This window comes from Chiloscyllium plagiosum, unplaced genomic scaffold (genome assembly GCF_037043375.1).
Source record: "Chiloscyllium plagiosum isolate Xiang-an unplaced genomic scaffold, Cpla_swu_hap1 HiC_scaffold_8, whole genome shotgun sequence".
Classification (NCBI taxonomy): domain Eukaryota; kingdom Metazoa; phylum Chordata; class Chondrichthyes; order Orectolobiformes; family Hemiscylliidae; genus Chiloscyllium; species Chiloscyllium plagiosum.
In genome coordinates, this window is record NW_028270146.1 from 36,316,074 (window position 1) to 36,460,252 (window position 144,179).

Sequence of the window (144,179 nt, forward strand, 5' to 3'; positions counted from 1 at the left end):
CCTGCAATGGTAGAGACCCACCAACTTTAAGGGCATTTAAATGGTCATTGGATAAAATATGGATGAAAATGGAATAGTGTAGGATAGATTGGCTTCAGATTGGTTCCACAGGTCAGTGCAACATTGTGGGCTGAAGGGCCTGCGCTGCACTGTGATATTCTATGTTAATTCTCTAACCTAGTTGACCCACATACTAACTGGCAATGCCTCAAGCAACAATCCAGCAAAGTTCTGTGATTCAGTTTGGACCCTAACTTGTCAAACTATCTCAGGAGAACAGAACTGTCATTGGATGCATTTGTCCCCACTGCTCTGGGTAACAGATCTCACTCTCATTGAATTTTAGAAGCAATATAGCAACAAATATGTTGCAGAGAACAGGCATTGGCTTGCAGCTGAATTGCTGCCAATAGTGCCTCTGAATTCATGATCCCCTCCCACAAAATAAGAACTCAGTTTGGGAAACCATGCTCTTCACAGAGCAAGCCCCTCCTACAGGCAGGAGGTTGGGAAGCTTCAGAAAAGATCTAATCTAAATTCATTTCTCCATGCTGTTTGAAGTTTGCAGCAGAAATACAATCAACCAATATTGGAATTTTCAAAATGCCTTAAATCCAGATCTCCAGCAAGCAGCAGAGGTGAGTGGCCACAGCAATCCAAACCGTCGAAGTGAAATCAGCTCGCAGTTCCACGATTCAACACTATCCAGGAATTCAGGACAATGAGTGAATGTAAGTTGTCAAAACCAGCATCTGTCAAAGCTTACATAAATCAGTGCCTTCAGGATGGAAGGAAAATAATTACTCAAAAATACAATACATAAATGCATTTTCTTTTTTAGAAAGAATTCCTTCCCTAAGGACATTGTGTGTCAACATGCAGCATGTGGATTGCAGCAATTCAAGAAAGTGCTCACCATCACCTTCTCAAGAGCAACTAGAGACAGGCAATAACCTCCACGTCCCACGAGTGAATAAAAGAAAATTGCATTTATATTGGATCCTTAATATAATCAACTACCCAGGGTTGCTAAATATTCAGGGGATAACACAAGAATATAAACACAAATTAAGAGAAGAGATTTGGAAAAAATATTAAGCACTTAATAGTAAAGATGTAAGGCTGAGAGCTTTAGGGAGGGAGATCTAGACGAGTGCCACAAGGATCGGTGCTGGATCCCCTACTTTTTGTCATTTACATAAATGATTTGGATGCAAGCATAAGAGGTAGAGTTAGTAACTTTGCAGATGACACCAAAATTGAAGGTGTAGTAGACAACGAAGAAGGTTATCTCAGATTACAATAAGATCTTGATCAGATGGGCCAATGGGCTGAGAAGTGGCAGATAGAGTTTAATTCAGATAAATGTGAGGTGCTGAATTTTGGGAAAGCAAATCTTAGCAGGACTTATACACTTAATGGTAAGGTCCTAGAGAGTGTTGCTGAACAAAGAGACCTTGGAGTGCAGGTTCAAAGCTCCTTGAAAGTGGAGTCGCAGGTAGATAGGATACTGAAGAAGGCATTTGGTATGCTTTCCTTTATTGGTCAGAGTATTGAGTACAGGAGTTGGGAGGTCATGTTGCGGCTGTACGGGACATTGGTTAGACTGCTGTTGCAATTCTGGTCTCCTTCCTATCAAAAAGATGTTGTGAAACTTGAAAGAGTTCAGAAAAGATTTACAAGGATGTTGCCAGGGTTAGAGGATTTGAACTATAGGGAGAGGCTGAACAGGCTGGGGCTGTTTTCCCTGGAGTGTCGGAGGCTGAGGGGTGACCTTATAGAGGTTTACAAAATTATGAGGGGCATGGATTGGATAAATAGGCAAAGTCTTTTCCCTGGGGTTGGGGATTCCAGAACTTTTGTGGGCGGCACGGTGGCACAGTGGTTAGCACTGCTGCCTCTCAGTGCCAGAGACCCGGGTTCAATTCCCGGCTCAGGCGACTGACTGTGTGGAGTTTGCACATTCTCCCCGTGTCTACGTGGGTTTCTTCCGGGTGCTCCGGTTTCCTCCCACAGTCCAAAGATGTGCAGGTCAGGTGAATTGGCCATGCTAAATTGCCCGTAGTGTTAGGTAAGGGGTAAATGTAGGGGTATGGGTGGGTTGTGGGTCGGTGTGGACTTGTTGGGCCGAAGGGCCTGTTTCCACACTGTAATGTAATCTAATCTAGAGGGCATAGGTTTAGAGTGAGAGGGGAAAGATATAAAAGGGACCTAAGGGGCAACTTTTTCACGCAGAGGGTGGCACGTGTATGGAATGAGCTGCCAGAGGATGTGGTGGAGGCTGGTACAATTGCAACACTTAAGAGACATTTGGATGGGTATATGAATAGGAAGGGTTTGGAGGGATATGGGCCGGGTGCTGGCAGGTGGGACTAGATTGGGTTGGGATATCTGGTCGGCATGGACGGGTTGGACAGAAGGGTCTGTTTCCATGCTGTACATCTCTATGACTCTATATGGATAACCAAATAAAGGTTAATTGATGCAAGACTGTCAATGAGACTTACAAAGAAGACCAGAGCTGGAAGATCAAAGGACATGAACTGGAATATATGATTCAAACAAGTTATAAAGAAGGGTTGAGTGAATGTATTGGGAATTTGGCACAGGCAAGAATATTGTCTTCAATGTTTTTAGAGATGAGGTGGTGAGAACATGGGATTTAATAAAAAACAGATAGTTCACATTACTGAATGTCGAGGTATGGTAGCACAGTGATATGGATTAGTAACCCAAAGCTCCTTGACCAATAAACACAGACATGCAGTGGAATCCACAAGCTTTGCTCCTGGCACAACAGCAAGATCTTTTTTGATATCTGACTCTCAACTCTGGTGGTTTCCAAACTTCTTTCCACTGTGATCCAAATCTTGCGCCTTGAAAATTATGGAAAATTTTCAGTGACAACTGCATGAGTGGTGTAGAGGGACTAAGAGCAGACAACTGTTACTTGCAGCTGAATGGCTGCCAATAGTGCCTCTGAATTCATGATCCCCTCCCACCAAATAAGAACTCACTTTGGGAAACTATGCTCTTCACAGAGCAAGCCCCTCCTATAGGAAGGATATTGGGAAGCTTCAGAAAAGATTTACAAGGACATTGCCAGGGTGGGAGGGCTTGAGCTGCAGTGAGAGGCAGAATAGGCTGGGGCTGTTTTCCCTGGAACTGTCGGAAGCTGAGGGTGACCTTGTAGAGGTTTATGAAATCTTGAGGGGCATTGATATGGTAAACAGACAAGGTCTTTCCCCTGGATTGGGGAGTCCAGAACTAGAGGGCTTAGGCTTAGGTGAGAGGGGAAAGATTTAAAAGGGACCAAGGGACAATTTTTTCACACAAAGGGTGTGTGTGTGTGGAATGCCAGAGGAAGTAGTGGAGGCTGGTACAAATTACAACATTTAAAAGACATCTGGATGGGTATATGAAGGAAAGGTTTAGATGGATATGGGCCAAGTGCTGGCAAATGGGACTAGATTCATTTAGGAAAATTGGTGGGCATGGACGGGTTAGACCGAAGGGTCTGTTTCCGTGCTGTACATTCCTATGACTCTGTGATTGACATCCAATCCCTGGTAAAAACCAGGAGATTTTCCTGCTCCTCTGATGCTGCCTGACCTGCTGTGCTTTTCCAGCACCACTCTAATCGAATCCCTGGGCTCAGTTAGGTAGGGACAATGATTGTGCCTTTTCCATTAAAGGTAGGATTTCTAATTAAAGAGACCACACATTTTTCCCCATGTCTGTTCGAAATGGCCAGAATCCCTTATTTGCATTTAGGGTAGTGGTGACTAACCACCTTTTCAAGGAATTGATGTTAGGGGTGGCCAATGAACTGTCCAACATCCTGTAAACATATTTTCTAAAATGACCTTGCGCTGGGTAAGAGTTTGGAAGGCCAATGAAGACTGTATGCGGTCTTGAAGATTCATGCCGGGCAGCTGTTTGAGTGGTTGGTGGGTGGGGGTGGGCAATGATTTCAGAGCGGAACCAGAGTAATGCTGGCGGTGGATGGATGAACGCGGTGGAACACGTACCCGGTTCGGTACGTAAAAACAATGACTGCAGATGCTGGAAATCAGATTCTGGATTAGTGGTGCTGGAAGAGCACAGCAGTTCAGGCAGCATCAGAGGAGCAGTAAAATCGACGTTTCGGGCAAAAGCCCTTCATCAGGAATAAAGGCAGACAGCCTGAAGGGTGGAGAGATAAGCTAGAGGAGGGTGGGGAGAAAGTAGCATAGAGTACAATAGGTGAGTGGGGGAGGGGATGAACGTGATAGGTCAGGGAGGGGGGGTGGAGTGGATAGGTGGAAAAGAAGATAGGCAGGTCGGACAAGTCATGGGGACAGTGCTGAGCTGGAAGTTTGGAACTAGAGTGAGGTGAGGGAAGGGGAAATGAGGAAACTGTTGAAGTCCACATTGATGACCTGGGGTTGAAGTGTTCTGAGGCAGAAGATGAGGCGTTCTTCCTCCAGGCGTCGGGTGGTGAGGGAGCGGCGGTGAAGGAGGCCCAGGACCTCCATGTCCTCGGCAGAGTGGGAGGGGCAGTTGAAATGTTGGGCAACAGGGCAGTGTGGTTGATTGGTACGGGTGTCCCGGAGATGTTCCCTAAAGCGCTCTGCTAGGAGGCGTCCAGTCTCCAAATGTAGAGGAGACCGCATCAGGAGCAACGGATACAATAAATGATATTAGTGGATGTGCAGGTAAAACTTTGATGGATGTGGAAGGCTCCTTTAGGGCCTTGGATGGAGGTGAGGGAGGAGGTGTGGGCGCAAGTTTTACAATTCCTGCGATGGCAGGGGAAGGTGCCAGGACTAGCTGCTGCATGGAGTCCAGGCACCAACAAGGACATGCTGGAGGAGGGGTGAACCTGCCGCTGGGGATCATTGTTAACCTGGCTAACAGTGGGAGAGAGAGGAGAGCAGTGTGTTTGTGTATGGAGTGGGGTGAGAAGCAGCTGTGGATGGGTCTGTGTGGGGTATAGGTCTGCATGTGTGTGCGGGGCGGGGTAGTGAAAGCAAGTCTCGATGTGTTTGTTTAGGGACAGGTCTGTGTGTTTTGAGTGGGGGTTGAGGGAGGCAGGTCTAGGTGTGTTTGTATGGGCTGGGGTAACTTTGGGTGCGTGTGTGGGGACAGGTCTGGGTCTGTGTGTGTGGGGACTGGTCTGGTTCTGTGTGTGTCTGTGATGGAGGGGAGTAATTCTGGATGTGTGTGGGGGGAAAGGTCTGGGTCTGTGTGTGTCTGTGATGGAGGAGCGTAGTTCTTGATGTGTGGGTGGGGAAAGGTCTGGGTCTGTGTGTGTCTGTGATGGAAGGGAGTAGTTCTGGATGAGTGTGAGGGGACAGGTCTGGGTCTGTGTATGTGTGCAGGATTGGGGTGGGCAGTAGTTCTGGATGTGTGTGCAGACAAGTCTGGGTCTGTGTGTGTGTGATGGAAGGGAATAGTTCTGGATGTGTGTGAGGGGACAGGTTTGGGCATGTGTGTGTGTGGGGTTCGGGTGGGCAGTAGTTCTGAATGTGTGTGCAGACAAGTCTGGGTCTGTGTGTGTGTGATGGAAGGGAATAGTTCTGGATGTGTGTGAGGGGACAGATTTGGGCATGTGTGTGTGGGTTTGGGGTGGGCAGTAGTTCTGAATGTGTGTGTGGGACCTGGTCTGGAAGTGGAGGTGGCCAGATCTGGATGTGTGTGAGGTTTGAGGAAAGAACTCTTGCTTCACGACCTGTTGTCTCTGGCCCAAGAACAGAAATTGCTGAAGAAACTCGGCAGGTCTGGCAGTATCTGTGGAGAGAAAGCACAGTCCATGTTTCTAGTGCAGTAGCCCTTCTTCAGAAGTGCCAGATCCCCCTCCGGGGACTCAGAACTTTCTGGTTTTGTTTCTGATTTCCAGCTTGTTTCTCTTTTCTCTCGGGCTTTCAATTGGATGGATTCAAGTCTCGGGGGCGGGGCCAGAACCGCCCATCGGCGCTGTGATTGGCTGAAGCGGGCTGCCCTGCTTTCTTCCTCATTTGATTGGAGGTCGCTTTTCCCGGCGGGTGCCCGGTGCTTCAGGGCAACAGGAGGAGGGGGCTGGGGGCTGCGGGCTGCAGTGAACAGCAGTGGCTGGCGTTAGTAGCGGGAATGGGCAGGGGGCTGGGGTAAGAATAGAGGGCTGCATGGGGTTTGGGCTGGGAAGCTGGAGGGATGTGATGGGGAGCGGGCTGGCGTGGTCGGTACTGTTTACGGAATATTGAGGGTGAGTAACCCGGAAGACCGAAAGCAGTCCCTGGGGGAGAGAGCGTATAATGGGAGCAGAGTGAGTGGGTGCACGCCCTGATGCCAGAGCCCCGCAGCGGCAGGAGCTTACCCCGCTGCTTCCATTCCGGGAGAAAGCTCGGGGAACGGACAGGTCGGGGAGCTCGTTGGATCCAACAATTTGCAACCACCGGCAAACAGAGGTATGATACAATCGGTCAGTCCTTGTCATTGTGCACTTAATGCATTTAGAATACGGAGTAAAGGAATTGGGTGTTTCTTGTTCCTATACGCGGCATATATGCCAAATATCGTCAAGTGAATCTTCAAATTCTCATATTAACGAGAATATGAGTCTGGTAAATTATACAAGATTATTCGGTCAAATTCCCCGCACCTGACTCATTAGAATCATTGTTTCTTACGAATAGCACGTCAGACTGTGCAAATAGAAAATGCTCCATGCTTTATAAATTACTTATAATCCATAAAGCCGCTAGCAACACTCTTATCACTTGCACCCCCCCCCCCCCCCGAACCATTCGGAACAATGTTAGGGACGCAAGGGTAGAAGGACAGGCTGTTGCAGACATGAATTAGTTATTTTGGATCTGTTTCCTGTGAACTGATATGAGTAAACTCTCATTAATAAAATTGCCGTTAGTGTCCTTGATATCTTTTAATAGCGTAACAAAGTTCAGCGGCTTGGTTTTCTAGTCATGCTAACCTGTCGTCCAAAAACATTCAATGGTAGCCCAGACCCATCTTCGATTTTATCGAGTTGCTAACTGGAATGTACATTTGAAATGTTTATTACCATAAGTTAAAATACAAACAATTCCAAAGTCATGTTGGAGTCGAAACATTAACTCTGTCTCTCTGCTTATCTCTGCTGCCTTCTGTTTGAACTTCTCCGGCAGTTTGTTTATATTTAAGACCTGCAGATTTTGCTTTGTTTGCTTTTGATTAAAATATAGATCTTCAGACTGCATTAACAAAAGGTCAAACATCTATGGAGAGTTAGTGGTAAACAACACCTTTATTACAGTAAATTGAATATCCCTTTTTCATGCCTTTATAAATAGCAAGTTTTGAAGAATTTAACTATCTGAAGACTGGGATATTTTACAATGTTTGTTTGTGTTATTACAGTTTATCAAAGTGCAAATTGGTTGTCATAGTTTCACATTGTTTGCAGATCATATTGTCAACATGAATAGAAGCAGTCTGTTGGTTGGAATAGAAGCAGTCAGTTGATGGCAATCCCAACTTTGAGTCAGAAGGTTGTGGGTTTAAGTCCCATTCAAGAGACTTCGGTGCAAAAATCGAGGCTGACACTCCAGTATGATATTGAGAGAGTGTATCACTGTAGGAAATGACCGTGTTTGCACTCCCAGGCTGATGCAAAAGATCTCTGGAGTCCAATGAAAAGCAAGGAGGTTATCTCTGCTACGTGAACCAATTTAATTTTAGCCACAATTAACATAATTAAAGCAAAAAGTATCCGATCATTATCATGTTTTTGAGAATATGCTGGGTACAAGATAGCTGGATCATTTCCTGTATTACAAAAATGATTTTAACAAAAGCCTAAAATTTAGCTTAGTGCTTTAGATAATCTTTTATTGATTATATCACATGTTTGCACGAAACAACTTGAAAATTGATATTTGTGATCCTTCAATGTGCTTATTATATGGTGCATAGTACCTGAACAATTCAGATATTTGACCTGAACTGGAAGATTTTTTTTGCAAGATGTAAAACCTTGATCCATCACAGACAAATAATCCAATGTTTTACACAACCCACTTAGATGGGTGAAGAAGATTTGTCTTCAATTTTTTTAATACCAATTTTTATTCCTCTCCTTCCTTGCCTTTTTGCTGAAGTTAAGATTCATGATCACCAGTCTCATTGTGGTTTCTCGATCAAGTGGATATTTATAAGTCTTGATGGTAATTTTAAATTTTCCATTTATTATAAGCAATGAATAAAAAATTTAGTCCAGTTTCAGGAAACTATTTGACCATTGGGAGTATTATAGCTCAAGATGACACAATCCATCTTTTGTCCTTCTCCAGGGCAACTAGGAATGATGCAATAAATGTTGCCCAAGCCAGTGGCACCCATGTTGTATGAATACATTTTTTTTAAATATAATTTAACGAGGGATACCAAGATAGTTTCTCTGGCCTTTCTCTAATTTGAGTGTTCTTCATCATTAGTTAAAGGAACAGCAAAAGTGTCTGGGGGATCGATTTGTATTGCTGAGCTGTTCATTGCAGTTGGCCTATTGGGTAATGTGGAGATCATCATTACTCCGATCTGTTAACTGGTTGCTATTCAGGTTGATTCATTCGGTGTCAAAGGCATGAGATTGGTTCAGGATTATAGCAACATTTTGGCAGGTTTTCACCCACCCTCAATGCCTTTCAGATAAACTATTAACCCATAGTCTCCTTTGTCCTCTCGGATGGGTGTGATAGATTCGATGACATGATTTTGAAAAAAGCAGAGGAGTTAGCTCCCTGATTGACTGAAGGGTAAATGTCGATGTCACAAAAAAGATTATTTGGTCATAATCACATTGCTGTTTTTGGGAGCTTGCAGTGCACAGATTCACTGCTGCAATTCCACATTACAACAGTGACTATACTTCATGAGTATTTCAAAGGCTGTAAAAGTACTTTTGGGACATTCATTCTATGTATTTAATTAGTTTAGCAGTGAGGAGTCACCTTTCCTAAGAGTAAATGGCCCTTGAATTTTGCCTTTAATTCACAAAATATATAAAGTCTGTGAAAACCATGGTGATAGGTTCCTTTAATTTCTATCACCCAGTTATTAACTTGTATTAGTCCAAGTGCTTCAAGATGTGGATTTAGATTATTCAAACATCATTTGCTCTCGTTAATTTTCTTTTAAGAAGGTCACTAGCATGAAGTATAGAGAAATGCCTACATTGACTTTGAAAAGGCTTTTTGATAAGGTTCCTCCAAGATTAGAAGCAAAATATATTGCACAGAATTGAAGATAATCTTGGGGCAATGGCTGGTAATTGGTTGGTAGGTTGGAGACAAATGATAAAAGGAATGTACTCTGGTGATATGTAACAACTGCCCTCTCTAAACCTGAAAATGTGTTGCTGGAAAGTCGCAACAGGTCAGGCAGCATCCAAGGAGCAGGAGAATCGATGTTTCGGGCATAAGCCTTCTTCAGGAATTGAGCCCTCTCCAGAGGTCAACCTTCATTTTCCTTCTTGGATAAAGGAATAGAAAGTTGTATGTGAAAGTTGGCAGATGAGTCTAAAGTTAGAAAGCAAATCAAATGACAAAAATAGGAGTTGACAGTCACAAAGGTATGAGAGTGGGCAGAACTGTGGCAATGGGGTTTAGATTAGATTCTTTACAGTATGGAAACAGGCCTTTCAGCCCAACAAGTCCACACCGACCCTCCGAAGAGGAACCCACCCAGACCCATTTCCCTCTGACTAATATACCTACCGCTATGTGCAATTTAGCATGGTCAATTCACCTGACCTACACATCTTTGGACTGTGGGAAGAAACTGGAGCACCCGGAGGAAACCCACACAGACACGGGGAGAACGTGCAAACTCCATACGGACTGCCGCCTGAGGCTGAAATTGAACCTAGGACCCTGGTGCTGTGAGGTAGCAGTGCTAACCACTGAGCCACCGTGCCGCCCAAGTGAGATCATCCATTTTGTACCTGAGAAAGATTAACAAATATAATTAATAATGAGAAACTAGGAACTGTGAAGGACTAAAAAGATAATACATTTTCCTGGACACAAATCATTTAAAATCTAGTGTACAGTGTTATGATCCCATCTGATGTTATTCCTAAGTCAGATCCCTGACAAGAACTTGCCTTGACAGATCATGTTTTGATTTCTTTTGATTTTTAAAAAAGTTGCTTCTTGCTAAGCACACAATGCTACAGATCTTTGCTTTAATAATGTATCCGAAGGTTTTGACTCATGAGAATATTATAGAATATTGAGCATTACAGCGCATTACAGGCCCTTCGGTCCTTGATGCTGCGCTGACCTGTGGAACCAATCTGAAGCTTATCTATCCTACTATATTCCATTTTCATCCATATGTTTATCCAATGCCGATTTAAATGCCCTTAAAGTTGGTGAGTCTACTACTGTTGCAGGTAGGGTGTTCCATACCCCTACTACTCTGAGTAAAGAAACTACCTTTCACATCTGTCCTATATCTATCACCCCTCAAATTAAAGCTATGTCCCTTTTTGTTAGCCACTACCATCCGAGGAAAAAGGCTCTTACTGTCCACCCTATTTAACTCTCTCATTTTATGTTCAATTAAATCACCTCAAACTTTTTCTCTCTAATGAAAATAGCCTCAAGTCCCTCAGTCTTTCCTCCTAAGACCTTCACTCCATACCAAGCAACATCCTATTAAATCACGCCTGAACCCTTTCCAATGCTTCCACATCCTTCCTGTAATGTGATGACCAGAACTGTATGCAATACTCCAAGTGCAGCCATGCCAGAGTTTTGTACAGCTGCAACATGACCTCGTGGCTCTGAAACTCAACCCCTCTACCCTTTACTAGAGTTACACAAGGTTAAATTACGAGGCCTAGTTGCATAAACTTTTGGCTGATTACTAAGTGTTCAGATGGTGGGCTGATCTAATTTACGATCTTTTGAAATGAAGTGTTGCATACAGTGAACTTGAATAATCCAGCTGAAGGGGATGCAATCTTAAAATTACAATAAGGCCATTCAGGAGTGAAGCAATTTTTCACGAAGTTGTAGAAATCTGTTACCCTTCCCTAAAATGCTACGGACAATTGCTTAGTTAAAATATTACGCCTACAAGTGAAATATTTTCGATAGAAGTATTTAAGGAGTGGATACAAGGCAGGGAGTTGAAGTACAAATTAGCCACAATCTGACTCAATAGCTGGACAGGCTTGAGGGACTGAAGGCTCACTCTTGTTCAATTGTTCTTGTAAAATACCAATTAGCTAACGTCAGGTTTATGCTTTAACTTTTCTACTTTTGCTTTAGTGATTATCTTACGATGTCACTTGTTTCGTTGCCTTTTCAAAGTGCTCAGATTGGGATTAAATCTAAACAAAGAATTAATTAAACTTTAATTGCAGGTTGTTTCTGAATCTGAAAATTGTGGGTTTGTTGATTTTAGGAGTTCATGATCACTGTTACCTAATGCAGGCAGTAAATGATTTATTGCCATGTTCTAATAGTTTATTGAGTTTCTTAAGTGGCAATTTAATTAGGATACATTAGTTAATTATATAAAGTACACAACTATGACAATTGGAGATGGACAGTCAGGCTATCAGGCAGAATATTTTCATCTCGTTAAAGGTTTGGGGGACAACATTGTTCTCTCTAGTTGTGGTTTTCAGGAACTCTTCCCAGGTCTCCCTCCTCCTTCTGAACAGGTTTCCGCCTGCCTGCTGAAGACTGTTCGATGAAATTATTCTCTGGAAATACTCCCCAAAGAACTCCCCTCTGCATTTATTGCTATATCATATTTCTAGGGGAGGATATTGTCTATGTGTCAACCAATTTTCTGAACCATTTTGACCAATGGCTAAGGGGCAACAACTTAATATGTTGAATGATCACTGTCCCCTTCATCGGAGAGTTAGTTTACTATTCTAAGAACAAATACTTCTTTCTTTTGAAAACAGTACACCAATAATAGGGTCTATTTAGCACCAGATGAATTAAATGGGCATCATGATCTCGGTTTCTCATAATTCCTTTGCTTTCATATATTACAATTTTGGAAAGTTGATTAGTGCTGGAGAAATCTCATGCTACACAAAGTACTAGGAAAATTTTTAAGGGACCCTAATATTCAACAGGTTCAAACCCCTTTCTAAGACTGAAGTATTGTACATAATGTAGGCTGATACTTTGTGCAGTGCTGCACTAGCACAAGCTGTCTTTTAGCTAGGCCGCTCAGGATGGATGGTAGCCTGGTCCACTGAGTTCATGCCTCACCAAAATCCCACAAAGGACCATGGATGTATTTACAGATTGATAGAACTCAACTGATTCACAATTGTCCCTTACTTGGTTTGCAGCTACATATGATTGGGATTGGTTTGCCATCCAGAGTGATGCTAACAACACTGGTTCAATTACTGCATCGACTGAGATTACTATGAACTCTCCTCTTTCCCCCCCCCCCCCCCCCCCCCCTCCCCCCGCCACTTGCCTGAGGCATGGTGACCCTCGGGTTAAACCACCACCAGTTGTCTCTCCTAACCTCTCTGAGAGCAGCCATATGCTCTGGTAAGACTATGGTGACATTATCTTTTATCACATAGCATAGTTGACTCTTAATGGCTTTATAAATTTAATTGACATGTACTGCAGGTCAGAGTGTTCTCAATGTTGCCAACAATAAATTTTTAAATAACATAAAAAAGATTCTGCATATTCACTAAGAGCAGGGGCTTCTATTGGACATCCTGACCAAATAACTTGCCGCAACTGCCAAGGATTTTAAAGCCAGCTTGTCAAATGTATAAAAGTTCCTTTTTCACTATGCACTCACCTATGTGCCAATTATGTACTATCAGTTACTTGTGGTCTGTTCATACTGCACATTTACCATTGGTGCAATTTGGGTCTGAGGTCTAAAACAGCAAAGCGAGACTAAGATTCCTTTGTCCAGGTACTCGGGCTGTCTAACACCGCAACTGTAGAGCACTTGTCAACTTCTAAGCATTTCAGTCACATGGTAAGTGATGGGGTGATTCCTGGGATGAAGGCGTTGACAGATGAGTCAATTATTCATTAGAGTTTAAAAGAATGTGTGATGACCTTATTGATACATACAAGATTCTGAGTGAATGAGTGTGGCTTGACAAGGTAGTTTTCACCAGTGGAGGCATCTCAAACTTGGGATCATACACACAGAATAATGGGACACACTAATATAAAACTGGGATGTGAAGGAATTTCTTCTCCCAGAATACTCTATCCCAGAGAGTTTGTGGAAGCTAGACACAAGAAGTATTTCTAGAGGAAGTAGATAATTTTTTTTAAATATTGGGAAGTTGAAGGCCATAATAAGTTGGCACAAAAGAGGAATTGAAGTCTGGAACAGATCGGCCGTGATCTTATTGAATGGAGGTGCAGGCTTGAGCGGCTGAATGGTCTTCTATCCTTATTTCTTTTGTTCTCAGGTACAACATTCTGTCTGGCAACCTCTTTGGCCTTCATCGCTAGGAGTACATTACAGGTGTTGTTCCTTCAGATTTTAATTGTTGATTAAACTGTGAATTTAGCAGGGTATTTTAAAAATATTTTTCCTTTCAGTGAAATCTTTATTTCCCCTTCTTTTACACTCTGGGCTGATTTGACAATAGATGTCCTACTTCCGATTCCCTTCTCAGCTTCTCTTATAAAAAAAAATCAACCTGATTTGATGAGAGAAAGGGACAATTAGGTGTCCAGTTCCAAGCCTCGGATTGCACCTTTTGTCAGCTAGTCCACTTAACAATTCGCCAGAGTACAAACAATTGAACCCAAAGGTACACAGGCGAATCTAACTAATGGCATTGTTACCCATAATCTCCAAGTATAACTCATAATATCTCACTTGAGAGATGCAACCACAGTATGTACAAAACATAAGGTTCCCAAATCAGTCTCTGTTGAGTTAGTGTAACATTTGACAGGTTTTCAAGACTGGCAAGGGAAAGTCTTTTTGGTTTCTTGATAATTGGAGAATCCCTTCCCGGAAAAGAGACTGGTTGTTTGCAATTTATATAACCACTTCATGAGATGGATGCATTTTCGACCCTATATGGAAAAGGATGAACCTGTCCATTATTTTTTTGAACGGTGACTGACGTGTATTTTAGACACTGCATTGATGTTGTGTCTAAATACAGCTGGATTGCAGTCGGCGAGTGGTGCCCCTAAAATAAGGGGTTGGCCAAGACCCACTGCTATTTCCAAAGGTGACCCTAACCTCCGCAGTGCGTTCAAATCTGCCGTGCAAAGATAAAATAGTGTACATTTCTAGTGATCTCGTAATTGCAGTCACCCCGCTTGTTTGAGGAACTCGCTGTAATCAGACCGTGTGAGGAGGCACGTACGCATCGTTTGAGTGATTTGCAAAGTGGTGTTCCTTGTAGCTGCTGTGCGGAGAGCGGGACGTGATTGCAAGCACTTGCCTGATGGGGGTGTGCCCTTTGGCTGCAGCGTGATTCATGTGGAAATCCTTTTTACCGGAAAATAACATGAACACCACCACCTCCACCGACTATATATTAACTGGAAATGGAAACGCTCGTTTCCTTTTTGCATCCCTCAAACCATCAGACAACACAGTTGGGCTCGGCAAGGCATTTTTTTAAAAAAGCTGGATTGTAAGTATAGCTGTGAGAAAGTAAGTATTTTTTAATTTTAAAAATCGCATTTACTTAAATGTTCGGTAAGTAACTAATGTGCAGAGTTTCAGTCGGTGGAAACTATAAACTTATTCTATATGAGCGAACCTGGAATAGCGCAGCAGCCGATATTCTCTTGTGTTAAGATGTTCCTTTCAAAAGCACTTTAACAGAACTGTTCATGTGCACGGTATCCTTTCCTAAGTCGGTGCTATTTCCTACAGCTGCGTGTGGTGCCTTATAATGTTCGAGGGACTTTTGTAAATCCGCTGAAAGAGCAAGTTTATCATTCTCAAATGTTGTGTCGCCATAGTCTTACGAGACCATAGGGTCTGCTCTCTCAGAGAGAGAGAGAGAAACGACTGGTGATGATCTAACCTGAGGGCCACCAGACCTCATGCGAAGGAAGAGTTTGAGAAGGAGAGTCCTTCATGGTGATCTCAAACCGGTGATGGGAATTGAACCCACGCTGTTGCCATCGCGCCGCAGTGTAAACCAACAAGATAGCCAACTGAGCTAGAGCGATTTCTCAAAAGTAACTATAAGTAAAATACATAGAAACACGAATATTTTGTTCAGTACATTGGCAATTGTAGATGGATGTAAAATGTACCTTTTTATGTTTCATGTTTTAAAAAAAAATGGGAGCATCAAAACCTTACTGAAGTTTGAAAGAAAACCATGTTACCCATTAAATCCTTTGGAAATGTTCACAAGTTTTACCCACACGGGACTGCGGCACCCAGTCCTGGTCCGAATTCTGCTCCAGTGCCAGAACTAGGAGTCACATCATTTTGGGTATTGTGGACTGCTCACTCCTGTTAACCACATCTCAGAAAAAAAGAGTAATTGTTGGGTTCTGTGGCATTATCCTGTTCCTTTGGTGTAGTGACAGTCAATATCAAGACGGAATATAAGGGAGAAAAACCAAAATAACTGAGGATGCTGTAAATCAGAAGCAAAAACAGAAGTTGTTGGAAAAGCTCAGCAGGTCTGGCAGCACTTCAGAAAAGAAATCTAAGATATCGTTTCAGGTCCAGTGACCCTCGGAACTTCTCTAAGGAAGGGTCACCGGACCCGAAATGTTAACTGATTTCTCTTTGCAGATGCTGTCAGACTTGCTGAGATTTTACAAAATATAAGGGATCTTTTTATGGTGTAATAGTAATGTTATGGTGTAATAGTAATAGTAATCTTTGGGCTGGAAGCTCGATGGTTAAGATCCACCTCAGGACATGATGGTAATAGAAGGTGTGTTACAATGCATCTAATTGATTTGTTTGACTGTCAATTTGTAAAGCTTTCTAAAACACCTTTGGCAGGTAATAAGATGGGAGAGCTTCCTGGCCAGCCAGTGGTACCTGCAATACAACAGCCCCCCCACGTTAAAAGATTCCATGTGCAGGTTCTTGGCACAAAATCTCTCCCCCAACCTGAGGGATGCCCCCACACTGACACACCATAGAACATAGAACAATACAGGCCCTTCGGCCCACGATGTTGTGCCGAACATTTGTCCTAGCTTAAGCACCTATCCATGTATCTATCCAGTTGTCGCTTAAAGGTCACCAATGATTCTGACTGCCACTCCCACAGGCAGCGCATTCCATGCCCCCACCACTCTCTGGGTAAAGAACCTACCCCTGACATCCTCCCCCCCCCCCCCCCCCCATACCTTCCACCCTTCACCTTAAATTTATGTCCCCTTGTAACACTCTGTTGTACCCGGGGAAAAAGTCTTTGACTGTCTACTCTATCTATTCCCCTGATCATCTTATAAACCTCTATCAAGTCACCCCTCATCTTTCGCCGTTCCAATGAGAAAAGGCCTAGCACTCTCAACCTATCCTCATACGACCTATTCTCCATTCCAGGCAACATCCTGGTAAATCTCCTCTGCACCCTCTCCAAAGCTTCCACATCTTTCCTAAAGTGAGGCGACCAGAACTGCACACAGTACTCCAAATGTGGCCTTACCAAGGTCCTGTACAGCTGCAACATCACCTCACGACTCTTGAATTCAATCCCTCTGCTAATGAATGCTAATACACCATAGGCATTCTTACAAGCTCTATCCACCTGAGTGGCAACTTTCGAAGAGCTATGAACGTAGGCCCCAAGATCCTTCTGCTCCTCCACCTTACTAAGAACCCTACCGTTAACCCTATATTCCGCGTTCTTATTTATCCTTCCAAAATGGACAACCTCACACTTGACAGGGTTGAACTCCATCTGCCACTCCTCAGCCCAGCTCTGCATCATATCTAAGTCCCTTTGCAGCTGACAACAGCCCTCCTCACTATCCACAACTCCACCAATCTTCGTATCGTCTACAAATTTACTGACCCACCCTTCGACTCCCTCTTCCAAGTCATTAATAAACATTACAAACAGCAGAGGACCCAGAACTGATCCCTGCGGAACTCCACTTGTAACTGGGCTCCAGGCTGAATATTTACCATTACCACCACTCTCTCTGACTTCGACCGGTTAGCCAGTTCTCTATCCAACTGCCAAATTTCCCACTATCCCACGCCTCCTAACTTTACGCATAAGCCTACCCTGGGGAACTTTATCAAATGCCTTACTAAAATCCATGTACACTACATCCACTGCTCTACCCTCATCCACATGCTTGGTCACCTCCTCAAAGAATTCAATAAGACTTGTAACGCAAGACCTATCCCTCTCAAATCCATGCTGGCTGTCCCTAATCAAGCAGTGTCTTTCCAGATACTCATAAATCCTATCCCTTAGTACCCTTTCCATTACTTTGCCTACCACCGAAGTAAGCCTAACTGGCCTGTAATTTCCAGGGTTATCCCTATTCCCTTTTTTGAACAGGGGCACAACATTCGCCACTCTCCAGTCCCCTGGTACCACCCCTGTTGACAGTGAAGACGAAAAGATCATTGCCATCGGCTCTGCAATTTCCTCTCTTGCTTCCCATGTAATCCTAGGATATATCCCGTCAGGCCAGGGGGACCTGTCTATCCTCAAGTTTTTCAAAATGTCCAACATATCTTTCTTCCTAACAAGTATCTCCTCTAGCTTACCAGGCTGTTTCACATTCTCCTCCTCAACAATACGGTCCCTCTCATTTGTAAATACTGAAGAAAAGTACTCATTCAAGACCTCTCCTATCTCTTCTGACTCAATACACAGTCCCCCACTACTGTCCTTGATCGGACCTACCCTCATTCTCATCATTCTCATGTTTCTCACATACGCATAAAATGCCTTGGGGTTATCCTTGATCCTACCTACCAAAGATTTTTCATGCCCTCTTTTAGCTCTCCTAATCCCTTTCTTCAGCTCCCTCCTGGCTATCCTGTATCCCTTCAATGCTCTGTCTGAACCCTGTTTCCTCAACCTTACGTAAGCCTCCTTCTTCTTCTTTACTAGACATTCAACCTCCCTCGTCAACCAAGGTTCCCTCACACAACCATTTCTTTCCTGCCTGGCAGGGACATACATATCAAGGACACGTTGTATCTTGAAAAAGTTCCACATTTCCACGACATCCTTCCCTGACAGCCTGTGCTCCCAACTTATGCTCCTCAGATCTTGTCTTGCAGCATTGTATTTACCCTTCCCCCAATTGTAAAACCTACCCTGTTGCACGCACCTATCTCTCTCCATAACCAAGGTGAAAGTCACAGAATTGTGGTCACCATCACCAAAATGCTCACCCACTAACAAGCCCATCACTTGTCTCGGTTCGTTTCCAAATACCAAATCCAATATGGCCTCCCCTCTGGTCGGACAATCTACATACTGAGTTAGAAAAGCTTCCTGGACACACTGCACAAACACCGCCCCGTCCAATCTACTTGATCTAAAGAGCTTCCAATCAATATTTGGGAAGTTGAAATTGCCCATGACTACTACTCTGTGGCTTCTGTACCTTTCCAAAATCTGTTTCCCAATCTGTTTCTCCACATCTCTGCTGCTATTGGGGGGCCTATAGTAAACACCCAACAAGGTGACTGCTCCTTTCCTATTTCCAGGATCAAATATTAAGAAGCATTCAAAGTCAAGTGTTTTCTGGGTGCAGGCAGTGAGTATTTTTGTAATAGCCGTCTACCCAGGGCAGCAAATATGTATTTTTGCTTAACAGAAACAAAACTAGAAATTGTTGGAAAAGTTCAACAGGTTTATGGAGCGAAATCTGAGTTAAAGTTTCAGGTTAACGTGTGAGGAATAAGAGAATGCTCAGGGAGAAGGTAGGGCTGGTCAGGGATAGCGGAGGGAACTTGTGCGTGGAGTCTGAGCAGACAGGGGAAGCCCTAAATGAGTTTTTTGATTTGGTTTTCACCAAGGAAAGGGAACTTGTTTTAAATGAAAACTTTGAGGAGCTGGGATACGTGCTTCCCCAGATCAAGATTGATCAAGTTGATGTACTGGAAATGTTGGAAAACATTAAGATTGATAAGTCTCCAGGGCCAGACCAAATTTATCCTAGGCTATGCTCCGGGAAGTGAGACATGAGGTTGCTAAGCTGCTGGCGAGGATATTTGCTGCCTCACTCTCCATGGGAGTTATATTGGAGGATTGGAAAGAGGCGAATATTGTTCCTCTTTTCAAGAAGGGTAATAGGGAAATTCCTGGCAATTAGAGACCAGTCTTGGGTCTGTGGTCAGCAAAGTTTTGGAAAGAATTCTGAGGGATAGGGTTTATGACTATTTGGCAAAGCATAATGTGATTAAAGGCAGTTAGCATGGCTTTGTGAGGGGCAGGTCATGCTTCACAAATCTTATTGAGTTCTTTTGAGGAGGTGTTAAGACAGGTTGATGAAGGTTGAGCAGTGGATGTCGTGCATATGACTTCAGCAAGGCATTTGATAAGGTTCCCATGGTAGGCTCATTCATAAAGTCAGGAAGTATGGGATACAGGGAGATTTGACTGTCTGGATTCGGAATTTGCTGGCTGACAGAAGGCAGTGAGTGGTTGTAGATGGAATGTATTCTGCCTGGAGGTCAGTGTTGAGTGGGGTCTTGCAGGGCTCTGTTCTTGGGCCTCTGCTCTTTGTAGTTTTTATAAATGACTTGGATGAGGAGGTTGAGGGTTGGGTTAGTAATTTGCAGATGACACAAAGGTTGGAGGTGTTGTTGATAGTATAGAGGGCTACTGCAGGCTGCAGCACAACATAGACAGGATGCAGAGCTGGGCTGAGAATGGCAGATGGAGTTCAACCTGGATAAATGCCAAGTGATGCATTTTGAAAGGTCGAACTTGAATGCTGAATATAGGATTAAAGACAGGATTCTTGGCAAGTGGAGGAACAGAGGGATCTGGGTATGCAAGTACATAGATCCCACTAAGTTGCCACCCAAGTGGATAGGGTTGTTAAGAAAGCATGTGGTGTTTTGGCTTTCATTAACAGGGGGATCAAGTTTAAGAGCCATGAGGTTTTGCTGCAGCTCTACAAGTCCCTGGTAAGACCACACTTGGAATATTGTGTCCAATTCTGGTCGCCCTACTATAGGAAAGATACAGAGACTTTGGATCGGATGCAAAGAAAATTTACCAGGATGCTGCCTGGACTCGAGGACTTTCCTTATGAAGAAAGGTTGAATAAGCTTGGACTTTTCTCTTGAGAGAAAGAGCGAAGGAGGAAGAGTGGAGACCTGATCAAGGTATAAAAAATAATGAGTGGCATAGATAGAGTCAATAGCCAGAGACTTTTCCCCAGGGCTGGATTGACTGGCACGAGGAGTCATAGTTTGAAGATATTAGGAGGAAGGTATAAAGGAGATGTCAGAGGTAGGTTCTTTACGCAGAGAGCTGTGAATGCATGGAATACGTTGCCTGTAGTGGTGGTGGAAGCAGAGTCATTGGGGACATTTAAGCGACTGCTGGACATGCACATGGATCGCAGTGAGTTGAGGAGTGTGTAGGTTAAGTTACTATGTTTTACATTCGGATTAAACCTCGGCACAACATCGTGGGCCAAAGGGCCTGTTCTGTGCTGTACTTTTCTAAGTTCAAGTGACTCTTCCTCAAAACTATTTCTGTTTCTTTTTGCTTCTGACTTACAGCATCTGTAGTTCTTTCAGTTTTTATTTTTTAACAGATGGTTCTTAAGATTTTCTTTCGAGGGCTGTTTGATTTTATGGGGCTTCTTTTTCTTCTTCACTAACTAACTCGTTTATTAGGTGATAGTCGCATAGTAACAAGACCTTGTCTATTTTTGTTGATGTAGGATATATTAATTATCGATCCTTCATTAAATGTGGATCGATAATTAATATATCCCACATCAACAAAATAATCTCTTCTCTCTTTTCCCCCCCCCCCCCCATCTGAGGGATGACCTCACACAGACAAACAAGGAAAGTGTTCACTTGTTAGACAGCACAATAAACTTTAGGTAGCAAGTTTTTTTCCCACAAAATAACTGAAACCACACAAGGCCGAAACTCACTTTCCACAGATTAAGGTCACCTAATTTATTTCTGTCACTGGAAGGTTTAGCTGGAAGCTGGTAGTTAGTACTTTTTTTTTATATATTGAAACTCTGGTCTCAATCTTAGATTCAAATCTCTGATTACAGTAGCATCCACTACACTCTGCTCCTGAAAAGATTTAAGCTCGAGATTCTACTTTATTTGCAAGCAATTCATTGTCTTTGTGATTTAATGTTTTCCTGGCTCTTACTGAGTCTTGCTTTGTTAACATGGTGAAAATGTTCACTCTCTTTTGCAGCCTTCCCCTTTCCCCTTGTGACTTTCTGTCCCACATTTCCCTTGCAGCTTTTCTTTTCCTAGCCCTTTGTAGCATTTACATTCCCCAACAGACAGCTCCTTGCTCTGGCGAAGACTTCTCCTTGCCTGCAGCTCACTTATTTACTTACTTTCTTTCCTTACTGAGCCTACTTGCAGGCAGAAAGCCTGTCCTCACCAATTATATATAGACCCTCACGGAGGTGACTTTTTTCCGATTGGCTGTTCCAATGATATAATTTTCCTGGATGTTATGCAGTCTTCTGGGGCAAAATCACCCACCACCCAAACCTCAACTCATTTTGCAGAATCATTTATTCATGTTGCTGGTATTGTCAGACCAGAGCGTAACACCTCCTGGTATAATGCCACTATTAGCATTATCTAAACTTAAAGCATTTTGTTTCTCAAAGAGAAAACTACATATAATTTAAACATAACTTGCCTTAGGTGCATAATTAATCATTTTATTTTTGATGTGGATTTGTTTTTATTTTTCTCATTACAAACAGCCTAAAACTGTATAACCATTAGCTGAAATGCATTAAGAATATGAGGGAACATCCATGTAGACTATTACAAACTGACGAGAAGCATTGTCATTTGTCTTCCTTGTGCCTCATGGCCAGAGGTTAGCAGTTGCTTCATTCCCAGTTTCACAGTTCATATTTACATCATCTTTAATTTAAATATTCACAACAGCTCAGTTCTGATCTGCTGCTACTTTAACTTTGAACAGATCAAAAAAACATTGGAAAATGTTGTCACATTATTTAAACTAGAAAGCATGTGCAGGTTCAAGATTTATGTAGGGCATCATTGGTTTTAAAGCTTGCATTGAAAAAATTTTTGGATGTTTTACTTATGATGTCCTTCAAGGAGTGATTCTGGGACAAAGAGGCTAGTTGCTAGCTTGTTGCAACTTGTATTTCTTCTCTCTCAGAAATGTAAGATCTTGTGAACAGCACCGCAGTTTGTAGTTGCACTCCACCATTTATCCACAGAGGATATGTATACTGTTGGGGTATGTGGGGGCACACATCACAAACAATTCTTGTTCTCACTTTCTATAGAACAAAGAACATTACAGCACAATACATGCCCTTCTGCCCTCTGGGTCCACAGGTCGGCGAAACAATCTGAAGCCCATCGAGCCTACACTATTTCATTTACAGCCATATATTTATCCAATGACTGTTTAAATGTGCTTAAAGTTGACGGGTCTACTACATTTGCAGGCAGGGCGTTCCATGTGTACTGCTCTCTAAGTAAAGAAACTACCTCTGACATCTATCCTATATCTATCGCTCCTCAATTTAAAGCTATGTGCCCTCGTGCTAGCCATCACCATCTGAGGAAAAAGGCTCTCACTGTCCACCCTATTTAACCCACTGATTATCTTGTGTCTCAATTAAGTCACCTTTCAACCTTCTTCTCTCTAATGAAAACAGCCTCAAGTCTGTCAACCTTTCCTCAATAGACCTTCCTTCCTTCCTTCCTTACCAGGTAACATCCTAGTAAATTGCCTTGGAACACTTTCCAAAGCTTCCACACCTTCCCTAAAGTGCTGTGACCAGAACTGTACGCAAAACTCCAAGTGTGGCTGCAGCAGAGTTTTGTACAGCTGCAGCATGACCTCATGGCTTTGAAACTCAATTCCTGTACCCATAAAAGCTAACACACCGTATGCCACCTTAACAACCCTATCAATCTGGGTGACAACTTTGAGGGATTTATGTAAATCGACACCAATCTCTCCCTGCCCATCTATATTACCAAACATCTTACCATTAGCTCAGTATGCTTTGGAAGGAGCAACAGGAATAAAGTGAATTACCTCATATTTTTCCACATTAAACTCCATTTGCTACCCCTCAGCCCAGCTCTGCAGCTTATCTATGTCCCTCTGTAACCTGCAACATCCTTTGGCACTATCCACAACTCCATTGACCTTAGTGTTATCTGCAAATTTACTAACCCATCCTTCTACGCCTTCATCTAGGTCGTTGATAAAAATCACGAACAGCAGTAGCCCTTAAACAGATCATTGCGGTACACCACTAGTAACTGAACTCCAGTATGAACATTTCCCATCAACCATCACCCTCTGTCCTCTTTCAGCTAGCCAGTTTTGGATCCAAACCACTAAACCACCTTCAATCCCATGCCTCTGCATTTTATGCAATAGCCTATTGTGGGGAACCTTATCAAATGTCTTGCTGAAATCCATATACACAACAACTGCTTTACTCTCATCCATGTGTTTGGTCACCTTCTCAAAGAATTCAATAAAGGCTGTGAGGCACAACCCACCCTTCTCAAAACAGTGTTGACTATCCCGAATCAACTTTATTCCTTTCTAGATGACTATGAATCCTATCTCTTTATAACCTTTTTCAACACTTTACCCACAACTGAAGGAAGGCTCACTGGTCTATAATTGCCAGGGTTGCCTCTACTCCTCTCCTTGAACAAGGGGGAATAACATCTGCTTACCTGCTGACATCTGGCACTATTTCTGTCGACAATGACGACATAAAGATCAAAGCAAAAGGCTCTGCAATGTCCTCCCTGACTTCCCAGAGAATCATAGGATAAATCCCATCCTGCTGAGGGGAGTTATCTATTTTCAAACTTATCAGAATTGCTAACACTTCCTTCTTTGTGAGCCTCAATCCCATCTAGTCTATTAGCCTGTATCTCAATATTCTCTTTGGAAAAAGACAATGTTGTCAGTGTGAATACCGATGAAAAATATTTATTTAGTGCTTCTCCTATCTCCTTGGACTCCATGCACAACTTTTCACTACTGTCTTTGATTGGGCCTAAACCTACTCCAGTCATTCCTTTATTCCTGATCTATCTTAATATTCCTTAAATTATTGACAGAGATATTGCTGGACAACATTGGCAGTTGTGTTCTAAATTGTGCAATATTATTAGATGTCAACAAGTTTTTAATACTATCTTATTGTATTTTTAAGGTTTTTAGTTTGAGATTGATTGATTGAAAAGTTAATTTGGATGATGTACTAAATTGAGTTTTTTGTCTAAAACTAGACAGACCAATGTTTGTTACTAGAAGAAAGTGAGGACTAGAGATCAGAGTCAAAAAGTTATGCCTGAAATGTCGACTCTCTTGCTCCTCGGATGCTGCCTGACCTGATGTGCTTTTCCAGCACCACACTTTTTGATAATGTTTGGTATCTGGTCTGTACTGAATTTTCTGCATGAGTACTACAGTTGAATTTAGCACTCCTAAACTTATCGAGAGGGCAAGGAAGGGTAATCAGTCATTGTTTGAGATTTCTTTCTATCTTTATGTGTAAATATATATGGAATACTAATGTCTGAGGAAAGGGTTGGATAAGTTATAATTTTTACCTTCATCTGATCAAACTGCCTATTGACATCTGTTGTTCATTTTTATGCATAGCGATCAACCTGTAAGGAGCTGACGTGGCTAATGGGATCCAAAGGACATGCTGAATTTTTGAAACATACTCTTGCATGTAACTTTTTCACAAGAGAATGGGCTAAGCACTGTTTTCCCTCCAGAAACTTGCTAAGTTAGATATCTGCTTGATCTCAAAAATAATCTACGTAGAATTCTGTGAAGAACTATCCTTGCATGGAAATCTCATTATCATGCACGTCTCTTCAGATTGCCAGACGATCTCAATTTGTACAGCCATACATTTTGATGGGAGAAAAACAGTGGCTTGCCAGCTACCATCCAGCAGTGGTAACTTATTTGTTCTTTTACTATCAGAGAATTGCTTTGTTTAGTGCTGCATAGGAAGACTAAAAGGATGCCTGGAAAGATAGCTGTGTGTTTGGTCATGAAAATGTGCTTTGGTTCTTGGTAAGGAAGGGTATGTCTTCAGCTTGGATAAGCTCCATGCAACAGTGTTTTAAGGTGATGAATTTTTAATTAAGTAAATGTTATTGATATACTTAATTGTATTTGATAACTTTTTAAATAATTTATTCCCTCTAATAACATTAGTTGGTTTCCTCTCATGTTTGCAATATATGGTTGGATTATCAAGCTGACATTGCAAATTTATATTAGTATGCTAAATCTATTTCCCAAAGCGCACACCTGCATGTTCACACCCACAATAAAACATTCTCTATACTTTTTAAAGAAATCAACAGGGCCCTGTATTATTTAGTTTTGATTGTTTGTTTGTAAAGCCTCCGTTGCAAATAAGGAATAGTTTAATGCATCTCTCTGTAGAAAAAAAAGTCACTTTGATATTCTCTAATACTTGTAGCATGTGAAATATCTTGCATTTAAAGGTTTAAAATTGGCTCTTGTTTTTAATCTCTGTCGTATAGCATTCCTCAGGGGAAGCATTTCCTCAGGCCATGTGAGTAAATTTATCAAAGCTCCCCTCTGGTTTCTGAACAATTATATTTTTACAGTCTTCATTCTGAAATTGTTCCAGAAGCTTACTCTGCTTCAAAACACTGCAGTGGCTTTTGTGGCACATGGGCCGCTATGCTTGGTTACTTCAAGAATCAGTCCGTATTTGTAACAATCTGGCCATTGGTTGCACTTCAAGCCTACTCTAGATTATGAAATTTATTGCCCCAGATATTTTCCACCATGTTTTCTATGAAAACTGGGAAGAGTGGGGCATGATTCAGATCAGGGTCTAGATTAGAGTGGTGCTGGAAAAGCACAGCAGGTCAGGCAGCATCCGAGGAGCAGGAAAATCGATGTTTTGGGCAAAAGCCCTTCATCAGGAACCAGATGATTCATGATTCAGATCATAATAGTCTTGTGCAGCATCCAACATTTGCTTGAGTTAAGGTATTGTTTCCCGCTGGAGTTGTGGGCTGAATTTAGCAGAGTGATGAGATATACTGCTTTCTAAGGCTCTAAGGTCCTGTTGTGAACTGAGTTTGAATTGCAATTCAGTTTCTCAAAAGTATAGATGAGCTATATGTTGAGACCATCACTATTTTGTTTTAAATTTTCTCATTTTTTGGTTTGGATCTGCAAGTTGCAGTTGAGATTTGAACTTTGAAAAGCAGCTTGTTTCAAGAAAAAGAGAACAAGAAACTTATGTTTACTGTTGGGAACTGACAGAGAAAGATAATGCAGGTTAATTATTCCTCTAAGAACACTGTTCACAATTTGGCATCACGATGTTGTTATACTCAGGGACTGGCAGCTGGTTGGATGTTGACTTGATCAACGAAGGAGTACTGGTGCTGGCCAGCCAACCACAGGGAATGTTAAAAACAAAAAAAAGTCAACTGGCTCTGTCTAGATTTTTGAGCAGGAGACAATTTGCTTTAGAAACTGACAAGGGGAAGCTTTTTTTTTATTTTGTGCTGTCTAGTTCTTCTCTAGCTAGTGATCTGTTGTAAGTTCTCAGTTAAGAATCTCTGTCTTTACGAAATGATAATAAGGCTTTAGAAATATGCAAAAACTGTTTGCATTGTCTGGTAAATTTGAAATTCAAGTAAAATGTATAACTCTACATATCTGTAATATAAGCCTGAATCAAAAGGTTTAATGAAGGCCTGGCATTCATTGTTGAAGTGGTCGTCAAACTGGCAAATTTATCAGTTGGCCATGCTAAATTGCCTGTAATGTTAGGTGAAGGGGTAAATGTAGGGGAATGGGTATGGGTGGGTTGCGCTTCGGCGGGTCGCTGTGGACTTGTTGGGCCGAAGAGCCTGTTTCCACACTGTAAGTAATCTAATCTAAAAAAGAATGAAACTTGGCTGCAGGAAATATAGTGGGCCACCTAGTGGCTGAATTAGCTTTTGCAGTATAACTATCAAATTGCTGAAAGTTCCCATTGTGCCAGTCAATAGCCAGCAAAAACATGAATTCTATTAAAAGGACAGGGAAGAACAAAACTTTAATGAGAAGGTCAAAGTGGCCTTAATTTCTCTATTGGCTGCACACTGAGTTCTCTGTTCTTCACTGGATTTTAATTTTCCTTTTCTTAAGAATGTAAGATTCAAGAGTGGGTCGGGCATCCCCTCTGAGTCTGCTGCTCCATTACAATTAATGACAGGATGAGTCTATTACTTGTGATTGGTGGTAGTAGTAGGAGGGAACAAGGATGGGAAGGAGTAAGGAGAAAATAATATTCTGGATAGAGTACAGAGGGACAGGAAGAATGTCTGACTTTGGAAAGGTGGTAAGTGCATAAATTACTTTTTTGAGCAATTAAGTATCAAAAGCTGGTATCATGATAAAAGATAATAAACAGATTTAAATTTGCAAAACTAAGCCAGTACCTAATGCACAGTTACATTAAATAAGGAGCTGCATAGATTAAAAAGAACATGGGTAATTAAAGAGTAGCATGTGGTCTGTATCCACTGAGGCAGTTAGTTGTGTTTGATTATAATAAGCTGTCATGGTTTCAAATGTAACATTCCTCTGTCATCAAATCACTGGTGAAGGTATCCCTCAACACAAAGGGTTGAAGGAATTTTGAAAGCTGGGACAATAGAGAACAAAGATGTAGAACATCCCTAGGGCTTGTAAATTATTCAAAGTTAATCACCAACTTGGCTAATGTACTTGCTTCACTTCTCCAAAGATAAATAAAGATGAAGGTAAATTGTAAATAGTATGCTGTTTTGACCTGCTATAATCGTAAGAATAAAATGGTTTTAGCATGCAATGCCTGACCATAGGGATTAGGTGTGGAATTATCTCTCAGATGGAAGATTGTATGGAAAAGTTTGTAGTATCTGTTTTACATGAACAGTAAGATCAAAATTGCTCACGTTGACAAGTAGGCATTACTGATCATATATAGGGTTAAGTTCCATACTTCCTTGGACAGTAGAAAGTTCACTTTGACATTCCACCAAGCTCTTATGATGAGAAGTATGGAAATTACTATCCAGCTGGTCATCAAACAAATACTTTTGTAACACCATTTGATGCTGGCTGATATGGTGTATTAAAATGTGTTCGACTCCATTTTTACTCCCAATATTTCAAATTCCTCCAATCTAGACTGTTGACCGTTACCATGACACCATCTCTGGCAACCCAAAATCAGTTTTGATTCAGAGAAAAGATACCTAATGGCGATATAGGTTCAGGGAGGAGTGTTAATTTTTCACTCTACTCATTGGACTTTCGAAGATTGAGGTGATCTCAGTGAAACAAACATAAGCTGGTTCTTATGTGGCTTGATAGGATAAATGCTAAGAGAATGTTTCCCCTCATGGGAAAATGTAGGACCAGAGGCCATAAGTAATGGGATGCTGACTTAAGGAAGAATATTTTGGGTTGAGTGCCTTTGGAACTCCTTGCCACAGAGGACTGTAGGGATCACAGTCCTTGTGTATATTTAAGGCCGAGATGAACACATTCTTTGTCACTACTGAAGGGTTACAGGGAAAAGGCAGAAAAGTGGACATGACGTGAGGAATGTTAAATTAGCCATGATCATATAAAATGGTAGAGTGGGAGGGGGCTGCTGAAAGGCCTACTCCTGTCTTTATTTATGGTCTCAAATGGATCTTCAATTTGCAAATTAAATATCATGCAAATACAGACATTCTTGAGAATCCCCATTTGAAAACCAATTTTCTTTTTTAGCCACCAAGTTACATGTTAATTCTTTACACACATGATATTTGTTTGCCATATAAATTTTTTAAATAATAAACTCCAGAATCTGGTGTTTAATCACAAAGTAAATGGGTGATCTAAAGAATGTAATGAGAAATCACCAATGTATTTCACATGTAGGAATGAGCTCCGTCTAGATTGGGGCTACCTCCTATGGGATTTTAAGAGCTGTTATTCTACCAAGGGTTATTGTTACTTCAACTAGTAACTTTAAGAGTGTACAGATATATTCTGCAGGAAAGCAAGAGCAAGCAGATGGAGCAAGATATTGAAGAAAAGTTGTAGTGTCTCAGAATGGGATCCAAAAGTTTCCTTTTATTCCATGGTAAAACTCAAAATTACAGGAACAATATATAGATTCCTTGAAGTAGAAGGGCAAGAGTCCTTTGTATTGTTTGATAGCTATAACAAGGGAGAAACACCAAGTTTATGCTGAATATGACAAATGTCCAAAAACTATTGAGGTTTTGGGAAGTGGATTCATAATTTCTAGATTGTCAGATTATGGTGAACAGTTTACATTAGAGGAATTTTAAATGAGTAAAATTGGAGACAAACCTTACTTTTAATACCAGCAATGTTTCAGCATCAAATAGTGTTGTAGAAGTGTATAAATTGTGAAGAGATTTGCAGAAGTATGTACTTAGTGACAAGCTAAGGAAGTAATTTCTATCTGATTTGGGACATGAGCTGACTAACTTTCTGCTCTTTTCTCATCCACACCAACTACAATAGGTTGTCCACCTTACAATTTGGTGTTTAAACATGAAATTGAGCTTGCTTAAGCCTGATGTCAATTGAAAGGAACAATGTAAGGAATCAGACATGAAAACCAGAAATAGTACATCTTTGGAGTTGTGAAGAGACTAGATGCATTCACCTATCTAGTGAAGATTAGAGAGACTGTAGATCATGGTGATAATTTAAGAGGAAATCTGGCTATAGGAGAGCAGGAGAAACCTACAACCCAAATCCTTCCAAAAACCCAAAATGAATGTCATTAAAGTGGAAATGAAAAAGAAACTGGAAATTTGCAGATATTAGAATAAAATGAGTTAGGGTCTTTGATTAAGACACCCATCAATGCTGGTGTACCTCAGTAGTAAGTTGTGGTAGCTGATAATGTATATTGTTGGTCATATAGAGGCCAAGCCTACGGAATTAAAATTCACACAACAGGTTATAGTCCAACAGGTTTATTTGGTAGCACTATCTTTCAGACCACTGCTCCTTCATCAGGTGGTTATGCAGTATAAGATCATAAGACACAGAATTTATAGCAAAAGTTTACAGTGTGCTGTAACTGAAGTTACATATTGAAAAAGACCTGGATTGTTTAAGTCTCTTGTCTTTTAGTATGAACATGTTGGTTTCAGTTCTTGTATATTCAGCACCTGAAGTGCATATACTTTGATGCAAGGAGTATAGCGAGTAAGGCAGATGAACTCAGCTTGGATTAGTGCCTGGGCGTATGCTGTTATTGCGATCACAGACTTGGTTAAAGGAAGGGCATGATTGGCAGCTAAATCTTCAAGGATATAGATGCTTCAGACAGGACAGAGAGGGAAGTAAAAGTAAGGGAGGAGTTGCATTGCTAGTCAGGGATGATATCACGGCTGTGCTAAAGGAGGACACCTATGGAGGGCTTGAGTAGTGAGGCATTATGAGTAGAGCTGAGAAATAAGAAAGGTGCAGTTACATTGTTGGGGCTGTATTACAGGCTTCTCAACAGTGAGTGTGAGGTAGAAGAATAAATGGGTAAACACATTATGGAAAGATGTAGAGGCAACAGGGAGGTGGTGATGGGACATTTCCCAACATTGACTGGGATACACTTACTGTTAGAGCTCAGGAAGGGGCAGAATTTGTAAGAAGCATCCAGGAGAGTTTTCTAGAGCAGTATGTTGATAGTCCAACGAGGGAAGGGGCCATATTGGACCTAGTGTTGGGGAATAAGCCAGACCAGGTAGTAGAAGTTGCAGTGGGGAATTTCTTTGGGAATAGTGACCAAAATTCTGTAAGTGTCTACGAGTATTCTAAAAAAGACAAGAGTGGTCCTAAGGGAAGAGTACTAAACTGGGCCAAGGCCAATTTTTAAAATTCTGCAGAAGTTGGGAAATCTGGATTGGGGGCAGCTATTTGAAGGGAAGTCCACATTTGATATGTGGGAGGCTTTCAAAGATAGGGTAGGATAGGCATGTGCCTTTGAAAACAAGGGATAAGAATAGCAAGATTCGTGAATCGTGGTTGACAGGAGAAATCGTGCGATTAGCCAAGAGGAAAAGGGAAGCATACAATAAGGTCCAGGCAGCTCAGAACAGAACAGACCTTGGGAGAAATATAGGGAGAGTAGGACCAATCTTAAGCGAGGAATCAAGCAGGCTAAAGGGGGCCATGAAATAATTTTAGTGAGCAGAATGAAGGAGAATCCCAAGGTCTTTTATTCATATATAAAAAGAAGCAAGAGGATAACTAGAGAAAGGATTGGTCCATTAAAGGATATGGAAGGTTGTGTCGAACCTGAGAAAATATGAGCGATTCTCAATGATTACTTTGCATCACTGTTCACGGAGGAGAGGGACATTATGAATGTTGAGAGTAGAAATAGAAGTTTGTTTGCTCTGGATCACCTTGACATAAGGAGGAAAGATGTGTTGGGTAGGCTAAGGTGGTCAAATCCCCAGGTACGGATAGGATCTATCCCAGGTTGCTGAGGGAGGCGAGAGACTGAATAGCTGGGGCCCTGACAGATATCTTTGTAGCATTCTTAAACATAGGTGAAGTGCCAGAGGACTGGAGGGTTGCTAATGTTGTCCCCCTATACAAGAAGGGTAGTAGGGATATCCTGGGTAACTACAGACCAGTGAGCCTGACGTCAGTGGTGTGAAAGTTGCTGGGAGAAGGTACTGAGGTATAAAATCTATTTATATTTGGAAAAGAATGGGCTTATCAGTGATAGGCAAAATGGTTTTGTGCGGGGGAGATTGTGCCTAACCAACTTAAGAGTTCTTTGAGGAAGTGACCCCACGACACTACACACACACCCCTACAGACCCTCTCTCATACGCTCACACATACACTTCCACACTCTCTCACTCTGACTTATGCCCCTTTACACTCTCACAGACACTCAACCCTCCCCCACTCCCTCTCCCTCCGAGTTTGTGGGGTGAATTTGTACTTGCAGAATTACATTTTATTTTGCTCAAAAACTGCATGAATCTATGTAAGATTCTGTAAATCTGTTTTTTAGATTAGAATCAGTCTGAAAGTTGTGGCACAGTCTCTTAAGGGTACCTCAAACCTTCGATGCATCATTTGGGCTGACGTGTCACAATTGTTAAAGTTCACTTGAGAACATAGCTTTAAAAAAGTTCTGCGATTTACATATGAAAGAACTGAAACCAACACGTTCCTTCTAAAAGATGGGACACTTAAACAATCCAGGTCTTTTTCGGTATATAATTTGTTACATCACACTAAACATTTGCTATTAATTGTGAATTATGATCTTATACTCCACAACCACCTGAAGAAGGAGCAATGCTTGGAAAGCTAGTCTTTCCAAGTAAACCTGGTGTTGTGCTAATTTTAACTCTATATACCCCAGTCCAACACCGGCATCTCCACATCAAGCTGACTGAAGGCATGGTAATTCTTAACAGGTCACTATTGCCTCCCTACTCTCTATATTTTAAGCATGATTTAATGAGGATTTATTAGGGTGGTATCAGGTTCAGGGGCTTCAGTTGATTAAAGTTGCTGAGCTAGTTCTCCATAAAGTAGAAGGTTATAGGGAGAGTTGATAAATGCTCAAAATTATAAGGAGTTTTAGAGTGATAAGGAAAAGCTTCTGCAAGCAAAAGGGTCAGTAATGGAAGATAGATTTATGAACTTACAAAAACAGAGAGAAGGGTGAGAAATTTTACACAGCAAGTTATGATCTGAAATACACTAAAGCTTCTACTGATATTTCCTAGAATCCCTAGTGTGGAAACAGGCCATTTGGCCCACCAAGTCCACACCGACCCTCTGAAGAGTATCCCACCCAGACCCATTCCCCTACCCTAATACTCGACATTTCCCCTGACTAATGCACCTAGCATATACATCCCTGCACACTGTGGGCAATTTAGCCTGACCAATTCACCTAACCTTTACACATCTTTGGACTCTGGGAGGAAACCCAGTCACAGGGAGGAGGTGCAAACTCCACAGGGTCGACGGAGGCTGGAATTGAACCTGGGTCCCTGTGCTAACCACTGAGCCTCCATGTCACCCATGAATGCTGCCTGTGAAGAGAAAACGACTGGTGAAGACAAATGTAGGTCTCTTGCAGTTAGAATCCAGTGAATTCATAATTGACGAAATAAAATAGCAAACTAGTTGAACAAAGATTTTGGATCTGTCTTCACTAAGGAGGACACATAATTTTCAGGAAATGCTAGGGGACGGAGTCCAGCATGAAGGAGGAACTGAAAGAAACTAGTCAGGAAATGGTACTGGGGAAATTGGGATTAAAACCTAATAAATCCCGAGGGTCTGATGCTCTGCATCCCAGAGTATTTAAGGAAGTAGCACTGGAATTGGAAGATCCATTGGTAATCACTTTCCAATGGACTGGAGGGCAGCTAATGTAACTGTTTTAAAAAGAAGAAAAAAAAGGAGAGAAGAAATAGTGAATTATATGCCGGTTAGCCTGACATCAGTGGTGGGGAAAATGCTGGAGTCAATCATTTCAAGGATGTAATAACTGAGCATTTGGACCAATTCTGTAACTACTTTCTAAGTCAGCATGGGTTCACTAAAGGGAAATCATGCTTGACAAATCTTCTGGAATTTTTTGAGAATGTGACCAGTAGAATAGACTATGGTAAATCAGTAGATGTTGTGTAAATGGACTTTTAAAAGGCTTTTGACAAGATTCCAAAAAAGAGGTGAGTAGACAAAATTCAAGTTGATGATATCAGAGGTAATATATTGACGTGGATAAAAAAAAATGGTTAGCAGACAGGAAGCAGAGAGTCACAATAAATGAGTCCTTTTCAGAGTGGCAGGCAATGGCGAGTGTGATGCTGCAGGATTCAGTGCTGGGACCCCAGCTATTCACAACATACATTAATGATTTGGACGAAGAAATTGAATGCCATATCTCCAAATTTGCAGATGACACGAAGCTGGTTGGCAGTGTATGCTGTGAGGCTGAGTGGGCAAGTACTCGGCAAATGCAATGTTTTCCACTTCAGTCTCAACAGGAAGGCAGATTATCTGAATGGTGGCAGTTTAGGAAAAGGTAAGGTGCAAACAAGACCAGAGTGCCATGGTACTCGCTGAAGGTTGGCATGCAAGTGCAGCAGGCAAGTGAGGAAAGCTAATGGCTTCATAGCAAGAGGATTTGAGTATCAGACGAAGGATATCTTGCTGCAATTATACAGGATCTTAGTAAGGCCACATCTTGAATACTGTGTGCAGTTTTGTCTCCTAGTCTGAGGAAGGACATTCTTGCTATTATTAAGGGAGTCCAGCAAAGGTTCACTAGACTGTTTCCCCTGATGGCAGGTCTGATGTGAGGAAAGACTAGAAGAACGAGGGGGAAATCTCAAACGTAAAATCCTGATGGGAAAGACAGGCTAGATGTAACAAGAATTTTCCTAACATTGGGAAATGCTGGAATAAGGGATAAGACATTTAGGATTGAGATGAGGAAGAATTTCTTCACTGAGTTGTGAACCTGTGGAATTCTCTACCACAGGAAGCTTTTGGGCCAGTTCAATAAATATATTCGAGAAGCTGAATGGGGAGAGGGCGGGAATGGGACACAGATTCAGTGTGATCATGCAAAGGTGGTGCCAGCTCCAAGGGCCAAATGGCCTACTCCTGAATCTGTTTTCTGTTTCTAAAGAACAGTGACATTGCTGTGGGGATAAATTTTTGGGTATGAGCTTTCTCTCAAAGCAGATTGCTTCTCAAAGTTGCTGCCAGACTTCAGCTGAGAATGTTTGTCAGAAGCTGAACACCAGATATATTTGAGGTGGTGTCACTAAGCACACTTGAGGCGCCCATAATTATGTAATCATGGAGAGGTGAGGTAAGGTAAATCACTTAGCTAAGTGCTAGTGGAATTATAGAATCACAGCAGTGCAGGTAGAGACCATTCAGCCCATAGACCCTCCAAACCTCATCCCAAACCAACCCTCCTCCCCAATTCTAAATTGGCTACAAGAAAAATGTAAAATGAGGTTTACACAATCTAATGGGTGAGCCTGGTCCACATATAATGTTTATTGATGTAATAAAACAATACAGTTAGTGTTAGATCCAACCACAAACAGTAAAAGATGACTGAGCATACGGTACATTTGCACGAGCAAAAGTGAGACTATGAAACCATTTCAGTCAAGAACTGATTTGGGGCTGGGAATGGTAAGTTGGAAGAAGTCAAGAAAGGAAAATAACATACAATATAATCTACCTGATACTTTAATTGGGATTTGCAAGTGACAGGGTGCTTCAGATTCAAGACAGAAGGGGTAACCAAACAGACTAGTCTTTTTCTAATACAATGCTATTTCAGTTACATTTACACTGGATATTACTACCTACACATTGCAGAATAAGCAGCAACATTTATACTTAACGTATTGCTATGGTATTATAGTATGAACTTGTACAACTATAGTCAGATTTACCTGTGCTGACAATCAAGAGACTAATTATCAATAAAATGTTAAACAGCACAATAAAGATATTGTCCACATTCAATATTTCCAACCATCAGCTACATGACAGGAAGTCAGTCCTCATAGCTGACTAACACAAGCTGTTCTAGATTTTAAAAATGAAAATTAAAGTGAATATTTGTGTATGCATTCCACACTTAACATGATTTTTACTAAATAACTAAAAAAATCATTGTAGCTTTATCCTCTTAAAAACTAGATTTATAACTGCAAAACATACTGCATAAAGGACTGCTGGTACTTCTTAAGAAAATATATTTTGTGCAATTGTGGCTACAATTAACAGCTGGCAAAGCAACAATGCTTGTCAGGCAAGTATCCTAAAGTACGTGAAATATCGAAGCATCATAGACAATCTTGCCCATTCAAGTTTAAAGAATGGCCACAATTCTGACTAGAAAAAAGGTGCTACGTTCCCTTTAAGATTTGCTCAACGTCTTTGATTGAAAACCATTATAAATTAGACACTTACGTAAAATGTTATCAATGCTCTTTAAAATAGACCATAAACTCATTTACATATGATGTGTCACTCATAATCGATCCTCCAAATGCCATCCTAGGCTTGTCCATGTGCCTAAAAGCATCAAGTATAAAGATGATATTTTATAGAATTACAGACCTAGACCAATACTGCAAATAAACTGCAGGTCATGGATGGGGTCAGTGGTGGAGTACTGCTAACAGAAAAACTTCAGTACTGTAGCCAGGCTTCTATAACAATCAGATTTAGAAAATATAAATAACTGCTTTGGGTGATGGGGGCTTCACCATTGTCTGTTATTTTGTTCAGCCCTGTGAACTTAGTTGATTTGATCCAATGCTCTGAGAACTTCTTCACCCTGAAGCAAGGTTCTGTTGCCTTGGATAGGTGCATTCACTTCACAGTCGTAATTGGTGAGTGTTGGCAAGCTACTGCTCTCTGCTGAGTGAGTGAGAAGCCTTGACACTATATCTGAAAGTAAAAGATGACCAGAAATAAATACTCAATCAAAAATACTGAAGGCAAATTAGATACTTAGATAGTTACTAATTGAAAAACAAAATTCTTAACTATCTTGTTATTTGCTTTATTCAATTTAACATAGCATATTCAGTTTTTGAAGTATGCAAAATGCAGTGATTAGATTCAGCAACTTGATACTCTAACCAAGATTTCTGAATTACGAGAACTAGCACTTGGATTTAAGACATTATTTTTGTCACTATATTTAAGTAATTTCTTAATGTTCCTTGCAGGACAGTTTCCACATTAAAGAAAGGTGGCTGTGCAACCTATTTTCAAATTGCAATGATCAACAGATGATTAGATTAAATGTCCAGTCAACCTTTCAAACAAGAGATTACAGTCATACAGCATGGAATCAGACCCTTCAGTCCAACGTGTCTGCTATAACCAGATACCATAGATTCCCTACAGTGTGGAAACAGGCCATTTGGCCCAACAGGTCCACACCAACCTTGAGTATCCCACCCATACCCATTCCCCTAACCTATGCACCTAATCCACACACCCATGAATACTATGGGCAATTTAGCATAGCCAATTCACTTAACCTGCACATCTTTGGACTGTGGGAGGAAACCCACACAGACACGTACAAACTCCACACAGTCAGCCGAGGCTGGAATCGAACTTGGGTCCCTGGCACTGTGAGGCAGCAGTGCTAACCACTGGAGCTACCGTGCATATATCCTTGACTGATCTAGTCTCATCCCCCAGCATTTGGCTCAAATCCCTCTAAAACATCCTCTTCACATAGTTACGTAGATGACTTTTAAATGCCCTCTTTTGTTCTGGAGTGTAAAGCTGGTATCATAAGTTGAATTTTACATTTTATTTGGGAGGGACAAATGAGTTAAAATCATTTTTAATTCTGTTAATACAAGCTGATGACCGAGCAGGAGACATTGTTTACTTTGATTTTAGTAAAACCTTTATTTATTAGTCTGCTGTGCAGACCCTTATCAAAAAGTTAGATCACGTGGGATTTAGGGTGAGCTTGCCAATCGGATGCAAAATTAGTTTGATGGTAGGAGACAGAAGGTAGTTGTGGAGGTTTGTTTTTATTTTGGACTGGAGGCCTGTGACCAGTGGTTGGTATTGGATCCACTTTTGTCATGTTATATAAAATGATTTGGAAGAGAATTTTGGAAGCAGGTAGTAAGTTTGCATTTGACACCAAAATTGTTGGCATAATGGTCAGTGAAGGTTAAGTATGATTACAAAGAGATCTTGATTAACTGAGCAAATGAGTGGCAGGTGGAGTTTAATTTGGGTAAATGCAAGGTATTGGTAAAATGAACAAGTGTAGGATTTGTACAATTAATGGAAGGACCCTGGGGAACGTCGTAGAACAGATGTAGTGGTTCAGGGACTTTTTTTAAGCTGGGGTATAGGAGTTGAGGGGTGACCTTCATAAGTGGTTTATAAAATAATGAGGGGTATAGATAAGGTGAATAGCAAAGATCTGTTCCCTAATGGGGGGAAATATATGTAAGGTGCGAGCAGAAAGATTTAAGGCCGAGGGATTTTTGTTTTAGTGGTTAGTGCGTGGAATGAACTGTCAGAGGAAGAATGGATACAGGTTGAGTTACACAATTTAAAAGCCATTTGGATAAGTACATGAAAAGGAAAGGTTTGGAGGGATTCAGTTAAAATGCAGGTAGGTAGGAGTTTAGTTTGGGATCACAGTTGGTATGGCCTAGTTGGACTGAATGGTTTGTTTCATGCTGACTACGCACAAGAAAGCCTTTGTCTTTTTTCACCCTGCCCCAGTATTGCAGAACAAAATACCGAGGGGGTAAAAGAAAAAAAAGTCAAACTTGCCAGTTGGTACCAACACGAGTGTCTTCTGTTCACTGTTACTGTCTTCCAATCCCTTTGCACGTTTCCATGTTTGTGATGTACTCACTGGAGGGTCAGTGTCACTTTGGAATAATAATCCCTGTTCAAAAGAAAAATTACTGGATTCCAGTTTAACTGTTTAATCAGCAAAATAAAAACTGTTGGTATAATAGAAGGTTAAATATTTACATTGTTAGGTGGCTCATATCTTTCAAGTATTGAAAACACCACCTCTTGACAATTATATAACCTTATTTGATGATGGTCTGTAGATCTATATGACTCTGTAGGGATTCTATTTATAGTGTAGAAACAGGCCATTCAGCCCAACAAGTCCACAACAACTCAGAGCATCCCACCCAGTCACCTCCCCCAAAATAAACACACACAACCAATAACCCTGTATTCCCCATGGCTAATCCACCTTACCTATCACATCCCTGGACACTGAAAAAGGGTTATGATAATCCTTAATTTTTCACTGAAGTTCAAATTCTACAATAACATTTGGTGAGGTTATTTTCCAGTTTGCACATTTAATTCATACCATTTGCAATTTACCACAAGACCAATTTGGAAGCTTTATAAAAATGGACACTATTTTGGAAAATAATCTCAAAACTGAAAATTCCAGAATTCAATATAATGAAAATTGAGGCATGGTCAATCATTACAAGTCATTGGCTTTTCCTATAGGACTGATGATTTACAAACATTAATGATCAGATATTGGCATTTCAGTAATTCTTGTCATCTGTGTAGATTGATGTACACACAAAACTAGATGCAAAATGCAGTGCAACTTCATTCGTATCCTTATGGCGACCTCACTTGAATTTATAGTAAATATTAAAAAATGAATTAGTTATTTTGTACCCTAGTTAGGGCTCTTACAGAAATGCTTAGCAATTGTGTGGTCATGCAGATAAGAATTTAATTTTTGAAAAATCTGTTTGGGGATGTGGGATCACTGGCTAGGTCACCATTTATTCGGTTTCCTAATTGTCCAGAGGGTAGTTTAGAGTTAACTGTATTGCAGTAGTTCTGGAGTCACAATAGTAGATTCCTTTCCCTAAAGGACATCAGTGAACCAGATGTGTTTTATGACAAACGGCAGTGATTACATGGCTACCATTAGGCTAGAGTTTTATTCCTAGATTATTGAATTCAAATTTTTGTTTTTAAAAAACTAATGACAGGAACAATGATTGCGAGAAAGCAATAAACATAAGTGTTAAAGACAATTTGAAGTAGCTATTACAATTCTTTGAAATGCAAACTCCTTGTTACTGAATTATTACAAATTATTGCAAGCACACATCTTAAATATAGAACGCGTGTTGTGAAGTTTTAACTCAAAATAAAGCCCCACCATTGCATATTTTGTTGCAAACCTTGAACAGAGCATCACATAGCTGATTAGTTGTTTTCCAACATTGCAAAAGACTGGAAATAAAATTTAGTATGCTGAGATTCAACCATATAAATGTGTAAAAGCCTGAACTGTACTGGAAGTGTTCTTTTAAAAAAGTATTAGGTCCGAGTCTCATCAGGATTTCACTTGAGGTCAATGCAAAAACAACAGAACGACTTGATAGTTAAATCATAGCTCATTTGCCCCTGCACAATCACTTGTGCCAAAAACAGTAATTTAATTTTTGTTTCCAATTATCACAATACACAACAGTAAAAATTCACTGTTGTTCAAGAGAGAAAAGTGGTTGAGATTCTGAGGAAGCTTGTGGGATGGAGTGTATTTTTGGTGGGAGGCCAGGCATTGATTAGTGGGGTAACACAATGGTAAGTGCTTAGGCCCTAATTATGCATGGAGATCAGAGTCCAGATTGGAGTAGTGCTGGAAAAGCACAGCAGATCAGGCAGCATCCAAGGAGTAGGAAAATAGATATTTCGGGCAAAGGCCCTGCACCCGAAATGTCTATTTTCCTGCTCCTCGGATGCTGCCTGACCCTTCTGTGCTTTTCCAGCACCACTAATGTTGACCCTAACTATTCATGGTGTATATATAAGTGACCTGAATGAGGGCACAAAATGCAATATTTGCAAATTAGCTGACAGCACATAATATAGGCAGGATTGGGAGGTGAGGATGACGCAAGGAAGTTTCAAGATGATTTTAACAAGTTGTGTGGGCAAACATTTAGCAGATACATGACAGTATAGCTAAATGTAAAGCTACACACTTTAGTGTGAAAATCATAAATCTTATTTAAATAGTGATATATTGGGAAGCCTGTTTACTTATACATCAGAGAAAGCCGACAGGCAGGTGCAGCAAACACCTTGGAAGGAAGTGGCCTCATGGTATTCTCACCAGACTAATCTTGGGACCAGTGTTTGAAACCTGCCGTGGGAGATGATAGATTTTGCATTTGTTAAAACTGTGGAGTTAAGAGCCTAACGATGACAAAACCTTTTGTAGATGGTTGGAAAAACCCATATAGTTCACTAAATGCCTTTTAGGGAAGGACGGTGCCATCCTTACCTCATCTGGTATGGGACTCCAGACCCACAGCAATGTGGCTGGCTCTTAACTGCCCTTAGTTAGGTCAACATTTATTGTCTAGCCCTAAGTTAGCAACACACATTTCATGAGTGAAGAAAAAAATCAAGAAATAGACACATTCAATTTTAAAGCATTATTGAGTATGGGAAGAAATATGGTATTGAGAAAGAGCAGCTATACTGACCTGAAGAACTGAATGGAAAAACACAAAACCTGAACTGCACGAGTTTTCCAGTTTCCATTTTTATGATGTCTATCTTTCAGCTAATAGACAAATGTAATTTCCTAATTCCAGCAGATATTTAGGTACAGTTATATAACTGATGCTAATACAAACAAAATACTTGTGATCTTTCTGCAGTTGCTGCTTACATAGAAAGATTAACTTCTATTGCTTGTGTTTCAGTTTTGGCCCATTTTAATGACATGAGGATTGTGCAATTTCCATAAGGTTTTATACACTAAGGAATTTTTGATCAGTATTCTAATTGGGTTCTTCAATACAAGGAGTTCTTCAATTTCCTTTACAAAAAATGTCAATTCTTATGTTTGTCTGAGAGCATGTCCTACAGTTTAGAAAGTACTCAAACAACCTGCATTATGGTAATAGCAAAATTTGTCCACAAGCTGCCACTGCAAAAATACACCTTCAATGACGCTTCAAACAAATCCCGAAAAGATATTATGGGGGCACTGGCTGACATTCTGGCAGCAGAGTTAGCCACCGATTCCAGAAGACTGGAGTGTACCAAGTGTTGTGCCCTTATTCACGGAGGCTGCAAAGAAACACCTGGAAACTGTAGACCAGTAAGCCTAACATCTGTGTAGGTAAGTTACTTGAGAAGATTCTGAAAAAGATATACATGCATTTGGAAAGACAGGGTTTGATTAGGAGTAGTCAGCATGGCTTTTGTTTGAGAGATCATACCTCATAAGTTTATTAGAGTTCGTTGATGAAGCGACCAGAAACATTGACGAGGGCAGGGTGGTAGATGTAGTCTACATGAATTTCAGTAAGGCATTTGGTAAGATTCCACCATGGTAGGCTGTTCTGGAAGGTTAGAGCACATGGAATCCAGAGGAATCTGGGAAATTGGATACAAAATTGGCTTGTGGTAGGAAACTTGTTGGACTGGAAGCCTGTGACTAGTTTGGTGCTTCAGGAGTCGTTGCTGGGTCCATTGCAGTTTGCTATCCGTATGAATAATTTGGACAAGAATGTACAAGGTATGATCAGTAAGTTTGCAGATGATACTAAAATGGGGAATTGGGCTGCCAAATGGCTTATGGAGTTTGAGGTCTTGCATTTTGTAAAGTCAAATCAATGTCGGAGTTTCATGGTGAACGGTAGGGTCTTAAGAAGTCTAGTGAAACAGAGGGACCTTGGAGTTCAAATTCACAATTCTCTGAAAGTGGAGTCACAGGTAGACAGGGCAGTGAAGGAGGCTTTTGGCCTTCAATCAGAGCACTGAGTATACAGGTTTTAAAGTTATTCTGCAATTCTACAGGACATTAGTGAGACTGCACTTGGAGTAGTGTGTTCACTTTTGGTCACCTTTCGGAAGGATGTTATTAAACTGGAAAGAGTGCAGAAGAAATGTACAAGGATGTTGCCAGGACTCAAGGGATTTAGTTACAGGAATTAGAGCATAGAAGAGATCTTATAGAAGTGTATAAGATCATGAGGGGCATGGATAAGGTGAATGCATTCAGTCTCCCAGGGTTGGGGAAATTGAGGACTAGAGGGCATTAGTTTTGGCAGATGGAGTACAACGTGGAAAAGAGAGAGACTATTTTCTAAATGGGGAGAAAATTTAAAGTCTGAAGTGCAATGAGACTTGGAGTTCCATCCAGGATTCTCTCAAGGTCAACTTGCAGGTTGAGTTAAAAAGGCAAATGCAATGATGGCATTTATTTTGCGAGGACTTGAAAATAAAAGCAGTGATGTACCTCTGAGGCTCTGGTTAGACCCCATTTGGAGTAGTGTGTGCAGTTTTGGGCCAGGTCATAGAGTATATTAAAGCCTGCGATAGATAGGTATACAAGGGTTACAGGGAGAAACCTAATCCCCTATCAGCCATGATTGGTGGAGCAGACTCAATGGCTGAATGGCCTTAATTTGTGCTTCTATGTCTTATGGTTTAAGGTTGGAGGGGAAAGAATAAATGGGAACCTGAGGGGCAACCAGAGAACCACAGGGTGGTAGACATATGGAATGAGCTGATAGCGGAAGTGATTGAGGTAGGTACATTAACATTTGAAAGGAATTTGAACAAATACATGGATAGGAAAGGTTTAGAAGGATATAGGCCAAGTGCAGGAAAATGGTGTTATAGTGTGGATGGACATTTTAGGCGGCATGCACCAATTTGGATTGAAGTACCTGTCTCTATGCTGTAGGACTCTGACTGGTGACATGTGAAGAAGAAATCTATAGAAATTAAAGCTCACCATCTCCTATTTTTGCCTTCAACAGAATCACAGATCTCCAGCAGAGAAAAAGGCCCTTCAGCCCATCTAGTCTGTCTGCCAAAAACAACTACTGACTATTCTAATTTCATTTTCCAGCACTTGGCCTGTATCCTTGTATGGCATGGCATTACAAGTGTATGCTGTAACATTTCTTACATGCAATGAAAGTTTCTGCCTCACAGGCAGATGAACCACTGTTTGAGAATGGAATAGTACAGGTTACATGGGCTTCAGATTGATTTCACAGGTTGGTGCAACATTGAGGCCGAAGGCCCTGTACTGCACTCTAATGTTCTGTGTAAACATCCTGTTCCTTTATATTAAAATTTATGGCTCCTGGTAACTGATCCCTCACCAAGATGAAAAGTTATTTCCTTCTATACCATTGATAATTTTATACATCTCAATCATGACCCCCTCCTGCCCCTAGTTCCTTCACAATTAGAACATGCTGTAGCCCAGGCAACATCCTGCTTAAAAAAAAACTCTGCACCCTCTCCAGTGCAATCTCATCCTTCTTATACTGTGGATGCACATAATATTCTGGCTGTGGACTAACCAAATCAATGTGCACATTAAGATTGCCCTGTTTTAAGTCACTCTTGTCTAATACCTTTTAAATAGAACTGGCATTCACTTGTAGCATTGTGGATTGTTGTAGAGAGTCAGCCATAGAGCATTTCAAGCCCTTCAGCCCACCAGGTCTATGCCGACCAATAAACTACACTAATCCCATTTACCTACATTTTGGTCCATAGCCTACTTTACCCAGCATTTTAAGTACTATCCAGCGAGAACCTATGCAGCCTCTCCTCCTGAGATTTTTGATCCCAGGCAAAGCCTTACCTGAAGAAGGAGCAGTGCTCTGAAAGCTTGAGATTTCAAACCTGTTGGACTATAACCCAGTGTCCTATGACTTCTGACTTTATCAGGATTAAACTCCATCTGCCATTGGTCTATCCAATTTACCAGCTAGCCAATAATCAGACAGTAGCCCAAGACCATCCTCACCACTGTCAACAACACCCCTCATTTTCATTTCATCTGCAAACTTACAAATTAAAGTTTCTAAATTCACCTCTAAGTCCAAACACTGACTCCTGTCATACACCACTGGTCAAAGGTCTTCAATTTCCAAAACAACCCTCCTCTATCACCCCGTGCCTCCTATTTGTCAGCCAATTTTAGATGCAGTTTACCAACTTGCCTTGGATTCCATGGGCTCTTAACCTTTAAGACCAGACTTCAATGTGGGATGTTGTCCGAGGCCCTCTAGAAGTCCATGTGAGCCACATTGATTGTACTAAGTTCATCAATATATTTAGTCACCTTTTCAAATGACTCAACTAAATTAAACAAATCTGCATTGCTTTTCCAAGTATTTATTGATTGTGTCCTTCAGAATTCTTTTCAATAATTTTCCTACCACAAACATCAGAATAACTAGCCTGTAATTGCCTGGCCTATCCTTGCTGTCCCTCTTGAACAAAGGAACCACATTGTCTATCCTCCAGTCATTTGGCTCTTCACTTGTGGCCAGTGAAGTAGAAAATCTGCCAGGGTCCCAGCAATCCCCTCCCTTGCCTCCCATTATAAATCTGAAATACATTTCATAAAGCCCAGTAAAATATCTAATGCCTCCTCATCAGTCTTAACCATCCCAACTGACAAGTTGGCTAAAGGTCTTTCTCCTCTGTGAATACAGAGAAGTATTAACTTAAGATCCCAACTATGTCCACTGGCTCTGTGCACAGGTTGCCCTTTCGTGTCTAATAGGTCCCGCTCTTTTCCCAGTAATCCTCCTAGTCTTAATATAAGAAATTCCAAAAAGCCCTTGGTCCCATCTGCAAAGATATGGCCCCTTTTTTCCCTCCTAATTTCTTTAAGCAACCCTCTACACACTAAACATCTGACGGGCCTCCCCTGGTTTTTTTAATGCTCCAGACATATGGTTTCTTCTTTGTTCACAAAACTCGATCTCTTGACATTCTGTCATCACTCTGAATTCTCACTACACTACTTTTTTCAAAAGAACTTACACTTTGCAAATTTAGACTTAGTTGCAAGTAGCTGCTACCAGTCTATTGATATTGAAATTGGCCTTCCCTCAGTTTTGATACTTTTGCACTACCGACCATTCCCCTCTAATTTTCTTACCGACTGCAAAGGTCTGTGTGCAACAGTGACCTCTGGAAGTGGAAGTCAATGTTTTAATTGGCATGCTGACATAAATCATGTGCGCAGCTCAGATGGATGTTGCTCCCAACCTCTGATCACTGTTGAAACTCATTAACTCTCTAGCTTGAGGCTTACTTCTTTGAAGTAAGAGTAGATTTGAGCTGCAAGATCATTGTTCGCTTTCTGCGTATCTGCTTAAAAGGTGGCAGGAGGGTCAGGGAGAATACAGTGGCAAGAGGTGAAATGAGGTGAGCAGAAGAGTTAACATATTTCTTAAAATGTACTCATTTAATACAAAATACTTAGGCTTACAGGGTATAACATTTAGTTTTTGATGGCAAATGATCATAAAATTAAACTAAAGCTCCAAATTAGCTGCAGTGGGAAAATCTGAATCAAAGTTGTTCCATTTAAACTATACACTACACAGGTATGCAACCACCACATTAAGCAAGTAATTATTGTCCTGCATTCAATTCAACAATATTTTCTACACTCAGTTGGGGCTACACAGTGCCATCAATTCAGTCACTGAATTCCTGAAGAAGGGCTCATGCCTGAAACGTCGATTCTCCTGCTCCTTCGATGCTGCCTGACCTGCTGCGCTTTTCCAGCGACACATTTTCAGCTCTGATCTCCAGCATCTGCAGTCCTCACTTTCTCCTCAATTCAGTCACTGAAAAACTTAGTTGAAAGTAGGCTACTCAGCTCAGACTGATTTGACTGTGGTCTGAACTCCTTTCCTGCCTATCCCCTCGTAACCCTTGACTTTTTCATTGATCAAAAATCATTTAACTCTGTTTCAATTCAATGATCCAGACTTCACTCCTCTTTGGATAGAGAATTCCACAGAGTAACAAAGAGAAAAATCCTTTTCTCAGTGTTAAAGGGAAATCTGTCATTTTAAATTGTTTCCAACTGTAGACTCCCTCACAAGGAAAGCATTTTCTTAACATCCACAGTGTCAAATTCCTCAGAACTTCTACATCTTTCAATAAACTTCCCTGCCCATATTTACACAAGCATGGTTATTGAGTAACGCTGCATTTTCACAAATGGTTTTACCTCCCAAAAGCTACTTACTACATATGCTGCAGTGAGATACATAGCGACTTTGTCATGGGCAATTAAAGTTAACACTTACAATTCCAACTGCTTGGAAAAGGGAGGCTGCGTTTTCCAGCTTGCGTTTCCTCGGTGAGTTGTGCAAAATCAGTAATTGCGGGCTCAGCTCTTCATTTGGAGCTTCTCCTATTGCAGATCTTCAAGAAATCAAAATAGTTAGTGTAATCGTATTAACACAAATCCCTCCAACAGTCATACTTTAACAAAAAAAGGCTGTGTATTGGAGCACACTACATTTACTTTGACTACACAGTGCTAGAATCCAGGCAAGGCAAAGCACACAGCTTATCAGTCAGCTTCACTTTTACGTAGGGAAATAGTTATATTTTAAAGGGCTCATTCCTACTGAGAACTGAAATGAGATTTAACTTCATTCATAAGACCCTCAAAAAATTTATTCCACAGTGGTAAAGATTACAGTGGAGCATCAGGGTGACTGATCTTTAGAATAGCATGAAAACATCTTAGAGGAATCTTGATTATCTGAATGAGACGGGTGGGCATTATTTCGGATAATCAATTATTCGGTTAATCGATTCAATGCCTTTCCTCTGGGGCAAGGAGTTTTCTGTGAAGGAGATGAGGCAGCTGCACACCGCGCGCAAGTCCCTGTCCCCCACCCACCCCCATCCCATCTCCGGGGCAGCCAGACTGGACACAAACAACAAGACTACTGTTACTGTAGTTGGGACATTAGTCTCCAAATAGTAAGTGTACACACACACAACTTTTTACTGCAACTCTTTGACAGGTTCCGCCATTGCTCTGTACAGGACAATGTTGGAGAGATTATCAGGCAAGGTGGGGGGTTAGGGTACATCCCTGTGTAGAACTCCATGGAAGGGGGGGGCGGGTGGTCACTCATTTGGAGACGGTAGCACTTCTCGGCAGCACTTCAGTAAGCAGATTTCGTTTTTAATCATTGTAAACAAAAGATGCCATCAGTGTTGCAAACACGTCTCATGTAATCTTTTTATCAGGACGTGGAGATCTCCTTCGGATGATCCGATATTCGGATAATTGATACTTGGATAGTGGAGGTTCCTCTGTATTTGGGTATAATTAACAAATCAAAAGGGAGCACCCATGATGAACTACAGCTGGGGAAAGCATCAAATACAAAGAAATAACATAACTCTGCAAAGGTGAATGGCAGGTCAGATGATTGATCAGAGACAAAGAATTGCAGCCGACTGAAAAGTTTACATTGGGGGAAGAGAGAAGGAAGGGAAGTTAGCTAGGAATGAAAAAAATGGATAGCAAGATTTTGTACAGATACATGAAAAGGAAAAAAATTTAGGATGTTGGTTCTCCAGAAAATGAGGCACCAACAGTAGATACAATGATGGATGAAATGAACAAATATTTTGGCTCAGTCTTCACTACAGAAAAGACAAAATTCCAGTAATAGCCATAAATCAGGAATGTAAGGGAGAGAACTTAGTGTGAAATTACAATAATGCAGGAAATGATACTGAGCAAACTGAAAGAAGCTGCAGGTCTAAATAGATTTTACCCCTCTGGTTTTAAAAGATGTTTCCACAAAGGTAGTAGGTGCATTGATCATTTTTCAAAATTCCCTTTATGCAGAAAAATGTTTTTGGTACTGGAAAACAGCAAACATAACCCCTCTAATCAAGAGGGAGCAGAGACCAGAAATGACAGGTCAGTTAGCTTGACTTCTGTCATGGGGAAAATGTTAAATTAATTATTACACAGATTATAGATGTGCCAACTGGAAAAATTCAAGGTAATAGTGAAGTCCTTACGGTTTGCTCAAAGAGAATTTGTTTAATAAATGTACTTGAGTTCTTGGAGTAACTTGCCATGGATAAAAGGGAGCATGGGGACGTACAGAAGGATTTCCCGAAGGCATCTGATAAGGTGCCACGCCATGGTTTAGATAACTGAAAGATCCTGAATGGTCTTGGCAAGGTGGATATAGAAAGGATCTTACCTCCTGTGGGTCAACCCAGAGCTAGAGAGCATTGTTTTAAAATTAGGGTAACCCTTTCAGGAACGCAGCAAATCGGGGCAGGACCTATATACTCAATGGCAGGGTTCTTTGCCAAATAAAGAGACCTCAAGGTGCAGGTTCATAGTTTTTTGAAGGTGGAGGCACGTGGGGTAGTAAAGGCAGCGTTTAGGATAGTTGTCTTTATTTTTCAGTGCATTGGCTATAGAAGTTGGGATGTCATGTTGCGACTGTACAGGACAAAGATGTGCCAGGGTTGGAGGGTTTAAGCTATAGGGAGGGCTAAATAGGATGGGGCTGTTTTCCCCTTCAGAGTCTGAGGTGGACAGGTGACTTTCTATGGTTTTTAAAATCATGAGCATGAATAGGGTGAACAACCAAAGTCTTTTCCCTTGGGTAGAGAAATCCAAAACTAGAGGGCACAGGTTTAAGATGAGAGGGAAAAAGATTTAAAGAGACCTAAAGAGCAAACTTTTTCACACTAAACTAGTGCATGTTTGTAATCAGCTGCCTGAAGAAGTGAAGGAGGTTGGTACAATTACAACATTTGAAAAAGCATTTGGGTGGATATATGAATAGGAAGGGTTTTAAGAGGAACATGGGCTAAAATATTAGTGAATGGAACTAGATTAATTTAGGATATCTGGTTGGCATGGACAAGTTGGACTGAAGTGTTGTTCTGTGCTATACAACTGGGATGAGCATTGAGGGGCTTTGGAACTCTGTCACCACCACCTTTGAGGCAGTCATTGAATATTTTAAAAACTAAAGTGGAGAGATTGTTAACTGGGGGAGTGAAGGATTGTCAGGGGTTAAATGGAACATGGAATTTGAAGCACAAATAGATAAACCACAATAGTCTTGAGTGATAGAGCAGGTACAAGTGGCTAAATTGTCTACTTCTGCTTCAACTTTGCATATTGCTGATGCCACAGACCAGATGGTATTTCTGCACTCATTCATGAACACCAGTCACAGCAAAAGTAGACCAGGTCAAATTAAATGTTGTAGTCTGTCTGCAACAAAAGGCTCAAAATAAATTGAGGCAGAGGAAACTATTTAAACTCAAGCATGGAAAATAGGGCATTTTAGAAATAATGATGAAAAAATTAATGATAATATATGGGAAAAATGCAATAAGCTAACACAATTGCACACAATATTAACAGAAAAAGGAAATTTAAAAGATTTAGATGGCAGTCACATTTTGAACGAGACAGTTATGGAGATGCCTTGTCCCAGAATAGGAAACAGAATACAGGACAGCAATTATTTATAGTTAATGTCCAAATAAGTCAAAACACAAAAGGGATGAACTGCAGTTTAAGCTCTTCCCCCAACCACACTGGGCTCCATTATTTAAGAAAGAAAAGAGATTGAATAAAGTGCAATTTATGTGGACAAGCACTTTACATTTACTTGCAGTCAAAGTCAATAAGAGTCACATTTGCGCTCATCTCAAATGTTTCACATTGTGGCTTTGGAAAGATAGGGGAGTAAATCATAACAGGATACAATCATTACAGTACTTATGGTTATACTATTGTTAAATGGGCATTCCCTAAATAGAAAATGCTTGCAAGAGTGACCAGCACCATTGTAATCAAAGAAATATCTATGGAAATCTTAAAATTTGTAGCAACATTACCTTTTGCTGTAAGCAAGCAATGCCTTCACAGGAGACAAGGAACTTTGTGGACGTGAAATATCTGTCTGCTGAGTGAGCAGTCCTTTTTGGATTCCAGTTCGGACAGGTGAAGTTGTTCTGTTGCTTTTCTTATCTTGTAATGAACTTGAGCCATTATCCCTTTCAATCGTGTGCGGGGTTGACAAAGGTTTTGTTGCAGCTGAAGACTTATCATTTTTCCCTGTGTTTTTTAAAACTGAGATGTATTTGTTGGGAGTGCCGTTAACAGATGTCCCAGCCTCTGAGAAGATGTCAACCATTGCATTCACGTTTGGTGTACTGGTAGGGGTGGTTTGACAATCAGAAAGTGGTGAAAGTTGATCCAGTGATCGAAGCTGAAAGTCATCATCCATTGGGATGTAAGGAGCCAACATCTCCAGATCCAAGTTATCAATGTCCTAGTTAAATGAATCATTACATTAACAAGTAGCCAGACATAATTAAAGACTGCATGAAAGAGGTATTCTTTTCAATTTTGGACGTAATTTATACAAGTAAATTTTGAATGTTTTAACCAAATGAATTATACTAGCAAACCAAATTCAGTTATTTTTACAATCTCTGTATATTTATAGTAGAGGTTTACACAACAAATACTTAAATTATCTTAATTTTGTGCAATAAATTGCCAAACTCTAGTGAAAGGTTTGACTGAATGTAACAGGGATATTCTTATTGCAATATCATTGAAACATTTATTTAAACTGAAATGCTGTGTTATCTAGTGTCAGGGGTCATCATAGAATAATCTTTAAATTGCAAAAATTAGTGAGTTTAGTTAAAGCTGAAACAAAACTGAAAACAAATTTGATAATGGATCTGTCCTTAAGATTGTTGACATGATTAGGTGAAATGATGCAAGCTTGCCAAACCTTTTATGGAGGCTGCATGTCTTCATTTAAAATAATTTTTTTCTTTATTTTTATTCCATGGTTTGACAATGGATAAAGGGAGGCAAATAAGCTAGATCCATAAAGTAAATGTTTATACAGCATAACTGTGTGCTGGGAGAAACAAAAATGTTTCTTTCTGACCCAATAAACTACTCAAAGTACATTCCTGTACACATTTACCAAATACTGTAATTTTTCTGTGCCTCCCTATTTGTTCTGTATTTAACAGGTTCTTGAGCCAAAATTTACAGAACCAAATTCATATTTTATGCTGGAAAAAAACTCTAGTGTAGGGAAACATATACTATTAGGTTTCCTTATCTATATCCCAATCTGTGAGATTATTTTATTAATGCACCATGGTATAATACAGCTGAAATCAAAAGTTGCCCTTTATATTTAATACACAAATCTCCTATGAAGAACCGTCACATCATACCTGAACAGAGAATGGGTGTTTGGCCTCTGGGTCAATTGCGAAAAGCTTTTCCACTATATCCAGTTTGAAATCATTGGAAATGTCTGTGTCGACATTAAAACAGTAATCTGAAGGGCTGCTTGGCTGTGAAAATAAGTAATACAATGCAGTCCAATGGTTTATTTATAAATCTAATCAGGAACTATACAGCACAGAACCGTAACTCTAAGGCTCTTGGGGGGAAGTGGTAGTTTCTTTCCCTCGGAGCCACAAACCCTGGGTTCCACATCCCATCTGCTCCAAAAGGTATTTAATAACAGATCTCAACGGGTTAGAAAATATCTACGGCCTAAACTTTAAAATTCAAATATGGACTTTTTCTGTTGCAGTGAGGGCAACAAATTGTTGGGCTTTGTGCTACTTTCCTAATGCTGCCATCCAGCTCTTCATAATTGCCAAGTTAATACTCGCAGTAAGGGGGAGGTTTAAAAGAATGCAATCAACCCTGCCCTCATATATTCATTTCATTGCAAGCATGAAGGTACAGCTCACACCAAAGGCTACAGACTTTTATAATTTAAGGATAGACAATTACATGGTGGTAATGTTATTTACAGGGCTAGACTAATGCTCTGGTGACATAGGTTCAAATGACAATGAATCACAATAATGGTGACCATGAAATCATCATTGATTATCATAAAATCAGGTTCACTAATATTCTGTGGGGGCAAAACAACTACCACTTTTATCTGGTCCAGTCTATGTGATTCTAAATCCATAGAAACAGTAAAGCAAGGCTCCCAATTCAAGGGCAATTAGGGATGGAAATAAATGATGGCCTTGAGTGATGTACACATCCCATGACAACTTTTAAAAATTGATGTTAAAAAACTGAGTTGTTTTACAAACATTTAATAAGAGACTTACTTGCGGTGAATTCTGACTGGTGCAAGGACAGGAAGAGCTGTTTGACTGCTCATTCATTTGTGGAATGGCAAATGAAAATTCCATTGACTCTTGATTTGTTTCAAGCTTGATGATGGATTCCAAATTCAAGGCTGGGTCTGTGCTACTGCATAGTGGCTTTTTTGCATCAGATGGAGGCAGAGGTGACAGTGCTATGTCTACAGTCTTCTGGTTTGTGGAGGAGGGCAACATAACATCATTGTAGAGTGGGACCTCATTAAACTGCTGCATTTCTGAATTCAAAAAAAGTTAATTTTACAATCTTATTGAGTCTATAAATTCTTATTCATCCTGTCAACAACCAAGTTCTCAAATCTGAACAAACTAAATCCTGACTATAGTCTCGTGAATTTGAAGCTAATTAAAATGACACAATTATGAAAAAGCAATTTAGAATACACATCCCTTTAAGTTGAATACTGTGAATCTGAACGTAAAGCTCTTTCACTATTCCTTCATTAAGTATTGATCCTTCATCTGGCCATTATTGCTCTGAGATCTTGCTTGACTACCAATTTTTCTTGAAGTTAAACTGCTATTGTAAACTAAGAACAGTGCATATGAATAGTGCCTTTATATCTCTGGAGGTCATGAAATTTGCAATAAATGCAAATTTTCTTTCATTCAATATCTTTACAATATAGTTGAAGGGCACTAACTGGTTTCCAGTTTGAATAAGATTTTCATTCATCAAGTTTAATCCTGTAGAGATGTTCTGCTAGTTTGGGACTTCTGAATTGGGAAAAGCTTTGGGAACACTTGAAATTTCCCATGGCTCCACTGTAGAAATTATAAGTACATACTTTCTATAACCTATATTCAACTTTACAGAAGCTAGCAGATTTGTGGCCAATGAAGCAAAAAGGTGTGAATGCAAAGGAAAGTAGGACATACGCCAAATGAGAGAAATAGAACTGAACATGAGAACCAAAAGTACAAATTAAAAAATATTAAAAAGCACTGAAGAAAAACAGGATGAAAATCTTCTTTCAATCCTTCTCAGCTCTGCATGCAAGCTGGGACAGCAGTTATTAACTGGATGTTTTTCCATGATAATCAAACCCAATCTCATTCTCAAATTTAAAACTAAACATTTCTATCAAGGCTTACTAAATAGTATCTACAAGGATGAAGCTTTTCTTCTTCACACCATGAAGCTAATTCAGCAAAAACTAGATATTTGACCTTTCAAACACACAGGCCTCGTCATTTATTTGCTACCAGAAATATCATTTTTTGATTTGTCAGTATGGTTTGTACCTCAATTGCTGCACCCTCAAAAGTTCAATCTTGCTCCCTGTTCCATCATGAATAAACATCAGGTCATGTTGCATACACATACCAAAGGTGTCCAGCTTTTCCCCTCTATTTACCATGCTAAAGACTACAACTGTTAACTCTTCAGGCTGATCTCTCAGACATAAGGTTTGAATGAGCTGAATAGCCCTCTGTTTAATAATGCTAATCTTGTCCCAGTTTTACTCAATTTCATGCCTTAGCTAAATTTAATCATTTAACTGTTTCTTGCAGGTCAATTTTAATGGTGAGCAGAATTGTGGTTTCCCATCATGGCACGTTTAATGCTGCGCAGATTCTCAAAGTACTTGTCATTTCACGCTGAACATCTTCAATGCTGTCACCAATGTTAAGATCTACGCTGACAAACCTTTAGTCCAATTCATCCACCACGATGTTATATTTAATTTGCCTTAATACTCTATTCCTACTCACTCTCATCTGTTTCTCAACACACCTAACTGAATTTCCTTTTGAAGGTCTTTTTCTACCAAATCCCAGGAACCTGCTTTATCCCTCCTGATATGTATTCAACTCTAATTTCAGTTAGTTTCTTAATTTATCACACTTCTGATGGGCAATCACAACAACAGATTTGAGCCATTACAATCCAGCACTCTGGAACGTTATCCCAACGCTCCTGCAATGTATCCTTCACCACTTTCAGAGGCCAATGCAAAACTTACTACTTCAAATTATCCTTCCTAAGGCTGATTATTATTAGTGGTCAATTTCTAATCCCTCTCACAACATAACACTGGGATATTTCACTCTATTCAAAGGTGCTATACAAATGCAAGTTGTTAATAATTGCTCGTTTTGTTTCTTCAGACACCGATAAAAGTGTGTTATAATACCTTGGAATTTGAACTAGATTCCAAGGTAAGTTTTTTGCAAACACAGTGACTCTTGCAGACATATAGACATGAAACATTCATTAATATGACGCATAGCAACAATTTCCAACCTGAGGGGCTGAAATCCAGTGAGACAACTGTATCACCAGCAGCTGGTGCAAGTTGAGTTAAAGCCTCTGGTTCCTCTTTCAGTTTGTCAAAAAGGTTATTGGTCTCTTCATTTGTGGATGAAACAGGATGCTTACTAGGTTCCTCAGGTTTCTCGACAGGTACACATTCAATCTGATCCAGTGAAAGAATCACTTCTTTTTCAACTAAACCACTGAGGGTGGAATAAAAACAGGACAAGTTACCCCCAACAGCCTCATAGAAGATTTCACTAGGTTGGTGCATGTGCAATCACATGTACAATATATATTATTGATTATGCAAATGTTATACAAGTTATTTAATTCTAATGTGTTAATACTTTCAAAATACATACAAGGTCCCCATTAGACACTTACCTCAAAACATAGTTCACACAGACTATGCACTGAGGCTGGGAGTTTTTGCTGTTGTAGATCACAGTGGCCTGTGTCTCCACCCAAACATAGCCACCTTCTTTGCCCAGCATCCTGTACTGACCAGTTGTGGCCTGACCTTTAGTAAATACTAAAGCAAGCAAAGTATAAAAAAAGTATTAATTATTATTTATAAGCAGAGCATTTTCAGCTAAGACCAGCACTTCACAATAGGGAGCACAGACAAGTTACATGTTTATACAGTGCAGTACTCATTAAAGGGAGAGCAAGTACTCAAATGCCACGCATGGAATGCTACTAGAAGCCTAAGTGTGCAGCATCAGACTCCACTAGGTTAAGTACATTTCACCACAATCAATGACATTTCTCAGGAAGGCACTGGCCAAGTGTTTGATATGCTTTAAACAGTCTAAATAAGGATTCAGAGGGGAGAATAACATTGAGAAAATTATTTGAAAAAATAACTTACAGTCATGATGGGTTTTGGTCAGATGGTCTGAATCCAATGCATGATAAAATTCATAGACAGAGCGGCCCAACAATTCTTCTGGCTGGTATCCCATTAATTCAGTTATTCTGCATATTAAAAGTTATATATGCACACAGTAAAAAAAAAAAATCAATTGATGTTCACTATGAAACTGTTATGATGTAAAATAAAGTGCATTTCTTTCATCCATTGTCAGGTTAGACATACTGATCAGAACTTTCTAAGATTAGACTGAGGGAGCATAATTTTTTTTTCAATCAGCGTGTGAATCTATAATTTCAGAATTTACATTCAAAACAATGAAGACTTTGAGAGAAGGGAAGACTGTTACAAATTATAAAAACTAAGTATTTTCTCCTTCAGCTAGCTCAAGTACTTTAGGAGATTAGTTTTACCTAAATTACCTTAGATTTGTTCGTACAAAAGGCTTTATAAAGCTATACAATATGGTACTTTTCTATTCTTCTCCAAATGTTAAGTTTTTAAAAAACAAAACAGCTGAAAGTATCATTAAATTCCACAACTTTGACTGACAGTTACAGGAGTTTTACTGCTCATGGCACCTACAGATGAATAATGAGACAAAGAAGGAAAAACTGTTCAGGTATGCAATATTTTCACCTAAATTCAATTTCTACTGAAAAATGCAGTTTCAAATCTTATAATTTAGTAGCACGTGCTTAGTGTAATAATATGCAAACATAAATGTGCAGGGTTTTACTCCAACATCAGCAATTTTTTGGATATAATTGCTGGCCAAGTTGGCAGCATTATCTAGTCAGAAGGCTAAGGGTTCCAAGTTCCAGTAACTTAGACAAACATCTGCGTGTCACTCCAGTGCAGTACTACATGGTGCCTTCTTTCAGAAGTGACATTAAACTAAGGCTCCAGGTTCAACTAAAAGATCTAACAGCATAGGCTCAAATAAAATGACTGAAGTTATCCCAACTGTCCTTTTTCAATAAGTACCTCAAAAAAAAATGTGAAAAGATTCACTTATTTGCTACATTTCCTATAACAGTGACTACATTTATAATACATTATTACTAATAAAGCATGGGATGTGGTGCTACATAAATTCAAGTCTCCTTTAGAATATGCTTAAGATTTATGGAGAGGACTTAAAAGTGTTAATTTATGAAACAAACTCATTATGTAAAGTGCATATATTTCAGTCCAATGTATAATTCAGTATACAAGTTTGAAGAGAAATGAATGCAAGTTAAGTTTTTAAATTCTTCAATGGTTATATAACGATACATCAGTTATTTTGTTGAATACAATTAAGTGAATCAGTTTAAAGCACTCTCCACCTCTACTAACTCATGTGAGAAACAAGCGAATCACCCAGAAACTTACAGAAACAAACTAAAGTAGAAGTCAGGTTTTGATTTTTTGGATAATTATTTTTGGAATAATTAGAGACATCGGATAATTGCTGTCTTACTAATTTTAAGCACAGAAATTGTGCGCTACAAGCTCAAAGAAAATATTATAAGCAAGAGATTGTATTTTCTTCAAAATACCAGTTAGGCTTACAGCAAACTGTTGCCAAGCCAAGAAACCAGATTTAACAAAACATTAGAATAAGTCTTGCCTTTTCAGCGAAATTAATTTTAAACAGTTTTAACTAATTGCTTTTTGATATTCATCCTTTTGCGTTCCAAATAGTATTTTCATTGAGAAATTATTTTTCTTGTTACTACTTTCTTTTTTTCTCTACAGAGAAAAAAAATCTTTATCAGGAGAGAATTTGGGGCATATCTGAATTGTTCACATTAAGACCTTGATAAAGTTTAATTGAACAATAGGTTTTTACCCCATCAGACAGAAAAACTTAAAATGTAGAATGGAAAATGTTTCCAATGTCACACAACTCACCTCTCATCACAATAAGAAAACTTCATATCCAGGCTATGACGACTCAGAAATGTCTTGCTATCCAGTGGTACCTCTATGTTGGAGGGGTGTGGAATAGGTTCACAGATCAAAATCAGACAGGTCATGGGTGGCTCTTTGTAACCACAATGGGTCTGCTCATTACTGGATTTGTATACTCTAATATGTCCTGTGCAATGTAGGACCTAAAGATGATAATGAAAGTTAGTTTTTGTAGTTCCCAGGGTTTTAAGCACCCCATTAACTAAGTAATTTAGTAACATTTGTGAAGCAGATTACAATATGTCTTGATCAGAATTTTTGCTTGTCCGTAAGAACCTTTTAAAAAAACAAAAGAAACTTGTTGCTTCCTATACAAGAACTACTAAGATCCTCTCTTTAACTCTAATGTCATAGAACTTAGATCAGTCTGTATCAGTTCATGAAGTTCTTAGGCAGTTTTAGGGAAGCAGTAACTCTTCACATACGAGGAAATATCAACTTAACCCCAGCATCTGCTATAGAATCTCTTCCACCAGCTCATCAAGTAATAATTGTTCTTGACATTTCAAGGCGAAGGAATACTTTCAACTCATTCCTAACTTGGACAAATCAATGAACTGGATTTTACTTTGTCAAATCACTACATTGTTTATTCAGAAAATGAATTCCTAACCTCACTTGTTACTTTTCAGCAAGGGACATTAAATAATAACCAAGAGTCAATCTTGGGTAATTTTCATTCCTTGATGTCTTAAACAATCAAAATAATGGTAGAGTTTTACAATTTGCTCATCTGAAACCAGAGATTAAAATCCAGTTTAGGAATTAATCAGTACGCTAGCTACAAAGAATGAAATGCTGGAGGAGTTGAGATGAGTGAGGGAATTTATGGAAAGGAGGCATTGCTATGTCTTTTTTGCCTTACTGCTTCCACAGGAGGCATTAACGCATAAATAGACCAGGCGTTACAGTTCAGAAAGTGACGTGGAACCAATGGGAGCAGCTAATTGGTGAGTAAATCCTGGTGGGTTTTTACAAATTATTATCTTGTAAATCTTTAAGCAAGGGTAGGGCCTGACTTGGCTTTGTTTTTAGAAAAGTCTATGAAGGTTCAGACATGGCAGGAGAGCTCAAAGCCATGGTCTGCTCCTCTTGCTCCACACGAGAGGCTGTGCACATTTCTAGTGCGCGGGACAAGCATGTGTGCTGAAAGCGTGGGTTTCGGAGCTGGAATGTGGCTGGGGACACAGTAGAGCATCTGCAAGTCTGACGCATTGTGAATAGCATGTTCAGAGAGGCAGTCACACCGCAGAAAAAGTGGCCAGAAGGAAGGAAGGACATGGGTGACTGTGTGGAGGGGTGGATCAGTTTGCGGATGACACAAAGTTTGGTCAGGTGGTTAACAAAGCAGCCATCTGTCAGCACCTTCTATAAAATTAGTCTGCATCCCAAGTACATTAAACTTATCATGAAGGCAAAGTAGGACCTTGTTTAAGCCTTGGCTGAAATCCATATAAACTGCATCTAGTGAAAAATGCAGTTTCAAATCTTATAATTTAGTAGCACGTTCTTAGTGTAATAATATGCAAACATAAATGTGCAGGGTTTTACTCCAACATCAGCAATTTTTTGGGTATAAGTGCTGGCCAAGTTGGCAGCATTATCTAGTCAGAAAGCTAAGGGTTCCAAGTTCCAGTAACTTAGACAAACATCAACTGCACCCTCGTTGAGTATCATAGGTTCCAAGAAGATATGAAGGGGTTGGTCAAATAGGCAGTTAAGTGACCGATGGAATTCAACCCTGAAAAGTGTGATTTGATACACTTTGGAAGGAATAATTTGACAAGGACAGCACGACATTAGGAAATTCTGTGGAACAAAGGGACCTTGGTGTGTTTGTCCACAGATCACTGAAGGTGGAAGGGAATGTGGAACAGTTGCCTTTATCAATCATGACATAAATTACAACAGTAGAGAAGTCATGATAGAATATTGGTAAACTACAGAGTACTGTGTGCAGGTCACCACATTACAGTAAAGATATGATTGCACTGCAGGAGGTGCAGACTGATGGAAAATTTCAGTTGACAAATGTTGTGATAGGCTTCAGCTGTATTTGTTGGAGCAGAGAAGTTTAAGTGGCATTCTGATTCTGGTGTACAAGAGCAGAATAAGGTGCAACTGCTCCCTTAGTTGAAGGGTTAGTTACAAGGGGACATAGGTTCAATGGTTTTTTTTTGAGGGAGTGGGGTATAACATGAAGAAAAAAAACTTATTTTATCCTGAGGGCAGCAGCGGTCTGGAATGCGCTGCCTTGGAGGGTAGAGGTGAGTTGCATCACATGCTTTAAAACGTACCCCAATGAGCACCTCACACAGTATAAATTTCAATTGTTGGTAAATGGGATTAGGTTTAAGGTCAGGTGGTTCTCATGTGAATTGTTCTGAAGAAGTGTCACTGAACTGGAAACATTAATTGTACTTTCCTTCCACAGATGCTTCCAGACCTCACTCTCCCACCACAATTTCTGTCTAAACGTGATTACTGGAAACAAAAACATCGCTGAAGTACCTCTGATTCTGAAGTTTGAACTCTTGGTTCTACTTAATAAAACTTCCAATCCAATTAGCCACCATGCTAGGCAAACAGAACTGGTCAAGAAGCCTTTGTTACTGCCTATCCTCCATTGTAGATCTAGTGTTCAATAGCCAAACAGCTCTGTTGATTATTTCTTTACATTGAAAGGCATGCTCAGCATCTAGTCTGCTAGAATTCAGAGATCTCCACTTTTCTCAAGGTCAACTAGGGATGGACAAAAAATGCTGGCCAGCCAGCAATGCCCATATCTCACTAATGAATAATAAAAAAGTCCCTTCCAAAGATACAGCAACATCATGCCTGTTTGTCAGAATTTTCCCACAATGTGCAAACTTTACATTTGGCTTCATTATATTTCATGAGATCATTTTGCCCAAATACTTTCTGCAATTTGTTACATTTTACAATATCACATCTTACTCCCATCAACTAATTTTCTTTTTTACCCATAGAATTTAGTTTCAGAACTTTGAATTTAAATTATAGCTTCTCGTCCAATAGTCTGTCAATCATTTTTTGCATCACAAGGTCTACAATGTAATGGGCTTACCACTTTCTCAAAGAAAGCAGGATCTGAACTACACAACATTTCAAGTCAGAGTAAGTCAAAGATTAAATGAAAAACAGGGACAACATATGCACAGGAACACACATAACTTGGCAATATGTTGCAATCTCCCTCTACTGCTAGTTCTAAATCCTGAAGCTCCTTTCCTTGTAGCACTGTGGTCCTACCAAACATCACATGGAAAGGTGATGTTGAGCAGTCTTCCTGACCTGCGTTTGTGCAAGGGCAATGAGGGACAGACAATAAATGCAGGTCATGCCAGTGATGCTTAGATTCCATAAAAGAATAAATATTAAAAACTGTTAATTTAATGATCTTACAAACTAGCTTCTCACCTTCCATGTTGCAGACTTGATATTAACAGTGCGTCCTCGGCTTGTTAAAGTACACTTCATCCTTAAGAAGAAATTGCGCTCAGTGTTCTGATCCTTCCCCTTCTTCAGAAGTCCTAAATTGCAGAAATGACAATAAGTTACTAACATGTACTTGGCAAACTCAAGTAATCAAAATAACACCGCAAGGTTTAAAACAAAATAAGTTATTGAATCAAAAAAATAAACAGAATTTTCTTGTTCTACATTTCTTTTGCCAAACAATTAAAAACAAACATTCCTAACCTTGCTTTATTAAATTATCACTTAAAGTACAGGTTAACAAAATCATTTTTAAAAAATTAAGCAATAGGCTTTATTTCCAAACCTATATTCAATCTGGTTAAGCCACACAGAGGGAAGTGAGGACTGCACACACCGGAGAGTCAAAGTCTGGCGCTGGAAAAGCACAGCAGGTCAGGCACTATCCAAAAATCAGGAGAGTCGACATTTTGGGCATAGATAGAAAAGCACAGAAGGCAGAAAGTTTTGGCAGCAGATTAAGGAAAGGTAGAAGGAAGTACAAATAAAGCAGAAACACCAGCATGAACTAGTTAGGCCAAATGGCCTGTTTCAGTATTTCTATGCTACTAATCCCATGTAAACAATGAGCATCATTTGAATTTCTATAACAGTAAAAAAAGGCCAAATACCAAAATAAACATCAGCTCAGATAGTCATTCACTGCAAAATGTATCCCATGGCATCAGACTGAATTTTTTTTTTCCCAAAAGTATTCACAGGATATGGACATCACTGGCTAGGCCAGCATGCATTCATTGATCATTTCTAATTGTACAGAGGATAGTTGAGAGTCAACCACATTGCTATGGGTCTGCTGTTATATGTAGGCCAGACAAGATGAGGATGGCAGATTTCCACTACAAATCCAATGACTCCCACAGTTACCTTGTCTATACATTCTCACACCCTACTTCCTGTAAAGAATCTATTACGTTCTCCATTGCATCTGTTCTGAAAAGGAGACCTCAGGAATGTCCACCTTCTTTCTCAACCAAGGATTCCCCAGAGCAATTGACAGGCCCCCAGTCACATGAAACAACCATCACCCCCCACAACAGCATTAGAGTTCCCACTGTTCATCTCACCAGCAGCCACATCCACAGGATCATTTAGGTGCTACTTGCCACCACCCCCAGTGTGATGCCACCACCATATCTCCCTCCCCTCCCTAGTTAGCCTTGTGCAAGGACCATTCACTCCAGGACATCTTGTTCCACTCTTCCTTCACTCCCAAAGTGTCCACACACCCCCACAGCACCTTCCCTGCAATCGCAGAAGATGTAACATCTGCCAGAGTACTTTCTCCCTCCTCACCATCCAAGGCCCCAAACACAACTTCCAGGTGAGGCAGCACTTTACCTGCAGTTCACACAGTCTAGTCTAGCATATTTGCTGCTTACGAAGTGGTCTCCTCTAACTGGGGAAAACGAAATGCAAACCAGGTGACAGAATGTAGGTGTTCTACAAGAATTCTGCAACTGTGATTCTGAGATTCCAGCTGCCTGTGATTTCAACATACCATCATGTTCGTTGGCCAACAACTGTCTCAGGCTTGCTGCAGGTGAAGCTCACTGCTCATTTTTTGCTTGGGAACTCAGCAGCCTACTTGACTCAATATAAAGTTCAACAATTTTAGGGACTGAGCGCCTCCCCCAAACTCCACACATCAAGCCTTGTTATCATCACATGGGCTGCTTCCACATAACCCTTTGTCATAGTCCCCACTCACAGCTATTCATTCTCCCGGGCTAACCTTTACCCACACCTTTGGGTCTGTCCAATGTTTTTCTCTCTCTACCTTTCACTCCATTTTTAACTCCTCTCCCCTCCCCAACCTCAGCTTTTGAATAAATACCAACCTTGTCCTAGGTACCATCAGTTCTGAAGGTTCACTGAACCCAAGATGTTAACTCTGCTTTCTCTCCACAAATGCTGCCAGACCAGCTGAATGTTTTTAAAGCAATTTGTGTTTTGCTTTCCGATTTCCAGCATCTGCAATTCTTTCCGATTTTGGCCGATCTCCTTGCCTGAAGGAGATTAGCGAGCCAGGTGAGTCTTTATGACAATCAACAATGGTTTTGTGGTCATCAGTACATTCTTAATTTTGCACTTTTTAAATTGGGTTCAAAACTAACCATCTGCCATGACAGGATTTCAACCCAGGTCCCAAGAACATCAGCTGGTTTCTGCACTAATAATCTTGCAATAATATCACTCAGCCATTGTCTCCCTTTCATGATCAAGACATTAGGCAGATGCAGATTGAGCAGCTAATTAGAAATGCTGATGCAAGAATCCAATAGACATTCAAACTCCAAAAGGCTAAAGTGAAGTTAAACTTTAATCTAATCAAATAATTCAACAGAGTCTGGGCTTCAGCTCAACTCCATTTTGACACTATTGTCTGCGTGCAATGCAAACTAGTATCAAATTATAACTCAATATGAAGAAACTTGATATGCAATGTCAAAGAGATAAATAACGTGGTTGCAATGCCAACCTTTGCTTTGACCAGACTCGAACTTGGGCCTCAATCATAAATATGTAGTTACAGTTGCTTACAGCAATTTAAAGTTAGGAGTTCTTTTAGCCAATGTGATCAGCTGTCAAACAGCTTTACTACTGACTTACAGATGGATTGGTTGTATAACAGGAAAAAAACCTGACAAATATCACTAATAGCACACACTGAGCTCCAGAGATTTAATCAAAGCACGTTGTTATAGTCATTAACCTAGCAACTGTACATAAGGTTTACCCATTAAAATCAGCCATGTGCATCTTGCAGTGTTTCTCTTTCCTGCCCCCACTTCCCCAACTAGCATTTACGAGGCAAGAAGTTAAAGCTGTATTCATTCTTTACCAAGAGCGCAAAGGCCAGATTTGGAAGTTAGGTACAGATCTAGCTTGTAGCTTTGCTTCTTAAAGCACAACAGTGAAGAGCCAATAAGATGTATTAAAGATTAACTGCAAATAATTATTTAGTACCAAATACAAAAAAAGAAGTGGTCATAAATGTATACCAAATTGGCAAAATCATAAAGAAATTATTTGGACAATAACAGAACATTGATAGTGATGCAATATGGTTTCTGGTTGAGGTCAAAGTTCAACTCTAGTGTTAGGACATATGGCTGCACTATTCCTGAACTAAAGTAACATAAACATTGGATTGATGCCAAGCATGGAGATCTCCTCGACTGATTGGCAGCCATTCCTGAGGTCTACCCACCTTTCTCTACCACCTTCATGTGCCTTCTCCTGCCTGCAAGATTTTTAATACTTTGCTCCTCTCTGCTAATCTTCAAACAGATTTGAATATTGTGCATTAAATTAGTGCATTAAATTAGTCCATCAAAAAGCAGCATTAATTATATGTGCAGTTAAGAACATGTTAAATTCCTTGCAACAGGAAATGAATGTTGAAACAGAGGTCTTGAACAAGACTGAACAAACCTGGAATGCTAGAGTACACTCATTATTTTGCAGTACAAATGATAAATGTGTAGCACTGCAAAAGACTGTGGGGTATGAATTGCTGGGTGTCCAAGGCAGGGACTTGGTGCAACTAAATGACTAAGTCAACAGCTGTGTACACTTAGGACAAATATAAATGCCATATTTTCTTACCTTGTCTATGAGAAAGCATTTCACGCATCTCTTCATGATCGCAAGGATGGGTGAAATCAAAAACACTGTGTCCAATCAGCTCAAACTGTTAACAAAAGGGAAAACAAACACTAGTCACAGGTATTCAAAAATGCATCAAATACTTTTCAAAAATTGCAGTTAACATAGAGCTTCTGCATTTGTACACAGTTCGAAAAAAATTATTTAGACAAGTCTGATTTTCTAAACTTTATTTGGCTACGGCACTGCTAAAGAGTAAAAATTGATATTCAAAATGTTAAACACTTATTCCACTAAATGAATTTAAAAGTATGACATTTTCAACTTTTGCCATTTAGTCATCCTGCCTTTGCACTGAAAAGTATTACAAATCATATTAAACCTATTCAGAGTAGACAAATATGAACATCTTTACCTGGGTGAGTCCCATGCACTTGTTTACATTCTCAGACATGTAGATCATGTCCCCATCCTGTGTCAACACCATGACAAATCCTTCTAGGGCCTTCAAGTAAAAGCTGTTTAGTTGTTCCTCCAGGTCAGCTTCCACCTCCATATCTCCTACACAGGCAAGATAAGTGTAACTTGATTTTAAAAGGGAATTTAACAGATTTAAACTTCAAATAAATACTTCATTTTCACAGAGAAAGCTCTCATTTATACAGCACCTTATCATACTTAAAAATAAATATTTTATTATAAATGCTATTAAGAACTGACACTCAGCTAAAACTGGATCCAGACAATATTCGGGCTTGGGCTGAAAAGTGGTAACTAACATTTGCGTTACACAAATACCAGGCAATGACCATTTCTAATAAGAGATAATTTAATCACCTCCCCTTGACATTACCGTCACTGAATTCCTACAACCATCACTCTTGGGGGTTACCATTGACCAGGAGCTCAACTGCACTTGCCATATAAATAAATTGACTGAAACAGCGGGTCAGCTGCTAGAAATACCACAGTGCATAATTCACTACCTGACTTCCCAAAGCAGAATACTCCCCCATTACTTGGATGGGTGCAGCTCCAACAAAACTCAAGCAGCTTGACACCATTCAGGGACAAAGCAGCTTGCTAGACTGTCACTACAGCTACACTCATTACTTCCATCACTGATGTTCACTAGCAGAGTGTGTACCATCTACAAGATGCATTGCAGCAATTCACCAAGGTGCCTTAGACAGGTCCTTCCAAACCAACAACCATTGTTATCTCGATGGGCAAGGGGAACAGATACTTGGTAACACTATCTATTCACCATCCTGACTTGGAAATAAATCACTATTCCTTCATTGTGATTGGGTCAAACTCCTGCAGCTCCCTTTCTATTGGCATTGCCACAGCACCATGGCAACCAGGAACAGGCAATAATTGCTGTCCCAGACATCAGTATCCGCACTCCACAAATGAACAAAAAATAAACGGAAACTTTTTTGCCTGTTGTAAAATCACTTGAAATTAATGAACCATTGACTTGTTTTTAGATGATACCAGCTTGAGGTATTATCAGTCAAAAAGGGAAATTTTGAATCCCATAGCTCATGGGATTTAATGGTCACTTGAACACTAATTCATCACTATCCATTTTTCATGCAACTATCCAGGATTAGAGTCAGAGTCATAGAGATGTACAGCACAGAGACAGACCCTTTGCTCCAACTCGTCCATGCCAACCAGATATCCCACCCTAATTTAGTCCCATTTGCCAGCACTTGGCCCATATCCCTCTAAACCTTTCCTATTCATATACCCATCCAGATGCCTTTTAAAATGTTGCAATTGTACCAGCCTCCACCACTTCCCCAGGCAGCTCATTCCATATACGCATCACCCTCTGAAAATGTTGCCCTTTAGGTCCCTTTTATATCTTTCCCCTCTCACCCTAAACCTATGCCCCCTAATTCTGGACTCCCCCACCCCAGGGAAAAGACCTTGTCTAATTTATCCTATCCATGCCCCTCATGATTTTATAAATCTCTAAGAGGTCACCCTTCAGCCTTCCACACTCCAGGGAAAACAGCCCTAGCCTATTCAGCCTCTCCCTATAACTCAAATCCTTCAACCTTGGCAACATCCTTGTAAATCTTTTCCAAACCTTTTCATGTTTCACAACATCCTTCCGATAGGAAGGAGACCAAAATTGCAGGCAATATTCCAAAGGTGGCCTAACCAATGTCCTGCACTGTCGCAACATGACCTCCCAACTCCTGTACTCAATGCTCTGACCAATAAAGGAAAGCATACCAAATGCCTTCTTCACTATCCTATCTACCTGCGACTCCACTTTCAAAGAGCTATGAACCTGCACTCCAAGGTCTCTTTGCTCAGCAACAGTCCACATGACCATACCATTAAGCGTACAAGTCCTACAAGATTTGCTTTCCCAAAATGCAGCACCTCACATTTATCTAAATTAAACACCATCTGCCACTCCTTAGCCTATTGGCTCATCTGATCAAGATCCTGTTGTAATCGGACGTAACTTTCTTCAACATTCTGTACACCTCCAATTTTGGTGTCATCTGCAAACTTACTAACTATACCTTCTATGCTCGCATCCAAATCATTTGTATAAATGATGAAAATTAGTGGACCCAGCACCGATCCTTGTGGCACTCCACTGGTCACAGGCCTCCAGTTTGAAAAACAACCCTCCACCATCACCCTCTGTTTTCTACCTTCGAGCCAGTTCTGTATCCAAATGGCTAGTTTTCCCTATATTCCATGAGATCGAATCTTGCTAACCAGTCTCCCATGGGGAACCATGTTGAACACCTTACTGGAGTCCATACAGTTCATGTCCACTGCCCTGCCCTACTCAATCCTTTTTGTTACTTCTTCAAAAAACTCAAATCAAATTTGTGAGACATGATTTTCCATGCACAAAGCCATGTTCATACCCCCAATCAGTCCTTGCCTTTCCAAATACATGTAAATCCTGTCCCTCCAACAATTTGCCCACCACCGACATCCGGCTCACCAGTCTATAGTTCCTTGGCTTGTCCTTACCAGCTTTCTTAAATAATGGTACCACATTAGCCAACCTCAGTCTTCTGGCACTGACATCAGTGACTATTAATGATACCAATATATCTCAGCAAGGAGCCCAGCAATCACTTCTCTAGCTTCCCACAGAGAAAATAATGAAGTTGCAGCACTTCAACACAAAATTTCCTGAGGAAATAGGGCAAGTATAACTAGAGAAAAATTGTTACAATTGGTCAATTCACTCAAAATTACACTTAAAATGAAGAACTAGCTCCTGCACTTATGGAGTAAGGTATTCCAAGGCTCTTCACAACCCCAATCAGACAAACCTTGATATTTGAGCCACCAGATCAAATTACGAAGTACATATATTTTATAGGAACAATTAAGAAAAAATGGTAAACATTTAAGGAAGGAATTCCTCGGTCTAGGCATCTGATGGCAATGCTGGCAATAGTGAAGCAATTAAAATCATAGACGTGTAAAAGGACAGAATTAGAAGATGCAGTTGCAGGGCAGTATGAGGTTACAGAGTTAGAGAGCGAGAGCGAGACTGCTTAGTGAAAAGCCAACATAAATCCCCCATTTAATTGGTGTTTGGATAACTGATCTGCGCAAATATCCAGAGGATGAAGATGGAAAGCTGGCCGCGGGTCCATTAGAATAGTACATTTTGATGCAACCAAAGGCATGGACAAGGATTTCAGCAGTAGATGGCAGAAATGAATAATGTTATGGAGGTGATATGGAGAGGCAGCAGCATCTTTGTTATGTCACCAGAGTACCAATCCACAATCCCAGGCCAACACTTTAGAAACATGGCCTCAAAACCTATCAGAGAGAAAAGGAAACTGCAGATGCTGGAATCCAAAATGGACAAGCAGGAGGCTTGGTGAGCACAGAAAGCCAGGCAGCATCAGGAGGTGGAGAAGTCCGACGTTTCAGATATAATCCTTCTTCAGGAATGCAGGTGGAGGTAGGGGGAATTGCAGATAAAGAGAGGGGGAAGAGGAAAGGTTACGCGTGGGGAAGAGAGGTGGAGTAATGAGGTGCTGGTGAGTGAGTACACAGGTGGTAGGTATGACCTGGTGGTCGAGTGGAGGACTGAATCCGGTTGGAGGAATGGAAGGAGAAAACAGGGCTGGGAAGGGAGTCAGGGGATGGGTGGCAAGGTTATTCGAATTTGGAGAACTCAAATGTCGACTCCTTCCGCCTGTAGGCTGCCCAGGCAGATGAGGTGTTGTTCCTCTAATGTGTAGTCTGATTCACTATGGCAATGGAGGAGACCAAGGATGGACATGTCAGAGAGGAAGTGGGAAGGAGAATTGAAATGGGTGGTGGGCCGAAGTCGGGCTTGCCCTTACGGGCCAGGCTGAGATGCTCAATGAAAAGTGTCATTAGTTTACCTTTGTTCTCACCAATGTACAGAAGACTACATCGGAAGCACCGGGTGCAATAAACTAGGTTGGAGGGGAGGCAGGTGAACCTCTGTCTCATCTGGAAGGCCTTTTTAGGGTCCTGAATGGAGGTGAGGGAGGTGGTGTGCCAGCAGATTTTGCATCTTTTACAATCCAAAATGTGCCAGCATATAACCTCCTTCACCTCCAATCTAGTTTACTATATCCAGTGCTCCCACAAAGTGGTCTTCTCTGCATCAGTGAGACCAAACGTAAACTACAGGCATGTTTCGCTGAGCATCTCAGCTGGGTGAATAAAGGCAAGCCTAAACTTCTTGTCACCGCCCATTTCAATTTCCCTTCCCACTCCCTCTCCTACATGTCCATCCATTGTCTACACCATTGCCACAGTGAACCACAAATTGGAGGAACACCATCTCATCTTCTGCCTGGGCAGCCTACAGTTTGGAGAACTCAATATGGAGTTCTCCAATTTCAAATAACCTTTCCATCCATCCTGACTCCCTTTCCAGCCTCGCCTCCTCCCTTCCAACCGACCCCTCCTTCCAGATTCTACCAACCAGATTCATTTCTCCAGTCAACCTATCAGGTTGTGCCCACTACCTGTACTCCCTACCTCACCACCTCACCACTCTGTCCCTCTCCCCACCCATAACCCTAAGCACCCCCCCCGTTTATTTGCAACTTCCCCGACCCTCACCTGCATGCCTGAAGAAGGATTACACCCAATACATAGGACTTCTCCAAATTCTATCATGGCAGATGGTGAAGTTTGAATTCAGTTAAAAAATCTGGTATGAAGAGCTGCCCAATGGTAACTACATAATCATTGTTGATTGTTGTGAAATCACACCTGGTTCACCAATGTCTTTTAGTGCAAAAAAGCCACAATCCTTATCTGGTCTGGCTAACGCGTGACTCTCAGCCCACAGTAATATGGTTGACTCTTAACTGCCCTCTAGCCAATAAATGTTGACCTAGATAGCAAAACTGACATTACATGAATGAATTTAAAAAGTGCACAGTTTTGATGATGGATCAGATTGTGTTATTGGAAATTTATCAAGGTCGTGAACAGGCCACATCAGTACCAGACAACTGCCAGGGAGAAGTACAGAGTCCATTATGACAGAATGTAATTAGCATAAACTACCAAAATTAAAAAAAAACACTTTTCAAGCAGGCTTACATGACAAATAATGTAAACAATTTCAGAGGCTCTCACATCAGTTGTATTGACAAATGTTTATTGACAAATGAGAAACAGTGAAAAAAATTAGAGAATGCAACTCAAACTAAGATTAATATGCTACTCAGAGCATAATGATCACAAAATGAAAGGAAGCAGACAAAAATCACAGAAATCTAGGGTGACACGCTAGGGCAGTACTGACAGTATACTGTACTGAAGATGTGCTTTCTGACAGACCAGCCTTGGAACAGAGGCTATTTTTATGTTTGATCTGTTCAAGGCTATCTGTAAGCAATCATTTTGTGCAGAAACCCTGTCCAAAAGATTTGTATGGATACAGAGAAAGAGAATAGAATTGCTGTCTCGGAAGGGAGGTGGGGATAGATTAAACTTAAGCTGGCACTAGACGTTTACTTGGACGTAAATAACGTTTGTGAATTTTGTGGGGGGAGGAGAAATAAAGCAGGCGATTGGCATTATGTAATGATGTTCATTTGAAGAACCGGTGCAGACATGATTTGAAATATCAACCCCTTCTGAAAGTCACACTTCTGTGAGTCACATCAATCTGCCAACATTCTTTAACAAATTAACATTTTATGACAAAAGATATAAATACCTTAAGAATCACATCGTCAGCAAAAAGAATAATTTAACATTATCCCAGCAATATTCTAGGTCCTCAATCCAGTGAAATATGACTCCTATTTTCACTCCTTAATTTCAAACTTAACTCTCAGGACACCAGGTCCGCTAATCCGTCATCAGGTGAAGTGAAAAGAAGCCAACAGGCATTGAATTAATAGGCAGACAGATCAAAATGGTGTATTGAACAGGCTAAATAATAAGTCTTTGCAAGTGATAAAGTGTCAGACTGCATAGTAAAGTGTCATCAGCTGAACAGTAAATTAAGGGACGACGGATAATCCGATTGATTTGGACTCACAGCGAGGAATCACTAAAATGACTACATACTGACACTAACAAATTTCATCCTGCCATCACATTTACCACGGATTACTCTTCAGAATCAGTCTCATTCTTGGACATACTCATCTCTATTAAGGAAGACACCTCAGTATCTCATTCTACCACAGGCCCGCAGATAACTAGAGAAGTGCAGTGTTGTGAGGTTTTCAACCTAAACATGTTCAAGAAAACATCACCTACTGACAAGCCCTGCGTATACACAGGATCTGTTCAGATGAGGAGGAATGCAATGGACACTTAAAAATGCTGAAGAGACACCCTTGTAAGAACTCAATCGCCAGTTCCGATGTGCCAGAGCGAAAAACCGCAATGACCTCCACAGAACACAGACACAGGTCATAACTGATAGAGTGCCCTTCTTCTTTCAGTATTTCTCCGGAGTGGAGAAACTACACCATCTTCTTTTCAGCCTTCATGTCATTGATGACAAAAAACATCTCGCCAAAGTCATCCCTACGCCTCCAAACAATCGCCAAATCTTAAACAGACCATTGTTTGCAGCAAATTAGTCAGCCTTCTGGTCATCAACCACAACATCATACAACCCTATCAGAGCAACCTCTGCAAGACATACCAGATCATCACACACTGGAACACCACCCACCACATACATGGCAGATACTCATGATTCTGCCAATGTGGTTTACCTCATACACTGCACGCAAGGATGCCCCAAGGTATGCCATATTGGGAAGACCATACTGATGCTGTGACAATAGATGAATGGACACCACGCAACAATTGTCAGACAGGAATGTTCCCTGCCAGTCAGGGAACACTTCGGAGGTTAAGGATATGGTGTAACGTTTTGTGGGTTTTTAACGGAAAGGTGCACAATGCAAAACTGAAAGCAAAACAAAGTGCTCATCAATTCAAGTGATTTCCATCATTTAAAGTTAGGAGAAGGAGGGGCATTTCAACAACACAGCCTTTAGAAAACAATCTCAAAGCAACTGCTGGGATTTCCACGGTTCAGTAGAATGATGAAGGTGATGGTTGATAGCTTGACTTATCAGTACCTTCCCACAATCCAGTCAATAATATTGCAAACATGTCAAGCAATACTCCATTTTGCGTAAAATAAATGAAGTCATGCTGTGCCAGTACAGAGACACAGTTGTTTCCTTGAGATACAAGGAAGCAAAAATAGATTAACAAATGCATGTTGAACTTTTCCCTTATTATTTAGTGGAAAATAAGTTATGTAGCAACTTACATAAAAATCTACATAACTTCCTAAAACTATTAGAATTTGGGTATAAAAAAACTTTGTATTTTTACTTCATCTTTCATACGTCTTCAGAATATTCCAAAGTACTTCACAGCCAGTAAATTAGCTTAGATTCATAGTCACTTAAGCAAAATTGTTAGCTACTTCAAAAGTACAACAAATTACTCACCAGCATTGAGCAATTTCCTCATGCGTAGGTAACTGATAGTCAGCCTCATAATAGAGGCTTTATCTAGATGAGAAGTGACACTATGAGGAAGAGGGAGTTCACGAGCCAGCTCATAAAAGACTTCCGACTCTTTGCCTCTTCGGAATCTGGCAGCATCACGAGATTTCTCCTTTCTTCTCTCGGAACTACCACTGCTGGGATTAGAAATAAAACTGTAAGAAGTCATGCCAGTTAACAAAAGGGGGACAAATAGCTTCACATCCATCTTAAATTCAATTCCAAAACAGGGAACGTATGGCAAGTACTGCCAATAATCAAACAAGGTGCAAAACAATCTACAATCCTGCTCAGGAAATAACAGGAAAAATACCACAACTTAACATTTTGCAGAGGGGGAAAAAAAAATGCAGTGATGTGTTTTAAGTAAACCTCAAAGTGGCTGCATTGCATATTGTTTGACTTGACTTCACAAAAACAAGTGTTAGAAACATAGCAACATAATAAAACTCTTTAAACTCAACAGTTTTGATGAGCATCATTAACAAGTATGAGTTTTAAATATTTTATTTTAAAGTTTAGTGATTGCCCTTGAAACTTAATGTCAACTAAGTGTTAAGAATCCTAACTCTGAAAAGTACTCTGAACTGAAATGGTTATCCATCTTTTGGAGTCTCAAATACAATGTGAAAGAAAAAATAAACAGGCTAAAAAAGACAAATAATGTGGTTATGTCTCATTTTTATTTTACTTATAGAAAGCAAATACAGTAAGAAAACTGTTCATGGCAGGCACTGCATTGTATTGATATCAATAACAGAATTTCAGTCATTGAGCGGAAAGCTTACAGATTGAGGGGTTCAGATTAGCCTGTCAATCTGATTATTAACAGAACTACGGAATGTTTCCCCCCCATTGTACAACACCCTTCTCTCTCAAATCAGTAAGCAACTCTTTGTTGAACAAAACAATTTGAGAATTTTCTACCTCCTATGGCAGTGAATACAAAAATCAAGTGATAAAAGGTATGTAGTCATCCTCTGCAAAATTAATCAATTATTGAGGCTCAGCAGTCAGCCAGCTCATCCAGGTCAGTAACAGCTTCTTCCGAGTCTGCTTTTGGGCCACAGCCCACTGTTTTAACTGATAGAGAATCTAGACACTCAACTTATATTTAAGTGGATATATTTCATTCCTGCCAATGGACGTAGCCCCATCACCAATTTGCCAAAATACTTCTGACCTGTTTCAAAGGCAATAATACACTCTTTCCAAAGTTCGCTGCAAAGATAGTTGGAGAGAGAACCTGAGCTAATTTCAAGCATCCCAAGTTCAGCAAGCCTGTGATCTTCCAGTCTTTGCACTGTTCTTAATTCATAATTGAGTGCATTTAAAAATAGATGCAGTTGCACGTTCTAATAGTTTGAATTCAACCAAAAACAATGACACCAACAAGCGTCCATGGCTTAGTGCTGTATAATGCTAAAGGCATCTTCTTAATGAAAATTTTATGTTCAATTTCCACTAGCCCGACTAAAAGCCATGCCAAAATCCATTTGGTTCGAGGAGGTGCTGGGTAAGACAAAGCTAAAGATTATTCTGTGGCACTGTGATCCTTAATACCCACACCTCACCACTAGATGACACTGTAACAAAACTAAAGCAATATTTATTTCCTGAGATCAAGGATACAGAGAAGCAGCTAGATACTTAATTTTTTCTTAAAATCAATTCCAAATGCAAGTTTTATATGAAAAACTTCAATCGTGCTGTTTTATAATTATGTAAAACAACTATAGTAACATTCAAAGGCACAAAGTCAATATTGAATTCTGACCAAATTGCCTAATTTGAACAGCTTGGATACATTCCAATTACCAGACTAATATTTCAATTGGATGTATAGTTAGATTGTAACATTACTACAATATTTGCACTATTCAATCTTAAAAGGAATAAAGGAAAAGTTGGAGCAAAACAAGAGAGGAATGCATTATATACAAAACTTCAGATCTGAAATGTTAACACTGTTTTCCTCTCTCTACGAATGCTGCAAAACCAGAGTATCTTCGGGATTCCTTTACTGTCTTTCTTTCAGATAAAAGCTTTCCTGGTCTCAAAACGGAGTTACTTTAAGAAATGAGCCATAGCTTAATTAGCTTGTGGATCAGTAACTTTATTAAAGGAAGTAACATCAAATATGTTCTCCTTCAGAAAAATCCAGATTTGCTACATATTTTTAAGAACAGAATTAGGCAAATACGTTTTTGTCAGTCTGATCCATCATTGAATGAAACCATGGATGATCTGCAGCTCACCTCCATTTCTTGCCTTTGCCCTATATCTATCTTCGGCTAACAAAATTATCAACCTCATTTCAAGCGATCCAGCATGAATCTTCATAAAAATTACAAACTTCTACCACTTTGGATGGAAGATGACTTTCCTAATTTAACAGAACTTTTAGATTGCACTCTCTCAAGTTCCAGGCTTCCTAACTGGTGTCCAAAAACCTACGCTGAAAACTCAGCTCACATCACAACAGCTTGACAATGCACAACTTTCTAAATCAATCCACATTATTCTTTAAAAATTGCCCAATGTCCCCAAGTTTACAGAACCTTTTAAAAAAAATCTGAGAACTGAATCTGCATCTTTGCCAAAAACTAATCTTATGGAGTTGGTGGCAAAGTGCTAATGTCACTGGAATGGTAATCCAAATAGAAAACTGCAATTTAATGATCTGGGGACTCGTGTTCAAATCTTACTACGGCTGATGGTGAAATTTCAGCTCAATAAAACCTAGAATTAAAAATACCTGTCTTAAATGGTGAACACAAAACCACTGTTGATTGTTGTAAAACACAAATTTCTTTTAGGGAAGGATATCCATCATCCAGCTTATGTGACCCCAGATCTGCATCAATGTGATTATTTCAGAGGTGAGTTGAGTCAAGTAGCAAGCCACTCCATTCCAGGACAATTGGGCATAGGCAATAAAAACAGGCCTAGCAAGGGCTGCCCACATCCAATAAACAAAAAAAAGTTTACTGGCCAAGGAGGAACTCTCTCAAATTTCATGGGAGTTAACAGCACTCTTAAACTTTGCTACCACCCAGGACAAAGCAGGTGATTTCTTTGGCACCAGTTCAACCACCTGAAACATTCACTCTCCTGCACTGGCACTCCATGGCAATCCACAAGCTGCAATTATCATCTTTCAAAAGGCTATTTTGCCAGCTCTTCCCAAAACTGCAATCTTTTTTGTAGTTGATGAAGAGACACGGGGGTGGGGGGGAGCAAGAGAGAGACAGAGGATGTTGCTCTGACCCACCATTGTAGCAACCATTTCATATGGCTGATCCAGTTCAGTTTCTGGTCATTGGTAATCTGCAGGATGTTGAGTGGGGAATTCAGCATTGGTAATGTCATAAAATATCAAGGATAGTCACTGACACTTGGGTGGCAGATAACATTTATGCCTCACATCAGCTCAATATATATTTGCGGGGTAGTGAAAAGTGTTTCTCCAATTCTCAAAACGTCTCCAATTTTACACAGCATTATTCTTACATGATCCTTTGCTCATTTCATTATCAGTCTATTCATTTTCAAATTTATACTTCCAGTATAGATGTCTATCGTCCTACTTTCATCTCTTCCTTGTATTTCACCAGTCATTTGTCAAGTCAATTGTTGTCTGTAGTGCTGTATTTTCCTATGGTAAGGCAAGGATGCACAAGTTATGTTGATTAATCGGAACTCAAATACATTTTCCTGTTGGCACTATCCATGTTACGACAGTGTAAACCCTCCTGCTTAATTTAAAACCAGTAACACAGAAAAGATTCATCCTGTGCTGCAATCTGTAAAAATTTGAGTGGCCAAGAACTATGTAAAGTTAAAATTAACAACTTTAAATATAATAGAGAATAATTAACTCACAACTATCTACAATGCCTTACTTTAACCGGTTACCTTCCTTTCTATAAAACTAGTCCGATAAAACTCAATTATGATTTACAGGAAAATTCAAATTTTAAAACCAGCCAGCGGTCAAATCTTTTCTTTATCTTCATCAGTAGATTGGCTCTCCAGGTCAGTGTTGAGATTTTTCTCTGTGCGAACTCCTTCTCTAGACAGGTACCTCTCAGAGTTCTGACTAGCAGTCTACAGTTGTTGGTCCTGTGACAGTTCTCCTCCCAACCGTTCAATTTTCCCCTATCTTATACCACAAATTGTGTCATTGGTTTTTAAGGGTGTCAATATACTTAACTCAAACTTGATTGGAATTTGGTATTTTTCGGGGTATAATTTAAACTGATTGGCCTAATTCTAATCTGTTTTGTTGTTTCCAGGCAACTTACTACTCCAGTAGCTGGAGCACATTATATTGTGTCTTGTTGAGAACACTTGGTGCTGTCACTGCTAGCTTTTACTCTCTTAAAGGTACAGTACACCCACACCTTCATAACATCCATAAGAAAGTCTGATTGTGTCGTAAGAATTGCAGCCCATTTCAACCTTTTGCAGGTACCTATCACCTGGTGACCATGGTTGTTTTTGTTTTAAGAAAAACCCTTCACCATAAAGTTTGCCCGGTAGCACAAAGATTCACAATGTATGGGGTTGGTGGGAGGTGTGGATCCATTGGCTATAGACTAGTTTGCAGAACAGTGATGGATGAATATTTAGAGGCTGTAACAGTGGACAGAAAGCTCGGTATTTGGAAACATTAGGGCTAATAAATTAATCCTCCCCAAACCCCCAACAGAATAATTGATGTGCTTACCTCAGATGGACTGCAAAGTTGCAGAAAACAGTTCACTACCATCTTCTTGATGACAATTAGAGATCAGGTAGTACTTTCTATCGTACAATAATCAAGCCAAACAATCATATCTTTTAATTTAAGAAAGCTGACAGAATCATAGAAGGGCCAGGTGCTGGCAGATGGGACTAGATTGGGTTGGGATATCTGGTCGGCATGAACAGGTTGGACCGAAGGGTCTGTTTCCATGCTGTACATCTCTATGACTAAAAACCAGGAGGCCACTGTGTCTGTGCAGGCTCCCTGCAATAGTGATTTAGCTGGCCTCTCAGCCATGCTTTTTCCCTCCAAGTTGTCTTCTTTTCAGGTGCTTATCGGATTTCCTTTTGACAGCTGAGAATGCTTCCATTTCTACCATACACTTAGGCAGTACATCTGATGTTCCTAATCAGTTGCTGCACAAAAACACCATGTTGCAATTGGGTCTTTTGTCAAACACCTCACATTGAGATCTCTGGTTCTTGACTCCTTTGCTAATGCTCTGGTCAAATGATAATTCTGAATGGTACTAACAAATGTACTTTGAAATATCGCAAAAGAGAACAGCTTCTTCAATCTGTCCTGCTTGAGACATTTGCAAAGTATTCATTAAGACTTGCGTTCTCTGCCTCCACAAGCAAATTTGCTTTTTGGTCTCTTTTACTGTTTATAGGCTTCTACAAGATGGAGACTTCCCTTTCTATTAGCTGCCAGTCTCTGCTCAAAGTCCTTTTGCCTATCTGATGACTTCTCCTCTGAATGTCTGATATTTACGTAAATGACTTGACACAAAATTAATAGGTGACCTCTATGATAAGTCATTGATATCTAAAAATTACTCTGTATTAAGGGATCAAATAGGTCAAATTTTTTTTAAGTTCAAGCTTGACGCTGGGGATGGTAAATCAAGTCAACATTTAAAATTTGGTAACTGCCATTAGAACACATCAACTCCCTTCACCTTGCAATTTCTCTTAACCAGATAGTAAACTAATTCAATAACTGTTAATTCTGAAATTATAATGCAAGATTCCCTAAATAATTGTTGCACTGAACAGGGGTTTAATTTGATTGATTTATTGTCACATGTACCAAGATATAGTGAAAACTATTGCTTTGCATGCTAACCAGACATATCATATCTTACACAAATAGATCAGGATAATAAGAGAGATTGCAGAATAAAGTGTTACAGCCACAGAGGTGGTGCAGAGAAAGATCAACTCTAATAATGAAAGGTTGATTCATAAGTCTGACAATAGCAGGGAAGAAGCTATTTTTAAATCTGTTGAATGTATTTTCCAACTTTGTACCTTCTGCCTGAAGGAAGGGAGTGGGAGAGAGAATAACAGGGGTAAGGAGGTGTCTTTGATTGTGTTGGCTGCTTTCCCAAGGTAAGGGGAAGTGCAGATCGAGTCAATGGAAGGCAGTTTAGTTCCTGTGATGGGACTGGGCTGTGTTCAAAAATCGCTGCAATTTCTTGCAATCTTGGGCAAACTAATTGCCACACCAAGCTGTGATGCATTCAGATAGGGTGCTTTCTATGGTGCATCTATAAAAATTGGTTAGAGTCATTGTGGACATTCTGAGGAAGCAGTGGCACTGGTGTGCTTTCTTGACTGTAGCACTGAGAGAGGTGCAGCAGGATAGATAGTTGGTGATATTTACTCCCAGCAACCTGGACTCTTGACCACCTCAATACCATTTATCCAGACAGGGGCATGTCCTCCACCCTACTTCCTGAAGTCGATGACCAGCTCCTTCATTTTGCTAACAGTGATGGAGATAGATTGCTGTGTTACAGCAAACTCTCTCTCTTTCCTGTACTTTGTCTTTCGCTGTTTGAGATTCGATCCACTATATAGTGGTGTCATCAGCAAATTTGTAAATACAGTTAGTTGAATTTGGGCCATAGTTGTGAGTATATTAAGGAGTATAGTAAGGGGCTAAGTATGTGTCTTGCGGGCCAACAGTGTTGAGGATTATTGTGCAAGAGATGTTGTCGCCTATCCTTACTTAGATCTGCAGGTCAGGAAGTTGAGGATCCAGTTGCAAAAGAGGGAGTAGAGTCATGGGTCTCAGAGTATGGAGATCCATTTGGTTGTTGATGACAGAACTAAAATTAATAAATAGGAATCTGACGTAGGTGTTCTTGTTATTCAGATGTTCCAGGGTTGAGTTTAGGGACGGAGATGGCGTCTGCTGTGCACCTGTGGTAGTAGGTGAATTGTGGTGGATCAAGGCAGTCTGGAATTGTTTGTGGCATTACTAACCTCACGAAGCACTTCATAATGATGGATGTCAGAGTTACTGTGTGGCAGTCATTAAGTCATGTTGCCCAATTTCTGTTTGGCATTGGGATGATAGTGGTCTTCTTGAAGCAGGTTGAAACCTCAGTGTAGTAAGGAGGGCTTTGACACTAATGAGGAAACACAAGTGTGAGGTGAAAAGTACTTCAAATAGGACGTATAGTTCAAAGACAGTCTCAAACGCATACATTAATCTTCCACATAAGTCACCTGGAACAACCCAGCAAACAGAAGGGGAAAATATCTGGGTAAACCAGTCCCTGATAGCATGGCCATGCAGGAATGTGTATACAGTATGAGCAGTAAGGAAAGAGAGTTAAGTTGAGTTTTGTGAAACAAGACGTCTCAGATCAGGTAAGAACTCGCAGTTAATATAAGGTGGGGGGGAATCCAAGATGGCGGGGATCTAAGAGAATCACGTTGCAGAGCTCCACAATGCAGCACAAGCGGGACAAACTTTTAACCCGCCCATTGCAATATCCTGGGACTCTAGAAAGGTCATGGAGTCCCAGGTAACTGTGAAAGGTTAACGTAACTGCATTTCATGCCGTCCAGAGATGCTGAATGAGGGAAGAGGAGCGTCTGAGGTTGCAATATCCTCGGACTCTATTACTTATCAGGCCCTGGTAAACGAGCTCGTGCAATCTCATGAGATGCTGGGTGAGCAGATAGAGGAGAAGCTGGCCCCGATCTCTATCATGCTGCAGATGCATGAACAGCAGCTGGGAGATCTGGAAAAGAGGATGGATGAGTTTGAGCACAGAATCAGTAGTGGAAGTTAATGCCAGTTCCTCCAAGGATAGGATCCAAGCCCTGGAGACGTAGGTCCGTAGTTTTGCACAACCAAGTGGATGATCTTAAGAACTGGTGCAGGAGAAAAAATTTTTGGATCATCAGTCTGCCTGAGGGCAAGGAAGGTGAACGGTGTGCGGAAAGCGGAATTTATTGAGGACTGGCAGCCAAAATTCTTTAACTTGGAGGCTGGCATGAGAGGCTTGAAGATTGAGAGGACACACCGGCTCATGGTACTAAGATCAGGTTTGGGTCAACGTCCTCGTCCTCTCCTGGTGCGGTTTCATCACTATAAAGATAAGGACAGAATTGTGGAAACTTCCAGAATCCAGGGGAAGGATCCAAAGGCCCTAACTTATGAGGACTCTAAGATCATGTTCTTCCAGGACTTCTCAGTGGTGGTGATCCAGAAAAGAAAATCTTATGATGGTGTCAAGAGAAGACCGAGGGAGCTTGGGATTCAATACTCTGAGGTATCCGGCTGTGCTTCAAGTCATGTTAGATGTATTCGTACATCTCTTTGACATGTCAGAGAAGGCAAGAGATTTTGTGGACAAATTAACCTAATCTGAACAATAGTATTTACAAACAGTAGTGTTGTGTGGGTATGCTGTTTTTTTTAAAAAAAACCCAACAAAGGCAGAGGAAGTCCGGTTGGAGCTCTCTTTTCCTTTTTTTACCTATTGGTAATAATTTGGTTTAAATTATGTTCGATGGCGGTTGAGATGTATACTTTTAAGTTATACCAAAGGGTGGGTGGGACATTTATCCCTTTTTCTCTTTAAAATAGACTTTTTTTCTTTATTCATATTGCTCTTCCAAGGTGTATTTACTTTCCTTTCTGCTTGGTTTGTGGCGTGGCTCTAGCGAGGAGGGAAAATGGTTGGGATAGCTAAATGCCTACTTCTGGGCAGTTTGGGATGGGTAGTTGCCCCTTTTGGGCAGGGGTGAATTCCCTTATTCAGCACCATTGGTGCTGTGTATGTTGTTTTTTTTGGTTTTTGTTGTTTTTAATCTTTGATGGTTTTGTAGGTTTGTTAAATGTAATAGTTTTAGTTTATGTAGTTTTTAACGTTCGATGGATCATGTGATACAAAGGCTCAGCGATTTGTGGTTCGAGTTCCTCCTCTCTGGAATTTACATGTTACTGCAGAAAGTTATACCTAATGATTAAATGGTGTACCTGGAATATCAAGGGAAGTCACTCAGCAATTAAGAAGAAGGTGGTAATTTTGAATCATAGAAAGAAGGTGGATATTGCTTTGTTACAGGAGACACATTTGGATGATAGGGAGCATTTGAAACTACAGCAGAAAGGTTTTGATCGGGTTTACTTTTCATCATTTAATACCAGAAGTAAGGGAGCGGCTATATTGGTTAGGAGGAATCTCCCATTTAAGTTACTAAATTGTGTTAAAGACATACACAGGAAGAATATGGTGTTTTAAATGTTTATTGCCCTCCAGCTCATCCCTCAAATTTTTGGTAGATACGTTTTCTAAACTGATCAGTTTTGAGCCCCGGCATATCATTATAGGGGGAGATTTCAACTGTTTCATGGATCACACAGTAGACAGGTTGCCTAAAGGCCCTTTAATACACTCTGTACAAACTAAACAACTAGTGGATCTGTGTGCGGAGTTGAGTTGGTGGACTTCTGGAGGAGTCTCCACCCTACAAGCAGGGAGTTTATTTTTTTTTCCCAATCCGCACAGATGTCACACCAGGATTAATTTTTTTCTGACCCCTGTGGCAACCCTGGACCTGGTGGTACCTTGTACAATTGGTAATATTACCATCTTTGATCACACTCCAGTGTTGAAAATGTGTTGCTGGAAAAGCGCAGCAGGTCAGGCAGCATCCAAGGAGCAGGAGAATCGACGTTTCGGGCATGAGCCCTTCTTCAGGAAAGCCCTTCGTGAAGAAGGGCTCATGCCCGAAACGTCGATTCTCCTGCTCCTTGGATGCTGCCTGACCTGCTGCGCTTTTCCAGCAATACATTTTCAGCTCTGATCTCCAGCATCTGCAGTCCTCACTTTTCCCTTTTCACACTCCAGTACACCTGTTGGTTAAGATTAAGGACGTTACAGTGGGTTCAAGACACTGGCAAATGGATCCCTTTATCCTCAAGGATAATAAGCTGGCAGAGTATTTCTCTAGGGAATTTCCAGCGTTCCTAGCCATTATCTCAGGCTCGGTTAGTCGTCCAACCATCCTTTGGGAAACTGCCAAAGCCTATGCAGGGGGTTAGTTATTTCCTACTTTGCCAGTGGGAAGCAGCAGAAGGACAAGCAGCAAAGTCCACTCGAGGCATGGTTGAAGGCTTACTTTGATAGGCTCTCGTTGGTCAAGCTACAGTGGATTATGGTGCTGCGGTCTGCATTGAATTCCGTGCTCACTCAGATGGCAAAGAAGGGGCTTACCTTTGCAAAGCAAAGGTTACATGAGCATGGTGACAGACCAGGCAAATAATTAGTATATCTCGCCTGGAAAAGGAATGCCCCACAACCCATTACAGCGATTAGGGAAGGGTCTGGGAACCTAACATGTGACTCCAAAACTATTAATGTGGCATTCCAGAGATTTTACTCTAAGTAAACCAATCTGAGAGTTGAGGGGAGGGGAGGGGAGGGGTGGGTCAAAATGAAATCTTTTTTAAAAAGATCTGGAGCTCCTGGGCGTGACCCCCCACAAGAATCCTTTCTCAATGCCCCCTTATCAGATCAAGAGGTGCAGGAATCTATGAAGCAGCTTCAGAGTGGAAAGATGCCTGATGAACTTCCCAGCGAATTATATAAGGAATTTATAAGCATACTATCAGGCCCAATGCTCAATATGTTTAATGACCAATACAGCCATGATTGTCTGGCACCATCTCAGAGGCGCCAATATTTCACTTATTCTTAACAATTGGATGCTGGAGGCAAGGGTAATGGGTTAACAAGGTGAAAAAGCATTCATTATGTAGTGCCATTTAATAAGATGAGGCATTCAATATGTAAAGTCAGTTAATAAGGCGAAAAGCCTTCACCATGTGAAGCCAGTTATTCATTGTTTAACAGCAGATGACTTAATCTTTACTATTGACACTCGCTGATTGTAACGGTCACCCAATCGATATATGCATGTTGCCTTATCTGGATGCTCCTCCTTGTAAGCGACTATATAATTCCTTAAGAAACTGCTGTTCCAGAGAAGACCGAGAACTCATGTCGCTGTGCATACGGGCAATCATTCTCTCTCCCTCCAGAGTCTGGAATAAAGATGAAGGAGGTAAAACCATATTGTGTCTCAGAGGTTGCTTCGACTGATACGGGGATAGGCAAAACAGGACGACACGTAAGCTAGCGTCAACATGGTCTGCAGCCCTTCCAAATGACAAGTCAAAATGGCATGAAATTGTGAATCAATGCTGATCATGAAATGCTGCTTAATGATACACAGCATATTGATCTTACTGAGACTTAGTTTGTAGCTACCAAAAGAAAATGTACTAAAAGGAAAGCTGCTTTAGGATTTATTAGCTTAGGGTAATACCAAGGTTTGTGCAGAACACAATTGCTGTTGCATGAGAAGCTGTGGATTCGAGAACTTGAGTGCATAACTCAAGCTGACATTTAACTGAATGCCAGATAGTTACACACAGGGAATCACAATGGCAAAATGCTGCAGTCTCAACTTCAAGGTACCTTGATACATACTTCCATCATAATGGCTCTTGTGGAGCCTTCTATGCAAAATTTCTCCTACATTCACTTGAGCTTTGAACCAGGAAGGGGTTCTGCATCAATATGGTAGTTTTTGATCTTAAACAGGATGTAACAAATCGCTGTGCATGTCTGACAGCTTTTACAGATCTTGTGTGCTTCAGAAGTGCCCTTAAATGTATCACAAAATACAATACCAACGACTAACACGGGCAATACTGTCACAGGATTAAGACATAGATTGTCCTCCCAATCTAATCCCTTGATAATATCAGATCAGCAAGCCTAAACTCTGAAATTTCCTCCCTGAATACTCATTTTGTCCTTGAACTCACCTCTTTGACTAATGTATTGGTCACCTTCCCAATACCTTGCCCTTTCAGAGAAAATCATTTTACTTTCGGCCTCAATGACTCACACGATTCTTTTTCTACAACGCGAGACACTAAATAAATCTACATTGTTGGATTTTGAAGCAAATTTGCTCAGACTACCTGAATAGATTCTTCAATGATCATAATTATAATAGAGACCAAAAAACCAATGACATTCAGCATGTGAATGCCAGACAGTGACAGGTGGGAGAAGGTCACCCTGACTTGCTGAAATCTGGGCAGTCACCAGACTGAATGAGTTTTAAAAGAAACGAAGAAGAAATTGCTGGAAAACCTCAGTGGGTCTGGCAGCATCTTTGGGGAGAAATCAGACTTAATGTTTTGGGTCGAGTGATCCTTTAGAGGATTAACTGATTTCTCCTCACAGACATGGTGTGGTGAAACGGTTAAAAATTATGTCCCAATACATGTGTGAATCTAACCGGAATGGAGGTGTTGCTTAGTCCCGTGTGAATCTTATTACACACCTCCCCGTGTGAATCTTCTTATCTGTATGTAACCAGAATGGAATGTGTTTTTTAGCCTTGCTCTGCTGTTCACATGAATGTTTATATCTGGAAAAGAGTATATCAGCTGGAAAAGTCTCCAGTTCGGTGAGTCTGCTCCGGAGTTACGTTTAACCGCCGAGCGTGGGTTGTTGGCAACCGCTCTACGAGAACTGACGGCTCCCAGTTCCGATAACATGTAGAGTGAGTATAAGCCAGACCCGGGAGTCTGCTCCGGGGTTACGTTTAACCGCCGAGCGTGGGTTGTTGGCAACCGCTCTACGAGAACTGACGGCTCCCAGTTCCGGTAACATGTAGAGTGAGTCTAAGGCAGACCCGTTGTAAGTATGAGACCTGGTTGTGGCGACGCTGCGGGGAATAAAATGCTCATATTCTAGCAGACTCGCCTCTTGGTCGTTTGTTCTGTGTCAGACTACTCTCCTACGAACCTGACCTTGAGAATTTTTTAAAACACATGGCCAGACCACCTGAGCTTTTCCAGCAATTTGTTTCTGTTTCCAATCAACAGCATCCGCAGTTTTCACATTTTAAGAGAAGCTTCATTTCAAAGACATAAACTCAAACAAAAAGCAAATCACCATAATTTTTAGAAAATGTTGTACAGAGCTTTGGACTGAGCTAATGCTCAGCATTATAACTCAGACATTGTAAACAATGATGTGTGTACAAATTGGGGGGTTCTGTGAAATTAAAGTAACTTGATACATACACACATGAATGGGTTAGAACAAATGAACCAAGGCAACCAAAGTACTTGAGAATTTTATACAATATCCCACATACCCTATAACACTCTGGTACTTCAGTTCAGGTGACAAGGTAAACACTTCATCTTATGTAAATCGCAACCATTAACTTTTTGCCAACATGTGTTATCTGATATTGCAGTTCTTTCTTAAGAAACACAATTTTAAAATTAAGTGTTTTAAAAATGTGTACATTTAAAAGCAAGCATAAGAAAATCTCTTCAGGGTGGAGGGCACATAGACCATCTCTGTTACAACGGACTGTTTTAAAGCATAGCGAATGGTACTATTGCTGACTCAGATCTCAAAAAGACTTTTAGAATATATGTGGTCTTCAACAATACAATGGATCCTTCTAAAAGATGTAAAACAATGGTTCCTACCTCAGACATCAAAGTGGGAGTTAACACATTTATTGTCTTTTAGCTAAGGCAATCCATAAATGCGTCTGGCTTAAAACCCTGGATTACTCAACCCTCATTGTGGTTAGGATGACCCAGTCTGGAAGTCACTTTTACAAGTTGAAACTGTATAAAACTGACTGTACAGCCACCTTGATGTGTAGAATGCCAAGTCTTTGAGAACTACTCTCAGATGGAAGCTTTCTGCAAGGGAGGATTTAGAGACAAGGATATTTGCAAACCAAATTCTGGTGTGTTGAAAGGAATGTGAATTAAATAAGATCAAGGATTTCTCTCCCTCCCAAAAAAAACCCATCTACTAAACTACTGAAGTCATCATGTTAATAATGAATTCAAACAATTATGGTAATGATGATAATGATACCTATGGTTGATATACCACACTGATTTATTGGGACATTCTGCTTATTGTCTTATCTGTAAAATAATAAAATACTCATGTAATGTCTTGTCAAAACTTCCATTTCAAGGAACCTTCAGTAAATAACTGCTAACAAAATAACCTAAAATCTTTTTAAACAAGAGCTTTACTCCAGTTATACAGGGAGTGTCGACAAGAATGCTTCTCTCAAATTCAATTATTTTATCTTTTAAAAAACACAAAAAGGATGTTTGAATGTGTCCATTTTCAGATGTCCATCACAATCTCAAGAACAATTTCCAAGTACCAATTGCAAAACAAACTTTCTACTTTCTTTCAATTACCAGAAATGAATAGCACAAATATCAATCTTACAACTCAAATCACTTACTATGCCTGTCAAATTTGATCTCAATTATTTTGTGAACTAGCTCTTCTTCAAACATGAAATGAGCAAATTGAAACAATACGAAAACTAAATCAGCAGATTAAAATACAGAATATCCAAAGTTTACTAAAGTATCAATCAACAACGCTCGCTGATTTGTGCCAATGGCTACTACCTGGAAACATTTAAGTTTAAAAAAATTACAGTTACCTTCGCATTACAACAAGTTCAGGGCCAACAGTGAAAGGTAGCAGCACTGATATTCCCCAAGGACATTGTGGTTCAAGAAGGCACTCATCACGACTTAAGGGCAACTAGGGACAGACAATAAATGCTGGCCAGCCAGTGACACCCATACTGCATGGGTTAATAAAAAAAAAGCATAAGTTTCCAGAAAAATGGAAAGCCATATCCATGAAACATGGTGCCAACAAGTAGCTCTGCTGCTGGCTTCTTCTAAGCTTCCACAGCCATTCTGCATTTATAGCTGTTCCTTATTGTCACTGGTACGGTGGAACCCAAACCACAAAAACATATGAATGCTTCACTTGCAAGTTATTAAAGCTTCGTAATATGTGCACTGATGTTAAAAAATCTGGAAGCACTTACTGATTAAATATTAATTGAGCACCAACCCCTATGCAAACATAGATCTAAATACCATTCTGCTTCAATATTTTCTGCATACTCCATTCAGGGCAAAGCAAGCATATAGATAAGCAACAACAGTTGACAAAAGCTTCCCACCACTGATGTTTCTTTTGCAAAGACACAGACTTACTTCAATTATAACTCTCAAACATCTCATTCAAATAATAATTTCTCAAAAACTTAAGGACCTCTATACCAAGTATAATGCTCTTAAATCAGGCTACAAACTAAGATAGGCCATTAGAAAACCCAACAAAAAGTGTCACAATGTTTATCTTCAGCAGTTTCTGCAACTGAATCTGGTGCAAGCAACATTACAAACGATAGAACAAGTAGCATAAAAGGACAATAGACAATACAAAGCAAGAGAGAATTAAGAGCCACAATAGCAGTGCTCTGTGGCCACTGGGTGAGATGTCCAAGGAATCTGCATATCTAAAATAACTCTGCACTTATAAAAGGAGATTATATTCAGCCTCCCAACGTCAGCTTGATCAATAGAAGGCAAAGTACAGAACACAAAACAGTACACCAAATAAACTGGCCCTTCAGCTCACCATGTTGCCATTCTAAATTAACTCCAACTGCCTGCCCATGGTCCCTATCCCTTTATTCCCAGCCTATTTGTGTGTCTTGTCGATATATCTCTGAAATGTTGCTTTGGTATATGCTTCTACCTCTTGAAAAGTATTACTAACGTTTATAATTTGATTGTTAAATAAGCTTTAAGCATTTTAAAAAGTCAGTCCAACTTTAAGAAATCTAAAAACCTTAATTTAAATCTACTTTTCTTTATGCACCCAAGTGTGGAATGGGTTCACGTTAGATCCTAGCTTACATAAGCTTCTGTGACATTTTACTTTATCAAAAGCTAGTAAATGACAAATGCTTCTTAATGTGTCACTCATTACAGCTCAGTTATGTTGAAATAGCAGCAAGCACCACCATGGGGGGGGGGGGGGCGGAATTCAAAACTACTTCACCAAAGTCATGTTGTGACTGAAATCAACATCTTTAGCACAGATTATGTGCAGTTAGTAAACTTGTTTCATGTTTTTATGTCCATTGTCAGGTGCACTCAGCAATATTCCCACTCCTGATAATGGTCCTACAAAGCAAGTAGAAGGCAGAGGCTACACAGGTGGTTACCCAGTGAAGGTAGGTTGCCATGTCCAAGAACCCGTGAACGCTATTTAATAAAACTGGACTGTGAGCAGAGGTGTAAGAGGAAACTAAAATTGGCTATTTAATAAAAATTGAATACTTCTCACTCGTCCATTGTGCAACTATACAAAGCTCTCAGCAATCTTCAAACACCTACGCACTCTTATTAATTTAAGAGCATGTTGCCTCTTCTAAGTACCAATGGCAGATTTACTGTTGGGTAAACTTTAAGACTGAAATTTCTGGGCATTATAACTTCAGAAAGCTTTTTCCAGACGTGGCACTCTGTGGAACGACATAAGAACACAGCAACAGAAATTCGATATTAAACAAATATTAACAACTACTAATGCTGTTAATTGGCATTTAAAGTTTTCAGATTGATACAATGGAAAACAATAAAATTGTATAGCTTCTAAACTATACAATGGAAAACAATAAAATACAGGTAGTTCTCCTATGACCCTGTAATTGCATTCCAGCAACATCTTGCTTAATAGAAATAATGGGGCCTTTGAGAAAAGTGGGGTTGGGGTAGACCAGCAGAAAGCATCAATTACGATTGCTCAAAAATCACGAAAAGTCTAACACAAAGTATAACACAGCCTGAATGAAGGTTGAAATCATATTTATTAATGAAGCAAAAGTAAATTTAACACAGTACATTTAAAAAAAATGTAAGAAAGCTGCTCTCTGTACAATACCTCTCAGAAACATGCTCTCAGCAGCTGCCATCAGCACATGTGCAGAATGGCACAGATATCGGCATGTGTGCAGGACAACACGGACATTGGTGCATTCGCAAAAAGCAGCGCGCGAACCAATCCTTGCTGGAATTGGCTACTATGAATGGAGATGAGTGCTCCCGAAACTACTGTTCCCTAATTCTTCTGGCACGTTACAGGCAAATCATGCCTTAAAATTAAATAATGTTAATTTTAAGAGATTATATTAATCCGGTTTGTTCTATACACGTGAAGTGGAAAACATTAAAAAAAAGATTGATAACATACAGAAAGAGTTTACTTTGAAAGTACCCAGAAAACCCAATACTCTTTGGGATATAAGAAAGCAAAGTGTCCTTTTTCCATTCGTCAGCAGGTCATATACATGTTGATGGCCAACATGAATTGCTTATAGCAGCTCTTGAACTTAAACAGCCTTAAATTAAATTTATTTCCACAGTCATTACCTCAATAACTTATGTTTTCTCGGATCTCAGTTAATTAAGCATTCTTTTGCTGACAGGTTTAAAATTAGTCAGCTCTCCATTGCAGCCTCCTTCATACCCCTCAATTCCCCGACCACCAACCACCTTTCCTGAGCTGATGCAATCTCAAGACGTTAGCTAAAGGCAATCACTAATCCTAGACTTGTGCTTACTTTAAAACATCTATTTCCCATTGTCTACTAACTATTTCACCTGCAGTATGTCCTTAGAGGAAGTATTTTAACTTCCAATGGGACAAGGACATCACTGACAAGGCCAGTATTCATGGCTCATCCATAATTGTCCTTGAGAAGGTGGGACTGAGCTATCTTCTTAAAGCTGTCACAAGTACCTGATTATATATTTCATGTATTGAGTTATAAGTTTTAATTTTAGAAATTGAATTTAAAATGTCAATAAGTGGAAATATCTGATTAACAAGCTGGTGAACCAACCTGAAAGTAGTTCAATTAAAACAGACCATGGCAATCACAGCTTTGAAGGGAAGATGTGTATTGCTGGTATGGTTATAAAAGGTGTTCACAGGTAGGACTACAATAGTCATTTTGACTTTGTTTGGAATATCTCAAAATATGTCACCGAGCTAAAGAGATAAGATTACGATGGGTGGGTAGTATTTTTTTGCTAGGCTTTATCTGAATGCTCTCTTACAGAAAGCAAGCTGCTTAACTTGGAGATAAGAAGAGAGAAGGTCTATAGCAGCTGCAAAGTGAGTGAAGAGCTATCAGAAAAAAGTATGTTTGTTTTGAATGTCACTAAACAAAAAGGTGTGATGTGCAACTTGAAGAGTTGCAGGTTGCTGTGCCGAACACTACTGGAAGGATTTCAAAGTAACTTGTACCCAGGAGATAACTGGAACATTGAGGAACAATGCAGTGAATAATAAGGAGCTGTGGCATACTTGGTTTTGAGTCAAAAAAAAGGAAACAGAATATAAATCCAGATCCCCTTGTAGTAATTCTTAGTAAACTATAGTGTTAAGAATTAAAGCAAACACTGAAAAATTATGTAAATAGTAAAATCTTTTAAACACATGAAATCTAGTGTAGTTCTTTTAGTTATCATTCAAATATTTAACTTTCACTTTAAACATGTACAGTCTCTAGAGACTATTGCATTTTGTTATGATCTATCTGGTACAGTTGATTTCAAAGAAGTCATAACGTTAAGACATTGAGATAGGGCCCTTAAATTAAATTGCTAGTTGCTGGTAATCAAATAGGATTGCTTGCTTACTCTCACCTATGTTAGGATCAACAATGCATCCAAAAACTGGATTCACCCTCCAATATCTTTGCAAACTAGTTCAAAGTATCCTCACCCCGAGACCAGATAGGGTTTTCAATCTGCTTAGAAGATTTGTGTGAGTCCATTGTTGTTAAATTCCCTACAATTATATTAAAGCTACCCAATCTCCTTCTAACCACCATCTTGTATAGCATCCTGCTCTAAGCTGCTAACGACAACATTCTGGCTGGTGCAGTCTCCCATTATTGCTTAGTCACCAATCACCAATTATCATGTACCTCTTTACCAAAAACAATTCTAAAGCAAACTGAGACACTGATTCCCCTCTCTTCTATGTTGAGGAATCTCGAACTTTCACTGAGTCAGTAAGTCTAAGCTAGAGGGTGATAGGTCTACTGTAGCCACATTCGCAGAGGGCAATATACCATTTATCTCCCACACTGTAATTCAAACATAGCATGCTTTACCATATTTTGGTCTATATTATCCATACCTACTAATTAGATAGGGTTGACATGGTATTTTTAAAAGACAAACAGCCACTAGGCTCTGTACTCCAACAAAGGAGGGGGAAAAAAACTGGAGGCTCAAATATTGGCATGTGTCAAACATCTTCAACAAAGGAGGGGGAAAAAAACTGGAGGCTCAAATATTGGCATGTGTCAAACATCTTCCAGTAGATAGCATAAAGAAAGCGAATCCAAGAAATGGATGATCAGAAATATTTACTTGACCAAGGGCAGACAGAGGAACAGGCAACAAGGGAGATAGTGTGCTCACAATTTCAGGGTGGCTTTTCTAATCCATAACTATTTAAATGTGCACTGCTACAATAACATAAGATAGAAGTAGATGATATTGGGCTTGACCACTGATCTGTCATTCAATACCATCATGGTCAATCTTGGGCTTTAAATTCACTTTCCTACCCCATCTCATATAGGCTATTACCTTAGAGATTAAAAATGTCAGTAATGGAGTGTTCACAACCATCTTGGTTAGAAAACTCCAAAGATTTACAGCTCTTGCAATTAAAAATTGCTCATCTTAGTCATGAACTCTTTATCCTGAGACAATACTCTACTGCTCTCTAAAATTAAGCAATCTTTGTTGGCTGTCATAGACAAAAGGCATTACAAGTGATAGCACCGCAAGCAGGACAATATTCAGCATTACTGTAGAAGGAAACAAAACAGGACAAAAAGTCTGTGCTGCCTGAACAACTGGCAAAGGTTCTGACCTCTGGTCAATATTAGATGACTTTTCTTCAAAACATAAACGTAGTTACCAGATGAGAAATAATCACACAAATGAAATTTGAACACAGTCACCAAAACCTAGCTATAGTCAATTTGTTTGGACACACCACTGCAAACAAAACATCCAGTAGTCTTCATTCCCAATGACTGCCTAGACTGTTGGTATACTTTGTGAAAGGTCTTAGGAACATACATGGATGCCTTCCAGAAACATTAACCATGCAGATTCACTTGAAGATGTATATCACAAAAGCAGTGGAGTGTGTTTCAATAGAAGTTATTTCAGATGGAAAAGTATTTTCTTGTAAATACGCTGGGAATTACCCTTAAACCAATGTTATAGAAATATTATTCATTTTAACTAAATAGGTAACTTTAGGCAGGTGGAGAAATTGGAATGATAATACAAAAAATTCAAATATAACCTCAATCAACCTTCATAAACTACCATCTTCTCTGAAGCAGACATGAAGTAGAAAACCTGACCATTTTAATTGAAGTCAATGAGAAAGTGGATAACAGAAAAGAATAACTTTCAAATGGTACATTTGTGCAGTGTATTCTGGTGCCAGATTTTATTTGAAGGTCATTTCGCTGCAATATGTTCACAGAATTCCTTCAAACTTTTGAAGTAAGTTGCATGATCTGGGATGAAATTTTACCAAAAACTTCACCCAATGGCCCATCTTTTCATTGACTGAACAAGAACTTTGCTCTCTGATAATACTTTCGAGACTAGTCCGTTGCTAGCTCAGTGAAGCATAATTTCCTTGGTCTTTGCAACCTTTGGCAGGTCAAGTACCTAGAGTCTCAAATACAGTCAGATCAGTTTCCAATATATAGTAATATGGCGTTGAACATCCATTAACTGAATAGCTCCTAAAGATACTCCTCTATTTTGTTGGCATAATCAGTTTTTCTTGAGCATTTCTCATGTAACCAAAATTTTTTTTTTCGCATTCTAACATGCCTGTTACATTGGGCATTTTATTATGTTAATGACACTATGCAAATACATATTGTCATCATCCATACCTGCCACAATGAAGTGGTAAGCCAACTTCTTAAAACATCATAGTTTATGTAGGAAAGGTATTTGGACAATGCATTAGGTGGAAAGTTTGGAATTGTTTATTCCGTGATGTTGAACGATTGTTCTCGTCCATCCAAGCACAAGTTCTAATTTGGGATGCTTGCATAACAGTCAAAGATTGGGGTGCTGGAAAAGCACAGCTGGTCAGGCAACATCACAGGAGCAGGTGAATCAACGTTTCAGACACAAGCCCTTCATGAGGAATCCTGATGAAGGGCTTATGCCTGAAACATTGACTCTCCTGTTCCTTGGATGCTGTCTGACCGGCTGTGCTTTTCTAGCACCACACTCTTCGACTCTGATCTCCAGCATCTGCAGTCCTCATTTTTTCCACGCTTACATAGCCTCGAGGTACACAATGCTGATATGGAATGCCTGCTGGTGAAGGCAGTGAATGTTCAATGATGGGGTGCCAATCAAGTACAGCTATAATAACATTCAAAGAAGGGATCATTTCCAACTCCTGCCTCATAAATAGTGAAAAGGCTTCAGGTAGTCAGGAGTTGAGTTACTCCCCACAATATTCTCAGCCTTTGACCTGCCATAATATCTACTTGGTTAGTATCTTGTGGCCATAATATCTACTTGGTTGGTCGAGTTAAATTTTTGGTCAGAATGTCAGCAACTGCAAACTAATATGGGAAGATGGTCAGACTACCCCTTTTGGAGAAAGTAGTTGACTGGTAATGGTACAACAAATTTATAATGCGGTATACTTGGTGAAAGTGAGGATGACCAAAGAAAATCAACGGTTATGGTACTATAAATGTAATAACAGCACATACAAATTTAAAACTTTTTTTAATACAAATTTGGAAATGCAAGGATTTGAATCAAACACATCTAAGCTTTTGGTCTGAAGTAATCAATTTAGACCATGTGGATCAAAAAATACAATATAATTATTGTTCATATTTAGTTTGTAATTTTAAAACATGTTTGAAGCTTTATTCACTATTAATAACACTTTTTGAATGCAAAGACAAAAGAACATACTGGCAATACGCCTTGCTGCAGTAATTAAGCCGCTCTACAGAATTCTCAGTGGAAAATATAAACCCCAATTCCTGTAAAACGATCAATACCAAAACTGATATAACCCAATGACAATTTCCCTTCATCTACTTTGAAAGTAGAAAGCCAAATACTAGACGTCCAACACAATGACTCAAAAATAACCATCTTCAAAAGAAATTTGGATCATCAGTGGGATCAACGTTACCGCAAGAAAATGAACAAGGAAATACATTACCTCTCCTGCCCCTACAAAAGTTTCGTCAGAGCTTACAAGTGTCCAGAAAAATAAATCGCTGGTGTGGCTTGAAGAACTTGTCACAATTAAACCAAGTAATTAAATACAACTCCACAACACAGTACGACTTTTCACTAGAACCACGAAATAGTTTTAGAGGCTTAAATCAAACGTGGCGGACATTTCGAAGCATACTGTCCCCCCAGGAAGGGTATTCCAATTAACATAATGTAAAATGAAAAAAAAACATAATTACATTAAAATCCGAACAAATAAGCAGAGACTCTCGTAAATGCCTCCTGAAGCTCCAGACCAGTTCCAGGTAAAGACACTCATCACCCACTCGTCCTTATGGAGCCCTATCCCGACAACAGACAAATCCCGACACATCAGCTTGATGCCGGGGGTCCCTTAAACAAAGCGGCCCAAGGTCACCCGGAGAGAGGGAGGCCAGCCTCCCGCCAGCAGGCAGCAGCCTTTCCCCAGGACTGAGTGTCCAGGCCGAGTTCCAGCTCCACAAAATGGCGACGTGGATCCCGGAGCGAGAGTCCCGGGAGCTGCAGCCATTCTCCACAAAACCCAACACTACCCCCTCCCTCGGCTCTGGGCGATCGAAAACAGACATCGGCCTCCTCCACGACAACAGGGTTCGAGCAGGACCCGCCCCCTTCCCTACCGAAAGCGGCCGCACTCACTCACCACTTCTTCTCGGTACCGGGCGCCTGCATCTCGGCTTATTGTCCTCGCCGGGGGCTCGATCCCTATAAAACTCGCAGCCACCGGGCTCTCGCTGTCTCTTGTTGGGAGGCTCGGGTCAGGCAGCCGCTTGGATCGTCACATCCGAGTCATAACTCTACGATCCCACCAAAACACAAGAATGGCGCCCGCTAACTTGCACTTACACCTCCGCGAACACCAACTTTCTGTCGGCCGCTTGTCGTCTCCCCTCCAACCCCCAAAGCTCTCCTTGCGTCAGCCTCACGCGCGCCTGACGTGATTGCGTCATGTGCGCGCATGTTCCCCCCACGTCCCGCCCCCTATCCCGGCCCCGCCCCCCTGGCTGGAGGCTCCACGTGCCCAAGGCATCAGCTGTGCGGCAATGCCACGCTGGACAGACAATTTGCCAGCGATGCAAAGGGGTTAATGAATTGGGTCACTGGGCCCGAAGCGTTAACTCCGTTTGCCTCTCTACGAATGATGTCAGACCTGCTGAGATTCTCCAGCAATTTATGCTTTCGTTTAATGCGGTTCAGCGAACCCAAACACGAACGCAGGAAATAAACCAACATACCCAACATCTAGGGATGGGGAGACATAATTAGGAAATGGGGTCAAATAAAATAATTTTGTGATCATTTACATTTGCTTGATCGCATTGGCTTGCTTGTGGCTACTCAACATAGAACATGGAAAAAATTGCCCTTCAGCCCATCATATTCACACCGTCATGAAGAATCAATCAATTCCACAGCATATAGCTTGTAATAGTGCATGTTATGGTGTCTCAGATGCTCGTCTACTTTTAAATGACGTCAGGGTGTTCACCACCTCAAATCTTTTAAATCACACAATACCAGGTTTTTTAAACTTTGTCCACCCAAGTCCAACACCAGCACCTCCCAGTCAAGACAAACCTTTTTGGTAGTGAGTTCCAGATATCCATCAATTTTCATGTCATCTGCAAACTTACTGATCATGCCTCCTACATTCATGTCTAAATCATTACTGTATAATAATTAGTTTTCTTACAACTGGAAACATCTTCACCACATCCACTCTGTCTTGGTCTCTCAGTATTTGTAAGTTTCAGTGACATTTCCCCACCTCATCCTTCTGAACCCAGAGTCCTCAACTACTATTCGTATGACAAGCCCTTCATTGCCGGGATCATTCTTGTAAACCTCATCTGGACCTCTTCCAATGGCAGCACTTCCTTCCTTAGATATGTGGCCTAAAACAGCTCAAAATATTCCAAATATGTCATCCACACTTGTGTTCTAGCCCTCTCAAAACAAATGCTAGCATTGTTTTTGCATTCCTAACTGCCTACTGTTAATCTTAAGAGAATTCTGAACTGGGTCTCCTAAATGCTTTGGTGCTACAAATTTTCAAAGTTTTTTCCCATTTAGAAAATAGTCTTTTTCAGGATGGCAGCCAGTGACTAATGGAGTTTCACATAGTTCAGTGTTGGGACCACAACTCCTTATGTTATCCATCAACAAACATTAAGCAAAAAGGAAATGAGGGCATTGTCGCTAAGCGCCAGGTAATGTTGAGAAAGTGGGAAGGCTGCAGAAAGAGTGGGAGAGTGGGAAAAGTAGTGGCAGATGGAATACAATATGGAAAAATGTGCAGTTATCTGTTTTGGTAGCAAGAAGAGAAGCATATATTATTTTATAAACTGAAATGAATGCTAACATTGCATTTGATTTCCTAACTACCAACTGAAGCTGCACATTGCTGTAGGTCTGGAGTCACATGAAGGCCAGACAGGTGAGGGTGGGAGAATGACGTGAGTGAGCCAGATGCAACTTGGACCTTATTCAAAAGCTACTTTTGTTAAAACAAAGAAGTTCTTTTTGTCCTTTGTTTACTTTAAACATGTTGGTGCATGATATATGCTTAAATCAGTGATGATTCTCTGGTGGGATGACAATTCAAGTTATAATATGACAAAGAGCCAGTTGCTCTACAACACAATTTCTGACATGAAACAACAATAATTGTAAGGCAAAGGTGTGGACTGCAGATGCTAGAAACCAGAGTCTAGATTAGAGTAGTGCTGGAAAAGCACAGCAGATCAGGCAGCATCCTGACCTGATTTTCCTACTCCTCGGATGCTGCCTGACCTGCTGTGCTTTTCCAGCACCACCCTAATCTAAACAATAATTGTAAAACAATCTAGAGGAATTTGTATTCAAGGACTTATACACTTAATGGTAAGGTCCTGAACAAAGAGACCTTGGAGTGCAGGTTCATAGCTCTTTGAAAGTGGAGTCGCAAGTAGATAGAATAGTGAAGAAGGCATTTGGTATGCTTTCCTTTATTGGTCAGAGTATTGAGTACAGGAATTGAGAGGTCATGTTGCGGCTGTACAGGACATTGGTTAGGCTGCTGTTGCAATTCTGGTCTTCCTATCAAAAAGATGTTGTGAAACTTGAAAGGGTTCAGAAAAAATTTGCAAAGATGTTGCCAGGGTTGGAGGATTTGAGCTATAGGGAAAGGCTGAACAGGCTGGGGCTGTTTTCCCTGGACCATCGGAGGTTGAGGGGTCACCTTATAGAGGTTTACAAAATCATGAGGAGCATGGATAGGATAAATAGACAAAGTCTTTTCCCTGGGGTCGGGGAGTCCAGAACTAGAGGGCATAGGTTTAGGGTGAGAGGGGAAAGAAATAAAAGAGACCTAAGAGCAACTTTTTCACACAGAGGCTGGTACATGTATGGAATGAGCTGCCAGAGAAAGTGGTGGAGACTAGTACAACTGCAACATTTAATAGGCATTTGGATGGGTATATGAATAGGAAGGATTTGGAGGGACGTGGGTCGGGTGCTGGCAGGTGGGACTAGATTGGATTGGGATATCTGGTCGGCATGGATGGGTTGGACCGAAGGGTCTTTTTCCATGCTGTACATCTCTATGACTCTATGACTCTGTATTGAATAAAATGTAAAATAAAGTCTTGCTTTTTGTGAACTTCCATCAGATATCACTCAAATATTAGAAAATAAAGATTAGCACTTTATAGTGTATAGTGTATGAGAGCTAGTTAGTTATCAAATCTACATACTGCATGTCATGAAATGCCATGTATGTTTGATTTAGATCTTTTTAGTTTCGGGTCTCATCCAAGAGCTGGCACCTTCAAAAATACAGTATTTCTAGAGTTTTTTTAAAAGAAGAGAATAGCATAGAATAAAACAGAATATCCACAATGTGGAAACAGGCCATTTGCCCCAATAAGTCTACACCAACGCTCCAAAGAGTATCCCACCCAGATCCATTCCCCTACCCTATTACTCTACATTTACCCTTGACTAATGCACACTAGCCGACACATCCCTGATTGCTATGGGCAATTTGCTATGGGCAATTTAACATGGCCAATTCACCTAACCTGCAGATCTTTGGACACAGGTGCCTTCAATCAATGAAATAAATGATGGTATTGATAAAACATAAATATGATACTTCAATTTGAGCATGAGATGCTTGTATAATGCCAGAAGCTCAAATGTATGTATAACTAAAAAGATGAGAACCGTAATAATTTTAAATTACTGAATCGATTTTCAATAAATCCCCTGCATATAACACAATGATAAAAATAGAAATGCATTTTAAACAATAATTCAGTGGAATGAATATATTGCAATAAGTGAACTGAAACTGTGCTCTCTAAATCAGTGGTAAACCAAGCAACTATTGTATTCTTTGGAAAGCCAAAAAAAGGTTCTGGCTTCCTCAGTGCTTTAATATATGCTATGTTAATATATTCTGTGATATGATAATAAATTCTGTGAGCATGATCTTAATCTCCACAACCACCTGATGAAGGAGCGACACTCCGAAAGCTAGTGCTTCCAAATAAACCTATTGGACTATAAACTGGTGTTGTGTGATTTTAACTATGTTAACAAAGTAATATATTAATACCAACTAATGCAGATGTGAAAGATCACAAGTTTCATGCCTTGGTCTTTGACTTTGATGCACCATACATGCTCATCTGTCTCGGTCTGTCTGCACCCTTTGATTCAACCGACCATAGCATTCCCCTTCAATACTTGTCCCAGTCCAGGAGAGTGGAACTGCCCTCAACCAATTCCACATTAACTTATCCAATCATACTCAAGAAGTCCACTGCCTGTCTTCCCCTTCATGTAATCAGCTGAAATAATCCCACATTTTGTAATTTGCTTACTACACTTTTCTGACTCTCCATCTCTTTCCTTCTGCTTTACAATCCTCCATAAAATTCATCAAACATTTTGTCACGCTTTTAATCTCACCATATTTGCTTTAGTGTCAGTTTTTTGGATGATGGTATGCTTGTGAAATATCTTTGAACATTTCAATTCATTAAATATGCCATATACATGCAAATTAACGCCATTATGCCAAGTTTATTACTAATAAGATACTACAATTGGTTCCAGCACTCCTAAACTGAAGGGAAGTCTAGGATTAATGACAATCTTTTATTACACTGTCATGTCTTATTGAGTAGCACACTGGAAATCAAACCTTGCTATTCCCAGAGTTGTTACAAAAGTTATAAATTTTAATATAAGTACCAAAGTTCCCCAACATACCTGATTTTCTGACCCAGGTTGATAGAAAGCGTGAACCAAATTTCTGTACTAAACAATACTTACTATTTATTACAAGTAACTGGACTCTAGCCACAAGTAAATAGTTATAAACTGGTATATAACACAACAAATTAAAACTTTAATTCTCTTTTAAATTTCCCTCACGCACAGACAAACAAAGACGGAAAAATAGGAGTGGTTCAGTGGTTCTATTTGTATGTTATTGAAATGATCCTTATGATCTTTACTTTGTAAGAATGCTACTTTCTGTTGCCCTACTCTGGATGCTTCCATTGATTCACAACAGACACTGCATGATTGCTTCACTTATAAAAGGTCTGTGACTTGACAGGCAAAACTCTCAGCTAACAGCAGCTGATATGTGAAAAATGAAGTGGTTTTCTTCAGGTTTAAAATAGGTTTTGACTGCAGAAAACAACTTCAATGCTGATGGAGATCAAATCTTTTCTCTGTATGTTGTTCTCATCCCCAAGTTGTTTAGTTACCTGAAAGCACAGGCAAACATTTTTGTCATCAACAATTGGTCACTAGTTCATAGACCAACACTTTTTTTGCCACCCAGCTGTATCTGTACCCAGAACCCCTCAGCTCCGATTTGTCTGTGCCCATTTCAATTACTGCTTAGTTACAAACAGATATTTAAATAATGCTTGCAAGAAGTATCAGGTTGCTTGCTTTTAAAATATGCATCAATCTTTAAAAACGCTTGTTTTAGAACAGGTATTTCTCATTTCAGTTCATGATTTTAAAAAGAGCAAAGCTAACAAGACATAATCTTTACAACAACATACCCCCAAGTTCCTAACTTCAGAGTTTATTGTTGATTGCTTTCTTGAGATCCCTCCTTTAAAATTGTCTATCTGGGCAAGGAGGGGTGAGGAAGAACAGAAGACATTTTCCTTGGTTTGTTTCTTGGCCTGGCCATGGTGGCCATTAATAAATCCTGGCAGTATGTTGTAGAGAGGGTTCTCAACTGCATTATGTCTGCTAGGAGAAAGTGAGGACTGCAGATGCTGGAGATCAGAGCTGAAAAAGTGTTGCTGGAAAAGCGCAGCAGGTCAGGCAGCATCCAAGGAGCAGGAGAATTGACATTTCGGGCATGAGCCCTTCTTCAGGAATGAGGAAAGTGTGCCAAGCAGGCTAAGATAAAAGGTAGAGAGGAGGGACTTGGGGGAGAGGCGTTCGAAATGCGATAGGTGGAAGAAGGTTAAGGTGAGGGTGATAAGGTGAGGGTGATAAGCCAGAGTGGGGGTGGGGGCGGAGAGGTCAGGAAGAAGATTGCAGGTTAGGAAGGTGGTGCTGAGTTCAAGGGTTGGGACTGTGACAAGGTGGGGGGAGGGGAAATGAGGAAACTGGAGAAATCTGAGTTCATCCCTTGTGGTTGGAGGGTTCCTAGGCGGAAGATGAGGCGCTCTTCCTCCAGCCGTCATGTTGCTGTGGTCTGGCAATGGAGGAGTCCAAGGACCTGCATGTCCTTGGTGGAGTGGGAGGGAGAGTTGAAGTGTTGAGCCACGGGGTGGTTGGGTTGGTTGGTCCGGGTGTCCCAGAGGTGTTCTCTGAAACGTTCCGCAAGTAGGCGGCCTGTCTCCCCAATATAGAGGAGGCCACATCGGGTGCAGTGGATGCAGTAAATGATGTGTGTGGAGGTGCAGGTGAATTTGTGGTGGATATGGAAGGATCCCTTGTGGCCTTTGAGGGAAGTAAGGGGGGAGGTGTGGGCGCAAGTTTTGTATTTCTTGCGGTTGCGGGGGAAGGTGCCAGGAGTGGAGGTTGTGTTGGTGGGGGGTGTGGACCTGACGAGGAAGTCACAGAGGGAGTGGTCTTTTCGGAACGCTGATAGGGGAGGGGAGGGAAATATATCCCTGTTGGTGGGGTCCGTTTGGAGGTGGCGGAAATGACGACAGATGATACGATGTATATGGAAGTTGGTGGGGTGGTAGGTGAGGACCAGTGGGTTCTGTCCTAGTGGCGATTGGAGGGACAGGGCTCAAGGACGGAGGAGCGGGAAGTGGAGGAGATGCGGTGGAGAGCATCGTTGGCCATGTCTGGGGGGAAATTGCGGTCTTTGAAGAAGGAGGCCATCTGGGTTGTTTGGTATTGGAACTGGTCCTCCTGGGAGCAGATGCGGCGGAGACGAAGGAATTGGGAATATGGGATGGCGCTTTTACAGGGGGCAGGGTGGGAGGAGGTGTAGTCTAGGTAGCTGTGGGAGTCGGTCGGTTTATAGTAAATGTTCGTGTTGATTCGGTCGCCCGAGATAGAAATGGAGAGGTCGAGGAAGGGGAGGGAGGAGTCTGAGACAGTCCAGGTAAATTTGAGGTCGGGGTGAAAGGTGTTAGTAAAGTGGATGAACTGTTCAACCTCCTCGTGGGAGCACGAGGCAGCGCCAATTCAGTCATCGATGTAGCGGAGGAAAAGGTGGGGGGTGGTGCCAGTGTAGCTGCGGAAGATGGACTGTTCCACATATCCTATGAAGAAGCAGGCATAGCTGGGGCCCATGCGGGTGCCCATGGCTACTCCTTTGGTTTGGAGGAAGTGGGAGGATTGGAAAGAGAAGTTGTTCAGAGAGCAACTTCTGAACAACTTCTGAACAACTTCTCTTTCCAATCCTCCCACTTCCATCCCATATTCCCAATTCCTTCGTCTCCGCCGCATCTGCTCCCAGGAGGACCAGTTCCAATACCGTACAACCCAGATGGCCTCCTTCTTCAAAGACCGCAATTTCCCCCCTGACATGGTCGACGATGCTCTCCACCGCATCTCCTCCACTTCCCGCTCCTCCGTCCTTAAGCCCCGCTCCTCCAATCGCCACCAGGACAGAACCCACTGGTCCACATCTACCATCCCACCAACCTCCATATACAGCGTATCATCCGTCGTCATTTCCGCCACCTCCAAACGGACCCCACCACCAGGGATATATTTCCCTCCCCTACCCTATCAGCATTCCGAAAAGACCACTCCCTCCGTGACTCCCTCGTCAGGTCCACACCCCCCCACCAACCCAACCTCCACTCCCGGCACCTTCCCCTGCAACCGCAAGAAATGCAAAACTTGGGCCCACACCTCCCCCCTTACTTCCCTCCAAGGCCACAAGGGATCCTTCCATATCCGCCACAAATTCACCTGCACCTCCACACACATCATTTACTGCATCTGCTGCACCCGATGTGGCCTCTTCTATATTGGGGAGACAGGCCGCCTACTTGCGGAACGTTTCAGAGAACACCTCTGGGACACCCGGACCAACCAACCCAACCACCCCGTGGCTCAACACTTCAACTCCCCCTCCCACTCCACCAAGGACATGCAGGTCCTTGGACTCCTCCATCGCCAGGCCATAGCAACACGATGGCTGGAGGAAGAGCGCATCATCTTCCGCTTAGGAACCTTCCAACCACAAGGGATGAACTCAGATTTCTCCAGTTTCCTCATTTCCCCTCCCCCCACCTTGTATCAGTCCCAACCGTCGAACTCAGCACCACCTTCCTAACCTGCAATCTTCTTCCTGACCTCTCCGCCCCCACCCCCACTCCGGCCTATCACCCTCACCTTATCACCCTCACCTTAACCTCCTTCCACCTATCGCATTTCCAATGCCCCTCCCCCAAGTCCCTCCTCCCTACCTTTTATCTTAGCCTGCTTGGCACACTTTCCTCATTCCTGAAGAAGGGCTCATGCCCGAAACATCGATTCTCCTGCTCCTTGGATGCTGCCTGACCTGCTGCGCTTTTCCAGCAACACATTTTCAGCTCTGCATTATGTCTGCACCCAGATGTCATTGAACAGAGAATACATAGTTTTCATGAGTATGCTTATAGCTTTCCATGACCAGTGAGCGCCACAAGAGCTGAGGACATTATCATCCCTCAAAATTAATTTACACGATTTCTTTCATAAGTTTTATTATTGTTCCAATAAATTGACAGTGACATTTTTAAAGGGTTGTTCATTTGTTAACTTGGTTATTGATTAACCAAAACATTAGAGAGCTTATCAACACTACTGTTTTGTTGTGATTTAGAAGCCTTAGACTTGTACTGTTTCACTTTGTGAATAAATCTAAAACTGAGTAAAAATTGTTTTCTGGTCTCCTCAATCACAAACTGGCTATCAGGAAAATGACATATTGGACTAGTCGTTCTCGAGGTAATTAGATTAGATTTCCTACAGTTTGGAAACAGGCCCTTCGGCCCAACCAGTCCACACTGACCCTCCGAAGCGGAAGGGCTAATGCCTGAAATGTCGATTCTCCTGTTCCCTGGATGCTGCCTGACCTGCTGCGCTTTTCCAGCAACACATTTTCACCTCTGAAGAGTAACCCACCCAGACCCATTTCCCTCTGACTAATGCACCTAACACAATGTGCAATTTAACATGGCCAATTCATCTGACCTGCACGTGTTTAGACTGTGGGAGGAAACCCACGCAGACACGAGAATGTGCAAATTCCACACAGACAGTTCCCCCGAGGCTGGAATCAAACGTGGGACCCTGGCACTATGAGGCAGTAGTGCTAGCCACTGTGCCACCGCACCACCCTAATGAAGGCTTAGATGAGAGTTTCAGCAATAGGTGAGTTGAGGAAGGGCAGATTTGAGGGGCGTTACAAAAGTGGTCTTGGATATGGCATGGGCATGTGATCACAAGTTCATTTCTGGGTCTAATGTGATACGCAGGTTGCAAACAGTTCAATTTAACCTCTGACAGTGCCAGGGAAAATGATAAAGTTAGTAGATAAGTTGGTAGTTGTATCTACCAGTACTTACAACTACGTCTGGCTCCAAATGAAGTTCCCCAAGCTATTATGGTTCCAGGTGGGATACTCTAAATTGTCAACCTCCTAGGTAAGGAGGCATGAACTAGCTCCCCTTCTTTATAGACCTGACCATTCGGTCAGTCACAACAAAGTTAATTTTAAAAAGAACTATTCCCTTGTGGATGTCTTTCTCCCAGACCAAAAGGGTGCCAAATTAACTATGATTTGAAGCCGCCAGTGTTGGACTAGGTGTACAAAGTTAAAAATCACACAACACCAGATTATAGTCCAACAGGTATATTTGGAAACACTAGCTTTTGAGGCACTGTCTCTTCATCAGGTGTTTGTCCCGATAAAGAGGCAGCTCCTTGAAAGCTAGTGCTTCCAAATAAGCCTGTTGGACTATAACCTGGTGTCGTGTGATTTTTAACCAAATGAACTAGCTTTCTTGAATGAAAGAATGAGTATATTAGTTACTAAACACCTCCAAATCATGACAGAAAGAAATAATAATGCAACATATGTAAAAAAGATTAAAAATAAGAGGGCAGCTTAAAAAGATAAAAGTTTAAAAAACTATACATATCAGCCTCTGGGTTCTGTGAAGAGTAGATAATGGGACACTGTGGATGTTACGTTGGGTAAAACCAGTAGCAGTGATCTCAGTAGTTGACTTGGCTTTACAGGTCAAGCGAAAGGCCTTTATCTTGTTTCGTCTTAATGGGGTTTTACTTCTTTTCTGGCTTCCGGCAAAGAGGGAGAAATTTTCTCTCTTTTTTTAAACCAACAACACAGGGATAATTAGGCATTTTTTCAGCTGCTACCAGCTTTGAAATTGGATTCAAACTCTTGTCCTTGAGTATTCTTAAAAGGGGAAAACACAAAGATGCCTCTTGTATAAACTAGTATTGTTTTTTTCAATCCCATTCACAGCAGGAGGTAACTCACAGGAAGTTACTGTTCAGTTTGCAGTGCATTTACTATTTACACCCTGTCTCTTTGAAACTTCTTTAACATCCTATGGCGTGAAATTCGAGGTAGTCCCCCAAGGACAAGGATAATTCCAGAGTCACTGAATCACATTGAAAATATAAGTTCCACACAGTCATTTTTTTGGTCTTCATCTTTTCAAAAACTTGTCATAATTAAAGCTCAAAATGTCCATCGGAAATATACAGTTATGATGTCTTCATGGCACAAACACATAGTCATTATTTCATAAGTGCTGTGCCTTACACTCAGGCTGGATTTTGTGCTCCCCCTCCAGTGAGTTTGAAGGTGTGGGGAGGCCGGGAAACAAAACCTAATGAGCAGGCTAGTCACGGCTCTCTCCCTGTTGTAATTTTACCAGGGGAAATGGTAGAGCCAGGCAGCCCACCTGCCAGTGGGCCAGTTGAAACTCTTAAGTGGGCAATTAACATCCACACAAGAGCCTCATATCAAAATCTTTAGGATTTAGCCAGTGGAGAGAGCAAGACACAGAGAGGGAGAGAGAGGGAGAGAGAGAGAGAGAGAGATATCAACTGACAGGTTGACTTTGGAGGACTTATATTACATTGGAGCCCTTCATGACCCCTATGGCTTCTCATTCTCTGGCCTCCCATCTCTACCTAACAGGGTCTGACATATCTCTCTTTATCCCTCTCTCCTTTCTCCACCCACAACAAATATTTCCCAGGTTTCAATACAATGCTTAATGCATCTCCAAGTCACAGGTGCAGAACCTTATTCATAGACCTGACCCTTCTTTGGTCACAACAAGGTTAATTTAAAATAGAAATAGCTCCCAATGATGCTTTTGGGCATTGGAGAACTGCTGACATCTGATTGGCTAGTAGCTCTGAGCTGGTGCTGCTGCAAATGAGGCCAAGATGTCCTGTTTACATTCTATTAATAAGATTAAATGGCTGTGAGCAACCATTACTTTACTGTGTGCAGACTCCCTCCAGCTTTTAGCAGAAGATGGTGGGGACCGTGGGCCCTTTCAGATCAAGTGCTTATTATCTGAAATGCCTGCAACTCAAATCGATGACTCAATAAATTCAAATATGCATAACATGATGCTAAAGAGTTTGATCCATCATGTACCTGTCAGCACTTTTATACATTGATCTGATTAGTTCCACTCCTCTGTTGTTTCCTCATAGCTCTGCACTTGTCAAACATTTCTCCAAAGTATTTTTAAACGTTTTTGTTGAACTTACTTCTATTGTCTCTTTAAACAAAGTTTTAGAACATAGAACGAAGAACAACGCAGCACTGTATAGGCCCTTTGGCCCTCGCCGTTGTGCCTACCTTTTAGCCTATTCTAAGATCAAGCTAACCTACATACCCATGTGCCTATCTTCCATGTGCCTATTCAAGAGTCACTTAAATGTCCTTCAAGTATCTGACTCTACTACCACTGCTGGTAGTGCATTCCACACACCTACCTGTTACAACACGGGGTAAGCTCCCCTGCTTAAGTTAAAACCAGCAACACAGAAAAGATTTACCCCATGCAGCAATCTGTTAAAGTTCAAGGGGCCAAGAATTTTTTCATGCAGAGGGTGGTACGTGTATGGAATGAGCTGCCAGTAGAACTGGTGGAGGCTAGTACAATTGCAAAATTTAAAAGGCATCTGGATGGGTATATGAATAGGAAGGGTTTGGAGGGATCTGGGCCAGGTGCTGGCAGGTGGGAATAGATTGGGTTGGGATATCTGGTCAGCATGGATGAGTTGGATTGAAGGGTCTGTTTCCGTGCTGTACATCTCTATGACTCTAGAAGTAAAAATTAACAATTTTATTTCTTAAAATATAAGAGAGAATAATTAACTAATAACTATTTACAACTGCATCTTCTAACCTATCGTCTACCTTCCCCTTCCACAATACTAGTCTGATAAAATTCCCAATTAAGATTTACAAAACAAACTTCTTATCTCAAAACCAGATAGCTTTCAGTTCTTCTATTTGGATCTAGGTTTGCTTGCTGAGTGGAAGGTAGATTCTACTGTGACATCTAGGAATGGCAGTTTGTTGTTTTTTCCTCCTTTTTAGTGAATCTTATGTCAGTAACGGTATTATTAATGGTTTTGGAGGTTTCCTCTAATTTGTTTCATTTAATGATGACAAAGGTGGCATCCATGTAGCGGACCCAAAGTTTGGGTTGGATGGTTGGACTGGCATAAAATTCACTAAAGCGGAGGAAAATAACAACAAACTGCCATTCCTAGATGTCACAGTCGAGTGAACAGCCAATGGGCAACTTCAACCCAGCGTCTACAGAAAAACAACACATACAGACCAAATATTGAATTACAGAAGCAATCATTCCAACACCCACAAATGAATCTGCATCAGAACATTATTTCAATGAGCCACCACTCACTGCAGCACAGAGGAACTGCGCAGAGCAGAGGAAAATCACCTGTGCGGTGTATTAAAAAAGAATGCATACCCAATGAACACAGACAACGATTTCTCAGCAACAAACCCAAACAAACAGAAAACACATCCAGAAACTTTAGCCACTCTCCCCTCCATCAAAGACATCTCGGAAATGGCTGCCAGATTACTTAGACCTCTTGGCATTATGGTAGCCCACAAACCCACCAACTCACTAAAACAGCAGCTAATGAACTTGAAGGACCCTATACAGACAACAATGTCATTTACACAATACTGTGCAAGAACTGTAAAAACACTACATTGGACAAACAGACAGAAAACGAGCCATCAGGATACATGAACACCAACTAGCCACAAAAACACATGACCCTCTCTCACTATTATCCTTACATACAGACAAGGAAGGACACCACTTCGACTGGGCCAACACATCCATCCTCGAACAAGCCAAACAGAGACACACACGAAAATTCCTAGAAACATGGCATTCCAACCAAAATTCTATCAATAAACACATTGAGTTGGACTCCATTTGCCATCTGCTGAGAAAAAGTACTGGAAATGACATCACCATAAGAAATGACATCATCACCGGAAATGACATCACTAACCAAAGAAACCCAAACATATAAATAGAAAGCAGGAATCATTAGCAGTGCTTCGTCCAGAGGCTGACTGAAGATGTTATGTAGTATGGTGATGCAACAAGTGAAGATGAACCTCCCAGCTCAGCGAGCAAACCTACATCCAGAATCTCAACATGAGCTACAAATCTTCTCAAATTTAGATTTTCCTATGTCTTCTTCTTAGGGATTCTGGTTCACAGGTTACTGATCAATAACGGTACTTTTAAGAGAGCTATTTTTCAGGCAGTCTTTTTACATGCTGTAGCTGAGCAGTTCTCCTTCCAACTGTTCAATTTTCCCTGGTCTTATACTCCCAGCATCAGATTGCGTCATTGGCTTCTAAGATTGCCAATATACTCAATTCAAACTTGATTAGAATTTGGTATTTTTCGGGGTAAAATTTAAACTGATTGGTTAATTCTAATTTGTTTTGTCGTTTCCAGCCAACCAACTAATTTAGCTTTTGACCAAGTATTATATTGATACCTTATTGAGAACACTTGGTGCTGTCAGGTAGCTCTACCAGCTTTTAACTCTCTTAAAGGTGCAGTACACCCACATCTTCATAACACCTCCCCCCTTAAGAAAAAAAGAACAATCACAATGAAAAGATGGCTTCATTTTTTTCTCTACTTTTTAAACACATTACCCTAACGTACAGATAACTTTCATATAAGTTCACCCTAACTTCTTTCCATATACCTGAATAGATATGACATTAAATAAAGACAAATCTCATCTAAAGTCTATCAGTTAAATCCACGATAACGCATCGGCGATTATATTCTTCTGACTCGCAACATATGTGATTTTTAAATTAAAAGTCTGTAACATGAGACTCCAATGAAATAGTCATATATTCTTGGCTTTAAAGCATTCTAAGAATGTAAGAGGATTGTGACCTGCGTGCACAACCGTCTCCGACACATTGTTCGTGACATACACATTAAAATGTTATAAGGCCAGTACCAAACTCAACAGTTCCTTTTAGCTTGTGGAGCATTTCCTCTTGTGGATGTTGATCTTCTTTGAAAAGTAACCAGCTGGCAGTCCAATCCCATCCTCATCTTCCTGTAGGAGTACAGCTCCAACTCCTATATCACTAGCATCGATGGTGACTTTATAAAGTTTTAAAAAGTTTAGTGTAGCTAAAACTGGTTTGGTGGTTAATATGGCTTTCAAATGATCGAATGCTGCCCAGCATTGTTCTGTCCACTGAAACTTTTGTGTTCTTCTTCACCAAATCAGATAACAGTGCCACTACACTGCTGAAGTTTGGAACAAACTTCCGATAGAATCCATTGAGTCCTAACAATCGAAGTACCTCTTTCTTCGAGGTTGGTCATGGAAATTCCTCAATGGCCTTTGTCTTTGTGTTCCGTGGGGTCAACATTCCATGACCGATGTTATGTCCCAAGGATGTCACCTCTGCTTTTGTGAGTTGAGTTTCATTTAAGTTTATCGGCAGTTTTGCTTCTTGCAGTCATTCAAAAAGCTCTGTCGACTGTACCATGTGATCTGTCCAGGACTTACTAAAGATCACTACATTGTCCAAATGGATTGCACAGTTTGTTAACCCAGCCACAACTCTGTTCAAGAGTCTTTGGAATGTGGCAGTTGCATTCTTCATTCCAAAGGGCATCACTTTCAACTGATATCGCCCATTTGGGGTTGCAAACGCAGAAATTTCTTTCACTGACTTTGATCAAGGTACCTGCCAGTAACCACGCATTAAGTCCAACTTGGTAATGTAATTGGCTTGTCCAACTCTCTCGATGCAGTCCTCCAATCTAGGAATTGGATCTGAGTCTGATTTTGTAATGGCATTGACTTTCCAATAATACATGCAGAATCGTTGAGTCCCATCTGGTTTGGGAACTAAGACGATCGGTGAACTCTACTTGCTCTGGCTTGGTTCGATGATGTTCTTGTCAGGCATGACCTCGACCTCCATCTGGACCTGTCTGGCTTTGAAAGAATTAAGCCGATAGGGATGTTCTTTTATCGGAGCGTATTCCCTATATCTACTTCATGTACAACAGCATTAGTCGCCCCCATTTGATTCTTACGTATGTCCTTGCACTGCAGTAACTATGCTCCTGAGACAGATAGCTTACTAGCCTATCCAACTCATCAAGGACTTCTTCATTTTTTAATCTATTTTGAGGCAGATCAAAATCCACATCATCTGGATTTGATTCCTCACCCTGCGGGGCAGTAACTAATACCAGTTTCTCCAGTTCTTTCTCTCTAGTATAATACGTTTTCAACACGTTCACATGACATACTCGATACCTTTTTGTTCTATCTGGGATTTTTACCAGATAGTTCACTTGACTCAAGTTTTTCTCAATTTGATAGGGATCGATAAACCTGGCTTTGAAGGGATCTCCTATCACTGGTAACAGTACTAACAAGTTATCCCCTTGGGAAGATGTCAGAGTCTCAGAGCTTTTATCTGCCACCTGCTTCATTCTACACTGTTCCCTGTTTAGATGTAGCTTAGCTAACTCACTGACTCTGTTTAATCTCTCCCTCATCTCCGATACATAGTCCAAGTGTGAGATCTCCAACTTTGGTCCTGTCAATTTTTCTTTAGTTAATTTCAAAGGGCCTCTCACTTCATGCCTGAATATTAACTCAAAGGGAGTGAACTGAGTAGATTCATTTGGGGCATCTTAAATGGCATACTTTTAACCCAGTCATTGAGGTAGTCCTGACAGAATGCTGTCAACATGGTCTTCAAGGTCTGATGTCACCTTTCTAAAGCTCCCTGGAATTCAGGATGATATGCATTGGATTTAACATGCTGTATCCCTAAGATAACCATAAGCTCCTTAAACAGCCTCGCAGTAAAATTTGACCCTTTATCCGACTGAATCTCTCTGGGTAGCCCATACCATGTGAAGAGAGCTATTAATTTGTCTACCATCTTTTTTGCCTTGATACTCTGTAATAGAATTGCCTCCAGAAATCTGCTAGACACATTCATTATGATTAACAAGTACCCGATCCCACTTTTAGTTCTCGGGAGGGCACCTACACAGTCAATTATAACCCATGTGAAAGGTTCTTCAAATGTGGGAATTGGCAACAAAGGTGCTGGTTTTATTACCGCCTGTGGCTTACCTACCATTTGGCATGTATGACACATTCGGCAAAGGTTAACCACATTCTTGTGAATTCCAGGCCAATAAAAATGTTTTTGTACCTTAGACTGAGTCTTTCATACCCCTAGGTGACCTCCCTCAGGTAGTTCATGTGCTACCTGTAATGTCTCCTGTGTGTATGCTACCGACAACACAATCTGGTGCACTTCAGCCCATTTCTCCTCTGCACTAACCTGCAATGGTCTCCATTTCCATCTTAGGATTCTATCTTTCAGATAGTAATCCTCCAGGATATTCTCTGCCTCCTTTTTGGAGTATGCATCCACATATATATCGTTTATTGTCTTGTCTTGCTGTCGCAAGTCTCTTAGCCTTTCAGGAGTAAACACTTCTGTCTGACTCTCTGCCTGTTCAGATTTTTCCTGTACCATTACATCAAACAGGATATCCACTAACTGAATCTCAACTCCTTCATCTTTCTCTTTACTTTTCACTTTGTGCTGTCACTTATGATAGTGGGATCTGGTTACCACACAGTCTGCGAAAATACCAGGATATTTCTGTTTTAACTCCTCTGTTTCTGATCTTCCTTGGGCTTCTCCACAACAAGGGGTGTCACTCCCACCTTGGATCCTGCCAAATCATTCCAAAAACAAACTGAATTCCTAGAACTGACAGTCTGTCAATCATGCCCCCTGCAACTTCCCCAGTCTTGAGTTGGCTCTCCAACATGATCTTACATAGGGGAACGCTAAATTTCTGTCCATCTATCCCACAAGTTAGGTAAAAACAATGACTGCAGATACTGGAAACCAGAGTCTAGATTAGAATGGTGCTGGAAAAGCACAGCAGTGCAGGCAGCATCCGAGGAGCAGTAAAAGCGACGTTTTGGGCAAAAGCCCTTCATCAGGAATTCTGTGCTGCTGTGCTTTTCCAGCACCATTCTAATCTGTCCCACAAGTTACCACACTCTTGGGTAACAGATCAGAAAGAGTGCATATTCGCTCATCTCTTACTATCAGCGACTGGTTAGATCCTGTATCTCTCAAAATTATAACTTCTTGTCCTTCTCCCCCTGTTCTTTCTGAATAAACTTTACCCACAGAGGCCAATTCTTTTTAGAGATCAGGTACTAACTCCATACTCAGCCCCTTCCTAGGCTGTGCACTCTGCTGCAGCTCCTTGGCGCTTCTTGGGATCTCCTCTACCACCTTCACTAATACCACTGGCTTAGCGTCTTTTACCACATCTTCTCCCACAGTTCCTTTTTTTAACCACAAGTGCTGTGACATCATGTGTCCCAATTTAGCACAGTGAAAACACCCGAGGTCTTTCATCTCCTTTCCACCCTCTTGGGCTTCTTTTTTATCCTGTGGCTAATTCTTACCAGTGTTCTCTACTCTTGGTTTCATAGTGTAGCATCTCCCCTTCTCCCAACTTCTATCTCTCACAGGACAAAATTCTGGCCGGAGGCTTGTCTTATGCACCAACATGTACACATTTGCAAATTCTGCTGCCCTTCTCACTTCCTGAACTTTCTGTTCCTCCACGTGAATTCTTATCATCTCTGGAAGTGAATTTTTAAACTTCTCCAGCAGAATAATCTCTCTTGGAGCCTCAAAAGACCTCAAAGCTATCTATTTTCAAAGCATGGACCCATGGATCAAAATTAATATGTTTAATTCTTTCGAACTCAGCATAATTCTGACTGCGAATCCTCTTGCAAGGATGCCTGCCTTGAAGAAGTTTTCCTCCTCTCTCTACAAGAATCTCAGGGAGTCTCTCTCTCACTGCAACTCCCAGGTCATTTCCTCAGCCCTGAAGCTCTTCAACCATGTCCTGCTCTATGCTACTCTCTCCCCACCCCCACCCTCCTCTAGCTTATCTCTCCATGCTTCAGGCTCTCTGCCTTTATTCCTGATGAAGGGCTTTTGCCCGAAACGTCGATTTTGCCTGTCCTCGGATGCTGCCTGAATTGCTATGCTCTTCCAGCACCACTAATCCAGAATCTGGTTTCCAGCATCTGCAGTCATTGTTTTTACCTCGTTGATTTTAACCCTACTGCGAATCCTCTTGCAAGGATGCCTGCCTTGAAGAAGTTTTCCTCCTCTCTCTACAAGAATCTCAGGGAGTCTCTCTCTCACTGCAACTCCCAGGTCATTTCCTCAGCCCTGAAGCTCTTCAACCATGTCCTGCTCTATGCTACTCTCTACCCACCCCCACCCTCCTCTAGCTTATCTCTCCATGCTTCAGGCTCTCTGCCTTTATTCCTGATGAAGGGCTTTTGCCCGAAACGTCGATTTTGCCTGTCCTCGGATGCTGCCTGAATTGCTATGCTCTTCCAGCACCACTAATCCAGAATCTGGTTTCCAGCATCTGCAGTCATTGTTTTTACCTCGTTGATTTTAACCCTACTGCGAATCCTCTTGCAAGGATGCCTGCCTTGAAGAAGTTTTCCTCCTCTCTCTACAAGAATCTCAGGGAGTCTCTCTCTCACTGCAACTCCCAGGTCATTTCCTCAGCCCTGAAGCTCTTCAACCATGTCCTGCTCTATGCTACTCTCTCCCCACCCCCACCCTCCTCTAGCTTATCTCTCCATGCTTCAGGCTCTCTGCCTTTATTCCTGATGAAGGGCTTTTGCCCGAAACGTCGATTTTGCCTGTCCTCGGATGCTGCCTGAATTGCTGTGCTCTTCCAGCACCACTAATCCATAATTCTGACATGGTTCCTTCTTTGTTATTCTAAACCACTGTCTATATGCTTCTGGTACCAGTTCATAAACACTTAAAATAGCCTGTTTAAACTTTTCATAATCTCTTGACACCTCATCTGACAGCGTGGCAAATACTTCACTAGCTCTGCCTACCCGTTTAGTCTGAACTGGCATTACCCTTGGACCACTCCATCTGCCCAGCCAATTTTTCAAATGAAATAAAGAAGGTTTTAACATCTTTCTCATCAAAATTTGGCACAGTTTTGACATATTTATATATATCACTACCTTCTCTTTTAATGTCCATCCTGTTAACTTGACTTTGCTGACTAAGTCGCAACTTCTCAAGTTCAAATTCTCTCTCTTTTTGCTCAACTAACAACTCTCTCTCTCTTTGTTTATCCACTCTCTCTCTCTTTCTTCTCTCTCTCTTTGCTCAGCCAAGAACCTTCTCTCTCTCTCTCTCTCTTTTTCCTCTCTTTCCCTCTCTTCTCTCTCTCTCTCTTTCCCTCTCTCTTTGTTTATCTTCTCACTCCATTTTCCATAATTGTAATTTAAAGTTTTTCTATCTCTACTGCACTTATTTGTTTCTCTGACACACCTAAGTATTTGAGAAATTCCCTTACAATTTCAGCTTGACTTTGTCCTTGGTTAAACCCAAATCAAACTTATTTGTGAATTCTAGAAGTATGGCCTTTTTATTTCCTTCTAAACTTTCTTGGCAAATTTGAGAATCATCTTCAAATCCCAGAACCTCTTTAGCAACTTTAAGAGCCATTTTTCTCATTGTTAATTTACTCAACCACAAATCACTGAAAGCAAACAAATTGCCTCACCTATATTCTATTTAAAGATCTAGGACACTAACCTACAAGTGTTTAAATCTGCTGGGATGTTTCGTACTCCAAATCTATTCAAATCTGTCTTAACCAGTTCAAATCACGGACCCAAGCCCCCAAACTCTCCTGCTTAATTTAAAACCAGCAACACAGAAAAGATTTATCCCGTGCAGCAATCTGTAAAGGTTTGAGAGGCCAAGAATTATTTAAAGTAAAAAGGAACAACTTTATTTCTTAAAGTATAAGAATGAATAATTAACTAACAACTATTAACAAATCCGTCCTCTAATCTATTGTTTACCTTCTCCTTCCACCATGCTAGTGGGGAGTCAATGGCCTAGTGGTATTGTTGCTGGACTATTAATCCAGATTAACATTCTGGGGATTTGAGTTCAAATCCCACCATAGCCTATGATGGAATTTGAATTCAATAAATATTAAGAATTGAATGACTACTATAAATCTGGGCGGCACGGTGGCTCAGTGATTAGCATTGCTGCCTCACAGCACCAGGGTCCCAGGTTCGATTCCAGTCTTGGGCGACTGTCTGTGTGGAGTTTGCACATTCTCCCAATGTCTGTGTGGGTTTCCTCCGGGTGCTCCGGTTTCCTCCCACAGTCCAAAGATGTGCAGGTCAGGTGAATTAGCCATGCTAAATTGCCCATAGTGTTAGGTACATTAGTCAGAGGGAAATGGGTCTGGGTGGGTTACTCTTTGGAAGTGGACTTGTTGGGCTGGAGGGCCTGTCCCCAAGCTCTAGAGAACCTAATCTAATCTAGTCTAATAAAACTCCTAATTAAGATTTACAAAACTTCTGATCTCAAAACCAGGCACCTTTCAGTTCTTCTATCTGAATCTTTCAGTGTCATCTTCTTAAGGATTCTGCTTCACTGTTTACTGATCAATAAAAATACTTTTAAGAGAGCTATTTTTCAGGCAGTCTTTTTACATGCTGGTAGCTGGGCAGCTCTCCTCCTAACTGTTCAATTTTCCCTGGTCTTATACTCCCAGCAACAGATTGTGTCATTGGCTTTTAAGATTGTCAATATACTCAATTCAAACTTGATTGGAATATGGTATTTTTCAGAGTATAATTTAAACTGAATGGCCTAATTCAAATCTGTTTTGTCATTTCCATGCAACCAGCTAATTTAGCTTTTGACCAAGTGTTACATTGTTACCTTATTGAGAACACTTGGTGCTGTCAGGTAGCTCTACCAGCTTTTAACTCTCTTAAAGGTACAGTACACGCACATCTTTATAACCTACCACTCGCTGCATAAAGAATCTACCTCTGACATTTCCCCAAAACCTTCCTCCAATCACCTTAGAATTATGTTGCCTCGTGTTAGCCAACTCTGCCCTGGGAAAGGCTACCTACTCTATCTATTCCTCTCAACATGTTGTACACCTCTATCAAGTCACCTCTCATCCTTCTTTGCTCCAATGAAAAAAGCCCTAGCTCCCTCAACATTACTTCATAAGACATACCCTCCAGTCCAGGAAGCATCCTGGTAAATCTCATCTGCAAAGCTTCCACATTCTTCCTGTAATGAGGTGGCCAGAACTGAACATAATTTCTACATTAAAATAATTCACTGTTTTAAAAAAAACATTTCTGCTCCAAATTATTTCCCATTATTTTGAACGTGTGTCCTCCAGTGACCAATTATCCGGGGTATTTGATAAACCTAACCTGCTGAGGCATCTGGAGCCTCCTACTCTCCTTTCAGTTTATTTTTGTATTCCAGGATGTAAATCCATCACACTGGATTCTCAGCCATATAATACAAGTATAAAGATATGGGTTTGCAAGTATGTTCAGCCATTAGATTTTGTACTTCAATTGTCTTTTGAGAGATGAATGGGAGCAAGTATTTGCAGACATAGAAAATAAATCACTGAATTGGAGGGATAATCATCTCAAGTCATTCTTGGACACATCCTTGTGGTTAGTTATCAGCAGAGCCTCAGGATAATTTGTTAGCTTTGGGGTATGCTTCACCTGAAGCTTGTATGTGGCATAAATAATATCCTGAAGAAGATCTCATGACATATTGTCTGCATTACATGTTTCAATGATTGCTTCATTTTATGCAAAGTAGTTGCAACTTGTGCTAATGAAAGAGCTAATTTGCATTGACCAAACAGATACTGCAACCTTTTGAACTCTAACAGCAAACAGGAGCATTACGGAAATAAGTAATGTAAAATAAATTAGAGCATTTGTCATAGAATGAGAACTCAAATTGGAAAGTTCCATTGTGAAAAATGGCCCTTCATTGTTGGTATTTTTTAAAAATCAGTTTCTTTAAACACATTGTTACATACAGCAGGAGCAGATGGGAATTGAACCAGGTGGGAGGGAGATTGTGACTGTGCCAAAAAGCATCTTACTTTTAATTGGACGGTATCAAAAATCATTATAATAGCAACAGGTAATGAAAACATTACCTCACCTTCTTCCGAAAAGTCAGCTGGCTTTAATGTTGTGCAGAACTAAATGGTACAAATGGAAAGATCCCAGCTTTGATCCTCAAAGTGGTCAGGATATTATTACAACTGGCCTCAGCGTTCTTGGATTAGGTTCAATTGGGCTTGGTTGGGCTGGAGAGATTTGTAACAGAAATAGAAGAATTCCTTTTCTTTCATATCTTCCAGCTAGAATGTGCATGTGTGTGGTGATCAGGTGACTGCCAGATACAGCTTGACCAACACTTAACTATCAATGCTCACACATGGATGTTACCTGCAGCACTGGGGTGAGTAGGCAGGTGACAGGTAAAGTGAACCTGACATGCCATTCTATTTTATGCCACCAACACTTCCCGCTGCTGACATCCTGGCCCTTGAGTGTAAAATCATGACCTCTGTGTTAGGTGTAAGATTGTGAGATTTACTTCATGCTGAATCACCATCAATCATTTGCGACCTTTCCTTGTAATGATATAATATGTGGCTTAATTATTTTGACACACTATTCTGTGTCATTATAATATATTAAAGATCTGAAAGACCAGCCTAGATTAATTTACAAAAGCTTAAGTTTTTTGAAAAAAGCCGAAAACAGTTAGTGGATTAACTTTTTTTTTAATCACATTTCTGTGCTAAGATGACCATTTGATTGCACTGCAGCTTGCATCATCTCCCCAGTCGATATATTCAGTGCACCATGTGTCTGACGTACGAGATAAAATTTCAGGGAAATTTCAATAGAAAAAAGCTATTTAAAATGAAAGGAAAGATGACTGGTGTAAAAACCACTTCCTGCCTCATTTGTTTAATTGTCTCATGTCAAAAGTTTACTCAATTCAGATCCCATCAGTTATGGCATTGTGTAACTTCTTTTCTTTCTTGGCACAGACTAAAGCTAGAATATTTACGGAGTATTTGCATTGCTCTGTCTCAGGATGCTGATAAAATAGCAGCAGATGCAAAGATGCTAGATCCTTTCTATTAGTGTTTTTAAAGATTTGATGCCAATTAGATTAAATACCATTGTTTCACCCACGAATCACCTTGCAGGACCATTAAGCTAATCATGTCAAGCCTACTCTTTAAGTGAGCAGTTCACTCAGCGCCATTCACCTGGCTTCTCCACATAACCCCATACATTCTTCTCAATTTTCAGTAGACGATATAATTCAATTTTGAATGCTTTGCTGGCACCACACTCTTACATTGTGCATTCACATGTTACATTAAGCTTTTTTTCTCATATCACCTCATCCCTGGGACCATTCTTGTGAATCTTTTCTGGATTCTGTCCTTCACCTTCATATATTTCCATACACATTGCACTGGAACTGGATGTAGTACTCCAGATCATGCTGAACTAGTGTCACGTGCAAGTTCAATATAACTTCCTTGCACTTGGACTTTATTTCACTACTAATACTGCTTAAGATACTGAACATCTGTCCTGCCAACTCGAATGATTTCTAGGCATATACACCCAGGTCCCTCTGTTCAAAGTCTGTGTAGAGAGCTGAAACCTTTATTTTTATACTGTCTGTCCATGTTCCTCCTACCAAAATGAATCACTTCCCATTTCTATGCATTGAACGTCATCTACCAAGCTTCTATTCTTTCCACCAATGTGTCTATGTCCTTCTGATGCTTCCTTAAAGTTCACAGGTTTCAGGTGCTGGAACCTCATGAAGCCAATCACTTTGTTAAACCTGGAGGCACCATTCATTCAAAGTGAAGATCTTCCTTACTCAGTGAAATTATTAACATGAACATATTCATAAACATATCTTAGAAGTCCATACATTTTCAAAACCACCAATACATGGAAACACATCCTGTACCATAGTCAACCCTTTGTTTTGAATGACAGTTTGAAAAAGAGAGAAAATGTTCTTTGTACTATGCTAGAAATTGCTTGTAGGTAAAGGCAAAACATTTTTTTTATACTGTTGCAACTATAGGTTTATATTTCAATATATGTCAATGCACAAATGAGTTAGAAATAGCTTTTGTTAAAACCACACTCCCCAACAGTCTGATGGGGCACTCCAGTTTCACCACCATCAACTGTGTTCAAACGTACGCCATCCAGTGGGCTAAATATGAAGTTACAATTCATACGGTATTTAGTTGAGACCATATCTATGATTGGGTGCGACGTAAAGATAAAGTCACCATAATCCCAGCAGACTGCTCTCTCATTAGAGATAAATGACAGGGAGTTGTTTAACCTGAAGGTCACCATGCCTCAGGCAAGGGGTGAAGTTAAGAAGGCAGGACCTTTGTAGTAACCACAGCCAGTACAGGAATTGAACCTATGCCGTTGGTGTTATTTAGCCAACCCCAGTTGGGTACAATGTTACATAGCAAGGAATGACTGTCTGACATACTTTCCTCTCAGGAAACCAGTTGACATGACTGAACCCAGCTTTGTGTTGCTTATAGAGCTTTGGCTTCCATTATGTTAACTTCTCTATTTGTACTTCAAATAAAGATGTGCATTAAGTAAAATTCCTCCCTACGTACCTCAATATTCAGTTCACTTTTTAAACATGAAAGATATTGAGAACATTTTGGGAATAATAATCAGATAAAAGAATTCATTTTAAAATACAACTGGAATCTGAAATAAAAATTGAAAGTTCTGAAAATACTCATCAATTAGCAGCATCTGGGATAAGTTTACATTTCACATCAATGCCCTGAACAATAACAGAGCTCTGATAAAAGGTCATCATTATGAAATGTTAACTCTTCTTCTTTCTCCTTTCATGCTACCTGACCTGCTGAGTGGACTCAGAGTCATAGAGCTATAGAATCATACCAGCATGGAAACAGACCCTTCGATCCAACTCGTTCATGCCAACTAGGTTTCCCAAGCATTACCAGTTGCATTTGCCTGTGTTTTACCCATATCCCTCTCAACCTTTCTTCTTCATGTATTTATCCAAATGTATTTTAAGTGTTGTAACTGTATCTGCATCTTTCACTTCCTCTGGCAGTTCATTCCACACGCAAACCACCCTCTGTGTGAAAATGTTGCCTCTCACATCCCTTTCTGGACACTTTCCAATTTGATAATATGGCAGAGCAAACAAAACTATACATAATACTTCAAAAGTGGCCTCACCAACATCATAGAGTCATAAAGTTACAGAGTTGTACAGCATGGAAACAGACCCTCTGGTCCAACTTGTCCATGCCAACCAGACAGCCTATATAAATCTAATCCCATTTGCCAGCGTTTGGCCCATAGCCCTCTAAACAGTTCCATTTCAAGTACCCATCCAGATGCCTCTTAAATGTTATAATTATACCAGTCTCCACTTCTTCTGGCAGCTCATTCCATACATGCATCTATCTGTGTGAAAATGTTTCCCTCTCACCTTAAACCTATGTCCTCCAGCTTTGGACTCCCCTATCCAGGGAAAAGACCTTTTCTATTTACCCTACCCATGCCCCTCATGATTTTATAAACCTGAATAAAGTAACCCCTAAACCTCCCATATTCCAGGAAAGTAACGTCAGCCTATCTCCCTATACCTCCAACACCTGCAACATGCTTGTATATCTTTTCTGCACTCTTTCAAGTTTCACAACATCTTTCCTATACCAGGGAGATCAGAATTGAATGCAGCATTCTCAAGTGGCCGAACCAATGTCCTGTACAGACACAAGATGACCTCCCAACTCCTATACTCAGTGCACAGACCAATAAAGGCAAGTGTACCAAACACCTTCTTCAACATGCCGTCTACCTGCGATTCCACGTTCAAGGAAATATGAACCTGCACCCAAGGGCTTTTTGTTCAGCAACACTCCTTTCAGCAACCTACCATTAAATGTGTAATTCCGGCCCTAGTTTGCCTTACCAAAATGCAACACTGCACATTTATCTAAATTAAATGCCATCTGCCACTTCTCAGTCCATTGGCCCATCTGATCAAGGTCCCATTGTACTCTGAGATAAGCTTCTTTACTCTCCACTACTCCACCAATTTTGGTGACATCCACAAAATTACTAACCATTCCTCCTATGTTCACATCCAAATCATTTATGTAAATGAAAAAAAAGCGGTGGACACAGCAAAAGCATGCCAAATGCAATTTTTACCACCTTGTCTACCTGTGAAACAAATTTCAATGAACTGTGTGCCTGAACTACTACGTCTCTCTATTTGACAGCACTTCCCAGGGGCCCTATCATTAAGTCCTGCCTTTGGTTGTCTTACCAAAATGCAACATTTCCAGTATCTTCTACTATGAAATGATTGGGTTGCAGCAGGTCAAATTCTTCTGGGACAATGATACAGTCAAAGAAAATTATATATCATTTCAGTCAGCAACAAAGAGTTTCTTTTCAGATGAAGAGCAAGTGAGAACAGAACTGAGTAAGAAAGTAACAGCAAAGAAAGAATCTTTCAAGTCATTATGTAAGTTCATTCAAATATAGCATTTGACTTTGCTGCACACAGCAATCAGCTGTCCATTCTATGAATGTGAGTATTCAAAAATATCCTGTTAAATAACCAATATCTTATTTTACTTATTTACTTAACATACTTGCAAATGTTTTAGATTGTGCTGTTTTAAAGCATTATAATCCACTGTGAGATTTGTGCAACTTGAAGATACTCACTGCATAAGGTGAGTTTCTGAGCACTCATACAGAACAGAGTGCTTCAAATGCTATGAACATACATGGGCGAACAAAGGGAATGTTATCCAATCATTTTCCATTGCAGAATTACGGCATTATAAATTTCATCATAACTTATGAGATCCCAAAATCTATCTTTACAAACAGAACAAGGGAAGGACAGTAGCCAGTTTGCACATAGTGAGATGCCATAAATGCCAATTAAATAAATGGCTCAATAGTTTGTTTTGCTAATGATGAATGGTGGCTAGACAATACCACCACTATTCTTCAGAATATGCCGTAAGGTATTCTATTTTCATCTGAGAAGACAGACAAGGCTTCAGTTTAATGTAGCTCCTCCCTTACTGTTATGGAAATATGACAGTTAGATTAATTATTCAAGTTGTGGCTTGAATTATAATCTTTTGCGTTAGAGGCAAGAGATCTACAGCTGAGCTAAAGTTAGCCTAGTAACACTAAGTTTTGTCATTGCCTGCAAGCCCTCTAACACAACTGACTGGGAACTAGACCTGGGATTTTATAGTCTGTAGTTTAAAATTTTCTTTTTTTTTATTAGATTTTATTGTCACGATACAAAAATACAGGAGTACAGTGAAAAGCATACATGTCGCCATTCTCTGGCACCATCTTAGAATACAAAGGACAGGATTTAAAAACAGAAGCAAAGATAAAAGAAGCAGCCAAAATAAAAGGAAGTGTCCCCTGTCTGTACCAGTGATTTGATACTTCCCTAATTATTCCTATCTTTATGTGCAATAGGCAGAATTTTTGTATCCAAAACCTTGCAGCCCATCTCCTAAATGGCACACAGTACCATTTACCTGTTGATCTTTGCCAATCTATGGTTTAAATTTCTAAACTCTCATGGTAGTTTTCCATTCCTCCATGGTTTAGCATTTTCCAATCTGTATACCCTCATTCAGCTCTCCAATCGTTCGAGATATCTGTCCTCCTCCAATTCTGGATTCTGTGCAGCTCTGAAAAATGCAGAAAAATGGTCGTCATTCTTTATTAATGATGGCCCAACCTAGGCCAGACCTCCTAGATGATTAACTTTTCATACTTAGTCTCTTATCAAAGTGTGACTATTCATGTGCAAAACCTGATTAATACAAGAAAAATACCTTGCCATTCAGCTATTTTGCCTCAATTCTACCTGCATCGCGATGTCTGAGATTTTACTAAGGCATCCATCTTCACATTCTCATGCTGCAGGCCATCTGTTTCCACGCTCTACTGGATTCTGCTATATTTACTTTTTGACCATTTGTTCATTTTAAACCTCTAAGGCCAATAAACCATTTGGTCAATGCAAGCCCAAACCATAGCTTTTCATTGTGCCAACAAGCAGGATTAAAAATATAGTTCAGTATAAGCTTAAGTACAAAACCTATATTCAGGAAGTGCACAGCCAGAAACATGCTACATCCTTGTAGAGTGTGGCAATATAAATAAGATGTTCCCCTGGCTAGTGAGACTGGAACGAGGGCACATAATCTCAGGTTAAAGGGAGGGTCATTTAAGAACGAGTTGAGGAGGAATTTCTAAACTCACAGGGTGGTAAATGTGTGGAATTCTGTAGCTTAGAAATCCATTTGTTTTCAATCATGAGCATGTTCAACACAGAAATAATGAGTTTTCTAAAGACCTGTGACATTAAAGGTTTTGGTGATAATGCAGGAAAATGGGATTGAGGTAGATGATCGGCCATGTTCTGCTGGAGCAGGCTTGATGGACTGAATGGCTGGCTCCTGTTTTTATGGGATGAATTAACTGTGTCAATTTTGCGTAGTTTCATGGAGGGTTTCTCTCTGTGAGCTCTAAGGATTTTCTCACACTGTTCTCCACAGTTCGCCTCATTAGCTACACACTTTGCCTCAATGGGGGCCTGATCACACTATCTTTGGTTCATTGGCAGTGACCATGCTCACTACTGCCAGAACTCCCAGAATTCCCAGACATGGTGCCATTATTAAAACGAAGCTGCCCACCAGGTCAGGTGCTGTCAGCTGGGAGCTGCTGTGTTTCAGGAATTGCTCCAAAGATGGCTGAAAAAGGGAAGTTAGCTCCTGCTTCACTGCCAGAGACCTGTAAGTCCTGGTGGAGGGGATGGTGCAAAGGCAGGTTGCCCTCTTTCCTCAGGACCACTGGGAGAGACTTTGATACCAGGTCCTGCCTGCTTAGCCTAAAGTTGCCACTTGAGTCAATACGGTCTCCCCAGTCTACAGAAATGTTTGGTGTTGGTGCAGGTAGGTTAATGACCACCTGCACTCCTTAGGGGTACGTGCTGACAATCCTCTGTCCAATATTTCACACTTTAACTGCTGCAGCACCCGGCTTCCACCAAGGTTCATGCTCTACCACTCTCATTGCTGTATATAACACCTTCCCACATTTGGTCTCACCCCACCTCCAACCCTCCAACGCTATTAGATCTGTGAGTCTTATGCACTGTATATTCATTTACTCAGGACAATCGCTCCTTATACCTCATCTCAGGAGAAAATGGGCCACAAATGGACATAGAAAGCCTATTGTTGGGTGTCTGACATTACTTTCTCTTTCCATATGACAACAGGATTCTTGCTTTAGCAGGGGATAATTGAGACCACACATATGATGTTGCTGAAACCTAGAAAGCATGACAACCAAGAAAGGTTCATTGTCAAGTGCTGGGTTTCTCTCCCATTATTGCTACAATGAATGTATTCTTAACATACTCGAATCTTTACCCCCTATTTCACAGGAGAAAGTGAAGACTGCAAATGCTGGAGATCAGAGTCGGAAAGTGTGGTGCTGGAAAAGCACAGCCAGTCAGGCAACATTCGAGGAACAGGAGAGTCGATGTTTTGAACATAAGCTCTTCATCAGGAATTTGGGGTGGGTCCAAAGGGACTGAATGATAACTGGGAGGGCAGTGGAGCTGGGGGAAGGTAGTTCAGAATGTGATAAGTAGATGAAGGTTGGGAGTGATGGTGATAGGTTGGAGAAGAGGGTGGAGCGGATAGGTGGGAATGAAGATGGACAGGTAGGACAGTTCAAGAGGGCAGTGCTGAGTTGGAGGGTTGGATCGGGGGAGGAGAGAGTTGAACAGTTCATCAACTTCACGAGCACCTTCCACCCTGATGTCAAGTTCACCAGGACCATCTTGGATACCGCCCTTCCCTTTCTGGATCTCTCCATCTCCATTTCTGGCAACTGACTCAACACGGACATCTACTTCAAACCCACTAACTCCTACAGTTACCTGGACTGCACCTCCTCCCAGCCTGCTTCCTGTAAAAACACTATCCCTTACACCCAATTCCTCTGCCTCTGCCGCATCTGCTCCCAGGAGGGCCAATTCCACCATAGAATATCCCAGATGGCCTCCTTCTTCAAGGACCACAATTTCCCTCCCACGTAGTCAACGATGCCCTCTAGTGCATCTCCTCCACCTCCTGCATCTCTGCCCTTGTACCCCATCCCTCCAATCCCAACAAAGACAGAACCCCCCCCCCCCCCCCTCCACCCGCCCCCACCCCGGTCCTCATCTTCCAGCCCAACAACCTCTAGATACAGCGCACCATCCTCCGCCATTTCCGCCATTTGCAAACAGACCCCACCACCAGAAATATGTTTCCCTCCCCACCACTATCTGTGTTCTGCAGAGGCCGTTACCTCCGCGACTCCCTTGTTAGGTCCATGACCTCCACCAACCTACTCTCCACTCCCAGCACCTTCCCTTGCTACTGCAAGAGGTGTAAAACCTGCACCCACACCTTCCCACTTACCTCCATCCCAGGCTCCAAAGGATCCTTCCACATCCGGCAGAGATATTCCTGCACCTCCACACTGCTGTGTCCAATGCTCTTGATGTGGTCTCCTCTACATTGGGGAGACAGGATACCAACTTGCGGAAAGTTTCACGGAACATCTCTGGGACACACGAACTAAACAACCCCACTGCTCTGTGGCTGAACACTTCAATTCGCACTCCCACTCCGCCAAGGACATGCAAGTCCTGGGCCTCCTCCATCGCTACATTCTAGCCACCTTACGCAAGGAGGAAGAACGCCTCATCTTCCGCCTTACCACCCTCCAACAATACAAGATCAACGTCGATTTCACCAGTTTCTTCACCTTCCCTCCCCCCATTTCATCCCAGATCCAACCCTCCAACTCGGCACTGCCCTTTTGAACTGTCCTACCTGTCCATCTTCATTCCCACCTATCCGCTCCAACCTCTGCTCTGACCTATCACCATCATCCCCCCACCTGCATCTACCTATTGCATTCTCAGCGACTTTACCCCCAGCCCCAAACCCTCCCATTTATCTCTCAGCCCCTGATGAAGAGCTTATGCATGAACATCGACTTTTCTGCTCCTCGGATGCAGCCTGACCAACTGTGCTTTTCCAGTACCACACTTTTTGCCCATATTCACAGCTCATCCTTTCCTGCAGGTACTAATAGCATCTGCACAGTCTCAGCCCTGAACAGATCTGCCAGTCAAGACATCACCTCCTCCTCCAGCTCTGAGGAGAAGGTCACAGATCCCTCTGAGGATGCACTAGCAAGACTAGCGTATCATTTCATTCCGAAACTTCCGCCAGCTCAAATACTGACACCCTGATGGGTACTTTGGTGAGATTAGAGTGGGGAGCACATTCTGGTGAACACATCACTGCTACATCTCTTCAGCTGGTCAAGGAAAAAATGCTCCAGGCCATGGCACTCACAGAGCAAAAGTGAGGATATCTGCTCAGCCATTAAATATTTTATCCAAGTGCACAGAGAGACACAGGAACAGCAGGCAGGTTTCTCAGAGGCATTGGGTAAACTGATTTGCAGGCTGGAGGATTCCACCAATGTTATTTCTGAAGGATAGTCATATTCGACCTAAAACATTTACTCTGTTTCTCTTCCCACAGATGTAGGCAGACTTGTTGAGTTTCTTCAATGCTCCTTGTGTTTATTGCATATAAGGTGTGAACGTTTTCTGATCCAGCATGTGTAGTGAACAGCTCCTAAAGTCATAGAGGCATACAGCACAGAAACAGACCCTTCAGTCCAACTTGTTCATGCCGACCTGCACCCTTATTGCTACTTTGACAACTCAGGTGAGTCTTTCCAGCTGACGAGGCATTGCTTGTGTTTCGCAACTATTAGGTAGATTGACTTTTAGTTTTAAGTGATGTAGTCAAGCAAGTTTGGGGCCAAGAAGTGTAGTCAACACGATAGGTTTGATGCCTAAGATCTACACCTTTTCAGAGCCTTGCCCTTCTTATCTTTGTAATCACCTCCACTATACAACACTGTTCAAAATCTGTGCTTCTCTAATTATTTCTCCTTAGCATTCCTGATTTTTATCGCTCCACATTTGATGGGCGTGCCTTAAGGTGCATGATCTGGAATCCCCAACTTACACCTCTCTATTATTTCTTTTCCCTTTAAGATACTCCTTAAAACCTACATCTTTGAGCAAATATTTCAGCATCTGCCCTAATTTCTGCTAATGTGTCTTGATGCCTTATTTTATGATATGAAACTCCTGTAAAATGCTTTGAGATGTTTTATTAATTAAAATACAAATTATACTTGTTGAGGTATTAAATCTTTCTGTTAAAAAAAGTCATGTGGTAAAACAACAATTGTAAGCGATCCTTATCTATGTGATCCTGCTACGCCTAATAACATCTTTAGCCATTATCCACCAGGCCACACTTCCAAATATAAGTTTAAATGCTTTGGGACAATGTTGTAAGGTGCTTTGTAAATGCAAGTTTTCTCTGTACTCTTTCTGTCTTGGCACACCATCTTCAATCAGTTGAATTTGTTACAATGATGAGTCAGTGCCCTGAAGTACTGTGGATATTCTTTAACCTTTAATTCCAAAACAGATTGCTACAATGACAATAACTCCAGGTGTAAACAACACTTATGTGGGCCCAATAGGATGTAACACCAAAAGGTTTCAAAGTAACTTCAAACAGACTGGGCTGTGATCTCTTGTGACTGCAAAAATGATGAGGGCCTGGTGACTCCTTGCACAACAGCAATCACGCCCCAAACTGCAGACACATTTTATAGCTTTTGCTTTGAAGAATACTCAAGGACAGGAGTTATAAAACCAGTTTCAACTCTATTGGAGCAGACTAGTGGGAGTGAACGCTCTTATGTGCACTGTCCTGGATTCACATGTTAGCATGCTGTGAAGGCCACTGTCAAAGAGCAGTTCCCTGGTTAACTTTGTGTTGACTGTAAAGAAAAATTCTCTCTCCTTCTGAGTACTATAAACCAGCAAAAAAAATCAGGACAAAGGAATTTCCATCAGTCTGCAAAACCAAGAATCTCAAAAGTCATCAGTTAAACTGCCAACTTCAGCACCATGACTGCAACCTAACAATTGCTGCAGAATCACCTTATCTGCTCTTCATGAACAATTCACAGATTGATCCATATTTAGATTTTTTCAAAACTTTGATCGTTATGGACTCACATCTCATTTCTAATTGGTGTTAATGTATGTTGAATTGCTAATTTTGTCATTTTTGTTAATTCAAGAAAACCTGGTTAAATTGGTTCCTTTGAAAACAAACTGTCAGAAAGGAAAGGAAAAGGGCTTTTTTAAAAAAAAGAACGAGCCTTGTTGCTATCAACTGAGGGGTCTGGGTGAATAAAGAAGGTGCCTGCTCATCTTTCCTCAACATAGAACTTAACATTTTGGGCTATCCCATCTGGCACAGTAACAAATTGGGGAACTGTGTCTAGGGTCTTGATGTGACAAATTCAGTACAATATCTGCAAATAAATCTTACTCCCTTGTATAATTTAGATAATCACCATGTAAACCTGTGCAGGGACCACTGGGAAACCCAATGCTATTTTTATTGCATTTTTAGCCCCACAGTTTGCAAGATCCATACAACAAATGAGACTGTGAAACTCTACTAACATCACTTTTACACTGGCCATAAGTTTCTTCACCTTTTGGGTTATCACTTAGCATCCAAAATAGCACATGAAATAAGTGAGTGACTGCAGAAATAATCTGTAATTGTGGCATTGAACCAGAATACGCTGTCACAACATCTACATAAATCACTCATGACCCCAGACAATTTAAAACTGTATCATAATTTAAAAATGCAAATGCTGGTTCAGAACAAATCCATTAATTCTGAAAAGTTAATATATCAAGTGTTGCACCTTCAGTAGAACTGAAATCAGGAAAGTAAGGCATTAACAAATAGGTTACAAACATGGATGATGGGTGCAGGTTCACAAAAGGCTTTCAAAGGAAGTTAGATGTCTGGTTCAGGTGGGTGTCAATGACTTATCTTTCAGATACTGTTGCCTCCTGAAAAATATGTGATTGCATTGGAGGTAATTGGAGATGAATTTTCAGAGTTTTTTTCTTAAATTGACCCATGGTCTATTTCACGTTTTTTTTCTGCCTCTCTCAGGAGACTACATAACTAATGGAGATATGAAGAGACTGAGGGGATTATCACATTTGTCAATAGTGGAGAACAGGCTCAATAGACTGTCTCGTCACTTTCTGTCCAATGTTTTGTCTGTAATGATAATCTGTCGAATCTCTTCACAATCATATAATTCTGCAGCAGTGAAACAGTTCATTGAGTTGATGTTTTCTTAGCAGGAGCCACCTAGTCTACTTTACTCTCGTGCTTTTTCTCTATGTAAACCATCGATTTTCTTGTGAATGCTTAATGCTTGAGTAACTTCTTTGATACCAAAACATATAATTGCTATTTAACACCAATCCTCACTGGTTCTAGAATTTCATCATCCACTGTCTCTGAAAACTCAGCCAAAGTATCAATTTTCTCCGTTATTACCTCACTATTTACTGCAAGCTTTTTCACATATCCTTCCCGTACATTTATCATGCTGTGTTACTCAGATGCCCATATAAATCTTTGATACTGTCTTATTTTGCTCCTAATTTTCTTTCACATTCTCTGTTAGCAACATAGGAGCAGGTATAGGTCGGTCCCCCCTAATGCCTGTTGTAGGTCATAGCCGATCATCTGTATCATTGTTATTTTCCTGTCCTGTCTCCAGTGTCTCCTCCCCCTACTCACTGGGGCAGTGTGCTGGGAAATCAAGCCCCACTATTACCCAGAGTCATTGCAAGTGTAAAAGAATTTAATCAAACTACCCAAAGCCCACAATTTACCTGGCTGATGAACTCAGGTTAAAATAATATTCATCAGATTTCTATACTTAACAAGAAAATAATTGTTTATTTGTCAACAAATTGTCTTTAACCAATGGCAATTAGGAAAGAAAAATTGCTAAATTATAACTCTACAAATTAAATTCTATTCCTTTTTAAATTACCCCCTTCACAAACAGACACATGGATATTAAAGGTTGGGGAAAAAAAAGAAAAAAAATCAGGGAAACGCAGTTAAGTAGCACCAGTCTGGAGCACAGGAGTTGTTGAGTTGTTTCTTTCTTTTATTTTCTAGTTTCATTTAATTACTTCCGGTTAATGCAGGATTATTTGAAGATATTTTATACATCCTTCAAAAGAGGATTTGCAGAGAAATGTGAATGGAAGACACTTAGCTGTTACTGTTAACCTTCTATTACAACTAAACAAAAGAGAGGCAAACAGAGAGGCACTTTTTGATATTTGCTCATTGCCAGCTAGTCATTGATACATTGGTCCCACACAAGGTATTGGCACTAAGTCAAAGAGCCAATCAAAATGTGTTGTTACATGGTTTTCCCTTTGTTCAGAAACGATCAGTCACATGGTGTCCGCTTCTGTTCTTACTGTTTGAGGAACATGTAATATTGCATAAAACTCATGGTGTGCTCCAATAAATATGATTCTAAAGCTGCAGCCAGCTCTTTGCCAATCTCTTTGGTTTAAAACAGCATCTTCCTCTTTTTAGCCTAATTTCAACAATAAAGGGAATTAAAGATGTGGTCTTCGCACTATATTTTTTTGATGTTATTAGCATCTAGAAATCTATTGATCCCTGTCTTGAATATACCCAAAAACTGAACTTCTACAAACATCCAATAGGAAATTGTATACATTCACTACCTTTTCAGTGATGAAATGTCCCTTCAATGTCATCCTAAATAGCCTACTCCTTTCTTCCTTGGTTCACCAGGCGAAGCATACTTTTTGCATCCATCCTGTTTAGCCCTTTAAGAATTTTGTAAATTTCTAGTTGATCACTCCTCATTCTCTAAACTCTAGAGAATACAGGCACAATCTCTTCAATCTCTCTTTAGAGGAAAGTCCTGCCAATGAATGAATTATTCTGTGCTCCATCAATGGCAAATATATCCTTCCTTAGTTAGCCTCTAGCTGCAGCCTCACCAAGGTTCTATGCATTTGAAGCAAGACATCTATAATCCTATTAGGAGAAAGTGAGGACTGCAAATGCTGGAGATCAGAGTCGAGCGTGTGGTGCTGGAAAAGCACAGCAGGTCAGGCAGGAGCATCGATATTTTGGGCCCTCCTGATGAAGGGTTTTTGCCCAAAATGTCGATTCACCTGCTCCTTGGTTGCAGTCTGACCTGCTGTGCTTTTCCAGCACCAAACTCTCGACACTGATCTATAATCCTCTATTCAAATCATCTAATGATAAAGGCCAACATGCCTTTCTAATTCTAGCTGTATCTGCATGTCAGCTTTCAGTGACTTATAAACAAGGACACCAAGATCCCTTTAGATATCAATCTCTCATTGTTGAGAAATATTCTGCACATCCCTTCCTTTACGAAAGTGTTAGCCTCTCTTCTGCTTCAAACCCCACAACAGAGATCTGAGAACATAATCTCGGCTGACAGTACATTGCCATGACAGATGTATGCTTTCTCAGGCCAACTTAAAAGATCCAGTGGTGTTTTTCAAAGGAGCAAAGTTCTGCCAATGTCTGAACAAACATCAGGAGAGTAAAACCAACCTTCCTTCATCTCTCCAGTGTTAAAAGCCCTAACACACCCAACCCCCTCTTCTTAAGACAAGCCCTCCAATCCAGGCAGCATCCTGTTAAATCTCTTCTGCACCCTCTCTAAAGCATCTACACCCTTCCTATAATGAGGTGACCAGAACTGGACCCAATATTCCAAGTGTAGTCTAACCAGGGTTTTATAAAGCTGCAGCAAAATCTTGCAGCTCTTAAACTCAATCACCTGTTAATGAAAGCCAAAACACCATACACCTTCTTAACAACCTATCACCTTGGGTGGCAACTTTGACGGATCTATGTACATGGACCCCAAGATCCCCTTGTTCCTCCACACTGCCAAGAATCCTGTCTTTCCCTCTGTATTCAGCCTTCAAATTTAACCTTCCAAAGTGTATCACTTCACATTTATCCAGGTTGAACTCCATCTGCCACTTCTCAGCCCAGTTCAGCATCCTGTCAATGTCCTGTTGTAACCTCAAAAGCCCTCGACACTATCTACAACACCACTGACCTATGTGTCATCGGCAAACTTACTAAACCACACTTCCACTTCTTCATCCAAGCCATTTATGAAAACTGCAAAGATCGGAGGCCCAAGAACAAATCCCTGCGGGACACCCCTGGTCACCAACCTCCAGTCGCCTAATATTCTGTTGCTTTGCAGCCAGTGTAAATGGATAAATGGGCAAAAACAAAGCAAAGAACTATGAATGCTGGAAATCAGAAACAAAAACAGAAATTACTGGAAAAAACTCAGCAGTCTGACAGCATCTGTGGAGAGAAACAGAGTTAATGTCTCGAGTCCAGTGAGTCTTCTTGAGAACCAAGTGTAGCTAGGGAAACGGTGATATATATGCTGAGGATGGGGTGGGAAGAGACAGCAGAGAGCGGCGCGAGCTGGGCGGAAGTGAAGTTGGAGCGCAGAGCTAGTCGGGAAGGTAAGTGATTGATATTTGAGTGGGTGTGTTCTAGACCCCAGGCCCTACATAGTAGGGCCTCCCTCCCATCCTCCTCTTCTAACCTAACTTTAAAGTCCACAGGTAAGCTACTCAGTGTTCTTGTTTTGGAGATGAAGTGTAGAGTAATGGCAGCGCAGGCAGTGGAATGTTCCTCCTGCAGGATGTTTGAGGTAGGGATGACCACCGATACTCCTGCCGACTTCATCTGCAGGAAATGCAGTCAGATCCTGCTCCTCACAGAACGAGTTAGGGAACTGGAACTGGAGTTCGATGAACTGAGGATTATTCGAGAGGCTGAGAGGGTGATAGATAGAAGCTACAGGGACATGGTTATGCCAGAGAACAAAGGTAGCTGGGTAACAGTTAGAGGTAGGAAGGGGAGGAAGCAGGCAGTGCAGGGATCCCCTGTGGTCGTTCCCCTCAACAATAATATACCGCTTTGGATACTGTTGGGGGGGATGGCCTACCAGGGGTAAGCTGCAGTGACCAGGTCTCTGGCATGAGGTCCGTCTCTGAGGCTCAGAAGGGAAAGGGGGAGAGGAGGAGAGCGCTAGTTATAGGAGACTCTTTAGTTAGAGGGACGGACAGGTGGTTCTGTGGACATGGGCGAGACTCTCGGATGGTTTGTTGCCTCCCGGGTGCCAGGGTCCGAGACGTCTCGGACCGTGTCTTCAGAATCCTTAAGGGGGAGGGTGTGCAGCCAGAAGTCGTGGTGCACGTTGGCACCAACGACATAGTTAGGAAGAGGGGTGGGGAGGTCATTCAGGAGCTCAGGGAGTTAGGCTGGAAGCTAAAAGCTAGGACGGACAGAGTCGCCATCTCTGGGTTGTTACCGGTGCCACGTGACAGTGAGGCAAGGAATAGGGAGAGAGTGCAGTTGAACACGTGGCTGCAAGGATGGTGTAGGAGGGAGGGCTTCAGGTATTTGGACAATTGGACTGCATTCTGGGGAAGGTGGGACCTGTACAAGCAGGACGGGCTGCACCTGAACCAGAAGGTCACCAATATCCTGGGGGGTAGGTTTGCTAGCACTCTTCGGGGGGAGGTTTAAACTAATTTGGCAGGGGGATGGGATCCGGACTTGTAGTCCAACAAGTAGGCTAGCTGTTTGTCAGGATGTCCGAGAATGTAGGGAGGCTGTGGAGAAGGTAGCACTGACAGGGAGTACTTGCGGACACAGAGATGGGCTCAAGTGTGTATACTTCAATGCAAGGAGTATCAGAAATAAGGTGGGTGAACTTGAGGCATGGATTGGTACCTGGGACTACGATGTTGTGGCCACCACGGAAACGTGGATAGAAGAGGGACAGGAATGGTTGTTGGAGGTTCCTGGTTACAGATGTTTCAGTAAGATTAGGGAGGGTGGTAAAAAAGGAGGGGGGGTGGCGTTGCTAATTAGAAATGGTATAACGGCTGCAGAAAGGCAGTTCGAGGGGGATCTGCCTTTGGAGGTAGTATGGGCTGAAGTCAGAAATAGGAAAGGTGCAGTCACCTTGTTGGGTGTTTACTATAGGCCCCCCAATAGCAGCAGAGATGTGGAGAAACAGATTGGGAAACAGATTTTGGAAAGGTGCAGAAGCCACAGGGTAGTAGTCATGGGTGATTTCAACTTCCCAAACATTGATTGGAAGCTCTTTAGATCAAGTAGATTGGATGGGGCGGTGTTTGTGCAGTGTGTACAGGAAGTTTTCTAACTCAGTATGTAGATTGTCCGACCAGAGGGGAGGCCATATTGGATTTGGTACTTGGTAACGAACCGGGACAAGTGATGGGCTTGTTAGTGGGTGAACATTTTGGTGATGGTGACCACAATTCTGTGACTTTCACCTTGGTTATGGAGAGAGATAGGTGCGTGCAACAGGGTAGGTTTTACAATTGAGGGAAGGGTAAATACGATGCTGTAAGACAGGACCTGAGGAGCATAAGTTGGGAGCATAGGCTGTCAGGGAAGGATGTCGTGGAAATGTGGAACTTTTTCAAGGAACAGATATGACGTGTCCTTGATATGTATGTATCTGTCAGGCAGGAAAGAGATGGTCGTGTGAGGGAACCTTGGTTGACGAGGGAGGTTGAATGTCTTGTAAAGAGGAAGAATGGGGCTTACATAAGGTTGAGGAAACAAGGTTCAGACAGAGCATTGGAGGGATACAGGATAGCCAGAAGGGAGCTGAAGAAAAGGATTAGGAGAGCTAAGAGAGGGCATGAAAAATCTTTGGCGGATAGGATCAAGGATAACCCCAAGGCATTTTATGTGTATGTGAGAAACATGAGAATGACAAGAATGAGGGTAGGTCCGATCAAGGACAGTAGTGGGAGACTGTGTATTGAGTCGGAAGAGATAAGTGAGGTCTTGAATGAGTACTTTTTTTCAGTATTTACAAACGAGAGGGACCGTATTGTTGAAGAGGAGAGTATGAAATGGATTGGTAAGCTAGAGGAGATACTTGTTAGGAAGGAAGATGTGTTGGACATTTTGAACAACTTGAGGATAGACAAGTCCCCCAGGCCTGACGGGATATATCCTAGGATTATGTGGGAAGCAAGAGAGGAAATTGCAGAGCCGTTGGCAATGATCTTTTCGTCTTCACTGTCAACAGGGGTGGTACCAGGGGACTGGAGAGTGGCAAATGTTGTGCCCCTGTTCAAAACAGGGAATAGGGATAACCCCGGGAATTACAGGCCAGTTAGTCTTACTTCGGTGGTAGGCAAAGTAATGGAAAGGGTACTGAGGGATAGGATTTATGAGTATCTGGAAAGACACTGATTGATTAGAGACAGCCAGCATGGATTTGTGAAGGGTAGGTCTTGCCTTACAAGTCTTATTGAATTCTTTGAGGAGGTGACTAAGCATGTGGATGAGGGTAGAGCAGTGGATGTAGTATACATGGATTTTAGTAAGGCATTTGATAAAGTTCCCCATCGTAGGCTTATGCGGAAAGTCAGGAGGCATGGGATAGAGGGAAATTTGGCCAGTTGGATAGAAAACTGGCTAACCGTTCGAAGTCAGAGAGTGGTGGTAGATGGTAAATATTCAGCCTGGAGCCCAGTTACAAGTGGAGTTCCGCAGGGATCAGTTCTGGGTCCTCTGCTGTTTGTAATTTTTATTAATGACTTGGAAGAGGGAGTCGAAGGGTAGGTCAGTAAATTTGCAGATGATACGAAGATTGGTGGAGTTGTGGATAGTGAGGAGGGCTGTTATCGGCTGCAAAGGGACTTAGATATGATGCAGAGCTAGGCTGAGGAGTGGCAGATGGAGTTCAACCCTGCCAAGTGTGAGGTTGTCCATTTTGGAAGGACAAATATGAATGCGGAATACAGGGTTAACGGTAGGGTTCTTAGGAAGGTGGATGAGCAGAGGGATCTTGGGGTCTATGTTCATAGATCTTTGAAAGTTGCCACTCAGGTGGATAGAGCTTGTAAGAAGGCCTATGGTGTATTAGCGTTCATTAGCAGAGGGATTGAATTCAATAGTCGTGAAGTGATGTTACAGCTGTACAGGACTTTGGTTAGGCCACATTTGGAGTACTGTGTGCGGTTCTGGTCGCCTCACTTTAGGAAAGATGTGGAAGCTTTGGAGAGGGTGCAGAGAAGATTTACCAGGATGTTGCCTGGAATGGAGAATAGGTCGTACGAGGATAGGTTGAGCGGCCTATTCCAATGAGAATAGGCCTTTTCTCATTGGAACGGAGAAGGATGAGGGGTGACTTGATAGAGGTGTATAAGATGATCAGGGGAATAGATAGAGTAGACAATCAGAAACTTTTTCCCCAGGTACAACAGAGTGTTACAAGGGGACATAAATTTAGGGTGAAGGGTGGAAGGTATAGGGGAGATGTCAGGGGGAGGTTCTTTACCCAGAGAGTGGTGGGGGCATGGAATGCGCTGCCTGTGGGAGTGGCAGAGTCAGAATCATTGGCAAACTTTAAGTGGCAATTGGATGGGTACATGGATGGGTGCTTAAGCTAGGACAAATGTTCGGCACAACATCGTGGGCCGAAGGGCCTGTTCTGTGCTGTATTGTTCTATGTTCTATGTAAGAGGGGAAAGTGGAGGAGGAATAAATTATATGTGGGGATACAGCCCAGACAGAGACAGTAATCATCTCTTCTAATTCTTGCTACAGTGCTCCTGTGAAGTTCAGTGCAAGCTGGAAGAACAGCATCTCATTTTCCATTTGGGAGCTCTGTAGCCTTCAGGACTCAATGTCGAGTTCAATAATTTTAGGCCTGAGCACATCTTTCCATGTCCTTACCCCTATTGAAGTGGCACTTATTAACAAAACTGATAAAATTAAAAGAATTATGGCTGATTATTGAAAAATTGGCAGATTGCAAAACCAACTGTAATGAGAATAAGAGTGAGGACTTTCTGAAAAGTATCCAGGGTTGGATACAGACCAGGCTTTGTTATCATATGGGCTGCTATCCATTGTCAGCTACTAATAACCCCAAATATCAGTTATCGATTCTCCCAGGCTCACCATTATCCATTCCTTTGTTTGCCGAACTGTTTTTCTCTCTCTCTCTCTGTGCCCCATCCACATCTATCAGTTACTCCTCCACCCCCCAACGCCCTACCTTTCTCCAGCATGTATACCAATGTTTTCCTGGCTACAATCATTTCGGAAGAAGGGTCACTGGATACGAAATGTTAACTCTGTTTTCTCCTTGTAGAGGTTGCCAGACCTGCTGAGTTTTTCCAGCAGTTTCTGTATTTGAATATATGGGCAGTTGATTCAATATTGTCCGCTTTAGCACCATCACCAGAGACAAATCCTTACCCCATGCTCTTCAGCCAACATTGAAAGCCAATGACCAGGCCATCTATTTCCCTGCGGTTTGAGGCACTATATTGGTGAGACAGATACCATGTTTTCTCACATTACAGCAGCGACTGTAATTCAAAAAATAACTTACTTTGCTGCAAAGTATTTTGGGATGCTCCGTGGTCATGATAAACATTGCGACTGTTATTTATTTATTTTCAATATTCCCTTTTGTGGCCATCCCACAGTTTCTATATTTATCTTGCCTTTTTTATACTCACTTTAAATTCCAAATTTATTTATTACCTTAAAATACAAATTGCTTTTCCTGTTCATCCCTGGAACCCTAGTATTCAATAGACTTCCCTTTTCCCTTGCTGAAACACTTAATTTGTAGCAATTATATTTATTTCTTGAATATGTCCTGTAGTTCTCTGTTTGCCAATTTTCCTTCTGTTCATTCCGAGTAATATTTGTTATACTTTGTTTTCCTTTTTCCAATGAATTGCCCTTTCTCAATATCTCTATTTTTGTTTGCAGGTTGTTCCTCAAAATTTATTTGAGAGCTAACTTAAGCAGACCCTGTCAAGTCATACTTCCTTTCTTTCTTAGCAACATATTTTACTGAGAATACAATCCTGGATACTTTCCAGAAAGTCCTCATTCTTATTCTCATTACAGTTGGTTTCGCAATCTGCCAGTTTTTCAATAATTAGCAATAATTCTTTTAATTTTAACACTTTTATTAGTAAGTACCACTTCAATATATCCACAAATTTCATCGCCAATTCTCTCCATTGTTAGTTGCACTCAAAGCAATGATATTTTACTTTGACTTTTATAAGTAAGCAATTTCAGCGGAATTCTGTATGAACCATTTTTCTATTGAAATTCATATTACCTAGTGTTATGATATTATTTCTATTTAGTGTCGTTATCCAACAGTTCTTCATTCTTTCATGTGATGTGAGCTTTGCTGGCTTGACCAGTATTTATTGCCTGTCCCTAGTTGCTCTTGAGAAGGTGGTAATGAGTTGCTTTCTTGAACTGTTGCAATTCATGTGCTGTCGGTAGACCACAATGCCCTTAGAGAGGGAATTCCAGGATTTTGACCCAGTAAAATTGAAGGAACGTGGATATATTTCCAAGTCAGAACGGTGTGCAGCTTGGAAGGAAACTTGCAAATGATGTTATTGCCTTGTATCTGCTGCTCTCGCCCTTCTAGATGACAGTGGTTGTGGGCTTGACAGGTACTGTTTAAGGAGCCTTGTGAATTTCTGCAGTGCATCTTGTAGATGGCACACATTGCTGCGTATAGTGGAGGGAGTGGATGTTTATGGATATGGTACAAATCAAACAGGCTGCTTTAATCTGGATGGTGTCAAGCTTTTTGAGTGTTTTGGAGCTGCATTAAACTACCTATTTTCAAAAATGTACAGTAATTCTTTAGCAATCCTTGTCTTTAAAGCACTTATTTTCCCTTTTGCAGTCCACAATTAAAATACAGAAAATTAAAGACATGGCCATTATACAATAAATGATGTTGAGCCAGTGGCACCAACATCCCATGACTGAATAAAAAAAATCAAACTAGCACATGGTTTGCAAGATGATTCATGAAAGCCATTCAATAGCTTCTGCAAACAATATTTTCTGGATCCAATCATGGAACAGGCTTCCTTCCATGTTGTGTTATATAATGAGACAGAGTTAATTAGTAATTAGAGTCATAGAGATGTACAGCATGGAAACAGACCCTTCGGTCCAACCCGTCCATCCCGACCAGATATCCCAACCCAATCTCATCCCACCTGCCAGCACCCGGTCCATATCCCTCCAAACCCTTCCTATTCATATACCCATCCAAATGCCTCTTAAATGTTGCAATTGTACCAGCCTCCACCACATCCTCTCATTCCATACACGTACCACTCTCTGTGTGAAAACGTTGCCCCTTAGGTCTCTTTTATATCTTTTCCCTCTCACCCTAAACCTATGCCCTCTAGTTCTGGACTCCCCGACCCCAGGGAAAAAGACTTTGCCTACTTACCCTATCCATGCCCCTCATAATTTGGTAAACCTCTATAAGGTCACCCCTCAGCCTCCTACACTCCAAGGAAAACAGCCCCAGCCTGTTCAGTCTCTCCCTATAGCTCAAATCCTCCAACCCTGGCAACATCCTTGTAAATATTTTCTGAACCCTTTCAAGTTTCACAACATCTTTCCGATAGGAATGAGACCAGAATTGCACGCAATATTCCAACAGTGGCCTGACCAATGTCCTGTACAGCCGCAACATGACCATAGATAAGTATTTGAAGGGATATAGGGCAAACATGGGCAAATGGAACTAGTTTAGTTTGGGATTATGGTGGTATGGACCAGTTGGACTAAGCGTCTGTTTCCACACTGTATGACTCTGTGACTGATCTGATTTTAACCACAACACTACATTTCTGCATGTCCCCAGTAATCTTACATCTACTCTCCTCTCCACCTGTAGATTGAGCATTATTGGATAGGACAAGCTTTCACACAGTGGCCATTCAGGCCCTCAACTAGGTGACTGTGAACACCAAGGTTAAGGGACTTGCTCACAGTGATCTGCTTCCATACCCAACAGGAGGACGAGTGGGAAGCCTATGACTTTTGACCTGCTAATTTTCGTAGACTAAAGCTCATGAGAGTGGGCAATGCACACAGGCAACACTCCCTGGGGTGGAGCTCAGCGGGGAGTGAGAAAACCTATCCTTTGTGTCTGGAGGTTCCTTGAGATTATTGCACTGTGACATCGGCAATGTAGCAGCAGTGGGAATCTTACCCCATGTTATTCGTCCTTCCTTATCCCAGAAAGACAGCAGCACAGACTCAAAGGCCCATATGGCTTCACTCCATGCCGTAAAGCGTGGTGCCCAATTCTGCCAAGGCCAGAACCAGGCAATGTTCCTGCATACCAACTTGGGCACCCATTGCCCTAATCTTCCTTCATGGCTGTCAGGTCAAAATCTTAAAACTTCCCAGCTGACTGCTCGTTCACTGCAGTGGCTTCAGAAGATTAGATAACACCATCTTCTCAGGGGCAATTAGGGACGAGCAACAAATGTAATTGCCTAATAAGAGATCTTCTATGGAAGACTGATCATAACATGTAGAATTTTGCAATTTCAATGAAAATCTTTTTGAAGTGAAAATATTAAATGAGGGTATTCATAAGTATTTGGATGACTGTCATGAACAGAATTTGTATTTAATTACTGACTGTGATCAAAGTATTGGTATGGGCAGGATCTGCTGGTCCGAGAGGTAGCAAACCCCCAAAGGCTGCAAGGCAAACAAATTCACCCAGAATATTGACCCAGAACCTGCTTCTTGCCTTAATTTGAATTGAATTCTGGTCAGGATGGCCCAGGTTGATCTACATACCACTCTGCCAATTCAGGCCTTCAACAGTCAATTCATCACCACTTAAAGGCCTATTCCCATCTCAGTCCCACGCATGACGAAAACCAATCAGTCCATTGGCAAACCAGTGCTGGGAGACTGTGATTTTGAAAGAGAGGGAGAGGGAGGGGCTTCCTGCAGCTGTATGTGATAGAGGGACTGGGCATGGGGCTGAGGGCCACATTCTTTCCATTGTTTCCTACCCACTCTACTGACTTCACCTCGAATCCTGTGGAGTCCCAGAATTCCTCTGCCCTTCCTCAAAAAGTACTGACCTGAGAAATTGGTCTTGGGACTGACTAATAACGACTGAGATAAGGAGAAAATGTCTCACTGAAAGGTTTGTGACCTTTTGTAGTTCTGCACCCCAGACGGCTGTTGAATGTATCTTACTTTCACAATCAGGACTCCCGCCCACCTTCCGAGGACCCCTTCGCCCACCTCCAATACACTGCATCCACCTGGACACCCCGCACTGGCCTATTACCTGCCCTCGACCTCTTCATTTCCAACTGCCGCCGGGACATTAACCGCCTCAACCTGTCTACCTCCCTCCCCCACTCCAACCTCTCACCCTCACAACACGCAGCCCTCCAATCCCTCTGCTCCAATCCCAACCTCACCATCAAGCCAGCGGATAAAGGGGGCGCAGTGGTAGTCTGGCACACTGACCTCTACACCGCTGAAGCCAAACGTCAACTCGAGGACACCTCTTCCTACTGCCCCCTCGACCATGACCCTACCCCCTATCACCAAACCATCATCTCCCAGACCATACAGAACCTCATCACCTCAGGAGATCTCCCACCCACAGCTTCCAACCTCATAGTCTGGGAACCCCGCACTGCCCGGTTCTACCTCCTTCCCAAGATTCACAAGCCTGACCACCCTGGCCGACCCATTGTCTCAGCATGCTCCTGCCCCACTGAACTCATCTCTACCTACCTCGACACTGTCCTATTCCCCCTAGTTCAGGAACTCCCTACATACATTCGAGACACCACCCACGCCCTCCACCTCCTCCAAGACTTCCGTTTACTCGGCCCCCAACGCCTCATCTTCACCATGGATATCCAATCCCTCTACACCTCCATCCGCCATGACCAGGGCCTCCAAGCCCTCCATTTTTTCCTCTCCAGGAGTCCCCAACAGTACCCTTCCACCGACACTCTCATTCGTTTGGCCGAACTGGTCCTCACCCTTAACAATTTCTCCTTTGAATCCTCCCACTTCCTCCAGCCCAAAGGGGTAGCCATGGGCACATGTATGGGCCCCAGCTATGCCTGTCTCTTTGTTGGCTACGTAGAGCAGTTGATCTTCCGTAATTACACTGGCACCACTCCCCACCTCTTCCTCCGCTACATTGATGACCGCATTGGCGCCACCTCGTGCTCCCGCGAGAAGGTTGAGCAATTCATCAACTTCACCAACACATTCCACCCTGACCTTAAATTTACCTGGACTATCTCTGACACCTCCCTCCCCTTCCAGGACCTCTCCATTAATGACAACCGACTTGACACTGACATTTTTTACAAACCCACCGACTCCCACAGCTACCAGGATTACACCTCTTCCCACCCTATCTCTTGCAAAAATGCCATCCCGCATTCCCAATTCCTCCGCCTCCGCCGTATCTGCTCCCAGGAGGACCAGTTCCACCACAGAACACACCAGATGGCCTCCTTCTTTAGAGACCGCAATTTCCCTTCCCACGTGGTTAAAGATGCCCTCCAACGCATCTCG

At 41.1% G+C, this 144,179-nt stretch overlaps 2 protein-coding genes across 20 annotated transcripts; one reads left to right on the forward strand and one right to left on the reverse strand.

Moving 5' to 3' along the window:
* The first annotated feature begins 6,134 nt into the window (after positions 1-6,134).
* Positions 6,135-61,400, forward strand: LOC148149377 (uncharacterized). 15 transcript variants are annotated; one of them, XR_015757863.1, is made up of 5 exons: positions 6,135-6,428; positions 54,974-55,024; positions 56,550-56,617; positions 58,831-58,904; positions 60,389-61,400. XR_015757863.1 is itself a non-coding variant. In XM_087989705.1 (5 exons), the coding sequence occupies exons 2-5, from the start codon at positions 25,094-25,096 to the stop codon at positions 60,600-60,602; spliced, it is 375 nt and encodes a 124-aa protein (XP_087845831.1). In that variant the 5' UTR covers positions 6,136-6,379; positions 25,055-25,093; the 3' UTR covers positions 60,603-61,400. The 15 variants fall into 15 exon arrangements, 2 of the variants coding, with proteins under 2 accessions (XP_087845831.1, XP_087845830.1); XM_087989705.1 differs by lacking the exon at positions 58,831-58,904 and adding an exon at positions 25,055-25,135 and having other exon boundaries at positions 6,136-6,379; XR_015757862.1 differs by lacking the exon at positions 58,831-58,904.
* Positions 35,280-96,351, reverse strand: hif1aa (hypoxia inducible factor 1 subunit alpha a). 5 transcript variants are annotated; one of them, XM_043697237.2, is made up of 16 exons: positions 96,113-96,351; positions 80,163-80,308; positions 73,083-73,273; positions 65,501-65,646; positions 65,086-65,170; positions 61,396-61,508; positions 57,895-58,097; positions 55,993-56,099; positions 55,506-55,653; positions 55,110-55,321; positions 52,808-53,079; positions 51,899-52,021; positions 50,528-50,964; positions 46,924-47,041; positions 38,588-38,705; positions 35,280-36,712 (listed from the first exon to the last, which is right to left on the reverse strand). In XM_043697237.2, exons 2-16 carry the CDS (start codon positions 80,177-80,179, stop codon positions 36,561-36,563), a joined length of 2,442 nt encoding a protein of 813 aa, XP_043553172.2. In that variant the 5' UTR covers positions 80,180-80,308; positions 96,113-96,351; the 3' UTR covers positions 35,280-36,560. The 5 variants fall into 5 exon arrangements, with proteins under 5 accessions (XP_043553172.2, XP_043553171.2, XP_043553170.2 ...); XM_043697236.2 differs by having other exon boundaries at positions 73,083-73,276; XM_043697235.2 differs by lacking the exon at positions 80,163-80,308.
* Between the last annotated feature and the right edge of the window lie 47,828 nt (positions 96,352-144,179).

Bases quoted from the DNA above. Each gene is read 5' to 3' on its own strand.
- hif1aa (XM_043697233.2), bottom strand. From the start codon at position 73,308: ATGACTTCTTACAGTTTTATTTCTAATCCCAGCAGTGGTAGTTCCGAG. The intron at 53,080-55,109 runs GTTGGAAATTGT...TTTTGAATTCAG, and splicing joins ACTGGATTTCAGCCCCTCAG to AAATGCAGCAGTTTAATGAG. The intron at 52,022-52,807 runs GTAAGTCTCTTA...TTATTTTCACAG, and splicing joins CCAGTCAGAATTCACCGCAA to CCAAGCAGCCCTTCAGATTA.
- LOC148149377 (XM_087989704.1), top strand. From the start codon at position 6,468: ATGCATTTAGAATACGGAGTAAAGGAATTGGGTGTTTCTTGTTCCTAT. The intron at 55,025-56,549 runs GTAAGTTTTTTG...TTTGACTGACAG, and splicing joins AATTTGAACTAGATTCCAAG to TTACAGGAGTTTTACTGCTC. The intron at 56,618-60,388 runs GTATGCAATATT...TTCCTTCCACAG, and splicing joins AAGAAGGAAAAACTGTTCAG to ATGCTTCCAGACCTCACTCT.